The sequence below is a fragment of the Dendrobates tinctorius genome, unplaced genomic scaffold (assembly GCF_039654945.1).
Source record: "Dendrobates tinctorius isolate UK_male_01 unplaced genomic scaffold, ASM3965494v1 ptg000326l, whole genome shotgun sequence".
In the NCBI taxonomy this organism is placed as follows: Eukaryota; Metazoa; Chordata; class Amphibia; order Anura; family Dendrobatidae; genus Dendrobates; species Dendrobates tinctorius.
Genome location: NW_027361993.1, coordinates 10642030 through 10762010, shown reverse-complemented (window position 1 = coordinate 10762010; position 119981 = coordinate 10642030). Strand labels below are relative to the sequence as shown.

Genomic DNA, 119981 nt, shown 5'->3' with positions numbered 1-119981 from the left:
GCAGATGGTACCCACGGTCCGGAGGAGAGGAGACTGTCCTCCAGGCTCTGGGTACCATATCCCTGTAAAAAATAGAATTTAAAATAAAAAATATTGTTATTCTCACCTTCCGGCGTCCTGCGCAGCCTTCCCGCCTCTCTCCACGCTCCCGTTCCCAGTAATCCTTTGCGAAAATGCCCGCGATGGCGTCCGTTCTCGCGGGATCGCGAAGTCTCGCGGTCATTCGCGCGACGTCATCGCGAATAACCGCGAGACGTCGCAATCCTGCGAGAACGGACGCCATCGCGGGCATTTTCGCAAAGGATTACTGGGAACGGATGCGCGGGACGTCGGAAGGTAAGAATAACAGTATTTTTTATTTTTTTTTTACATTCTATCTTTTACTACTGATGCTGCATAGGCGGCCTCAGTAGTAAAAAGCTGGTCACACTCGTCAAACACTGTGTTTGACGAGTGTGACCAACCTGTCAATCAGTTCTCCAAGCAATGCTACAGATCGCTTGGAAAACGCTAGCATTCTGCAAGCTAATTACGCTTGCAAAATACTAGTTTTTCCACGGGAAAATCGCGGGAATTTAAAATGCGATTTTCCCGCGGAATGGAATTCCGGAATTCTCGCGGTAATTTCCGCGAGAGTTCCGTTACGTGTGCACATAGCCTAAAGATGCTATAGGGTGTTTGCTTCTGTTAGTAAACAAGCGTTTCTCATCTTTTTTTCTATTATTTAGAAATTACAAATTTATTCTGGATTACTGTATAATAAAGACGAGACTAGAATTTGCCTGGTAAAAGGCCGTGATTGGTAAGAGGGTGATAACACGAGGAAAAGTTCCTGAAGTTTTATTTTTATGCACAGGATCTGGAACTCTTCGTTAGAAAACTGAAGCTTCAATATTAAATATTAATAAAGTTTGGCAGCACAGGATGATGGGCCGAAACTAAATGTTGTTACAATTAGGACATTCATTGCAAAGTGACATTCTCTTATTTCATTATTAAAGGGGTTGTTCGATAAATAAAGTTATTAACTCAGCGACAGTCAGGCATTCCTTTTTTTTCTTTTTTCTCGGAAAAATGCTCAAATTTCCCTTTGACTTCCATTATACTCGTCAATCAGGTCAAGCACCCGAGCATTACGATTTGCTCGATTCGAGTAAAGAGTAATCGATCATTTTAGCACTGGCTGATCACTAGTCCCCATGTGCAATTAGTTAAAATACAAACTGCGCTTTCCTCGCTCTCCCTGGGTCCATTGCGGAGTCTCTGCCGCTGCTCCCTGTGTCTGGTATTGTCTGAAGCTTTAATGTCACGTTGACAGTGCTGCTGCTTATGAGATGGTGATATCACTGATTGGCTGCAGCAGTGGTGTAACTAGGGTGGGCAGGTGCAGTGTGATCGCTGCTAAAAGAGGGGTGCCGTTTGACTTCCTAATGCGGGGACCCAAGGGCATACCTCCCAACTTTTGAAGAAGAGAAAGAGGGACAAAGGTTGCGGCATGCGCAGCGCACAACTGCAAATTTTAAGCCATGCCCCTACCACACCCATTTCACAACTATTCACTCACATGTCCATGCCCCAATCACACCCAGAGAAAGAAAAAGGGGAAAGAAAGAACAGAGAGAGAGAAAGAAAGGAGAGAGAGAAAGAAAGAACAGAGAGAAAGAGGGGAAAGAAAGAAAGAACATAGAGAGAAAGAAAGCGGGGAAAGAGAGAACAGAGAGAAAGAAAGGAACAGAGAATGAAAGAAAGAAAGAACAGAGAGAGAATAAAAGAAAGAGGGGAAAGAAAGAACAGAGAGTGAGAGAGAACAAAAGAGTGGAAAGAAAGAACAGGGAGAGAAAGAACAGAGAGAGAAAGAAAAGAAAGAAAGAAAAAGAGAAAGAAAGAACAGAGAGATAGAGAGAAAGAAAGAACAGAGAGAGAAAGAAAGGGGAAAGAAATAAAGAACAGAGAGAAAGAAAGAAAGGAAAGAAATAAAGAACAGAGAGAAAGAAAGAGGGGAAAGAAATAAAGAACAGAGAGAAAGAAAGAAAGAAAGAAAGAGGAAAGAAAGAAAGAACAGAGAGATAGAGAGAAAGAAAGATGGGAAAGAAAGAACAGAGGAGAAAGAAAGAAGGGAGAGAAAGAGAACAGAGAGAAAGAAAGAAAGGGGAAAGAAAGAACAGAGATAGAGAGCGAAAGAAAGAAAGATTAGAGAAAGAAAGAAAGAACAGCAAAAGAAAGAACAGAGAGAAAGAAAGAACTGAGAGATAAGAGGGGAAGAAAGAAAGAACAGAGAGAAAGAAGAAAGAAAGAAAGAAAGAAAGAAAGAAAGAAAGGAAGAAAGAACAGAGAGAGAAAGAAAGAGTGGACAGAAAAAAAAGAACAGAGAGAGAAAAAAACAAAGAGGGGAAAGAAAGAACAGAGAGGGAGAGAGAAAGAAAGAGGGGAAAGAAATAAAGAACAGAGAGAAAGAAAGAAAGAAAGAGGGGAAAGAAAGATAGAACAGAAAGATAGAGAGAAAGAAAGATGGGAAAGAAAGAACAGAGAGAGAGAAAGAACAGAGAGAAAGAAAGAGGGGAAAGAAAGAACAGAGAGAAAGAGTGGACAGAAAAAAAAGAACAGAGAGAGAAAAAACAAAGAGGGGAAAGAAAGAACAGAGAGGGAGAGCGAAAGAAAGAGGAGAAAGAAATAAAGAAAAGAGAAAGAAAGAAAGAAAGAAAGAAAGAGGGGAAAGAAAGAACAGAGAGAGAAAGAATGAAAGATGGGAATGAAAGAACAGAGAGAGAAAGAAAGATGGGAAAGAAAGAAAGGTGGGAAAGAAAGAAGAGAGAAAGAGAAAGAAAGAACAGAGAGAGAGTAAGAAAGAACAGAGAGAGAAAGATTAGAGAGAGAAAGAAAGAGGGGAAAGAAAGAACAGAGCGAAAGAAAGAACAGAGAGAGAAAGGAAGAGGGGAAAGAAAGACAGAATAAAAGAAAGAAAGAAAGAACAGATAGAGAAAAAAAGGAAAGATTAGAGAGCGAGAGAAAGAAACAACATAGAGAGAAAGAAACAAAGAGAGAAAGAAAGAAAGATTCTATAAAGATACTATAGCAGCCTGGCTCCCATTGTAATGCCCATCTGAGCCTCCCGCTGCAGGACATATCATGATCCGCTCACATGGCCGGCATCCCTGATTCCAAGGTGATCTCGCTGTCCGCACTGTCGGAAGAGGATACGGTGATGGATCCGAAGCATTCCCTGAAGTGCCTCCATGGTTCCGTCACAATCTCCTCCCGAAATTACCTCATTTCTGGTCAGCTTCTAGCACGTCACTTCCGGTGGAACGTCACGTGCGAATTTTAAAGTGCTCCGCCGTGTACTCCTGTGTCCACAGGAAAAGTAAGCTCCCGGCGGGACAGACTCTCTCTCAAAATCGGAACTGTCCCGCTGGATCCAGGATGGTATGAATGCTCCCCACCATACACCTTGAGAGAAAGAGAACAGAGAGAAAGAAAGAGGGGAAAGAAAGAACAGAGAGAGAGCAAAAGAAAGAAAGATTAGAGAGAGAAAGAAAGAACAGAGCAAAAGAAAGAACAGAGAGAGAAAGAAAGAACTGAGAGATAAGAGTGGAAGAAAGAAAGAACAGAGAGAAAGAAGAAAGAAAGGAAGAAAGAAAGAACAGAGAGAGAAAGAAAGAGTGGACAGAAAAAAAACAACAGAGAGAGAAAAAAACAAAGAGGGGAAAGAAAGAACAGAGAGGGAGAGAGAAAGAAAGAGGGGAAGAAATAAAGAAAAGAGAGAAAGAAAGAGGGGAAAGAAAGAAAGAACAGAGAGAAAGAAAGAAAGAAAGAGGGGAAAGAAAGATAGAACAGAAAGATAGAGAGAAAGAAAGATGGGAAAGAAAGAACAGAGAGAGACAAAGAACAGAGAGAAAGAAAGAGGGGAAAGAAAGCGGGGAAAGAAAAAACAGAGAGAGAGAGAAAGATTAGAGAGAGTAAGAAAGAACAGAGAGAGAGAAAGAACAGAGAGAGAAAAAGAGGGGAAAAAAAGAAAAAGAGGGGAAAGAAAGAACAGAGAGAAAGAAAGAGTGGACAGAAAAAAAGAACAGAGAGAGAAAAAAACAAAGAGGGGAAAGAAAGAACAGAGAGGGAGAAAGAACAGAGAGAAAGAAAGGGGAAAGAAAGCGGGGAAAGAAAGAACAGAGAGAGAGAGAAAGATTAGAGAGAGTAAGAAAGAACAGAGCGAAAGAAAGAACAGAGAGAAAGAAAGAACAGAGAGAGAACAGAGAGAGAGAAAGATTAGAGAGAGTAAGAAAGAACAGAGCGAAAGAAAGAACAGAGAGAGAAAAAGAGGCTCCACTCCTTACACCTCGTACACACACAGCTCCGCCCCGTGTACCTCGTACACACACATGGCTCTGCTCCATACACCTCGTACACACACGGCTCCGCTCCGTGTACCACGTACACACACATGGCTCTGCTCTGTACACCCCGTACACACACGGCTCCGCTCTGCATACCCCATACACACACGGATCTGCTACATCTACCCTGTAAACCCCTCCTGACCCCACACAAACTTCCCCTCACCAGCATCATGACAACCAGCACAGCAGAGTCCTGCACACACCAGCCCCTGATCATGTGACTCCTGACTCCTCCCCTCCTGTGACCTCAACAAGGTTCTGTGCGCACAGAAACAACAGTCTAGCAAGTCATCGCAGGCTGTGGGGGGTGCTGCGGGGGGTCTCTGGGAGGGTAAGGATGGGGTTGGTGCAGGGGGGGCGTGGTGGCCCAGTGCAGTGCGGTAAAAAAAAGAGTCCAGCTCTAGACAGCGGGACAGGCAGTCAAAAACGGGACTGTCCTGCCATATCCGGGACGCTTGGGAGCTATGCAAGGGGTATCTCAAGTGATGGGCCAGCTATCTGTATTCTGTTTGGATGGATGTTTTTCTCATTTGCTGGTACATATTTACACTTTTAAGATTTTGATCCCATCGGAGGTTCAGCAATCCTTCAGTGCGCTCAGATTTGGATACGATCAGCTCTATACTTAAAGTTTCCTCTTCCGTAATCCTATGGATGATACAACAGCTTTAAGTCCAAGTCTACTCATATACAAATCAGCCTGTATGCAGATCCTGTGGGAGAGCATCCATCATTTGTATGTACACAGCAGCCATTACTCCTGGGAAGCAAATACTCTATTAGAAGGCCTCAAATTCATTATTTGTCAAACTAGAGCGCTCCTGCCTTGTCCTATCCCCCAGCCGAGGTCCTGGGAACATTATGCTTATCACATCTCTAACATCGGGCCACGTCTTCATATTAATTCTTCATTTCTACTCCGCTCTGAGCTGTAAGGAAACCGAGTATAAGACTGAATTTAGTGTTCCTGGAGATTACATCGTAGGAGGATTATTCACTTATCATAAAGCCGATGCATCCGTATCCTCCACACCCCTGGTCGACAATTGCGATAGGTAAGATGGGCAGGAGGGGAGTGGGGCAAATCTTTATATATAAAATTACTGTAAATATTTTTTTTTTTTATCGTTTGCATCCTTGGGACTAAAAAAACCACAGAACGAAGACTTCTAACAACTGAAGGGTTTTTGCTTCTGCATTCAATCTAGATACATATTTGAGCTCCAGATAAACATTTTGATTACCCTGATACAATGTAGCAAACGATCATGAGACACTGTATCCAGCTGATGTGCACTGATCACACTGGATAATAGTGCAGCAAATCCTCAGCTGTAGAATATATCAGATCTTTTACATTCCCATTGATTTTAGCAAATAGATTGCATTATTCCTATGGAAAATGGATTATTATCCATAGTGTCATCTAAATGTCATCCGTATGTCTTTTTTTTTTTTACATCCGTGTGGCATGCGCATTTAAAATGTATCCGATCAAATAGTTTCTTATGTTATTAATGGCACTGTATCCATAAAAATTGATACATTATGGATGATGCACATGGGACTTGACTTCTTTTTTAGACATGTATAGACGAGCTATAACTGTAGAAAAAGACTTGGACACACTTCCCAATATTCATATTTTGACCTAATGCCCCTAGGCAAAATTTAACAAACTGAACATGAGGTTTTTACTTTAACATTCTGATCAGACTGTATGAAGCCCACTGCCACGTCACGGTGAACCTCTAAGGGGGTCCCTAGCCTGAAAGGTGTGTAACCTGCCGTCACAGCGACAGTGCACCAGTAGGGTGGGCGACCTGGTCCCCATGACCTACAGTTATATAGCGTCCTCTCTTTTTTTGTTTTAATAGGACCAGCAATCCTTCTCTACATTGTATTTATGAACCAGGAGGCTCAGGATGAACAGTTCTATAGGAAGCAATTTAACGATGTTGTGCAATGTAAAATGGGACCGATTTATCGTAGTTTTTCTTCTTACAGAACCACATTCAATTCCCAAGGTTATCATTTGCTGCAAGCAATGAGATTCGCCATTGAAGAAATCAACAACTCCAGTTTCCTTCTCCCCAATGTCACACTGGGGTACGAGCTGTATGACACCTGCTCAGATTCTGCCAACATGTACGGGACGCTGAAGATCCTCTCCCAGTGTAGCGCACCTTATATAAAGATGGAAAACAACTTTACTGACTACGAAATGAACGCCATTGCCTTAGTTGGGCCCGAAACCAGTAGTTTTGCTTTTGATACAGCAAGTATATTAGGAAAATTTCTTGTTCCGCAGGTAAGTCTTCTGGGGCTACAATCAGGATCAGAATCAAAGGCAGCGTTCTTAAAATCATTTACACCATAAATCTGGCATAAAAGCTTTGAAAAGTCACAAAATTATGATACTTTTAGCATTTTCATGCCACATTGGATCAGCTCCGTCAAAATGGATGGAGCTAGGGAAGATCTGACACGGGGCATAGCCACGTCAAATTCATCAAATCTGCTGATGTTTTTAAAACCAGAAATGCTACTCCAGTCCCAGACTAGAGGGACATCTCTGGCGAATGTCACTTACTTGAGGTGTCAAATTCATTAAGTGGCCTTGTAATTAATTTGACACCGTGTATCCTTTCAAGACTAGGGTAGAGTGAGCCTGCACCATGCCAGTCCTGATAAATCACCCCCATAGTGATTCCTGACAGCTGCCAATAGGAGGAGCACAATGCATACAGATTTTATAGCTTCCTAAACTAGCTGTATATCTCCATATGCAGTTAGCCCCCCCTAGTGGATGCAGCAGGGAAATTTGATAATTGCGAGAAAGTAAGGGCTAATTGAATGGAGGTTGATGCAATTCCATTGAACAACAGGTGTGCGGGTGATGTTCTATGAAGAAAGACTGTGAAAATAGTGTAATAAAAGATGTAACTCGGGATCAGTATAAGATCAGTAATCATCTAATATACAGGTGCATCTCACAAAATTAGAATTTCTTCAAAAAGTTAATTTATTTCAGTTCTTCAATACAAAAAGTGAAACCCATATTGAGTCATTACAGAGTGATTTATTTCAAGTGTTTATTTCTGTTAATATTGATGATTATGGCTTACAGCCAATGAAAACCCAAAAGTCATTATCTCAGTAAATTAGAATACTTTAGAACACCAGTTTGAAAAAATGATTTTAAGATCCAAAATGTTGGCCTACTGAAATGTATGTTCAGTAAATGCACTCCATACTCGGTCAGCGCTCCATTTACATCAATTACTGCATCAATGCGGCGAGGCTTGGAGGTGATCAGCCTGTGGTACTGCTGAGGTGTTATGGAAGCCCAGGTTGCTTTGATAGCAGCCTTCAGCTTGTCTGCATTGTTGGGTCTGGTGTCTCTCTCTTCCTCTTGACAATACCCTATAGATTCTCTATGGGGTTAAGGTCAGGCGAGTTTGATGGCCAATCAAGCACAGTGATACTGTTATTTGTAAACCAGGTGTTGGTACTTTTGACAGTGTGGACAGGTGCTAAGTCCTGCTGGAGATTGAAATTTCCATCTCCAAAAATCTTGTCAGCAGAGGAAAGCATGAAGTGCTCTAAAATTTCCTGGTAGACGGCTGCGCTGACTTTGGTCTTGATAAAACACAGTGGACCTACACCAGCAGGTGACATGGCTCCCCAAACCATCACTGAGTGTGGAAACTTCACACTAGACCTTGAAAATCAAGGTCCCAGAGTCTGGAGGAATAGTGGAGAGGCACAATCCAATCTGCTTGAGGTCTAGTGTGAAGTTTCCACAATCAGTGATGGTTTGCGGAGCCATGTCATCTGCTGGTGTAGGTCCACTGTGTTTTATCAAGACCAACATTTTGGATTTTAAAATCAGAATAGTGAGTGCAGCTCTGGAGTATAATACCGGATGTAGCTCAGGATCAGTACAGGATAAGTAGTGTAATATATGTACACAGTGACTGCATGACTCCACCAGAAGAATAGTGAGTGCAGCTCTGGAGTATAATACAGGATGTAACTCGGGATCAGTACAGGATGACTAATGTAATGCATGTACATAGTGACTGCACCAGCAGAATAGTGAGTGCAGCTCTGGAGTATCCTACAGAAAGAATTGGAGCCTGCTTGCTGTGTGTGTGCTGCCTGGATAGAGCTCCTGGGAAGGGAGGTAAAGTTTTCCTTCCAGGACTTTTTGTCTGCCCCCTTCCCAGGAAAGAAGGCTCATTTTGGGACTGGCCTCCGGGGCTGGGCCCCTGGCTCCCACCTCCCGGTCCATGCCGGCGGGGGGTGGGAGGACTCCCAATCCGGCTAGGGGCACAAAATCTGGCCAAGGATCAGGCAAGGGATCCAGCATGAGGACCTGTAGGACCCCTGAGGCCATGGCCGCAGTGGCTCCTTCCCCCGGAGGTAGGCCGAGTACGAGCAGGGATGCTGCAGTGGTGCCCCTTGATTGGGTCACCAAGGTGGCAAAGGAATCTGCCGTGGGCTATGACTCCCGCATCCATGCCTCAAGGAAGCTAAGATCCCTCTGGGGGAAGTTGAGGGTAGCTAAGGAGAGGTCTGACAGGGCCTCCGGCAATAAGAAGGCCGAGCTATCCGCCGCGGTCAGGAAGATAAAAAATCCATCCAAGACCTGTAAAGCCAGAGGTGTGAGATCTTAGCCGGCAGCGGGCCCTTCCATGAAAAGCTGGAGAACGACGACTAGTTCAGAGCCATGACTGGTGGGGCTACGGAGGGGCCATGGAGCTGCGGCCAGGCGGTGGAGAAAGATGAGGAGGAATGCGAGGAGGAGGGCGTGCCCTGACCACCACCTGGTGGCCTGGTAAAAGATCTCCAGGCGTCGCATAGTGGGATAGCGCCTGAGAAAGTGGCTCTCCCATCAAATTCTGGCCCTTCAGAGGGCAGCGGGAGTGAGGGGGAGGATGAGGATGGTCGTAGTAGTAGCAGCGAGGGGGGCTGCCTCGTCATGCAGCAGATCCGGCAGATCGAGTCCCCGGTCCGTTTTAACCAGCTGAGGTTCTGGAATGAGATCTGCGAAGAGACAACCAGGAAGGGGTTGAAGAGAAAAGCAAAGAAAAAGGTAAAGAAGAAAACATCTATTCTGCAGAAATTTGTGTGTGTCCCCCTCTCTGGGGCCCCCCTGTCCCACTCTGTTGTGGGTCCGCAGCAAGGGAGCAGGGAAATTACAGGTCATGACACGCAGGGCGCTGCCTCTGTTTGTGGTAACAGAGGGGGTAGTGATGTGTCTGATATGGAGCATGGTGTAGAGGGCGGCCCAGTGGTGGGCAAGAGAGTGGCAGCCGGGACCGCATCTCCGGCGGTGAGCGCTGGGGTGTCTGGGTCCCCCACTTACGGATCTGTTAAAGCTGGATCGCTTCTGGGGATCCAGACACCTAATAAAGTGAAGGGGGAGGGGCATGTGGCTCCGGCAGAGCCGGCAGGGTCTGCGGTGAAGTCAGGGCCCCCTGCGCTGGGGGTCCCACCGCCGGTGGATGCTGAGGGGGAGTGGCCTAGCCTGAGGCCAGCCGCCGAAGTTGCTGTGGCCAGGCTGTTTGTGGCCCAGGGTGTAGTGGAGGACGCTGTGCCCCAAGAGACTGGTACTGCAGAGGGGGCTCCTGGGGGTGGACCCGGCTCAGGGTCGGCTCTGGGGGTCCTGGTGTGGCCAGTCTCAGGGGGCGTGGCCTCCTCGGCACCCATTGCTCAAGTGGGTGCAGCTTTGGGTAGCTGTGTGGCTGGAGGTTGGGGGTGTGGCTTCCCAACCAAAGGAAAAAAAAAGTCTTAGCTGCGGTCAGCAATGCAGCAAAGACTGCAGCTGCAGCAGAGAGCAGCAAAGGCGCTTACCTGGTGGGGTCCCCTGAGTCTGGGGGCTTATCTGCAGTGGGGGCTCCAGCGACAAGGCAGGATGGAGCTGGAGGCGGGACTGCTCCTGGTTTCCTCCCTGCCAGTGAGGGAGGAAGGTCTGTGCATGCTGTGGGGGCAGAGCCTTTAGCAAGACAGACGGTGCTGCTTAAACCCTATGGCAGCATGACTGGGACAGCAGCACCAGTAGGTGGAGGTAGCAGTGAGAAAACAAAACCTGGAAATACCCCAAAAGTGAGGCAATATGATCTTGACCCCAGTGTGCATGTGAGTGAGAGTGGGGTGAGTGTGGTGACTGAGTGGATGAGGAGGGTGTGGGTATGGAAGTGTCTGTGGTTGAGGATGTAAGTGGCATTGTGTCTAAGGTGGCAAGTGTGAATGGGGTGTCTGATGGTAGTGAGAGGAGGGGGGAGGGGGCCGGTCCATCTGCCCCCTGGCCACCGGTCCTCAGAGTTATTCAAGGGGGGGGTTGCTGGGGCCTCGGGGTCTAGTCAGGGGGTTTCCTCGCCTCTGGACCTCAGGGATAGCGTCTTGCGGCGCCGTTTCCTGGAGGCCCTCAAAAAGGAAGAACGGACGATTGAAGTAGAGGGAAGAGAGGTGGACTTGGCCTTTTGGCTGGATAGATACGGCCTGGCTGCCTTCCAAGATAAAAGGGTGGGGGAAACGGTTTGGTCCCTCCCGACAGCCAGGCAGGGGGTGGCCAGGCGGAATGTGATCCGTCTTCGGTGGAGGGGCAGTGAAGCGTGCCCGCCAAGGGCGAGGGTTGTAGAGCTCGTTCTGAAGATGGACTTCGGGGTGACTGACATCTTTGCCTTGATTCATCCGTTTGGCACCTCCTTCTTCGATGTCAGTTTTGTTCGGCCAGAGGGCTTAGAGCTTTTCTGGTCGAATTTTGAACTGGCAAAGGGGGAGCCTGGCTGGCAAGACTTTGCCATACAGGCGGTGTCTTGCCAAAATAGTGTAAAGAGGGTGACCGTTCTGACAAGTAACGAGTCACTCTCTGGGGTTGACATCATGACGTGGCTTTCCCATTATGGGGAAGTCACGGAGGTCCCTTAGAATAATAAATATGAGTTTGGCATTTGGTCAGGGGGCTGGACCTTCATGGTAAAGTTGAAGGTTTCAGGAGGTACAGTCACTCACTTCCCCTCCTCAGTATTTCTGGGGAGGGACAGAATCCAGATCTTCTACCAAGGGCAACCGAAAATCTGCCACAGGTGCGTGGATCGCAGCCACTACAGCGTAGTGACCTAGGTCACCCATACAGCCGCTGCCCCCATTCCTTTTCCAGCACCATCTCTGGCCCGGCAGGGTGAGCCAAGGGGGGTCCCCGGGAGTGCAACTTCTGCTGAGGCTGAGGGTGGAGGCATGAGGGGAGATGAGGAGTCAGTGAGGAAAGGCAAGGCTGGTACATCTGCCCACCAGTGGCAACAGGTGAGGCGCCGTAAGGGCAGGGGGCAGGATAAGCCTCAGGAAACTGGGGTGATGGCTGCCCCCACCCTAGAGGCGGCAGCCGAAGCCTCGGAGGCCCTGGGGGAGAAGATGGTGAGCGAGGAGATCCGGTGGATGGAGAGGGAGGAGTTGGCTGCTTCTGATAACTTCCCAGTATGAAAGTCTGGATGAAGAGGTGGTGGAGCAGCCTAAAAAAAGCTTGACAATCGTACCGGTAAGAGTCAGAAGAAGAGGAACAACAAGGCTAAAAAATCTAATTCCCCCTGACCGCTAGGGTGCCTACGGAAGGGCTCACCGGCTCCCCTCTGATCCCCCTCTCCAATCGATTCCAAGCCCTCGATGACTCTGTGTCAGAGGTCGGGGGTGAGGGGCCGGACGCAACATCTGAGGTGCCTTCGGGGAGTGGCGAGGTCCGTCCTCCTTGGGGATTCACACTCCTCTAGGGGGGAGACTACCTCGGGGGCCAGGGGCGAGGAATCTAGTTCTGGGTGTCATGATACCAGTGCTGGGTGACCAGCACTTCTGGGGTTAATGTTCTGATCTCAGTGCAGACTCTCACCTGCACACCTGGGACCTATTATGGTGGCCTCTCATTGGTTCTGGGGAGGCTTCTTATAGCCTCAGGAAGCTTCCATCCCCCGTCAGTTATACTTTCGCCCTTGGCATTGTGTGGTGACCACTGAGTGTGTTAGTGCTGTGTCCTGGTTGCATGATTCTCTGTGTATGACTCGGTCTGTTCTCTGGATATTGCTTTGGATTCTGCTTGGTACCTTCTACGTCGGTTTGGTTTTTGTTCTCTGCTTGGCCCTGACTCTCCGTTCTGTCTCATCCCTGGTACTGTACTGATATCTTATGTATGACCTTTGGCTTTGTCTGACCTTCTGTCTGTTTATCCCTCCTGTACCTTGCTTGCCTGTATTGTGCTTGACCTTCGCTTTGCCTGACTCTGAGTTTTTTACCTTCTCTGAAAGCAGGACGCTAAGCCCCGCCCCTTGCAGTCATATGACCGTAGGTCCTGTGCCGACTTGCAAAACTTCTACATTCAGGTCCTGTGCATCTTTATTTTCCAGCTGTTCTTGTCCCCGGGGGTCCCTACGGTGCGGGTGAGTCCCTGCTTAGCGGAGGCTGTACGCCGGTGCTGTCAGGACCCTGACATTATAGCTGACCATTAAGTTTTTTTGGGTTTTTTTATGCAGAGAGTTATGGATCCCATACAGTCTCTGGCTAACCAGATGAAAAGTCTGAGTCAGATGTTTCAGGGTTTATCTCTGGAGCAGCAAGCTGTGGCTCGTTCTCAGCAGCAGGATTCTGCAGGGGGCTTTAGCTACTGGGTCTCTGGGGGCTGGGGCCTGTGATGTTGTTTTGGTGTCCCCAGAACCACCACCTGTTAAACTGCCTGACTTTTTTTCTGGAAACAAAAAGGAGTTCAGGGTCTTCATGGAGGGGTGCAAACTTTTTTTAGTTTGAGACCACGTTCATCTGGGGACGAAAGTCAGAAGGTTGGGGTTATTATGTCTCTGTTAAGAGGGTCCCCACAAGCTTGGGCTTTCTCCCTTTCTCCCACTGCCCCTGAGAGAGTGTTTGTGAATGCATTCTTTGAGGCCCTTGGGCACATTTATGATGAGCCTGACCGAGTGCGATTGGCAGAGGACATGGTGATGAGCGTCTGTCAGGGGAAACACTCAGCTGTGTGGTTTTGTACTGAATTCCACCGCTGGGCCGCAGAGGTCTCTTGGAACGACGCCGCACTCCGAGGACTCTTTCGCAGAGGCTTTTCCGAGCAGCTGCAGGATGCCTTGGCCTTACATCCCCCACCTAACTCTCTCGAGGACGCCATGACCCCGGCCATCCGGATTGACCGCAGGCTGCGGGCCAGAGGGGTGATGCAGGTGGAGACTCCATTGTTCCTCAGTGGAAAAGAGACTGCCCCTGAGCTCATGGATGTAGGCGCCCTCTCCCTGAAGGATACGGAGAGGAAACGCCGGAAGGACAAGCAGTTATGCTTTTACTGCGGTAAAACGGGACATTGGAAAAGGGAGTGTCCTGATTACAAGTCTTCAACCCGGTCGGCGGGAAACGACTAAGTCTGGGTAGTCAACGGGGAGACTACTCAGACCCTCAGGTACCCTTTTCCTCGTTTTCTAAAGTGTTACTGCCTGTGGAACTGTTTGTTGACGGTAGTTCTTTTTCCTCTACAGCCTTCGTGGACTGCGGATCATCGATTAATCTCATTGACTCCCAATTGGTCACACACTGCAAGATAGGGACAGTTAGGCTCAAGGTTCCGATCAAGGTGATGGCCATTGACTCCTCTCCCCTCACTAAGGAGGGAATTCTCTTTATGTCTGACTTGTTTTCGCTCAGAGTGGGCGCTACTCATGTGGAAAACCTAAGTTGTTTTGTGCTGGACAATCTATCTGCAGGGTTGGTGTTGAGCATGCCCTGGTTACAATGCCATAACCCAGTTATTAACTGGAAAACTGGGGAGATTGTTCAATGGGGGTTTAATGATTTTAAGTTATGTGATAAATCCGCACTGCTGGTTGAACCTATTAAATCTGTGTCTGTATCATCTGTCGAGCTGGAAGGTATTCCGGAATGCCTGAAGGACTTCGAAGATGTGTTCTCCGAAAGCGAGGCCGAGACGTTACCGCCACATAGACCCTTTGACTGCACTATTGAGCTGGTCCCGGGGGCTAAAATACCTAAAGCCCGTCTGTTTAATTTGTCCGGTCCTGAGCGCTTGGCTATGAAGGAGTACATTGCTGAAAGTCTGCGCAAAGGACACATACATCCTTCAGTCTCACCTGTGGCGGCAGGTTTCTTTTTTGTAAAGAAAAAAGATGGCGAGTTACGTCCCTGTCTCGATTTTCGGGAGCTTAATCAGATTACTGTACGGAATACGTACCCCCTTCCATTGATTCCCGATTTATGTAACCAACTATCAGGGGCAAAGTGGTTTTCTAAACCGGACCTTCGGGGGCATATAATTTGATAAGGGTCCAAGAGGGGGATGAATGGAAAACCGCGTTCCTCACGACCGAGGGACTATTTGAAAATTTAGTCATGCCGTTTGGTCTTACCAATGCCCCCGCCATATTTCAGAATTTCAGCAACGTGGTATTTTCGGATCTCATTGGTCATTTTGTCGTTATCTATTTAGATGATATTTTGATATACTCCTCCGACAAGCATTCTCTTTTAGAACATGTACGAACTGTTCTCCAAAGACTGAGAGAAAATCATCTGTATGCCAAATTGGAGAAATGTGTATTCTGTGTGCAAGAATTGTCTTTTTCGGGATTAATTGTATCCGGTGAGGGTTTTCGCATGGACCCCAAGAAGGTGCAGGCCATTGCGGATTGGGTGCAACCCCGAGATCTTAAGGGTCTTCAGCGCTTCTTGGGGTTCGCCAATTATTACCGCAAATTTATCCTGGGGTTTTCGCAAGTGGTCAAACCTCTCACGGATCTAACATGCAAAGGTGCGGATGTGAGAAATTGGTCCTCACTCGCAAAAGAGGCCTCTGCGACGCTGAAAAAATGTTTTATGTCTGCTCCTGTCTTGGTACAGCCAGATCCTTCCAAACCATTTGTGGTGGAGGTGGATGCCTCCGAGGTGGGTGTGGGGGCAGTGTTATCCCAAGGGCCTGCCACTCTAACCAAACTCAGGCTATGTGCCTTCTTTTCCAGGAAGTTCTCTGCTGCTGAAAGAAATTATGATGTAGGCAATAGAGAGCTTCTTGCGGTCAAGTTGGCGTTTGAGGAATGGAGGCACTTTTTGGAGGGGGCCAGTCACCCGGTTACTGTGATCACTGATCACAAAAATTTGTCTTACATTGAGTCTGCTAAAAGATTAACACCCAGACAGGCCCGTTGGTCACTTTTTTTTTTCTCCTTTCCAGTTTACTATTACATTCCGTCCAGGGTCAAAGAATGTCAAGGCTGATGCCTTATCTCGTAGTTTTCACCCTGTGTCTGTCCCTGAGCCACCGTCCTCCATTCTGCACCCTGGGGTGGTGTTAGCAGGGATCTCGTCTGAATTGGAATGGGAAATTGAGGGGGCCCAGTCGCTGGCTCCTGCGGCCAAGCCAGGGGGCAAGTTGCTTGTCCCAGAGCAACTTCGCCTTAAACTCTTGCAAGAGTTCCACGAATCCAAGTTGTGTACTCACCCTGGTATATCAGCCATGCGACTGGCGGTGGCTAGGATCTTCTGGTGACCTATTTTTGGTTCTGATATAAAGAAATTCATTTCTGGTTGTGGGGACCGCGCTCGTTCTAAAAGCTCCCATAGCCGGCGGGGGAGCTGATGCCCTTGGAAGTTCCCGAAAGACCATGGACCCACCTGTCCATGGATTTTATTACCCATCTTCCCTCTTCCAGGGGTAATATGATGGTATGGGTAGTGGTGGACAGATTTTCAAAGCAGGCTCATTTTGTACCCCTGTCCGCATTACCTTCTGCTGAGACCTTATCCAGATTGTTTGTGCAGCATGTGGTCCGCTTGCATGGGGGCCCCTGAATGTGGTGTCTGATCGTGGTGTGCAGTTTGTGGCTAAGTTTTGGTGTGCTTTCTGCAAAAAATTAGGGATATCTCTGTCCTTTTCGTCTGCATACCATCCTGAGAGTAATGGTCAGACCGAATGCACTAATCAGTCTCTGGAACAGATCCTCAGATGTCTGACTTCTGCTAGACAGAATGACTGGTGTGATATACTGCCGTTGGCTGAATTTGCCTTCAATAGTCGGGTGAGTCAATCCACTGGTATGTCCCCTTTCTTGATCAACTATGGGTTCAGTCTTCAGTTTTCTCGTCTGGATTCGGGGTGCCCTGGGGCTGAGGACTCTGTTCCGCAGTTAAAAGATACATAGGCAGAAGTCCAGCGGCGTATATCTAGGTCTCAAGGCAAGTATAAGTTTTTCGCAGATAGGAAACGAGCACCTGGTCCCATGTTTCAGGTGGAAGAGAAAGTTTGGCTCTCCACGCGAAACATTAAGTTAAAGATTCCGTCAGCCAAGTTGGGCCCCAAATTCATTGGTCCATACAAGATTGTGGAAAAATTCAACCCAGTAGCGTACAGGCTGTGCCTTCCACCCTCTTTCAAGATCCCTAACATCTTCCATAGATCTCTACTGAAGCCGTTTGAAGCAGTCTGGGAAAAATCCGAGTCCGCTGCTCCTCCGGTTTCGATTGAGGGACATATGGAATATGAGATTGGTCACATCGTAGATTCTAGGTTGGTACGGCGGTCAGTACAGTACCTAGTTCATTGGAAGGGGTATGGGCCGGATGCATGCGGATCGTCTGGTTCGGGCTTTCCATGCTAGATACCCAGGCAAGCCTGGGGGTCCAGAGGCCCCCCGTTGAGAGGGGGGTACTGTCATGATACCAGTACTGGGTGACCGGCACTTCTGGGGTTAATGTTCTGATCTCAGTGCAGACTCTCACCTGCACACCTGGGACCTATTATGGTGGTCTCTCATTGGTTCTGGGGAGGCTTCTTATAGCCTCAGGAAGCTTCCATCCCCCGTCAGTTATACTTTCGCCCTTGGCATTGTATGGTGACCTCTGAGTGTGTTAGTGCTGTGTTCTGGTTGCATGATTCTCTGTGTATGACTCGGTCTGTTCTCTGGATATTGCTTTGGATTCTACTTGGTACCTTCTACGTCTGTTTGGGTTTTGATCTCTGCTTGGCCCTGACTATCCATTGTGTCTCATCACTGGTACTGTACTGATATCTTGTGTATGACCTTTGGCTTTGTCTGACCTTCCGTCTGTTTATCCCTCCTGTACCTGACTTGCGTGTATTGTGCTTGACCTCTGCTTTGCCTGACTCTGAGTTTTTTACCTTCTCTGAAAGCAGGACGCTAAGCCCTGCCCCCTTGCAGTCACATGATCGTCGGTCCTGTGCCAGCTTGCTAAACTTCTACATTCAGGTCCTGTGCATCTTTATTTTCTGGCTGTTCTTGTCCCCGGGGGTCCCTACGGTGCGGGTGAGTCCCTGCTTAGCGGAGGCTGTACGCCGGCGCTGTCAGGACCCTGACACTGGGAAGGAGGTGTCGAGTGCTGTAAAGGAGGTTATGGACACCTCGGTGTCTTTAAAGAGGGGTGAGTCGGCATCCTCCTCAGAGGGGGAGAGGAAATTGGAGGGTACAGTTATAAAACAGGCTGTCTATCTCAATCACCCATGATTGCAGAACCTATCCTGTTGACTCTGGTGTCAATTAATGTCGCCAGCATAAAGTTGGATACGGCTAGATTTACGGCCTTTGATTTTTTTCACCCGGGTTGAGGTTGATATTTTATTTTTGCAGTAGACCAGACTAACGGACCTGGGGTCCATCCACAAAGAAAAGAGGGAATGGAGGAGTGGGCCCTCATACTTGTCTCTTGCGGCCGATCCGTATAGCGGTGTAGCAGTCCTTTTTAAAACCGTGGAGGTGGAATGCAGACGGGAGATCGAGGTAGAAATGGGGAGATGTTTGGTCCTTGACGTTTTCATGAGGGGACAGTTGCTTCGGCTCATCGATATCTATGGCCCGCAATCTAAGTGGGACCATAAATGTCCCTTCCTGATTATCAAGCCCTATCTATCGTCAGGTGGTCTTCGGTGGGGATTTTAATACTATAACCAGACTCCGTGATAGGGGAGGCCCTGGAGACCAGCTGGCTTATGATAGCGAAGGCTTGAATAGCATAGTAAGCGAAGCACACCCCAGGTCACGGGGGTTTCACCTTTTATAGGGGAAGCAGTAGGTCTAGGATAGATAGGTTTTTTAAAGGAGGAAGCCATCTTTTCTGCAGTGTCTGCTGTTGAGGTGGAGTTCTCCGATCACTGTTTAATTTTCTTTACTTTGAATGTTACAGAGACTCCCCGCATGGGGAGAGGCCTATGGAAGCTGAATTAGTCCCTTCTGGAAGAAGCAGAAGTAAGACAGTCCTTTGAGGAATTTTATTAGAGCCAGGTACCTCTCTTGGGTCTTTGTAGCAGTAAGTCTGAGTGGTGGGAGTTCTTCAAAAGAAGGGTCGCAAGGTTCTTCCATCAGCTCTCGAGCCTCATGGGCCTGAATAGGTACCACCTGTGTCAGCAGTTGGGGAGGAAACTCGAGCAGCTCGTCTCGACTGGAGGGGACCGAGAGGAAATCTCCAGGGTGAAGACCTTGCTCAAGGGGTGCCAGTATGATAGGCACACATCCTTGGTTTTTGAGAGGGATTTCGGGAGGTACCGCTTCCCGACCCTTACAGAAACTGTAGGTTGTCAGTGAATTGTAAGATGATGACAGGACTGATGGACAGTATGGGGTCCCTGAACAGATCCAAAACAGGGATCCTGGAGGTGGTCAGATCCTTCTACTCGCACCTCTTGGGGATGCGGTATCCTAATCGGGATGAGATGTCGGCTTTCCTGGCTCAACCCATCCCTGAGCCGGGGGATGACCCCTCTTCATGTTTTGGCAGAAGCAATCGGGGAAGAGGAAGTGAGATGGGCAATCGATGGGCTCCAGCCCAAAAAGTCGCCCGGTCCGGATGGCTTAACATCCAGGTTCTACAAGACTTTTAGGGACTCTTTGGTCGCCCTCTTGACTTTGACTGAGGTGTTTAATGAGTGCCTCTCCTCGGACATTCTGCCCAGTTCAATGAGGAAGTCAGCCCTGATTATCCTGTCAAAGGGTAAAGACTCATCCCGTATTGAGAATTGGCGTCCCATAGCGCTTCTCAATACGGACCAAAAGGTACTGGCAAAGGTGCTTTTTAATCGGTTGATACAGGATGTAACTCAGGATCAGTAATGTAATGTATGTACACAGTGACTGCACCAGCAGAATAGTGAGTGCAGCTCTGGAGTATAATACAGGATGTAACTCAGAATCAGTAATGTAATGTATGTACACAGTGACTGCACCAGCAAAATAGTGAGTGCAGGTTCAGCTACTGCTCATTGTGGTGATTGTGAGTGCGGTCGCCACTGATCCTGCTGTGTGTTCCTGAGCTCCAGATAACCAACACCTCTCCACCCAGGGACCTGCTCTCTCTCTTACCCAGGGAAGGAGTGGGTGTCCTGGGATGAGCAATGGAGTCAAGTCCCTGGCTTCTGTTTACCGGACCGGGCCAGCGGGGAGCAGGAGAAACCAGCAACCGGCTGCACATCAGAGGACTTGGGGGTGAGATGCTCCACCAAGAGTCACAGCAATGTGGCTCCTACTCCCCCCATGTCTGCAGAGACCCAGAGAAGCCGCAAGGCTTCCGACATGGAGGAGAAGCCTGCAAGCGTGCATGATGGCGGTCCTTCCGGAGGAAAGCTGAGTGCTCACGGAGGTGAGGCCAACATCACTGAGGAAGGTTAGGGGCTGCAGAAACCCAAGGAGTTTGTGTCCACATATGCCTCCTGGGTCATGAGCCACGTCCGTGAGTATGAAGAGGCGAGTAAGACCATCAGGAGGCTCCGAGAGGAGCTGCGCTGCACAAGCGCCAAAGCTGCAGGTGCCTCCAAACCGAGGAAGACCCAACTTCAGGCGGACGTAAAGAGACTGAAGCTTGATATTAATGAGCTGGAGGTGAGGAAAGCATTCCTTAGAGAAAAAAGTGGACCATTTCAAGAAAAACTACTGAATGAAGACCGATTCAGAGAAATGGCTGATAACAGAGAGCAAAGGCAGATGGGCTGCAGACTGAGAGCCAGGTGGATGATGATGATGAGGAGGATGATGACCAGGAGAAAGTCCCACCTGGCAGCCTGCAAAGTCACCCACAGGCCACGTGCAGTGAGCTCCCTGCAGGACAGGCGACATTGGCATCTGGTTGCAGTTCTGCTGGCTCTGGGGAGGACAGTGATAACAGCGGCCAGAGAGGGGCACTAATGACTGAGATCAAGCTCCTGGAGTCCCCAGTGTGCATTCAGAATTTCCATCTTGGTGATGACTTACCAGAGGAGGCACCTGGGGGCCAAAATAAAAAAGCAAAGAAGACCAAGCCAAAGCTCCAGGAAGTGGTAAGCTATGTATACACTGTGTTCCAAATTATTATGCAAATGATATTTTTCTCTGATTTTCCTAAATAGTCGGTACAAATGACAGTCAGTCTAATAAAAGTCATCACCCGTTAGAGTATGCATCGAATTTTATTGAAGAAACCTCCCAATGATAACAGTATAATCTCCAAAATAAATAAAAACTCAAATTGCACTGTTCCAAATTATTAGGCACATTAGAATTTCTAAACATTTGATATGTTTTAAAGAACTGAAAATGCTCATTTGTGGAATTTGCAGCATTAGGAGGTCACATTCACCGAACAAAAAAGCTATTTAACTCCAAAACATCCTAACAGGCCAAGTTACATGTTAACATAGGAACCCTTCTTTGATATCACCTTCACAATTCTTGCATCCATTGAACTTATGAATTTTTTGGAGAGTTTCTGCTTGTATTTCTTTGCATGAAGTCAGAATAGCCTCCCAGAGCTGCTGTTTTGATGTGAACTGCCTTCCACCCTCATAGATCTTTCGCTTGATGATGCTCCAAAGGTTCTCTATAGGGTTGAGGTCAGGGAAAGATGGTGGCCACACCATGAGTTTATCTCCTTTTATGCCTATAGCAGTCAATGACTCAGAGGTATTCTTTGCAGCATGACATGGTGCAGTGTCATGCATGAAGAGGATTTTGCTCCTGAAGGCACATTTCTGCTTTTTATACTATGGAAGACAGCGGTTAGTCAGAAACTCTATATACTTTGCACAGGTCATTTTCACACCTTCAGGAACCTTAAAGAGCCCTACCAGCTGTTTCCCCATGATTCCGGCCCAAAACATGACTCCTCCACCTCCTTGCTGACGTCGCAGCCTTGTTGGGACATAGTGGCCATCCACCAACCATCCACTTCTCCATCCATCTGGACCATCCAGGGTTGCTCGACACTCATCAGTAAACAAGACTGTTTGAAAATTAGTCTTCATGTATGTCTGGGCCCACTGCAACCATTTCTGCTTGTGAACACTGTTTTGGAGTGGCCGAATAGTAGGTTTATGCACCACAGCATGCCTTTGAAGGATCCTACACCTTGAGGTTTGAGGGACTCCAGAGGCACCAGCAGCTTTAAATATCTGTTTGCTGGTTTGTAATGGCTTTTTAGCAGCTGCTCTCTTAATCCGATGAACTTGCCTGGCAGAAACCTTCCTCATTCTGCCTTTATCAGCCCAAACATGTTTGTGCTTAGAATCAACCACAAATATCTTAACAGTATGATGATCACGTTTAAGTTTTTGGGAAATATCTAATGTTTTCATCTCATGACCAAGGCATTGCACTATTTGATGCTTTTCAGCAGCAGAGAGATCCGTTTTCTTTCCTAAATTCCTTGAAACCTGTGCCCTGCTTAATAATGTGGAACATCATTCTTAAGCAGTTTTCCTTTAATTGGGATCACCTGGTAAACTAATTATCACAGGTGTTTGAGATTGATTACAGTGATCCAAAGAGCCCTGATACACAATACAATCTATGAGTTTACTTGAAAAACAAAAAATTACATCTTTATGACACTTAAATCCAATTTGCATAATAATTTGGAACGCAGTGTATGCCCCCCTCCCTGTCCCCCCCTGAGTCAGCTGTAGGGTCAGCTCGCTGTATAAGCCCCGTTGCCCAGCCCAGCCCGGGTTCTGCTGTGGATCCGGTGCAAAGGCACAGGGAGAGTACAGAGCACGGTAGTGAGGTGCAGAGCTCTGTCTCTGCTTGTAGTAGCGGGGACGTAGCAGCAAGTGTATGTATATGTATGTATACCCCTCCTCACATGTAAAGCGCCATGGAATAAATGGCGCTATAACAATAAATAATAATAATAATAATAATAATAATAAAAGTGCATCAGCCTAGAGGCTGGACAGTGAGGGCGACCCAGTGGTGGGCATACGGTTAGACCACGATACTGTGAGGGGGGAGCGGCCCAGTGTTGGGGGCAGCTCTGGTAGCCTCGGTTCCCCTGAATGCTGTTGCCGCTGATCACTTAGTTGAGAAGCGGCTGCAGTGTGAGGGGGTTGTCGGGGCTGGGTGTTCCGATCCTCCCAAAGTTCTGTTCTGCGTTGGCGCCGCTGGTCAGCAAGATCTTGAAATAAAGGATCAGCGGCGTCTCACAGCGGCTAAGGATCAGCTGCGCCTGATACCAACAATAAAGCAGCAGAAAATATCAACTGATGATGTGGAGGGCACACGTAAGACCGGGGTGAGGTAGCCTCCAGTTCTCTGGAGGAGACTGAGCCCCTTGTGCCTGATGATGCGGAGGTCAAAATGTCACCCCCTGTTGTCACTGGTCCAGCAGGAGTAAATGTGGTGGGGGTATGAATGTGGAAAATTCTTTGTTTAGTGGTGTGGTTGCTGGTTTGGTGGAGAGTGAGGGTGTTATGGAGGTGGGTAATAGTAATACTGATGGTGTTGATGTGGTCACTGGTCCAGTTGCCCCCATGGTGGTGGCAGAACCCGTCAGGAGTTATGCCGCTGTCACCTCCGGGGGAATAGGGCATCCTCCTTGTCTCCGGGCTCTGGGGATGGCATGTTGCAGTGGCGTCTCCTGGAGGCTCTAAAGAAGGGGGAGAGATCACTAATGGTAGAGTCGAGAGGTTGATCTATCCTTCTGGATAGAGAAGCATGGCCTCGGGGCCTTCCGAGAGCAAAATGGGGGAAATACAGTGTCGTCCCTCCCAACATCCGGGCCAGTTAGTGAGCATAAGAATGTGGCCCGTCTTTGGTGGAGGGGCAGTGATACGTGTCTTCTAAGGTTGTGGAACTCCTGCTGAAGATGGGCTTCAAGGCTATTGACATCTACGCCTTGATACATCCCTATTCCATGCCTGAGTTTGATGTCAGCTTTGTTCGGCCAGAGGGGCTTGAGCTCTTCTGGTCGAATTATGAGTTGGCAAAAAATGAGCCCAGCTGGCAAGATTTTGCCATCTAGGTGGTATCTCACCAAAATCAAGTCAAGAAAATGACCGTGATGACTTGTAACGAGTCGCTTTCTTGTTATGACATCATGACGTGGCTTGGCCGATATGGAGAAGTGGTGGAGATGCCGAAGAAAAACCGTGCCGAGTATGGTATCTGGTCAGGGACCTGGACGTTTATGGTAAAACTTAAGCGTTTGGGTGGTACGGTTGCCACGTTCCATCATGTGCCTTCCTGGGTAGGGATCGTATCCATGTCTTCTACCAGGGGCAGCCGAAGCAATGTCACAGGTGCGGCGACCCCACACACTTCAGTGCAAACTGCACTGTGCAGAAATGTGCATTGTGTGGGAATATTAGCCATCTTGTTGCATCTTGTGTGGAGATTAGGTGCCTCCTGTGTGGTGACTTACAGTAGGTCACCCTTTCAGCTGCTGTCTTCGCTCCTTCGCTAATGCAGTCGTAACCCCGGTGGGAGAAAGCCATGAGGCTGATTCTGCTGGGGAAGGGACTACCAGGGGTGAGGGAGCTGAGGGGCCAAGGAGGAAAAGCAATAAAAAGATGACTGCCCAGCTGAGATGTCTAGACAAGCGCAGACAGGAGAGGGAGCTGGGCGAGCCCCGGGCTACTGAGGTGACCCCTGTCCTGGATGCCAGTCTTGCTGCTGAGGCCCCGAGGGATGAAGAGTTGGATGAGGAGGTCAGGAAGATTCACAGGGAGGAAACTGCCACTGCCTCCAAATCCTCCTATTATGAAAGTATGGATAAGGATAATAGGCAGTGGCTAGAGGATAAGCTTAAGCTCGGCACCAAAAAGAAGAGAAAGAAGGGAGATAAAACATCTTTTCCCGCTCTGACCAAGGTACCTAAGGAAGGAAAAACTGACTCCCCTCTGTTTGGTCTTTCTAACCGGTTCCAAGCCCTTGAGAACATCTCTTCCTCTGAGGAGGAAGCTGAGGGTGAGGTTCCGGCTTCGGCGAGGCTTACAGGTGGTGCCGAGTCTCCTTCTTCTGGGAATGTAAGGTCCTAGGAGGGAGGGACTGGCCCAGAGTCTGGAGACGAGGACGACAAAAAGAAGAAACACGTGGGAATGGACACCTCTGTGTCATTAAAGAGGGGGAAGGATTCCTCCTCTGAGGCAGAGGATAAGGGGAGTGGGAAGAAGAAAGCCATCTAACTCAATCACCAGTAATGGCGGTACCTACTCCGTTGACGTTGGCGTCCATTAATGTCGCCAGCATAAAGTCAAATATAGCCAGATTTGCGGCCTTTGATTTTCTCAGCTGTGCTAAAGCTGACATTTTCTTTTTGCAAGAGACCAGGCTGCCAAACATGGCAGATGTGTTTAAAGCCAAGAGGGAGTGGAGACTCGGGCCTTCCTATTTGTCTCTTGCGGCCGAGCCGTATAGCAGAGTGGCGGTCCTTTTTACCGCAGCGGTGGAATGCCGACGGGTTATTGAATTAGAAATGGGGAGGTGCCTGATCTTAGATGTCCTCATAAAGGGAAAAGAGCTCCGGCTTATTAACAACTATGGTCCCCAATCTAAGTGGGATCGGAAGTGTCTCTTTATGAGAATCAAGCCCTACCTTTTTACAAGTCGGCAGGTTGTCTTTGGAGGGGACTTCAATACTGTCACGAGGCCCCAAGATAGATGAGGTTCCAGAGACAAGCTGACTTATGATAGTGTCGCCCTTAATAGTATAGCTAGTGAGACTCGCCTGGTGGATGTCCACATTCGGCACACCCCAGGCCACGAGGGGTTCACCTATCATAGAGGTAACTGTAGGTCCAGAATAGATAGGTTTTATTTAAAGGAGGAAGCTGTCTCTTCAGCAGTGTCTATTGTTGAGGTGGAGTTCTCCGACCACTGTTTAATTTTGTTTTCTCTGAATGTTACAGAGACCCTCCGGATGGGAAGAGGCTTTTGGAGGCTCAATTCGTCTCTCTTGGAAGAAGCGGACATAAGACAGTCCTTTGAGAATTTTCTTCAGAGCCAGGTAGTAGTAAGTCAGAGTGGTGGGAGATGTTCAAGAAAAGGGTGGCGAGATTCTTCCGCCAGCTCTCGAGCCTCTGGAGTCTGAACAGGTACCGCCTGTATCAGGGTCTGAGGAGGAAACTTGAGCATCTTGTCTCAACTGGAGGTATCCGAGAGGAGATCTCCAGAGTGAAATCTTTGCTCATGAGGTGTCAGTACGATAGCCACGCATCTTTGGTTTTTGAGAAGGATTACGGGAAGTACCGCTCGCCTAACCCTTACAGAAACTGCAAGATGTCAGTGAATAGTAAAGTGGTTACAGGACTGGTCGAGAGTACGGGGTCCCTGAGGCGATCCAGATCAGGGATCCTGGAGGTTGTCAGATCTTTCTACTCGCACCTCTTGGGGAAGAGGGATCTTGATTGGGATGAGATGTCGACTTTCCTGGCTGAAGCCGTTCCCGAACCAGGGGTAGACCCCTCTCTTGACGTTTTGACAGAGATGATCAGGGAAGAGGAAGTTAAGTTGGCGATTGAAGGGCTTGCCCAAATAAAATCACATGGTCCAGATGGCTTAACATCAGAGTTCTATAAGACCTTTAAGGACGCTTTGATTCCCCTCTTGACTGAGGTATTCAATGAGTGTCTTTCTTCGGGCACTCTGCCAAAGTCAATGAGGAGGTCTGCCCTGGTCATCTTGTCAAAGGGTAAGGACCCATCTTGCATTGAGAATTTGTGTCCCATAGCGCTTCTCATTGCAGACAGGAAGGTTCTGACAAAGGTGCTGTTTAATTGGCTGGTGAAATTTGCACCCCGACTCCTTTTGAATGCCCAGTATTGCTCTGTTCCGGGTCGCAGCACATTTAGTGCTGTGCTCGGTATCCGGGAGGTGGTGGAGCAGGGTAGGGCTGGTCACTGGAAAGGGTACATGCTGTCACTGGACCAGGCAAAAGCGTTTGATTGGATTAATCACGAGTACCTCTGGTCTGTCCCACTGAGATATGGCCTGCCGGGGGGGTTGTTGATTGGCTTAAAGCCTTGTATGGTGGGGCAGAGAGTTTCCCGCTTGTGAACGGTTGGATTGGCAGCTCTTTTGAGGTTAGATCTGGTGTTCGCCAGGGTTGTCCCTTTAGTATTTGCGATTGACCCACTTCTTAGGAGGGTGGAGTGTGGACCGTTGGCCGGGATCGGGATGGACCGGGCAGCACCAGAAGCTACTCTGAGGCTGGTGGCGTATGCCGATGATGTCACTGTTTTTGTTTCCTCTCACGAGGAGGCAGGGTGGCCGATGTCAGAGGTAGATCGCTACTCGGAGGCATCCGGGTCCAAGATCAACCGGGATAAGTATGAGAGTCTCTGGCTAGGAGGAGGAGATCCTGGTTTTGATCTCCCGGACACCCTTCCAGGACCCAAAGTCTCTGCAAAAGTCCTTAGCATTGAATTTGGCCAGGAGGATTACCCCAAACAAAATTGGGACAGCAGGCTAAAGATTGCCACTCAGAAGGGGAACCAATGGAAGGGATGGTCTTTGAATCTGATCAAAACTTACCTGTTCCCTTTACTGATTTATCTGGGCAGTGTGTGCATCTTGCCGGAGTCTCTCTGGACTCGGGTGTACAGTCTGTTCTTCCAACTGTTATGGGGGAATAGACTGAACCTGGTAAAGAGGGAGGTTTCTTACTGTACGAGAAGACTAGGAGTGTTGGGTATGGTCAACCCTGTGGTATTCCTTGTGGATACATTCATTAAGATCAATATTGCAAACCTATGTAAAGAGAGGGCTCCTCCTTGGGTATTCTCCTGTAGGGGATGGTTTCAGCCTTTCTTCCTGGAATGGGAGACAAGAGGGCAAGTAAAGGATCTTCGTACACCGCATGGACATCTTCTGGCTTATGCTACCTTGGTTCTGAAGGTAATTCGCCGGTGGGGTCTGGGAATGTGGGAGATCAGGACTCTGCCAAGGAAACTCCTTGACAATAGGGTTCTGTTGACCCATTTCCAGAGGCTTCTGGTGCTCAGGGATTGCCCAAGTCTGGATCTTGGGGTGAGTTTGCATCTTTTTAATTCTATCAGGATCCCCTCAAAGTTTTGTGACTTGTCTTGGCGCTGCTTCCATGGGAAACTGTGTGTGAGGAACAATCTGAAGTGTAGGAGCACTGAGGACAGGAACTGTCCTCGGGAGCATTGTGGTACCGTGCTGGAAAGCATGGACCATTTCCTGCTTCATTGTCCCTTCAACACAGAGGTGTACAACAGGGTGGGCTCCTGCATTGGCTGGTCTCGGCTGGCCGGTCTCCCCTATGCAGAATGGGCCTATGGAGCATTCGGAGACCTTGGTGGCCGGGACCGCTGCACCTTATTTCTAGTTAGCGCAGTGGTTAGGTATCACACGTGGAATGCACGGTGTTTAGCATCGATGCAACAAAAAATCCTCCCAGTGGACGATGCGTTTAGGACCATAGTCGGTGACCTGGTGAAGGTGCGCTCTCTGGAGTATGAGAGACTGGGAACACGTAGGGCTGCTCTCCTCTGGAGGGGCTTTTCTTTTACTGTGCCCTAGTCTGGTCATCTCCTTTCCTGGTGGTGTGTGTTGTGAGTTCATTATCTGGTTCACCAGTTGTGAGTTCTCCTTCCAGACTCTCTCTGGTGGTAACAGGAGGTAGTGAGGCTGATTTGATCGGTGGAGATCTGCCACCTGAGAATGAGGATGACGATTGGACCTCAGGAGTCTCAGATTGGATTTAAGACAGCCGACGCCCTATTCAGTTGCTGGTGATTCCTTCTGGCTTGTCAGCTCTTGGTTTTCAGCTCTGTTCCAGTCATCTAAAGCTAAGTTTTTCTGCTAATGTTCACACTTGATTTTGTTGGTCTATTCAGTTTTTGGTGTGGTCAGCCAGCCCCGGCTGGGGGCTCTGCTGAATTTTCCACCCTTATTTATCAGTATTTTTCCAATTTGCTTTTTGTCCCTTACTAGTTTGGTCTCTTTTTGCTCTGTCTCAGAATATTTCAGAGTGCTGATATAGTGGAGAAGTCTAGTGACTTCAGGGTTAATTTTGCTATCAGAAGTGTTGGACATTATTTTTGTAGGGTTTTTTGCAGGTTGCAGACAGTGTCTTTCCTTTCCTTTCCTCTCTAGTTAGTTTGGGCCCCATTGTTTGCTCAGCCTATTTTCCTGCCTGTGTTTGTGCCTTCATCTTGTTTCACCGTCAATACATCTGTGGGGGCTATCTATTCCTTTGGGGTCTGCTCTGGGGCAGTTAGTTTTCCCCTTTTCATGCTTCAGGCTTATTTAGTCCTCCGGCTGTGACGAAGCGTCTAGGAACATCGTAGGTACGCTCCACGGCTGCTGCTAGTTGTTGTGGTAGGATCAGGGATCTGCAATCTGCATAGTTACCAGCCTCTCTGGTTTTCTGTGACTTAGCTTGTTTTGCTTTTTTCTCCTCGGTGACCCATTCATAACAGGTGTGCTGCTGCTGACACTGTAGATTTTTGTTTTGTCATGTAGGGCTGCAGGCGCCGAACTTGGGATTTGTGGGTATTGTAGTGCTTGTTTCTATATATTGTATATAGGGATATAGATTTGTGTGTAGGTGTTAGGCTGGGTGGTGGGAAAAGGGGGGAGGTGGGTTTATCTTGTGGGACTATGGGACACTGGGGTGTTTGGGGAAACACTGGCACTGCCTGATCTGGCCTATGGACGTTGCACATGGACTGAGGCATGAGACGCAGGACCAGCTCTCAGGTCAGAGCGGGGGTTGGGAACGGTGGGCTTGAGTGTGAGGTGTTTAGTTTAGTCTTGTATATATCTGTATAGCTTGTGGTTATTTCATATATATTTTTAAAAAAATGTTTATGTATATATTTATGTCAGCCTGTGTTTATTTTATTGTTTGTTATTATTTTGTTTGGTGACTGGAGCAGAAGATCTACAGGATATAACTCAGGATCAGTACAGGATGAGTAATGTACGTACATAGTGACTGCACTATGTGTGTGTGATTTCTCTGTACTTATTAGACTTAATATTACATCTTATGTAATAGATCATTACTGATATACTACCCAGGATGGATCTCCTTTGTGGACTACCCACTACTGGACCATTAATGCTTCCAGTGATCTCGAATATATTATCTATTATTATGTAGTACCACTGAATATGTGTATGTACCGCATTAATTGTTGCTTTTTTTCTATTGCTCAATGTTGGGTATGTATCACTTTAAGCATTGGTGACTCGTGGCTGTGCGCATCCGCGGTGTTGCTCGTGGTGCCTGACATGCTGCTGAGCGTCCATTCGCCTCCTTCGTCCGCCCGGGGACTTTCTCTTCTCCCCGCGCATGCGCAGAGATGCTGGACGCCCGTACAGCATCTGCTGGGACATTTCGGGCGCACAGGACATGCGCCACTGACGCCACTGGGATTGGCCTGTTACTACCACTTGACCTTCTATCCGGGGCTTAAGAAGGTCCTATTCTGATGAAACAGAGTACTTCCCTTGAGAAAGCTGGGCGCTACGCCCGCGAAACGTGCGTCGGGACGTTCTTCACCTGACTTGGGGTCACACTGTTTGGTACCTGGTAAGGATCCGTTATACTCGGGCTTAATACTGATTTATATGACATTTGGAGGATCCTGGTATTGAATGGTACTTTTTCTTAATATATTGCACAATAGCACTTTTTCATGGGCAACATGTGGGGCATGTGCAATTCTGTTACAAGCACTGATTTCAGTACAGTTTGCCTTTTGTGGGATATTTTTATTGGGTCCAGGATATATTCCTCTTTAATGCATACAATAGATAATAGATACTTTTTTGATTGAGTGATTTTTTGACCTAAAGTTATGCATTTGCATAACGTCATCTAACCCTCCGGACTTATTTTTTGTGGTGCATGTGTTAGATTAGACAGTGACCTCAATACCTCTGTTTATTTCTGAATGTGTCTCTTATATTGTAAATTTAACATTGATATACTGATTTTTTTTAAATTTAATAAAATTATGAATTTTTATAAACCTATGTACACCATGTCCTCCTATGTTCTGTACATGTGTTTGGAGTTGGTGTTGGTTCGTTGAGGGTGGACCACTATTATGTGATATCCCCGTCTTGCATCTAAGGCCTCTTTCACACTTCAGTCTTTTCACATCAGTCACAATCTGTCGTTTTTAGGAAAAAACTAGAGATGAGCGACTTTGTCTTTTTTATGGTCGAGTCGGGTTTCATGAAACCCGACTTTCTCAAAAGTCGGGTCGAATGAAATCGGCCGACTATAGGGAAAATTCAGAGGCCGACTGAAACACGAAACCCAATGCAAGTCAATGGGGAAGCAAAGTCGACAGGGAGTGGAGGACAGTAAACACACCTACAGTGCCCATTTCAATGCCAAAAACATCAATTCTTATTACTGAAGCTTGTCAACCTTAATTTACTTCATAATAATAGTTACGCATTGAAAACTGGGGGTTATTTGGCTAAAGTTGTGGGGGGCAGGGCTGGCTCCAGGTTTTCATGTGCCCTGGGCCAAAGAGTGTCAGTGCGCCCCTTTAACACATACCCCAACTCATGATGCTCCGATACGGCACAGAAATATAGGTATAGTACAATGACAAATACTTCACTGCTTACATGACATGACTGATCTATTTTAAATTGTACAATAGCTCAAAAAAAGGACAGTATATTACTCCATACAGTATTATGGCCACCGCATAGTGCACCATACAGAATAATGAGCCCCATATATTTCTCCATACAGAATAATTGGCCACATATAATGTTCCATACAGTATATGATGAGCTCCACATAATGCTACAGTATATGATGGTCCCCATGGATGATGCTCCAGTGTGTTATGGGCCCAAATAATGCTCCACATATAATGGGCCCCATTTCTAATGCTCCAGTGTATCATGTGCCCCATAGATGCTGCTCCAGTGTCTGATCTGCCCCATTTGGAATGCTCCAGTATATGATGGGCCTCATGGATGATGCTCCAGTGTCTTACAGTTGTGGCCAAAAGTATTGACACCCCTGCAATTCTGTCAGATAATACTCAGTTTCTTCCTGAAAATGATTGCAAACACAAATTATTTGGTATTATTATCTTCATTTAATTTGTCTTAACACCTTAATGTCTATGGACGTGCACAGTCCGTCATGGCAGGAGGTATCTTTCAGCACCATGACGGACTGTGCACGTCTTGCTTTGAACTGTCACTGCGTGTACCGACAGCTTTCTATGACAGTTGAGAGGCACAGGAAGGGGGGCAGGGACCCTTGCACTTGGTCCCTGCACCCACAGCGCTGTGATTGGTCGGTCAATCAGACAGACCAAACACAGCATTGATCAGCAAGAGAAGCTGAAATTTGAGCTTCTCCTTGCCCGATCAGTGTAGGAGCCCAGCACTGCAGTGGCTGAGCTACTGCACTGACAGCTAGGAGCGGAGCCCCCACCGCCCCTGGCTGTTAACCCCCTCACTGCTGCGATTGAGCACGATCACAGCGTTCAGAGGGGGAGGCAGAGGGTAGGGGGCTCCCTCTGCCTCAGGTCGGCGTCCCCGCGATGTAATCGCGGGGCCCGACCTGTGCCATGATGACCCGTAGGTGTCATGACAACCTCCAGGTCATTTACCTATAGAGAGCTGGTGAGATCATGCACACAGCATGGTGTCAGCAGCTCTCAGCATTGTTATAATGCATTACAATGCTGGAGCATTGTAATGTATTATACCTAAAGTCAAAGCGAAAGTGAAAGTCCCATAAAGGGACAAGGTAAAAAAAAAACGTTTTTTAAAAAAATATGTAAAAAAAAAATATTAAAAAATATTTTAAAAATAATATAAAAAATTCCCTAAAAAATCCCCTAAAAATTACACATTTTTATGTAAAAAAATAACATAAACAAAAAAATACACATGATTGGTATCGCCACGTCCGTAAAAATCCCATCTATAAAAGTGTCACCCTAGTTAACCCCTTCAGTGAACGCCGTAAAAAAAACACAAAAAAGTAGCAAATTATACTTTTTCCAAGCAGTATCATCATACCGCTTGGAAAAAGTGCAATAACACGCGATCAAAAAGACGAGTATAAATAAACATGGTACCACTGAAAACGTCATCTTGTCACGCAAAAAACGAGCCGCTATACAGCATCATCAGTGAAAAAATAAAAAAGTTATAGCTCGCAAAATAAAGTGATGCAAAAATATTTTTTCTATAAAAGTTTTTATTGTGTAAAAAACGCCAAAACATAAAAACAGATATAAATGAGGTATCGCTGTGATCGTAGTGACCCGAAGAATAAAGCTGCCATACTAATTTTACCACATGCGGAACAGAGGGGGAAAAAAAAAGCATTCCTAAATTGCTGGTTTTTATTCATTCAAAAAATGAACAGAAAAATCAGAATAGAAAGCAATCAAAAAACGTTATGTGCCCGAAAATGGTACCAATAAAAACGTCAGCTCTTCCCACAAAAATCAAGCCCACACATGACTCTGTCGGCCGAAATATGGAAAAATTATAGCTCATTGAAGATCATTTTTGTGGAAAAAAATATGATTTTTTAATTTTCACTGCTCTGCGTTATAAACTTCTGTGAAGCACTTGGGGGTTCAGAGTGCTCACCACACATCTAGATAAGTTCCATAAGGGGTGTAGTTTCCAAAATGGGGTCACTTGTGTGGGGTTTCTACTCTTTTGGCACATCACGAGCTCTGCAAACGCAACATGACGCCCGTAGAACATTCCATCAAAGTCTGCATTCCAAAACAGCGTTCCTTCCCTTCTGAGCTCTGCCATGTGCCCAAACACTGGATCCACCCCACATATGGGGTATCAGACTACTCAGGACAAATTGCACTACAGCTGTTGGGGTCCTATTTCTCCTGATACCCTTGTGAAAATAAAAATTTATTTTCACGGCTCTACGTTATAACCTTCTGTGAAGCCCTTGGGGGTTCAAAGTGCTCAACACACATTTAGATAAGTTCCTTGGGGGGGTCTAGTTTCCAAAATGGGGTCACTTATGGGGGGTTTCCACTGTTTAGGCACATCAGGGGCTCTCCAAACGTGACATGGCGTCCACTCTTGATTCCAGCCAATTTGACATTCAAAATCTCAAATGATGCTCCTTCCCTTCTGAGCACTGCCATGCGCCTAAAGATTGGTCTTCCTCCACACATGGGGTATCGTGTACTCTGGAGAAATTGCACAACAAATATTGTGGTTCATTTTCTCCTGATACCCTTGACGAAATAAAAAAAATTGTTTCCAAATATAAATTTTTGGGAAAAAAGTTAAATGTTCATTGCTTCAATTCTTTTGAAGTACCTAAATGGTTAATAAACTTCTTGAATGTGGTTTTGAACACATTGAGGGGTGCAGTTTTTAGAATGGTGTCACTTTTGGGTATTTTCTGTTATACTGACCCCCCAAACTCACTTCAAATGTGAGGTGGTCCCTAAAAAAAATGGTTTGGTAAATTTTGTTGGAGAAATGAGAAATTGCTGGTCAACTTCTAACCCTTATAACTTCCTAAGAAAAAAAATTTTGGCTCCAAAATTGTGCTGATGTAAAGTAGACATACGGGAAATGTTATTTATTAACTATTTTTTATGACATATCTCTCTGATTTAAGAGCATAAAAATTAAAAGTTTGAAAATTGCAAAATTTTAAAAATTTTCGCCATATTTCCATTTTTTTCATAAATAAACGCAAATCATGTCGAAGAAATTTTACCACTAACATGAAGTACAATATGTCACTAAAAAACATTCTCAGAATCAGGGGGATCCATTGAAGCGTTCCAGAGTTATAACCACATAAAGTGACAGTGGTCCGATTTCAAAATTAAGGCCTGGTCTTTAACCTACAAAATGGCTTGGTCGTTAAGGGGTTAAATAAAAAAACACAAAAGAGAATGAAGCAAAAAGCAAAACATTGATCATTTCACACAAAACTCCAAAAATGGGCCAGACAAAAGTATTGGCACCCTCAGCCTAATACTTGGTTGCACAACCTTTAGCCAAAATAACTGCCACCAACCTCTTCCAGTAACCATCAATGAGTTTCTTACAATGCTCTGCTGGAATTTTAGACCATTCTTCTTTGGCAAACTGCTCCAGGTCCCTGATATTAGAAGGATGCCTTCTCCAAACTGCCATTTTTAGATCTCTCCACAGGTGTTCTATGGGATTCAGGTCTGGACTCATTGCTGGACAACTTAGAAGTCTCCAGTGCGTTCTCGCAAACCATTTTCTAGTGCTTTTTGAAGTGTGTTTTGTGTCATTGTCCTGCTGGAAGACCCATGACCTCTGAGGGAGACCCAGCTTTCTCACACTGGGCCCTACATTATGCTGCAAAATTTGTTGGTAGTCTTCAGACTTCATAATGCCATGCACACGGTCAAGCAGTCCAGTGCCAGAGGCAGCAAAGCAACCCCAAAACATCAGGGAACCTCCGCCATGTTTGACTGTAGGGACCGTGTTTTTTTCTTTGAATGCCTCTTTTTTTCTCCTGTAAACTCTATGTTGATGCCTTTGCCCCAAAAGCTCTACTTTTGTCTCATATGACCAGAGAACATTCTTCCAAAACGTTTTAGGCTTTTTCAGGTAAGTTTTGGCAAACTCCAGCCTGGCTTTTTTATGTCTCGGGGTAAGAAGTGGGGTCTTCCTGGGTCTCCTACCATACAGTCCCTTTTCATTCAGACGCCGACGGATAGTACGGGCTGACACTGTTGTACCCTCGGACTGCTGGGCAGCTTGAACTTGTTTGGATGTTAGTCGAAGATCTTTATCCAACATCCGCACAATCTTGCGTTGAAATCTCTTGTAAATTTTTCTTTTCCATCCACATCTAGGGAGGTTAGCCACAGTGCCATGGGCTTTAAACTTCTTGATGACACTGCGCACGGTAGACACAGGAACATTCAGGTCTTTGGAGATGGACTTGTAGCCTTGAGATTGCTCATGGTTCCTCACAATTTGGTTTCTCAAGTCCTCAGACAGATCTTTGGTCTTCTTTCTTTTCTCCATGCTCAATGTGGTACACACAAGGACACAGGACAGAGGTTGAGTCAACTTTAATTCATGTCAACTGGCTGCAAGTGTGATTTAGTTATTGCCAACACCTGTTAGGTGCCACAGGTAAGTTACAGGTGCTGTTAATTACACAAATTAGAGAAGCATCACATGATTTTTCGAACAGTGCCAATACTTTTGTCCAACCTCTTTTTTATGTTTGGTGTGGAATTATATCCAATTTGGCTTTAGGACAATTCTTTTTGTCTTTTTTCATTTAAGACAAATTAAATGAAGATAATAATACCAAAGAATTTGTGTTTGCAATCATTTTCAGGAAGAAACTGAGTATTATCTGGCAAAATTGCAGGGGTGTCAATACTTTTGGCCACAACTGTATGGGCCCTAATAATGCTCCATATATAATGGGCTCCATTTCTAATTTTCCAGTGTATCATGTGCCCCATAGATGCTGCTCCAGTGTCTGATCTGCCCCATTTAAAATGCTCCAGTATATGATGGGCCTCATGGATGATGCTCCAGTGTCAGATGTCCCCCATTTTGAATGCTCCAGTATATGATGGGCCCCATTTTTAATTAACCCAGGCATGGTATGTGAAAAGAGATCCATGGAGTAATGTGAAGTGTGTGCTGCCGCATCCTTCACTTTTGGTGTGGGTGAAGGACACAAGGAAAGTGGTTGCTCCTGACCAGAAGCCCGCATTTACGACTCAGTGCTTGCAATTTTTTAAACTTCAGAAGAGGAGGCGATAGAGCTGGAGGCTGTTTCAGCAATGTAAGCCAAAAACAGTTCCTGATGCTCCGGCTGCAAAAGTAGTCTACCTACTCCCAGAAAACGGAGCCTTACAGGCCTTCCAGAGCTACACTATGACGCAGGCTCAACACCTTCTGCCTCAGCTGCTATTGTGTTTTTGGCACTACCAGCAGATGCACCACCACCACCATCAGTACCAGGTGACCCCCCACGCCCACGTCCGTGTCCTCTTCCACCATACTTCCTCATGTTTTAGAAAATTGATGCAAAATACCAGCAGATATATGGTACTGTATCAGAAGCGTACAGCTCTATATAGTCTAGGGATAACAGTTAATCTCCGTATATATTTCATGAGTCATACACAGACGCTCACAGGCTCAGTATGGATTACCCAATAAAATAAAAATGTGAAAAAGGGTACAGTATCACCAGATACAAGGTATATATAGTATAGTGTAAACATTCTGAATCTCCGTATACATTTCAGGAGGCAGACACAAACGCTCTCAGGCCCAGTATGGATTACACAACAATATGAAAAGCTGTAAATGGGTAATGTAACACAAGCGTACAGCTGTGTACAGTGTTGGCCAAATTTGAAATCTCGGTATATATTTCCGGAGTCACCCTCAGATGCTCACTCAGTCTGGGTTTGACCATAATAAAAAATGTTGTAAAAAGGTACTGCATAAAAAGATAACAAGTATATACAGTATATTATAGGGTACAATTGAAATCTCCGTATACATAGTCCAGTAGTCAGCCTCAGACGCTTACTCAGTATGGATTTGACCGTAATACTAAATGTCAAACAAAGGTACTGTATAACAAGATACAAGCTGTACACCAACAACTTAGTGAGAAACACTCATTTATCATATAACATAAGAATGTTCATGAAAGATATTTTTAACCTACTCAAAATATGAACAGACCAAAGAGAGTCCAATTAGAAGACTTAAAAATATTTTTATTTCATTACACAATAAAAGAGGAACCAAACAAATGGACATAATTTAATACCATAATTAATCATAGTAAGGAGATAATGACATGATTAATACATGAGCCATAAGTAACTGTGATCATAAAAAATCTGTGAACAATATAAAGTGCATATAATAGGTAGACTAAAAGTCTGCATACCCAAATAAAGTGCATAGGATATATAAAAAAGATCATAAATACCCTTAACAAATGGCTCAATGTGTCTCCAGCTCCCTCCAACGTAAGTTTTGCCTGTAGTTGCAAAAGTATCACATAACGCAATTACATTTAAAGATTGAGCTCCATGTCCCAGCCCAGCATATATTCAGGGAATTGGGGAAAATTTATTCCAATATCAAAGTCCCATGCAACTACCTATCCGGAACAAGAGCATTTAAAAGATCCATAATACATATTACCTTAATTAAGGAAGTCAAATTGCAGTGGGTTCTTATGAGATATTATTCTCTTAATTTTTGATGTATTTTACCATGCTTAAGCGCCTGTTTCATTTTGGTAGGCATCTGTTTGATAATTTTCTAATAATTGGTTCATTTAATTTTTAAAGAATTTGTCAATAAAACATGATTTTTTAACGGACCTTTTTCTGTTGGTTCTTTGGTTGTGTACTGGACACTCACATATGTCCATGTTCACACTAGTGGTTTTCGTTTGTGTTATAATTGAACCTTGACATTTTTGGACCTTTTCTAGTTGATACTTCAGTATGTATTACACCAGAATTTAACAAGTAGAAAAAGGAAAGGTAGTCGAAGTGTACAACAGTATACAGTGGTGTGGTACTTTTAAATCTTCGTATATATTTCAATCTCAGTAAGCCAGTCCAGACTCTCCGCTACTGGAAACTACATGGATACAAGTACAGACGGAAAGTCGAGTGTTAGCAGAAATTTGGGAATTACGCATCGTGGGAAAACCTCCCGATACATGTTGCAGAGGCGATGCAGACCCTCAATTACTGTGTCTGTGGAGACAGCGAAAACGTTTCTTTGTGAAGAAAGGATTGCTTTATCACAGTAGCGTGGATCACATCACCGTTACTAGTCTCCATCAAACTGTGATCACAGGGAGAGATGTAGACATGGTCCTTACTGCCTATCATGATGTGTCTGGTCATTTTGGAGTTCAAAAGACAGAAGCCACAGACCGTAGGCGATTCTATTGGATTGGCATGAGAGGAGACATGTCTGTGACTATCACAACTGTGAAAGGTGATCATAAAGCACCACTGCATCCGCTTGTAAGTTGACGTCCATTACAAATGGTAGCCATTGATCATCTGAAGGTAGAGGCCAGCAGGAAAGGCCATAGCTACATCTTACCCATCATCAATCAATAAACCAAATTTCTAGTGGCCGTCCCTGTGAAGGATTTAACTGCCCAGACTACACAGCGGTGGAGCAGGGAGAGGTAAGAATTGCAACTTGCAAGTGCTGTGGCCATGACCAAGCAGGGGGGCACACTCGTGGTCGACAGTACTGGCACAGGGCCCCTCATAGTACGCTGGTGTGTCTGATGGCGAGTGGGCCCCCTCACCGTCAGAGACACTGTATTGTACTATGAGGGGCCCTGTGCCAGTGCTGTCGGCCATCTGTGGGCCCATCCACCTGTTCAGAGCAATGGCACTTGCCCTGGTGTGCCAGGTGTTGACCAGAGCCATTGGGGAGGGGGTGGACAGCCCACTTAGGGAGGTTTAAAAAATTTCATATGTTGATGTGTTGGCTGGACATTCAGCTGTTGCAAAGGGTGGAATTGGGCAAGTCCGAGGAAGAGGAGGACAAAAGCGAGGCAGTTTTCTGGCAACCTATGTGTCATCAGGGGAAGGTGGGACAAAATCCTTTGAAACCCATGCATGGTTCATTTTAATGAAGGTTAGATCATCAACATTTTGGGTAGACAGACGGGTCCTTTTTCTGTAAGGATTGATCCAGCAGCACTGAAGACTCTTTCAGATAACACACTAGCAGCAGGGCAAGCGAGGTCCTGTAAGGCATATTGTGCCAATTCAGACCAGGCGTCGAGTTTAGAGGCCCAATAGTCAAAAGGGAATGACCTGTGAGGGAGAACATCGATATGGGAGTAGTAGTTTGTAACCACAGTTGACAACTGCTGTCTCCTGTCACTTTTAATTGATGCAGTATTAGCAGTCGTGTGAGCGGTACTTGAGAAATCATTCCACAACACGGTCATTAAACCCCTGTCTCCAATGCTACTTCGGCTGTGTGCAAAACGAACACCTCTTCCATTGTGCCCACTACGGCTCGTGGGAGAACCAGCACCACTGCTGTGTGCTTGGAAAGCCTCAAACAAACGGTTTACCAGAGTTGCTTGTTTGTTAGCCAATATTATCTCTAGGTTCTCCTGTGGCCTGATGTTGTGTAATTTGCCTTTGTAGTGTGGATTGAGAATGCTGGCCAGCCAGTAGTCGTCATCCCTCATCATTTTGGCAATGCGGGGGTCCCTTTTTAGGACATCGCACATGTGGGCCAAAGTTCCAGGTGTCAATGATGCACTGCCAGTGGTGGGTGGAAGAGCACTTTCTGGCAAACTGTACCTCACCTTGGAATGCCAACATTTTCTCTTGCCACCTGAGAAGCATCCTCCTGCCCAAAATAATCATCCCCCTCATCCTCCTTCTCTTTTTCCTCCACCTCGTCCAGGACAGTTCCCTGACCAGACAATGACTGACTGTCATCAAGGCTTCCCTCCTCCTCCACTGCAGACGCCTGATCCTTAATGTGTGTCAAACTTTGCATGAGCAGACGCATAAGTGGGATGCTCATGCTTATGATGGCGTCCTCTGCACTTACCAGCCGTGTGCATTCCTCAAAACACTGAAGGACTTTACAGAGGTCTTTCAGCTTTGACCTATGCACCCCTGAGAGTTCCATGTCTTCCCTCAAACTGCCTGCCCGTATATCCTCCCACAAATGCATTACAGCCTGCCTCTGTTCGCACAGCCTCTCAACTATGTGCAGGGTGGAGTTCCACCTTGTTGCAACGTCTATGATTAGGCGGTGCTTGGGGAGGTGGAGCAATCGCTGCAGCTTCTGTATACGAGTGGAGTGGACGTTTGAGCGACGGATGTGCGGGCACAGTCTTCGCACCTTATGGAGTAGGGATGTTAACTCCGGATAATTATTAAGGAAGCCCTGCACCACCAGGTTCAAAGTGTGAGCCAGGCAAGGTATGTGTGTGAGTTTTGCACGGGCTATGGCTGCCACAAAGTTACGCCGTTATCACTGGCTACCTTGCCTGCCTCAAGATGAAGACTGCCCAGCCATGACTCAGTTTATCGCTGCAAGTAGTCGGCCAGTACCTCCGCGGTGTGTCTGTTGTTGCCCAAAGACATCATCTTTAACACAGCCTGCTGACGCTTACCACTAGCTGTTCGATAGTGGGACACCTCATGTGCAACACTGCCAGCTGCGGATGGAGTGCTTGTGCGACTGCGCTCTGTGGACGAGCTTTCACTGATAGAGGAGGAGGATCAGGATCGAAAGCCTACAGCCAACTCTTTCCTCTACCGTGGGCTAGGCAGCACTGTTCCTCCACCGCTGTCCCCAGTGGAGCCTGCATCCACCACATTAACCCAGTGCCCAGGGATGGACACGTAATGGCCCTGGCTGTGCCTACTGGTCCATGCATCTGTTGTGAGGTGCACCTTTCCACTTACTGACTGTTTTACTGCATGGACAATGCGGTCTTTCACATGCCGGTGGAGGGCAGGGATGGCTTTTCGAGAAAAGAAGTGCCGACTGGGTAGGTCATAGTGTGGGACAGCGTAGGTCATGAGGTCGCGGAAAGCTTTGCTTTCAACCAAACGGTAGGGCATCATCTCTAATGAGATTAGTTTGGCAATGTAGGCATTCAAACAAAGTGTACACGGATGAGAGGATGAATACTTTCTGGTCCTACTCAGAGTGTCTGGTAGGGTGAGCTGGACTGGAGAGCTGCATATGGGGGAAGTAGTGGACCGGATGGAGTGAGAGGGGGTTGGTGATGGTATTGGTGGTGATGGCCTAGATTCAGTGTTGTGTTGCAAAACCATTGTGATTCCCTGAGTGCTTTGGCCTTGCGACGACAACTCCACATTTAGTGCTGGTGGTGTGCTTAACGGTGGCGGTGGTCTTACAGTGGTGGAAGTGATGGAGCATTGCTAGCTAACTTCAGTCGGAGCAGGTGCACATGTGCTACCTGAGGTTTTGTAGTCCGTCCACGCTTGCAAGTGCATGTTGATTAAATGTCTAAGCATGCAACTGGTATGCATATTTCTGAGTTGTTTACCTCAGCTAAAGATCCTTCCGCACTTCTTACAGGTAACCTTTGCCTCATCAGTAGGATTTTGGACAAAGAAGTGCCACACTGCACTCTTCCTACTATGGTATACATTTTCTGGCCTTGCACGCTGTGCTAAGTTGACCGTCTGGCCAAGCTGTCCTACAACTCTTTTAGTTTTTGTTCCACGTTTTTGGACAGGTACAGGCCTGGCAGATAAACGCTGCTGCAATGTCAATGCCTGCTGCGGAGCCTTCTCCTTATCTGAACTATTGCCAGCGCCACCCTCCCCCAATGGATGCCAATCTGGGTCAAGAACTGGGTCATCCATCACCTCCTCTTCAAAGTCATCTGCACCTTCCGCTTTACCTTCCTGTGTGTCACCGTGTAAGGTGGTATAGTATGCGGGAATGGGCACCTGAGTTTCATCAGGGTCAGATTCTGGCTCAATAGACTGCAAGAAAATGTAGTGCTCTGGGTCGATGTACCAGCAGAATCATCTAGCAGTGGCGGTGCATCAGTGCACTCCATGTCAGATTCATCTTGGACTGGGGAATTCTGGATTTGACTGGATAACCCAGGCATGGTATGTGAAAAGAGCTCCAAAGAGTAATCTGAAGTGTGGGCTGCCGCATCCGTAACTTTTGGTGGTGGTGAAGGAGAAAAGGAAAGGGGTGGTTCCTGACCAGAACCCTGCACTGACGACTCCGTGCTTGCAGGTTTCGAACGTTCAGAAGAGGAGGCTATAGAGCTGGTGGCTGTTTCGGCAATGTACGCCAAAACCTGTTCCTGATGCTCCGGCTTTAAAAGCGGTTTTCCTACTCCAAGAAAAGGCAACCTTACAGGCCTTCTTGGGCCAGACGATGACGCAGGCTCAACACCTCCTGCCTTAGCTGCTATTGAGCTTTTGTCAGAACCAGCCGATGCACCACCACCATCAGTACCAGCTGCGCCCCCCTGCCCACGTCCGTGGACTCTTCCATCATACTTCCTCATGTTTGGGAAAATGTACCAAAAATACCAGCAGAGAGATGGTACAGTATGAGGAGCGTCCAGCTGTGTAAGGTGTATTAAAAAAATTAAATCTACGTATATATTTTGTTAGTCACAAAATCTACGTATATATTTTGTTAGTCACAGACGCTCTCACAGTATGCATTGGACCTTAATCCAACAAGCAGATATACGGAACTGTATCAGAAGTGTACAGCTGTATACGTTTTTTGTGTAACTAACAATCTCCGTATATGTATTTACAGATTGTCACACACACACGCTGACTCTGTATAGATGTGACTGTAATGCGAACGGCAGATATCCAATACTGTTTGAGAATTGGACAGCTCTATACGGTGTCTGTATGGAAAATTGTCAATCTCCGTCTATTTGTATATGGACTGACACGCTGTCTCTGTCTAGTTTTGACCGTAGGCAAACAGCAGATATACGAAACTGTTTGAAAAGCGGACAGCACTCTAAGGTGTAGGTCTGGAAAAACAGAAAAACTCCTCGGCTTTTTTTCCAGAGTCACACCCAGATAGCTTATTTTTGTCCATAATACAAGGCGGTAGACGGTAGTGTGTGAGGAGCGTACACCGCTATACGGTGTCTGTATGGAAAATTGTCAATCTTCGTCTATTTGTATAGGGACTGACACACGCTGTCTCTGTCTAGTTTTGACCGTAATCAAACAGCAGATATACGAAACTGTTTGAAACTGTTTGAAAAGCGGACAGCACTCTAAGGTGTAGGTCTGGAAAAACAGAAAAACTCTTCGGATTTTTCTTCCAGAGTCACACACAGATAGCTTCTATTTGTCTGTGATACCAGCCGGTAAACGGTAGTGTGTGAGGAGGGTACACCGCTATACGGTGTGTGAAAAAATGAACGCTCAGTAACTCACCAGGACAAAATAATAAAAGTTGGAGTGCTTTGAAAAAAGCAGTTTGAACAGCAGTGTGCACACAGCAATGCAGCTAGCAGGTAGCCTTAAAAGGCAGCCTAATCACCACCAGCGATGCTGCACACAACAAAAATCCTCCCTTTCACTGCACATTAACTGTACAGTGAAAAGCGCTATCAGCAGAAGCAGGTTTTTTTTTTCTTCCCTGCCTAATGCTCTCCCTGTTCAGAATCAGCAGCAGCTCTCCCTATTCTAAGATCGGCAGAAGTAAGATGGCGGTCGACGGTTTCAGCCTTTTATACCCACTGTGACGCCACAGAAAGCCAGCCAATCACTTCAATGACCTTCTCTAAGATGGTGGTGGCCGCTGCCCATGTCATCGCGTTGCCCACAGTGTGCGTCCACCTTCTTTGGCTGAGAAAAGGCGCTGGAAGCATTATTTGAAATGCGACTTTGGCGCTCTGATCGGCGACCTCATGGCCAACCTCACGTTATGGTCGGGATTCGATCCGTGAAACCCAACTTTAGCTAAAGTCGGCTATTTTTTAATCTCACCGACCCGTTTCGCTCAACTCTAAAAAAAATATGGATCCAGCAAATTATTGTGATGGATGGCCTTCCGTTTTATCCGTCGTGCGATGGATCCATTGGAAAATCAATGTCTGTCGGCCGGAAAAAACATCCATAGAAACGTTTTTTGTCTCCGTCGAAGAGTCGGATCCGTCGCCGTCTGTCGTCTGCTAGAATGGACGCCTATGGGCGACGGATACGTCGCTGTCCGTCACATGACGGAATCCAGTGACGGATTCAGTTTTTTTAAACTGAGCATGCCCGGAAGAATTTCCAGTCCTTTAATTTAACCCCAAAGCCTTTCTGGCACAGAAAAGTCTCTCTCTCTCATCCTATTCCTTTAAATTTCCTGCAGTGGTAAAAACCGATCCAGTGCATCAGTTTTTTACAATCTGCACTGGATCCGCTTTTTCACACTTTGATGGATTGTGACTGATGGCAAAAAGACTGAAGTGTGAAAGACCCCTAAAATGCAATTGGGTTTGCTGTCTGTAATAGTGACTGCACCAGCAAAATAGTGAGTGCAGCTCAGGAGTATAATATAGGATGTAACTGATCAGCTCAAAGTGGCACGCCTTTCTGTGTAGATTTATTAGATATGTGAACTGCATTTATGCTTTGATAGGATAACACAATGCACATTTCACCCACGCTATTTAATGTATATTTTTCAGATAAGTTACTCAGCCTCCAATGAGTTGCTCAGCCGTAAGCAGATATACCCATCCTTCCTTCGTACTATCCCTAGTGACAAACTGCAAGTTGAAGTCATTTTGAATTTGCTGCAGAGATTCAAATGGACTTGGATAGCGATCGTGGGCAGCGACGACGTCTATGGCAGGCAGGGATTACAAGACCTCTACTACCTAACAACAGACAGCGGCATCTGTGTAGCTTACCAAGGGTTAATCCCGTACAGCACAGACAGGACCAGCGTGAAGAAGATGATTGCTAGCATTGTCCAGGCTCGGGTCCGGGTAACTGTGGTTTTCTCTACCTATTTCAATGCCAGGATATTTTTTGAAGAAGTGGTTAATGCCAATATGACAGATTTTGTCTGGATCGGCAGCGAGAGCTGGTCCGTGGACTCACAGATTGCTGAGCTGTCAAATATCAATAGCATTGGCTCAGTCCTGGGGGTCTCAGTAGGTCAAATTGATTTCCCAAAGCTTATAGACTTTGAAATTGCATATGTTAAATCAATCAAATCAACAAATTCAAGTCTTTACGGCTGCAACCAAGTCTGCCGGGACTGCCATTCATTCACCCTGCAGAACATGTCCATCCCCAGCCAGTTCGCCATGTCCACCTCTTTTAGTGTGTATTCTGCTGTCTACGCCATTGCCCACGCCTTGGATGAATTACTGGATTGTAAATCTGGGCAATGCAGAAATGACACTGTATATCCTTGGCAGGTAAGTGTCTGTTCACACTTGTCTGAAATGGCACTGAAGTTCTGTTTTGATAGACACAGCGCCACCTTTGCTCACATGCCATTTCCTGTATTGTACATAGGTTACATAGTTACGTAGGTTGAAAAAAGACCTAGGTCCATCAAGTTCAACCTTTTTCCACCAATTGTGCATTTTGACACTAATTTACTGTATTTTTCGGACTATAAGACGCACCCCAAATTTTGGGGTGGAAAATAGCAGAAAAAAGATTTTTATAAGATGGGCGTCCGTCTTATTGTCCGAATTTAATGTATCTTACCTGAGAGCTGGCGGTGGTAGAGCGGGGTCACAGGAGGCATGATTCCTTCCTCAGGATACCGGCGGTGGCAGAAGTAGGGCAATGCTGCACCCCCCGGGGTGCGATGTTGCGGGTCCGGTGTCGGCGGTGAGGCAGAGCATGGAGCAGGGTCCCTTATTCAGGATGCCTTCGGCAGAAATGTGGCGACGCTGCGGCCCAGTGTCCACGGCGAGTAGAGCCGAGTACATCACCGGTTTCTCGGCGGCCATCTTCCTGAGTCTACGCGTGCGCAGATTGAGATCTCGTGACCCTTGGCTTCATGGTACAATGGCCTCGGCTTCAGTAAGATTTATAAAGAGGTAACAATACGTTGGGATCGCAGGATTTTTCTCTCTTTTTAAACGCCCTAAAATCTTGTTTGCTTTTGCGGTTGCTGCTTGACAGTGAGTACTGCTGCTCAGCTTACTTGTAACCAGAATACCCAAGTCCTTCTACTGTTCTGTATTCCCGAGTATTCTCCAATTTAATGCATATGCAGCAATAGGATTACTCCGTCCCAGGTGCATTACTCTACATTTATCTACAGTACATTAAACCTCAATTGCCAAGTGTTTGCCCATTCAGACATCTTATCCAAATCGTTTTGCAATATTGTAATGTCAAGGTCACATTTTAATATCCTACATAGTTTGGTGAGACTGACACTTTACTCTCAATCTCATGCAAAAGGTCATTAATAAAGAGGTTCAAAAGAATTGGTCCTATCACAGATCCCCACGGTCCCCACTGCTCCCAGTACAGATCTCTGCGGTCCCCACTGCTCCCAGTACAGATCCCTGCAGTACCCCATAGCTCCCAGTACAGATCCCTGCAGTACACCACTGCTCCCAGTACAGATCCCTGAGGTCCCTACTGCTCCCAGTACAGATCCCTGCGGTCTCCACTGCTGACTATATCCCGTTTAGGGAACATACCACTTATGATGACTCTTTGTTTCCTGTTATTTAGCCAATTCCTTAACCATCTGCATATAGTTTCCTCCAGTCCTTGCTTCTGTAGCTTCAGTATAAGGCTGTTATGTGGAGCTGTATCAAATGCTTTTGCAGTGTCCAGATAAATCGCATTAGCCACATTTCCTACAGGTGTTTCTCACAAAATTAGGACATCAACAAAAAAGTTAGTTTATTTCAGTTCTTCAATATGAAAAGTGAACCTCATATATTATATAGAGTCATTACAAACAGAGTGATCTATTTCACATGTTTATTTCTGTTAATGTTGATGACTACAATGAAATCCCAGAAGTCATTATCTCAGTAAATGAAGTAAATTAACTCTTTGTTGATATTCTAATTTTGTGAGAAGCACCTGTACATCCAGATTTGAACTCACCTCCTCATAGAAACACAGCATGTTGGTTAGACACAACATATCTTTCATGAATTCTTGCTGGTTGTCAGTTATTATATTATTATCTACAATATATTTCTGCAGGTCATCTCTTAGATTGCCCTCAAAAATTTTGCACACTACTGATCTTAGGCTTACTGGATGGTAGTTGCCTGGATCTACCTTCTTACCTTTCGCAGCTGAGTCCAGATCTCTTCTGTTCAGAGGACACAGGCTGAAAATGCGAGTACTAATTGGACAATCCAGACCAAATTTTGTCCATTTTTTACAAATCTCTTTGAAAGGCATAAAATTTTGAAAAACTGAGCAATGTTTGTACAATTTTGGGTTGCACAAAAACTTTGCGAATTGGGACCTCGGTGTTTAGGCACACTCCCTACTTACAATGGATACACAGCAACACCCAGTAAACAATTTTGTTATACATTTCCAGTGTCATGATCCAGGATGGGGGTTGTCTTTGGCCCATCCTGGTCAGACAGGGGTTAATTGTTTCTGTCTCTCTCTGGCAGAGGGCGGCAATTTAATGCTCACTCGACCTAGGTCCGGTGTCAGTTATACTCCTGCCCTCGGCTGAGTTAGTTGACCTTGTGCGTACGTGTGCCTTGGGCCTGATAACTTGTTGCTTGTTTGGTTTGATCCGGTTTTGTCCCTGTTACGAATTCTGCCTGTCCCTCTTGTACTGCGCTACCTCTCTGTGTATGACCCTCTGCCTGTGACTTGACTATTCTCTGCTCGTCCCTCTGGTACCGCACAGCCCTCTCCGTGTACGACCCTCACTTGTCTGACCTGCGTTTTCCTCTCCTCTACTACAGTTGCCCTGCAGTAGGTACATTTCATCATCTGCAGCAGTAGGACACTAAGCCCCGCCCCCAGCAGTCACGTGATCATAGCTCCTGGGACTCCTTACTATTTTCAGTGCCGCTGGTCCTGTCTGCTTGAACCATCACTACAGTATTGGACCCCGTGCTCTCCCATAGTGTGGGTAAGTCACCCTGCTCTGCATGGCAGTTTGCCGAAACTGACAGGGTCCTGACATTAGAGTCCTGACATTACAGTATAACTGACCGTTACCATTTTTTTTCTCCTCTCCCCTTCTCCTGTGTATGTGATGTATCTGATTGGGTGGATCAAGGAAATGCTGTAGATATAGTATATCTTGACTTCAGCAAAGCATTTGACAAAGTCTCTCATACAATCCTTATTGAAAAAATGACTAAGTATGGAATGGACAAGGCAATTGTTAGGTGGATTCATAACTGGCTTAGTGATCGGACCCAAAGAGTGGTCATAAATGGCTGCACATCCAGTTGGAAGAATGTCTCAAGTGGGGTACCACAGGGCTCTGTCCTGGGCCCTGTATTGTTCAACATCTTTATCAACGATTTAGATGAAGGAATTGAGGGTAAACTGATTAAATTTGCTGATGACACAAAGCTAGGAGGGATAGCTAATACTAGAGAAGAGAGAGAGAGGATTCAAAAAGATTTAAATAAACTGGAGAAGTGGGCAGCAACTAACAGAATGGTTTTTAACAGGGAGAAATGCAAAGTACTACATCTGGGCAATAAAAATGAAAAAAGCATATATAGAATGGCAGGAATAGGGCTAAGTGACAGCACATGTGAAAAAGACTTGGGTATACTAATAGATCACAGACTGAATATGAGTCAACAGTGTGATGCAGCAGCAAAAAAGGCAAATGCAATTCTAGGATGTATTAACAGAAGCATACAGTCTAGATCACGTGAAGTCATTATTTCCCTCTACTCCTCTTTGGTCAGACCTCATCTGGAATATTGTGTCCAGTTTTGGGCACCACATTTTAAAAAAGACATCAACAAACTGGAGCAAGTTCAGAAAAGAGCGACCAGAATGGTGACCGGTCTGCAAACCCTGTCTTATGAGGAAAGGTTGCAGGATTTAGGAATGTTTAGTTTGCAAAAGAGAAGACTGAGAGGAGACTTAATAGCTGTCTACAAATATCTAAAGGGCTGTCACATTGTAGAAGGATCAACTTTATTCTCATTTGCACAAGGAAAGACTAGAAGCAATGGGATGAAACTGAATGGGAGGAGACACAGATTAGATATTAGAAAAAACTTTTTGACAGTTAGAGTGATCAATGAGTGGAACAGGCTGCCACGAGAAGTGGTGAGTTCTCCTTCAATAGAAGTCTTCAAACAGAGGCTGGACAGACATCTGACTGGGATGATTTAGCGAATCCTGCTTTGAGCAGGGGGTTGGACCAGATGGCCCAGGAGGTCCCTTCCAACTCTACGATTCTATGATTATTATTATTATTATTATTATTATTATTATTATTTATTGTTATAGCGCCATTTATTCCATGGCGCTTTACATGTGAGGGGGGTATACATAAAAACAAGTACAATAATCTTAAACAATACAAGTCATAACTGGTACAGGAGGAGAGAGGACCCTGCCCGCGAGGGCTCACAATCTTCAAGGGATGGGTGATAATACAGTAGGCGAGGGTAGAGCTGGTCGTGCAGCGGTTTGGTCGATCGGTGGTTACTGCAGGTTATAGGCTTGTCGGAAGAGGTGGGTCTTCAGGCTCTTTTTGAAGGTTTCGATGGTAGGTGAGAGTCTGATATGTTGTGGTAGAGAGTTCCAGAGTAGGGGTGATGCGCGAGAGAAATCTTGTATGCGATTGTGGGAAGAGGAGATAAGAGGGGAGTAGAGAAGGAGATCTTGTGAGGATCGGAGGTTGCGTGCAGGAAAGTACCGGGAGACGAGGTCACAGATGTATGGAGGAGACAAGTTGTGGATGGCTTTGTATGTCATGGTTAGGGTTTTGTAATGGAGTCTCTGGGCAATTGGGAGCCAGTGAAGGGATTGACAGAGGGGAGAAGCTGGGGAATAGCGGGGGGACAGGTGGATTAGTCGGGCAGCAGAGTTTAGAATAGATTGGAGGGGTGCGAGAGTGTTTGAGGGGAGGCCGCAGAGCATGAGGTTGCAGTAGTCAAGGCGAGAGATGATGAGGGCATGGACTAGGGTTTTTGCAGATTCTTGGGTGAGGAATGAACGGATGCGTGAAATATTTTTGAGTTGAAGTCGGCAGGAAGTGGAAAGGGTTTGGATATGTGGTTTGAAGGAGAGATCAGCATCAAGGATTACTCCGAGGCAGCGAGCTTGTGGGACTGGGGAGAGTGGGCAGTCATTTACTGTAATTGATAGGTTCGTAGGGGGGGTCACGTGAGATGGGGGAAAGATGATGAATTCTGTTTTGTCCATGTTGAGTTTCAGATATCTAGTGGAGAAGAAGGATGAAATAGTGGACAGACATTGAGGGATTCTGGTTAGTAGGGAGGTGATATCTGGTCCAGAGATGTAGATCTGTGTGTCATCAGCATAAAGATGATACTGAAAGCCATGAGATTCTATGAGCTGTCCCAGGCCAAAGGTGTAAATAGAGAACAGCAGGGGCCCTAGGACTGAACCTTGTGGGACTCCGACAGATAGGGGGCGAGGTGAGGAGGTGGTGTGTGAGTGGGAGACGCTGAATGTCCGGTCTGTTAGGTATGATGAGATCCAGGAGAGGGCCAAGTCTGTGATGCCGAGGGATGAGAGGGTCTGTAATAATAGGGAATGGTCCACTGTGTCAAAGGCAGCCGACAGGACCAGGAGGAGGAGGACAGAGTAGTGTCGCTTGCTCTTGGCAGTTAAGAGGTCATTGGTGACCTTAGTAAGGGCAGTTTCAGTGGAGTGGTGTGACCGGAAGCCAGATTGTAAGCGGTCGAAGAGGGAGCAAGAAGAGAGATGGGAGGACAGTTCAAGGTAGACGTGTTGTTCCAGTAGCTTGGAGGCGTATGGGAGAAGTGATATAGGGCGATAGCTAGATACAGAGGATGGGTCAAGAGAGGGCTTTTTGAGGATAGGTGTGATGGAGGCATGTTTAAAGCTTGAGGGGAAAACACCAGTTGTTAGTGATAGGTTGAAGAGATGGGTTAGGGTTGGGATGATTCTATGATGTATCCTATGCACGCTCTTTCTGAGCAGGTAAAGCACCTGACTCAGATGTCTCAAACTCCTGGGGGAACAACTAGCCCTGGCTCAGTCTCAGCAGCTGATCACTGACACTGTGCAGGGGGTTTTATCATTGGGGGCTCGGGATGTTACATTAGTTTCCCCTGAGTCTCCGGTTAAGTTACTGGATACCTTTTCTGGAGATAAAAAGGAATTCAAAGTTTTCAAGGAAGGCTGAAAGCTTTTTTTTTCATTGAGACCACACTCTTCTGGGGATGAAAGGCAGAGAGTGGGGGTCATTATGTCTCTGTTAAGGGGAGCCCCCCAGGCTTGGGCTTTCTCCCTTCCAACCACTGCCCCTGAACGTATGACTGTGGATGCATTTTTTGAGGCCCTGGGGCATATTTATGATGAGCCTGATCGGATGCGTATGGCTGAGGACATGGTTATGAGTGTGTGCCAGGGGAAGCACTCAGCCGAGTGGTTTTGCTCAGAGTTCAGACGCTGGGCTGCTGAGGTCTGCTGGGATGATGCCGCCCTCCAGGGCTTGTTCCGTAGAGGCCTGAACATATGAAAGATGCCTTGACTCTCCACCCTCCGCCCGATTCCCTGGAGGAGGCTATGACACAAGCCGTCCGAATGGATCGCAGGCTACGGGCGAGGGGAGTGGTGCAGATTGAGACTCCGTTATTCTCCCAAGGAAGGGGAGCCAGTCCTACATGGGAAACCATGGAGATGGGAACCATCGACCTCAAGGAGAAAGAAAGGAGACAACGGCACTTGGGAAAATTCTGTTTTCACTGTGGCGATTCTGGACATTGGAAAAAGGACTGCCCCTCCTGTCCACTGACCAACCAGCGGCTGAGCCCGGGTGATTGTCGTGGAGGTCACCCAGACTCTCAGGTACCTTTTTCTCCATTTTCAAAAATGTTGTTGCAAGTGGAACTTTGTTGTGGGAGTGTCTCCACATCCACTTCTGCCTTCATGGATTGCGGATCGTCGTTGAACTTTATTGACTCTGACTTGGTGTCCAGGTGTAAGCTAGGGACAGTTAGGCTGAAGACTCCTATCCATGTTGTTGCCATTGACAAAACACCACTGGCTAAGAATGACATCATATTTCTTACAGAGGAGTTTCTCCTTAAAGTGAGTTCCTTGCACCAGGAATGTCTTTCATGCTTTGTTATGGACAACCTGCCTGCGGGACTGGTGTTGGGGTTCCCCTGGTTACAATTACATAATCCTGTGATTAATTGGGAATCTTGGGACATTGTTAAATGGGGTCCCTATTGTTCTGAAAGATGTCTTGCTACTGTGTCTGTGTCGTCTGTTGGTCTGGAAGGTATTCCGGAGTACCTAAAGGACTATACAGACGTTTTCTCCGAAAAAGAGGCTGCAGTTTTACCACCACACCGCCCATTTGATTGTACCATTGACCTGGTTCCAGGTGCTAAATTGCCCAAGGCCCGCTTGTATAACCTTTCGGGTCCTGAGCGGGCTGCTATGAAGGAATACATTTCCGAGAGTCTCCATAAGGGACACATTTGTCCTTCTGTCTCTCCCGTGGTGGCGGGGTTCTTTTTTGTAAAGAAAAAAGATGGTGGTTTACGCCCATGCCTCGATTTTCGAGAGTTAAATAAGATAACTGTGAGAAATACGTATCCCCTCCCACTTATTCCTGATTTGTACAACCAGTTGTCCGGAGCTAAGTGGTTTTCGAAATTAGATCTACGCGGAGCGTATAACCTTATCCGAGTCCGGGAAGGAGATGAGTGGAAAACTGCTTTTCTCACTACTGAAGGGTTGTTTGAGAATTTGGTCATGCCTTTCGGTCTGACCAATGCTCCAGTGGTCTTCCAAAATTTCATCAATCACGTGTTCTCTGATTTTATTGAACGTTTTATGGTTGTGTATTTGGATGACATCTACTCACCTGATAAACAGGCTCACATTGGTCATATTCGGGCAGTTCTCCAAAGGCTTCGGGAGAACTGTCTCTTTGCTAAAGTTGAGAAATGTTTATTTTTTGTTCAGGAACTGTCTTTTCTGGGATTCATTGTGTCTGCTGAGGGGTATTGCATGGATCCTAATAAGGTGCAGGCCATTGTCGATTGGGTTCATCCTTGTGATTTGAAGGCTCTGCAGACAGGGGTTAATTGTTTCTGCCTCTCTCTGGCAGAGGGTGGCTATTTAATGCTCACTCGACCTAGGTCCGGTGTCACTTATACTCCTGCCCTCGGCTGAGTTAGTTGACCTCGTGCGTACGTGTGCCTTGTGCCTGATAACTTGTTGCTTGTTTGGTTTTGATCCGGTTCTGTCCCTGTTACGAGTTCTGCCTGTCCCTCTTGTACTACGCTACCTCTCTGTGTATGCCCTCTGCCTGTGACTTGACTATTCTCTGCTCATCCCTCTGGTACCGCACAGCCCTCTCCGTGTACGACCCTCGCTTGTCTGACCTGCGTTTTCCTCTCCTCTACTAGTTGCCCTGCAGTAGGTACATTTCATCATCTGCAGCAGTAGGACGCTAAGCCCCGCCCCCTGAAGTCACATGATTGGAGGTCCTTGGACTCCTTACTATTTTCAGTGCCGCAGGTCCTGTCTGCTTGAACCATCACTACAGTATTGGACCCCGTGCTCTCCCATAGTGTGGGTAAGTCACCCTGCTCTGCGTGGCAGTTTGCCGACGCTGACAGGGTCCTGACATTAGAGTCCTGACATCCAGTAAGAGTAGTATAGTAATGTCACTCCTGAGAAATCATATACCTTAACATGCAAACTGACTCTTCAGAGAGGAAGAGGACTAGAACATTGGCTACATCTACTGGAGGTAGCAATCCTAAAAGACAATATTGACCCCTTAATGAGCCTTGCGTCTTAAGATAAAAGCCAAACCAGAATCTCTATTCATAAACACGTGTTTCAAGGTGTTGCCCCTCCTCAGTGCAAAACAAGACATCTGATTTGACTGAATGAGAGGCCTCTGCCGGAGTCTAAGGCGTAATGTCTTTTCTTGTGGAGAGTGAAATGCCTGTCATGCTACCATAAGCATAGGCCAGGCAATGCTCCACTGGGAAATTAAATATACATAAATATATATATATATAAATAATCTTATATATACAGTATATATATATACACAGTATAGATATATATATGAGAGAGAGAGAGGTAGGTAGATGGCTTAAAAGCCTGCAGATGCCGGGTACAGTATAGAATAGAATAGGCTAAAATATAATGTAGAATAGGTGTATATATATGTGTGTGTATGTATATATATATATAACAAGAAAAAACTGGAACAGCACCAAGACAATACCTTGTTGAAGTGCACGCTTCCCCAACCAGTGTTCAATTGGCATAGCAGGATAAGTAGCAAAAAACGGAAACAGCACATGGAGTAAAAACAAGTGGACTTTAATGCCCAATGGTGTGGCAACGTTTCAGATGTGAAATCCTTTTTCAAACCTTTTTCAAGGCTTACGGCTCCGAAACGTTGCCACTAGAGTTGAGCGATACCGTCCGATACTTCAAAGTATCGTATCGGATGGTATCGGCCGATCTTTAAAAAAAGTATCGGTATCGCCGATTCCGATACCGGAAGTCCCATTCAAGTCTATGGGACTTCCGGTATCGGAATAAGAAAAACCCTTTCCTGCCCTTGTACAGCCTCTCTGGGGTCTGTACGGGCCTTTCGGGGGGCTGTGCCGGCCTGCCAGGGGGTCTGTGCAGGCTCCGGTGGTCTGTGCCGGCCTGCCGGTGGTCTGTGCAGGCTCCGGGGGGCTGTGCCGGCCTGCCGGGGGGCTGTGCCGGCCTGCCGGGGGGCTGTGCCGGCCTGCCGGGGGGCTGTGCAGGCTCCGGGGGGCTGTGCCGGCCTGCCGGGGGGCTGTGCCGGCCTGCCGGGGGGCTGTGCCGGCCTGCCGGTGGTCTGTGCAGGCTCCGGGGGTCTGTGCAGGCATCGTCCGATGGGACTACAAGTCCCATCGGGCGATGCCTGCTACCATGACAGTGATTGACACATTAGCCAATGATGGGACAGTAGTAGTCCCATCATCCGGCTAATGTGTTAAATGTAAAAAAAAATAAAAAAAAATTACATGCTACATACATACAACATGCATACTACATACATGCTACATTCATACTACATACTACATACATGCTACATACATACTACATATATACTACATGCATGCTACATACATACTGCATGCTACATACATACCACATATATACTACATACATACTACATGCATGCTACATGCATGCTACATGCTACATACATAACACATATATACTACATGCATGCTACATACATACTACATGCTACATACTACATATATACTACATGCATGCTACATACTACATACATACTACATATATACTACATGCATGCTACATACATACTGCATGCTACATACATACCACATATATACTACATACATACTACATGCATGCTACATGCATGCTACATGCTACATACATAACACATATATACTACATGCATGCTACATACATACTACATGCTACATACTACATATATACTACATGCATGCTACATACTACATACATACTACATATATACTACATGCATGCTACATACATACTGCATGCTACATGCATGCTACATACATACTACATACATACTACATGCTACATACATACTACATATATACTACATACATACTACATACATACTACATGCATGCTACATGCATGCTACATACATACCACATACATAACACATATATACTACATGCATGCTACATACATACTACATGCTACATACATACCATATACATACTACATGCATGCTACATACATACTGCATGCTACATGCATGCTACATACATACTACATACATACTACATGCTACATACATACTACATATATACTACATGCATGCTACATACATACTGCATGCTACATGCATGCTACATACATACTACATACATACTACATGCTACATACATACTACATATATACTACATACATACTACATACATACTACATGCATGCTACATGCATGCTACATACATACCACATACATAACACATATATACTACATGCATGCTACATACATACTACATGCTACATACATACCATATACATACTACATGCATGCTACATACATACTGCATGCTACATGCATGCTACATACATACTACATACATACTACATGCTACATACATACTACATATATACTACATGCATGCTACATACATACTGCATGCTACATGCATGCTACATACATACTACATACATACTACATGCTACATACATACTACATATATACTACATACATACTACATACATACTACATGCATGCTACATGCATGCTACATACATACCACATACATAACACATATATACTACATGCATGCTACATACATACTACATGCTACATACATACCATATACATACTACATGCATGCTACATACATACTACATGCATGCTACATACATACTACATGCTACATACATACTACATATATACTACATGCATGCTACATACATACTACATGCTACATGCATGCTACATACATACTACATACATACTACATGCTACATACATACCACATATATACTACATACATACAATACATTCATACAATACATACATAGACATACAGTACATATAACATAGAGTAACATACTTACCAATACTTGTCACATTGTTCCCCGAAGCCATTGTCTTTTCCGGAATAAATATTAATATAACAAACCACAAAAATACTCACCCACGATCCGAAGCAGTCCACGAGTGTGTCCCACGACGATCTTGGGTAGAGAACTGCAGCATCAGCTGATGCTGCCGTTCTCTACGGGCTGCAGGAATCCAATGACGGAAGGTAGGTATCCTTCCGCACTGTATTCCTCCGCCACTTAAAAAAAAAAAAAGTCCCTAGTCTCACTTTATGCCATTGCTGTGTGGGAATTTCCCACGCAGCAATGGCATAAAGTGAGACTAGGGATTTTTTTTTTTTTAAGTGGCGGAGGAATACAGTGCAGAAGGATACCTACCTTCCGTCATTGGATTCCTGCAGCCCGTAGAGAACGGCAGCATCATCTGATGCTGCAGTTCTCTACCCAAGATCGTCGTGGGACACACTCGTGGACTGCTTCGGATCGTGGGTGAGTATTTTTGTGGTTTGTTATGTTAATATTTATTCCGGAAAAGACAATGGCTTCGGGGAACAATGTGACAAGTATTGGTAAGTATGTTACTCTATGTTATATGTACTGTATGTCTATGTATGTATTGTATGAATGTATTGTATGTATGTAGTATATATGTGGTATGTATGTAGCATGTAGTATGTATGTAGTATGTATGTAGCATGTAGTATGTATGTAGTATGTATGTAGTATATATGTAGTATGTATGTAGCATGTAGTATGTATGTAGCATGTAGTATGTATGTAGTATGTATGTAGTATGTATGTAGCATGCAGTATGTATGTAGCATGTATGTAGTATATATGTAGTATGTATGTAGCATGCATGTAGTATGTATGTAGCATGTAGTATGTATGTAGCATGCATGTAGTATGTATGTAGCATGCATGTAGTATGTATGTAGTATGTATGTAGTATGTATGTAGTATGTATGTAGCATGTAGTATGTATGTAGCATGCATGTAGTATATATGTAGTATGTATGTAGCATGTAGTATGTATGTAGTATGTATGTAGTATGTATGTAGCATGTAGTATGTATGTAGTATGTATGTAGTATATATGTAGTATGTATGTAGCATGTAGTATGTATGTAGCATGCATGTAGTATGTATGTAGTATGTATGTAGTATGTATGTAGCATGCAGTATGTATGTAGCATGTATGTAGTATATATGTAGTATGTATGTAGCATGCATGTAGTATGTATGTAGCATGTAGTATGTATGTAGCATGCATGTAGTATGTATGTAGCATGCATGTAGTATGTATGTAGTATGTATGTAGTATGTATGTAGTATGTATGTAGCATGTAGTATGTATGTAGTATTTTTTTTTTTTTTTTTTTTTTTAACATTTAACACATTAGCCGGATGATGGGACTACTACTGTCCCATCATTGGCTAATGTGTCAATCACTGTCATGGTAGCAGGCATCGCCCGATGGGACTTGTAGTCCCATCGGACGATGCTTGCACAGACCCCCGGACATCAGCACAGCCCCCCGGCAGGCCGGCACAGCCCCCCGGCAGGCCGGTACAGACCCCCACAGGGTGCACAGACCACCGGCAGGCCGGCACAGCCCCCCGGCAGGCCGGTACAGACCCCGGGCAGTCCACACAGCCCCCCGGCAGGCCGGCACAGCCCCCCGGCAGGCCGGCAGAGACCCCCCGGAAGGCCCGAAATGACGGCGCATCATGATGCGCACACACCGCGCATCATGATGACGTCAGGCCGTCAATCAACTGAACTTCCGATTCCGATGCCGAATTCCGATATTGAAAAAATATCGGAAGTCGGTATCGGAATTCCGATACAGCAAGTATCGGCCGATACCCGATACTTGCGGTATCGGAATGCTCAACACTAGTTGCCACGCTATTGGGCATTAAAGTTCACTTTTTTTCTCCATGTCCTGTTTCCCTGTTTTTTGCTATACACCGTATATATATATATATATATATATTGTGAGGCAGAGACCGGAGTCATATGTGAGGGTCGCTATGTGTCCCCCAGGATGCGCTCAGAAGCGTACTAGATCCTCTGGAGTGCCTGGTGGTCGCAGCAGGGTGCCTGTGACTCACAGGGCGGAATTAAAGTAAGTTTGAGCCTGGTCAAGTTATTTGGACCAAGGAGTTTGTTCAGGAAAACCCGGTGTGGGCTTTTATTTTTTAAACGGACTGCAGGAAGGTAGCGGGGTCTGGTTCATTTCCTCCATTCCAGGTCTTATAAGTGGCCTATGGCCACAGATTGGAGAAAGAAAAAAAAACTGAAAAAAGAGTTTTGGGTGTGTCAGTTCTGACTTGCACAGATGCAGAGCAGTGGTCCGCAGAGCGTTCCTTCCCTGTGTGAGGCAACACAGGGCCAAGCTGAGCCAAGGTCACATTTTGTTGTTTGGACTTGCTGGGTTACTGCCTCATCACTGCACAGCGTGGACACCGCTGCTTTACTATATATATATATATATATATATATTATATATATATATATATTTCATACAGAAGTAGATAGCAGAATAGGTAATAAATCAATTGTCGGCATACAGTAAACCATTGCATATCCGTTATATTTTTATATGTCCCTCACTAATAATTTTTATAGTGTGTCTGTTAAATTTTGTAGCTGTAGGTGTTAAATTTCAAAATTAATTCACGGAAAAAACTGTGGTGGGCTCCCGCGCAATTTTCTCCACCAGAGAGGGCAAGCCAGTGACTGAGGGCAGAAATTAATAGCCTAGAGAGGGACCATTGTTTTTGGGCCCCCCTGGCTAAAAAGATCTGCCCCCAGCCACCCCAGAAAAGGCACATCTGTAAGATGCACCTATTCCGGCACTTACCCTCTCTCTTCCCATTGCCCTGTAGCGGGTGGCATATGGGGTAATAAGAGGTACTAACATTAATAGTGAGGGACATAGATAAATCTAACGGATATGCAATGGCTTACTGTATGTAAACCATGTCTCATATCCTTTCGGGTTCTGTAATGATTTTACATAAGCCGACAAATGAATTAACGGCTTTTTTTCAATCTTACTGTGCAATATAAATATATATAAAATATATATATATATATATAAAAACATATATACCGTATTTTTCGGATTATAAGACGCACTTTTGTTCCCCCAATTTTGGGGGAAAGTGGTGGGTGCATCTTATAATCTGAATCTGTGTGCTGCTGTTCAGGAGGGGGGGCGGCTCTGGCATGGTGTCAGGGGGCTGGGATGGGCTTCCTGCGGGTTGCAGAGACAGCGGGAGGTCACGTGCTCCCGCTCATTAGCCTCATGTAATATTCACTGCACCCGCTGTCCATCACCACGGTGCTGAAGCTGCGCCAAGTTGGTTGACAGGGGAGTGGTGCATATTGCCTGTGCCTGCACTCTCCCTGCCTCCCATCCTGGATATGCCCCCCTGTGCTGCTGGCACATGATAAAATAACAAACACTTAACTCACCTTCCGATGATGGCTCAGTGCTCACAGCTCCTCCCGTTGCTCTTCCTGTGTCTGTGCCGACATCCGATCATGCGATCGGCACAGTGATGTCATCACTGTGTGCCCAGGTCACATGATCCGATGCCCGGGAAACAGGAAGCACCACGGGAGGAGCTGGGAGCACGGAGCCATCATCAGAAGGTGAGTTAAGTGTTTGTTATTTTATCATCTGCGTGCCAGCAGCACAAGGGGGCATATCAAGCATGTGATGGGGGGCCATGTATTTGCCAGCAGCACAGGGGGGCATATCCAGGATGGGATGGGGGGGCCATGTGCATGCCAGCCGCACAGGGGGAGCATATCCAGGATGTGATGGCAGGGCCATGTGTATGTGTCACTGACATGGGTATATATTTATTTATATATTTTATGTGTATATATCTAGTGTTTTGTTTTCCAAAACTTTTATTAGGGTTTTATATAACAAAGGGAAGGGGAGGTAAGAGAAGAGGGGGGGACAGGGAGGAGAAGGGAAGAAAGGAGAACAGAGACCAAGTGGTCCTTGAAACCCAAACGATATTAATAACAAGTAAACTGATACATATGACTCAATAATTCAATAATCACAAGGGCAAAGGATACAAGAATAATAGAATAAACAATGCTGCAGGATGCTTTAAAAAATCATTTAAGGAAATAGTATAATCCAATTGGACCATTTTCTATTAAATTTGTCAAGCTTATCATTCACCTTGGCTATTTTATATTCAAAAGCTTTATGGAGGGTTAGTTTTCCTATAATTTCTTGGAGTTTGGGAGGATCTGATCTTTTCCAATTAAAGGTGATAGAGTTTTTGGTGACTAACTAGATGTGGATCACTAAAGGAATAGAAAAATGTTCAATGTCGGCTGAGTTCAATGATAAGAGGGCTAGTTGGGGGGAAAAAATAATGGGTTTGGGAAGTAGTGAAATGATTAGGGCTGATATGTCATTCCGGAGCGGTTTGATTAGGGGGCAATTCCAGAAATTGAATAGTAAGTTACCATATTGGCCGCATCCTCTCCAGCAAGTTGATGGATTTTCCGGATTTATCTTAGAAAGCCTAGCTGGCGTATAGTACCATCTAGTTAACATTTTATGATGGGCCTACTGGAGAGACATAGAGATAATTGCGGCATAGGAAATGGAGCAAGCCTGTTCCCATTCTGCTGCATCTGGAGCTATATGGAGTTCTTTCTCCCATCTTAGCAGGTTTTGTGTTCTTATGAATTCTTGGCTTTTGTTTAGCCACTGTAAGGTAGCGCTTGTTATTCAGGTAGGGGATACTCGCTAGGCAGCCAATAAATCAGGTCCGGCACAGGTTTCTCAACATAACTCAGTCCATTCGGTTTATTATAAAGCATAAACCATCAATAGCAACAGAAAGTTCATATCAAAACAGCATAGCATCTATGACAGAGCTCCACTCTGTTAACCCTGTGGTCACACAGACTTTGTTATGTCTGGTACACAGGCTCTCTAGCCTCACAGTTATATCCCCTGTCCGGGTTACCTCATAGCTGCTTCTCAATCCTGACGTTCATTCCCTCTCCTGGGAACTCTCAGGCACATGCAGCCATGATGCACACGTGCACTCAGGAAGGCAGACACATCTTCCTGTAGTCGGTCTGACGACACCTTCCATACGGACCAACCGGGTCCAAGCATTCACTCATGTGACCTACCCTGGTCACCTTATATGGTCGGTAGCCACGCCCACCGGATCACACCGCTATGACCTCATCGCAGGTCCTACAACCATTCACACACATACACTTTACTATGGCGTTCTAGACACACGCCCCTGGGATGGTTTGTAGGTGATTGATCCACCTGTCTCACCAATCACCTGAAGGCTTCTCCCTAAAACATTGTACCAGAAACATCAGCAGTACCTCTGCTGATCAGCACATAATCAAACCTTCTTCCCAAGGCCACCCACCTTGGGATACATAACGGTCCTGTTACCACCCTGGATGTGCCTGTACACCCATCCTGGGACATCCACACAGCACTCCCTAGTGGACACAGAGGTCACTACACCACACCACGTATATATAAGAAATACTCCAAAAAATGTTGCGGTTTATGTTGATTAGGAGGTTAGCTGCAGGTTCTGATAAGCTTGGTTTGGTTGAAAAAAATATTTCAAGAAGGTCTTTAAGTAGAATGTACTGACAAAAAGAAGATGAAACCTTGAATCTTTCCTTTATTTGAGTGAAAGGTACATGGACGCTATTATTATAGAGATCTTTAACTTTTTTAATACCATGAGATGCCCAAATGGAATCAATATCCTGGTTAAATAGGGCGCAAACTAATTGGAGTGGGAGATTTTTAAGAAAATTAAATTTATTTGTGCCCCGTGTTTGCCTGGAAAGTAATTTCCAGGCGTCCAATGTAGCACTGAATATGGGGTGGGAAAGAGAGGGTGCTTTTTTAAGTAGGATTATATCCAGGATTAGGCGATAAGGTGGAATATTGTTATTAAGGAATCTTTCTAGTTCACAGCAAGCTGGGGGGTCGGGAAGGGGCCACCAGAGTTGACTTTGCTTGATGAGAAAGGAATGAAAATAAGCCGATAGGTTAGGTAAGCCTGCACCATCAAATCTCTTGTTCTTATAAAGAATATTGGAGGCAATCCTCGCCTTTTTGTGCCCCCATATAAATTTATTAGTGCAGGTTTGTAAACTTGTTAAGTAAGAGATTGAAATCGGTAATGGTAATGAACGAAATACATACAAAATTTTTGGAACAATGTAGGTCTTAAAAGTAATAATCCTCCACCACCAGGAGAGGCCCTTTTCACCGAATGAAGACATTTCGTCAGAAATGGATTTATGAAGAGACGCTAAATTGAGTGGGATCAGGGAGGAGACAGAATTAGGCTACTTTCACACATCAGGTTTTCGGCGTCAGGCGCGATCCGGCGTCGTGCCGGAATGCCGGATCCGGCAAATGTTTTGTAAAACCTGAAGTGCCGGATCCGGTTTTCTGCCGGATCCGTCTTGTTCTTGACAGACAAAACCGGATCCGTCTCATCCGATTCATCCGTTTTTCTATCCGTTTTTCTATCCGTTTTTCGACGGATTACGCCGGATCCGGTTTTTAAAATTGACCCTTGTGGCCTTCCGAACGGGATTGGCTACTGGAAAACTAGATATAGCATGTTCCTACAGCCCTTCTTTGACAGGTTGTAGAGAAGAAAGTGCAGGTTGGAGAGAAGAGCAAGTTACTGGCGAAGATGGATGTTGTCATTGGAAATATTACCACTAGAAGTTCTGTGACGGTTTCAGGGACAATTTTCCACTATACTTTATGTCACCTCAAGGCAGAGTACACTGGGATGACAGAGTGTGAAAGATTTGTGCCCTAAACTTGTGTACCTTCTGGACCAACAGTATATACCTTTGCCAACCAAAGTTGGCTATCTTGTCATGGTCTTACTATTTTTACCTTTAGGCCACAGGTGTGTACCTGGTTGTGTTTTATGCAAAGTATTTCACCTTTTAACAAAAGTTGTGTACATTGGTAGGAAATCACCAACAATAAACACAACTTTTTAGGTGAAATACTTTGCTTCAAACACAACCAGGAACACAACTGTGGCAAAAAGCTAAAATTTACCCACAGTTATATACCTGGTTTTGAATACCTTTTTACCTTTGAAATACCCTGTATTTAACCTTTTTTTAAAACATAGTTCGCCGCAGAAAGAAATGACAGACAACCATTGTGAAACGATAATTTAACTATTATTTAAATTTTTTTTTTTTTTTTTAAATGTTTTTAAAGTGCAAAAAACTTTTTTAATAAAGGTTTTAAACCCAATGGGCATTTTTATTACAAAAAACACACATTACAAATCTGTGTACTGTGGGGTGGAAATACTGCTGGAGGGGCTGCGGGACACTTCGACACTGGGTGTGTGGAGAGAGGACTGGGATCGTGGTGGGGAAGGAACAGTTAGAGGTGAAGGTGTGGAAAAAGCTACAGAATGGGTGGACATGTGGGAGGAAGAAGAGGTGGTGGGCGGTGGAGTGGAGGGTTGGGCAGGGACTGTAGGAGCAGATGATGTTGATGGAAAGTTGTATGGGGAAGGAGTTTGGTACGGGGAAGGAGTTTGGTACGGGGAAGGAGTTTGGTACGGGGCAGGTTGCTGGAAGTGGGGAGATGTCTGGTACTGGGGAGGTTGCTGGTACTGGTGAGGTTGCTGGTATGTAATAGGAGGGGGAGGATGGAAAGTGGCTGGAGGGGGTGCAGATGTAATAGGAGGGGGAGGATGGAAAGTGGCTGGAGGGGGTGCAGGTGGAGGAACTACAGTGGTGGGAGGTGGAGGTTGGGAGGTAACCTGCTGTAGAGCACCGTGGCACGAATGCATTACATGCATCTGCTGGGTAGGAGATAGTGTTGCCATGCGCTCCAGAACAGACCTGAAAAAGGTGTGGTTTGGCGAAGATCTTGCTTCTGAATGCATGGTTTGCAGAAGTGTCTTCACCTCCAGAATGCTGGAGTTGATCTGCTGAAAGCCTGCGGAGATTTGCTCTGACAAGACTTTGAGACAGTTCTGGAAAGATGCATTCAGATGCAATAACTCTTGCGCATAACTCTTTTCCTGACCCCTCTGCCGCTGCCGCCCAGTACCCGCAGGTGTACTAGAGGTGGCAGGGGCAGAAGGGTGGGGTAAAGGGAAAGCGATCTCCTCACCAGCAGCTTCATGTAATGTAGGCGGCCACGATGCTCCTGTGCTGGTGGATGGGACAGATGGGTCGAATGTGTGGGAAGGCTGGGAAGGTGCAGATGTACCGGGGCGGTCGAAGTGTCCCTCGGTGCCGGTCTCCTCAGGGATCGCCTCAGAAGGGTCCAATCGTGCAGGCTCCCGAGTGCTGCTCACCGTGCTGTGTAATAAAGAGAAAAAAAAACAATTAAAATACTGACATGGTATGGCCCTGGCTGAAAAAAAAAAGTTACATCTAACATTTTTTTCACATGTGGTGTGTAATATTTACCTTCTGGTGAGCATTGTTTCCCGGAGGAACGACAGGGCTTGTGCGTACTTGTACTTGCTCCTGCGTCCTCCAGATCCACTCGGGGCCCGCATCTCTTTATTGAACTCCTTCTTGAAACGATCCCTCACAGACCGCCACCGATTCACAATTCTGTTCCCTGAAACGAGAAAGGAGTGGTTAGTATACAACATCAGTGTTTCACAAACTCCAGTCCTCATGGTCCCCAGGGGTCATGTTTTCAGGATTTCCATAGTAAATAGAAATCCTGAACACATGATCCATGGGGACCACGAGGACTGGAGTTCGGGAAACACTGGTTTACATCAAGCAACCGGTACTGTATATACTTACGCTCTTTAATCTGGGCCCGAGCTTCGAGGTCCTCCCAGCGGCCCACAAGGAGAGAACAGATTTCCTCCCAGAGTCGTCGGGTAACGATCAGGTCAGCTTGGCGGCGGTCAGCCATATTCCAGAGCGGCTCCCTTTCTCTGACGAGATCGATGAGGCGGTCCACATCAATCCCTCCATCCTCACTGTCAGAGTCGGGAGCACGCTGTGAAGGCTGTTAAAGAAAAAGACAAAAATAACATAATTAGCCTCCACAAAAGAAATGAAATAAAAAGTGCAAAAAAACAAAGCAAAAATATTTATACTTACACGCTGGTGACCGCCGCGTTGCTGTCGCCGACGACCCTGGGAGGCACTGCGAGGACCTCTTGGCCGAGCACCAGATTGGGAAGACTAGAGAAGAAAACAAAAAATGTTATGTCTTTGGATGTAGGCATTTGTTTGCTGTGTGTGGTCTGCAGAACATTGTTTTCTATGTGTTGTGTGTAGTGTGATGTTGTGTTTCTGCGTTTGATGCAAAAAACTTACCAATTGTGAGCCCACTCCAGGTGTCTGTCCACCCCTTCCTTCTTCTTCTGGGAGCTCCTCTTCATCTTGTGATTCCTGTTTTGAAATAAAAGTCAATGAATAGACATATATTACAGAGATGATGGATTTTGGAAATAAAAACTTACCGTCAAACGCTGACGATGCGAGGGAGGGCTCCCAGAAGAAGATGTGCTGTCCTGTTGATGGCCAGACTCCATGGCTGTGGGTATTGCTGCTGCTGTTGCTGCTGCCAGTGATGCCATTTCTGCTGCTGCTGCTGCTGCTGCATCTCTTTGGCGGCTGTTGAATAAAGAGAAACAAAGGGCCAATGAATATCTTGATATTCCATGGCCCTAGTTTGGAGGAATGGGGGATTTGATAATTACCGTCTCTCATCTGCTGCTGGACTCCCCTCCTCAGCATGTTCCATTTGCTGCTCCATTTGGGGTGGTGCTGATGGTGCTGCTGCTGCAGATGTCTGCTGCCTTCTCCTGCTCCTGGTTCTTGGCTTGGGTGGCATGTTGCGTGTGGCTGAGGGTCCCATTGTCTTGCTTTTATATATCTCCTGTGGGCAGAGCTACTGAGCATGCTCAGACCAAAAAACCGGATCCGGCCGCCCATAGGCTTTCATTGTGTGAAAAAGCCGGACGCGACGGATCCGGCGTGTCCGGCTTTTTCGCCGGAGACAAAAAACGTTACAGTAGACGTTTTTTCCAGACGCCGGATCGCGACACATTGCCGGATCCGGCGAAAACCGGATGAAACGCATGGCCATCCGGCGCGATCCGGCGCAAATGCAAGTCAATGGGGGGGAAACCGGATCCGGCATTGCATTTCGCCGGATCCGGTTTCTGTCAAAAGCGCCGGATCGCGCCTGACGGCGAAAACCTGATGTGTGAAAGAGGCCTCCGAGAATTTTAGGCCCAGGTTATGTGGTCATACGACCAAGACCAGGGTATAATTTGTTTAATGTTGCTAATGAGGGACGGGTTTAGATTTATTGGTAGAATTTTCGATTTAGTTTCATTTATTTTGAAATAAGATAGTTGTAAGAAATTGGAAAGCAGGGTTTGGATTTTCAAAATTGATGCAGATGGAATAAAAACTGTTAAGATTATATTGGGTCGCCCTCCCTGGGCTGTGGGGTACTCGATACAGGGCCGGTCTCTCAAAGGGGAATGTCACAGCAGCGGTGACCCAGTCCGTGGCCCTGGGCGCCCATGTAAAAGGGGTTAAGTTAAGTGATGGAATAAAGTTTATGAGTGAATGATTCGTGGCGCCACCTGTGGTGCTTGGCAAATAGGGGGTTAAGCCGACGCTGCCGGCAGATCCTCTGGGACAGATGGTGTAAGGCTGCAAGGTGTATTAGCTCCCCACAGGTAGAGCTGTAATCCCAGGGCAGTGAGGATAGGTGTTGAGGAAGAGGGTGCAGTGTCTGGCACAGGGATGAAGCAGTGCTGACGGGGTTGCAGGAAGAAGGCAAGGACACAACAGGGTGCAGTTTCTTTACCTTTACTTTGCTTGGCAAATGCAGTCCAGGGTCCAGATTACAGATGGCACAGGAGCTGGCTACCCTTGAAGCAACTTAGGAATCTCTCTATGCAGATGGGTTGAGTAGTCTCCTTCCTAGTGCTTATTTTTAGGGACTTGCAGTACTGTGTTACACTGAAGTTCCACTTGCTTATTCTCTTTAGAACTCCCTCGTATGGCAGACAGCTGTAGCCTTCCTCTTCTGGCTCACACGTCGCTGTTGTGCCTCCGAGTCTTATGTGGGAATAGAGCATTTACAGCTTCCTATTCCTCCGCTTTCTGTTGCAGGACCATCAGTGTCCATACAGCCTTGGAGACCGGGCTCCAGATCATGCGCTATAGCTGGGAATGAGCCTGAACTCCCTGCTCAATCTCCCAGCTCTTCTCCACATCCACACACATTGCCCTCCTCACATGAACTCCTGTATTTTCCCTCCTGGCCCCCAGGGAATAGCTCCTCCCCCTGTTTTGGGTTCAGAGCTCCCTCTGCTGACCTGGAAAGGAAACTGTGTTATGTGTATTGATTAACTGCTAGAGAGATCCTTTACTGCTTCCAAGCATGACATCACCCTCCCTAGGAGGAAGGCAATGCCACTGTGGCAACCATACTCCTGGTGGCGCCACATTTCCCCCTAGTGCAATTAAGTACTCCCCGACTGAAAAGAAAACAGGTAAACATATAAACGATTATAAAGATAACAAGATTTCCAAAAGTGAAAAATGCAAAAAACACAAAAAGAAAAACCCAGAGCTCAAAAATAGTCCTGATGACGACTAGTCCAAGCATCAATGTCGATGGTCCCATTCCTGAGCAAGTTGGTAAACTATTTACAAGTGGAATTTTGACCACACATAGTCCTGTGGTCCAACCATCCATTGAAACAAAATAAAATATTCAAAAAGTTCTTACAGAGTCTCTGTAAGCACAAAACTTAAAACGTTGCATATTTACAGGATAACATTTACAAAATATATCTATATGCGGAACCTTAGGGGTGGAATACCTTGGGTACTATGGACAGACCTATGTAGCACTGGTGTTGTTGGGGACCTTACTGGATGCCTTGTGTTAACTACTGGTGTAGTGTGTGTTGTACTGGCTACACTACTGGTGGTTCTGCATAGCACAGGAATACTAGATTTCCTAGGACCACTTCTACTCACTGTGGGCATGACAGATTCACCACTGGCAGGATGAGAATTCTCTTGTTCCACTGCTGGTGTGGCATACGCTGCTTGTACTTGCTGGTTTTCAGGGTGGTCTTGAGTCACTTCTTCTTGCACTACCATTTGGGGAAAGGTCAAAACTGGCACCACTATGGCTTGATTCGCTCTAGTCCAATTTGCAGGGAATTCTCCGAGTACAGTGCTGACCTTTTCTTCTTCCTCTATGGGCTGAAGGTTGTTTTGCTCTTCCATTCTGTCCTTTAGTTGGTCAGGGTACAATTTCAGATGATCCCTCGATACTGCTGATGAGGTTTCTCCTCCATCCTTACTGATAAGGCACACTTTGGTGTTGTCAAAGTTTGATGGTAGGACGGTGTAGGGTTCAGCTTCCCATTGGTCATCCAATTTATGCATTCTTCTTTTCCTCTTTAGGACTTGTTCTCCTGGTGACAAGGGAACTGCAGGTGCATGTTGATTGTAGTTCTCCTGTTTTTGTCTCGCCTGAGTTAGACTCTTTTCTACACGCTCTTGTACTCTACGGTACTGCTGCTGCCGTTCTGTATCCCAGTCAGCATCTGGTGATGTCACCTCAGGAGTAAGGACTCCTATATCCAAATCAATAGGCAACTTGCCAGGCCTCGCTCTCATTAGGTAGGCTGTAGTGCAGTTGGTGGAATTCATAGGAATGTGATTGTAGAGGTCGACCAGATCTGGCAACTTCTCTGGCCACAGATTCCTCTCCTCCAAATCAAGGTCTTCAGTAGATCGATCACCACCTGATTCATCTTTTCACACATGCCATTGGTCTGTGGATGGTACGGTGTTGCCCTGATCTTCTTGCAACCGTACAGGTTACAGAATTCCTGGAAAACTTCTGCCTCAAAGGCTGGACCTTGATCTGTAAGCACACGCTCGGAATATCCATGTGGTCAACAAAAGTGCTGTTGAAATGCTCTGGCTGCTGTCCTGGCTGTTTGATCCTTGACAGGCACGACTACCAGGAATCTTGAGTAGTGGTCAACAATGGTAAGAGCATAAATGTAGCCTGAACGGCTTGGAACCAGCTTCACATGGTCCAGGGCTACCAACTCGAGTGGTTGTTTGGTTATTATTGGCTGCAAAGGAGCTCGCTTACTGTTACGGTCCTTTCTGCGCAGATGGCATTGTCCACACTCCCAGCACCAATTTTCAATGGCCTTCCTCATACCAGCCCAGTAGAATCTCTCCCGGAGCAAGGCCTCCAACTTCTTCCATCCGAAGTGTCCAGCTCCATTGTGGTATGCTTCCAAGACCATTGATGCCTCCCTCTTTGGGACTACCACCTGCCAGACCAACTCATGAGTGCGGGCGTTGATACTCCTCCGACACAGCTTTCCCTCATAGATGAACAGCCGGCCTCTTTCCTTCCACAACTCCTGGGTTTCTTCAGGAGCATCTGGATCTGGGCGTGAGTCAGCTTGTGACAGTAGCTCCTTTACCAGGCGGACTGCGGGGTCGCTATTCTGCGTTTCTGCCCAGTCATGATGAGGCAATGGATTTAGGGTGGCCTCTTTCACGATAGACCATCTGTTTCTCACTCCTTGGGCACATTGGGCCGAAATTGGCCGGTGGAAGGCAAGTAACTCTATTTCTTCGAGTGCCTCAGGGTCTGCATCTGGCAGATTAGGCATTCTGGACAGCGCATCAGCATTGGCATTCTTGTGCCCCGCTCGATATTTGATGGTGAATTCACAGTTAGACAGCCGGGCCATCCATCGCTGCTCCAGTGCACCTAGTTTGGCAGTTTCCAAGTGAGTCAACAGGTTGTTGTCCGTGAAGATGGTAAACTTGGCTGAAGCTAGGTAATGCTTGAATCGTTCAGTCACAGCTCAGACTATGGCGAGGAACTCCAGTTTGAAGGAACTGTAGTTGTCAGGGTTCCTGTTATGAATGAGTCACCGAGGAGGAAAAAGCAAAAAGCAAGCTAAGCCCAGAAAACCGGAGAGGTTGGTAACTAGCGGATTACAGACCCCTGATCCCATCCACAACAACCAGCAGTAGCCGTGGAGCGTGCCTACGGTGGTCCTAGACGCCTCGTCACGGCCGGAGAACTAAATAAGCCTAAAGAAAGAAAGGGAAAATCTAAACTGCCCCAGAGCAGACCCCAAAGCAATAGACAGCCCCCAACATGTATTTTCGGTGAAACAAGATGAAAACACAGACACAGGTAGAAAGATAGGCTGAGCAAACGATGGGTCCCTCGCTAACTAGAAAGGACAGGAAAGAAAAGCTGCTGTCTGCAATCACGCAAAAAACCATGCCAAAAAGAATGTCCAGCACGTCTGATAGAAAAAGGCCCTGAAGTCGCTAGACTTCAAATCACTATATCAGCACTCAGGTATATTCTGAAGACAGAGCAAAAGAGATCAACTGATCAGAGACAAAAATGGGGATTCAGCCCAGTCCCAGCCAGGGCTGGCTGAACACAAAAACTAAGTAAACCAGACAAAAACTCATATGAACAATAGCAGAGAAAACTTAGCTTTAGGAAGGCAGGAACCAAACTGGAAACCAGGAGCCACAGTCAGGAAAAATCACCAGCAAGAAACTAGGGAGTTGGCTGCCTTAAATCCAATCAGAAACTCCTGATGTCCAATCGCAGTCCTCTTCCTCAGGTGGCCGGTCTCTGCCATTTAGATCAGCTTCATTACCTCCCTTCACCAACAGAGGGAGTCCAGATAGAGAACTCACTACTCCTCTGTCAGCACAGCCAGCTCCATAACCTTCACCAGAAGCCAGAGGACAACCCGAAAACGAGCTCACAGCAGGTTCCTTTCAGTGGGACGAAGCTTCCTGCTGGCATAGGAGATCGCTCTTTCTTTGCCATTCTGTACTTGTGACAGTACTGCTCCCAGTCCCACGTTGCTGGCATCAGTATACAACACAAATGGTTGGTCATAATCTGGGTAGGCCAGAACTTCATCTCCTGTGAGAGCCATCTTCAGTCGAGTGAAGGACCTCTCCAGTTCCTCATTCCATTCAAATGTAGGACTCTTCTTCCTGGCTTTCTTGGGCTGGCCCACCAGAAGATTTTACATAGGGGTGGCTATCTCAGTGAAGCCTTTGATGAACCTTTGGTAGTAGCCTATCAACCCGAGGATTTGACGTACCTCATGGAGGTTGCTGGGCTTCTGCCAGTCCCGGATGACAGTGACTTTGTCAGGATTCGGTGCCACACCTTCTGCACTCACTACATGACCGATGTACTGTACCTTGGGCTTCAGGAGGTGGCATTTGGATGGCTTCACTTTCAGGCCAAAGTTGGACAAGGCTTCAAACACCTCAGCCAGGTGCTTCAGATGGTCTTCATGAGTCTTGGAGAAAACAATGACATCATCAAGGTACAACAGGACTGTCTCCAAGTTCTTGTGTCCAAGACAGCACTCCATTAGCTGTTGAAATGTCCCAGGGGCGGTGCAGAGTCCGAACGGCATGTAGTTGAACTCGCAGAGACCCATTGGGATAGTAAACGCTGTTTTCTCCTTGTCTGCCTCTGCTACGGGAACCTGCCAATACCTACTAGTGAGATCTAAGGTGGAAAAATAGTTAGCAGTTTTAAGTGCGGCTAATGACTCCTCAATTCTGGGTAATGGGTAGGCATCCTTTTGTGTAATGCTGTTAATTTTTCAGTAATCAACACACATTCTCATGGTACCATCTTTCTTTTTCACAAAGACTATTGGAGCTGCCCAGGGGCTACAACTGTCTCTGATCACCCCAGCCTCCTTCATTTCCCACAACATACTTTTGTCACATTGATATTGTGTTGGGGGTATAGGTCGGTACCTTTCTTTAATGGGTGGATGATCTCCAGTGGGTATATGGTGTTGAACCCCTTTTGCCTTCCCAAAGTCTAGAGGGTGTTTACTGAATACCTGCTCGTACTCCTGAATCACTCGGTAAACCCCACTCTTTTGGTATAAAGGGGTGGAGTCAGTTCCCACCTGCAGCTGCTGACACCAATCCTCCTGCTGCTTTACAGAGCCATTGTCCTCCACCTGGTCGGATGAGACCAAGGGCTCTGCTGCCCGTATTGCATTATTGCTGACAATAAGCGGCTTAGCAACTGTGGCATACCGATGTATTGTGGCCTCCTCCTTCCCACAATTCAAGAGGCGTACAGGTACTCTCCCTTTGCGAACATCAACTACCCCTCTGGCTTTCAGGACAGTGGGCCGGCTATCAGAGTGCACTGGCTCTACCGATGCTTGGTAATCTTTTCCTCTGAGGCCTATGGCTGCCCGACACCAAATCAACATTTCACTTCTGGGGGGTATCGCAATGGGGAAAGAATCACTCACTCTGACGCTGCCAATTTCTCCGCCAGACAGTTCTACCTGCTGTCTTTGCATCAGGGCCTTGATCTCCTTCTGCAGGACTCATTGTTCACTGGAACCAGCAGTCTCGGCTTCCTGTTGCAACAAAACAATAACCTCGGAAAGACAATTTTCAATTACATTAGTACCTAGGCTCATCATTGGGTTACATTCTCGTCGATCAATGTCTACAACTATCAGACCTTGAGATTTTAACTCTACTCACCCCACTTTAATAGTAATCTCTTTACATCCTACTTGCGGCAAGGACTGACCATTGCTGGCAACTACTGTCCGTTCATCACTTGGGCCATGAGTAAGTTCAGAGTCAGCCCAATTCCGCTTGTAAAGGATATATGGCATAGTTGTCACCTGAGAGCCAGCGTCCAGCAAAGCGTTCATGGGGATGCCGTCAATCACCACTGGGAGGATCGGTCGCCCTCCAACATACTTGGGTCGCCAGTTCTTTGGGCCTTGTGGTCCTACTCCTGGGGGTTGGCCCTCTGCCCCAGGGGTTGCTCATTTAAATAACAGAATCTTGCGATGTGGCCTGCCTTGCAGCAGCGACGACAGATGGGACGTCCGTCCAGGTCATAGCGATCGTTGTCTCTCCCTCGGCGTGGCGGGATCCTCTTCTTCCGTAGCCATGGGACATCCTCTTGACTGGAGGCCAGCTGGATCTTCTTCTTTGATGACTCCTGCATGGACTGCACAGTTTTGGCAAGTGCAGCCAAATTTGAGGTCAACTCCTGGACCTGATGATGCAGTGGGTCTTTGTCCAGAGTCTGTGCATCAGCCTCCATAGGGTTGAGAGGGAAAGATGCTACTTCTTGATGGTATGTGATCGCTGGGCGCCTAGGTGGCGCTGTGCGGCTGACAGTTGGTTCATGCAGCACCCGAATAGCCCTGTCCTTGAAGTCTGCAAAGTCTAGGTCAGGGTTCTGTAGGGCTATAATGCGCAGCTGTGCTCTGTGGGTACTGGATAGGAGTCCCTCAATAAATTGCTCCTTTAACAGTCTGTCTCCATCTTTCACACTGTCTGGATCAATCTGCTTTATGGCTCGCAGCGCCTCCTGCAGGTTAAGTGCATAGTCCTGTATACTGTCCTGCACTCTCTGCTTACACCCAAAGAATCTCATCTTTATTTCAGCTGCAGTCTGGTGTCAAAGGTGCTTTTTAGCTTGGCCAGAATTTTTTTAACATTCTCTTTATCACTGTCCTGCCAGGCTTTTACCTCCCTCTGCACTGCACCTGTGAGCTGCCCAATAAGGATGTTCACTTTTTGGTTTTCAGACAGAGGATACACCTCAAACAAACTGCACAGTCTCTCTTTGAATTCACTCAGGGTATGTGACTCACCTGAGTACTGCGGTAGCCAGGCCGCTCCCTTTATATAGGGCATGGACAGCGGCATTATGGGGACTGCTGCGCTGGGCCCTGCATCTTGTGGCACTGTGGGGTTTGCAGTGGCGTCCGCCGCTGCATCTGCTCTTGCTTCAGACATTCTCTTCCCCCCAGTTAACGTTGACCTGGCCCTGGGTTGCGCTGGCTTACCGGTTACCGCTCCACCGGCTGGACAATCGGGGGACGCCGGGGCTTCAGGCCTCGGCTTCTCACTTGTCGCGCGCTGGCCTCTTCCGCGCGGCGCTTCACTTTTTTGCGCTCTTCGACTGGCTCCGCCCACGACGGCCCGCCCTTTTGGTTTCCCGCGCGCGCCAAGCAGCGGGGTAATGGCGGCGATGGCGCCGACAGTCTGTGGCACACAACACAGTCTCTGGCACACAGTACCCAGGGACACCAGGCTCAATTTATCCTGTTCGTGATGCCAAAATGGGGCTGTGGGGTACTCGGTACCGGGCCGGTCTCTCAAAGGGGAATGTCACAGCAGCGGTGACCCGGTCCTTGGCCCTGGGCGCCCATGTAAAAGGAGTTAAGTGATGGAATAAAGTTTATGAGTGAATGATTCGTGACGCCACCTGTGGTGCTCGGCAAATAGGGGGTTAAGCCGACTCTGCCGGCAGATCCTCTGGGACAGATGGTATAAGGCAGCAAGGTGTATTAGCTCCCCACAGGTAGAGCTGTAATCCCAGGGCAGTGAGGATAGGTGTTGAGGAAGAGGGTGCAGTGTCTGGCACAGGGATGAAGCAGTGCTGACGGGGTTGCAGGAAGAAGGCAAGGACACAACAGGGTGCAGTTTCTTTACTTTAACTTTGCTTGGCAAATGCAGTCCAGGGTCCAGATTACAGATGGCACAGGAGCTGGCTAGCCTGGAAGCAACTTAGTAATCTCTCTATGCAGATGGGTTGTGTAGTCTCCTTCCTAGTGCTTATTTTTAGGGACTTGCAGTACTGTGTTACACTGAAGTTCCACTTGCTTATTCTCTTTAGAACTCCCTCGTATGGCAGACAGCTGTAGCCTTCCTCTTCTGGCTCACAAGTCGCTGTTGTGCCTCCGAGTCTTATGTGGGAATAGAGCATTTACAGCTTCCTATTCCTCCAGTTTCTGTTGCAGGACCATCAGTGTCCATACAGCCTTGGAGACCGGGCTCCAGATCATGCGCTATAGCTGGGAATGTGCCTGAACTCCCTGCTCAATCTCCCATCTCTTCTCCACGTCCACACACGTTGCCCTCCTCACACGAACTCCTGTATTTTCCCTCCTTGCCCCCAGTGAGTAGCTCCTCCCCCAGTTTTGGGTTCAGAGCTCCCTCTGCTGACCTGTAAAGGAAACTGTGTTATGTGTGTTGATTAACTGCTAGAGAGATCCTTTATTGCTTCCAAGCATGACATCACCCTCCCTAGGAGGAAGGCAATGCCACTGTGGCGACCATACTCCTCGGGGCGCCACAATATCATCTGCAAAAAGGCTAATTTTATAATCCCTAGAACCTGCTACAATGCCGTGGATTTCTGGGTCATCCCTTATAAGCTGAGTCAGATGCTCTATGGCCAGGATGAAGAGTAGGGGTGAAAGTGGGCATCCCTGTCTTGTACCATTGTAGATTTGAAAGGGCTGGGAAAGGTGATTATCGATGTATATTTTTGCAATGTGGTTGGAGTATAGGGCTGAGATGCTGGAAAAAATTTTAGAATGAAAGCCGAATTTACGAAGGGTTGCAAATAAGTATTTCCAATTTAAGCGGTCAAATGCCTTCTCCGCATCTAGGGAAATAATAGCTGCTCCGGGTTTCTTAGTAGTAATCAATTTTATAAGATTAATCAATCTCCTTGTGCGATCGACTGATTGCCTATTAATAACAAAACCGATTTGATCATTATTAATTCGGTTAGGGAGAGAGTGATTTAGTCTATTTGCTATAGCTTTGGTGTAAATTTTTATGTCGGAGGAGATCGACCTATAATTTTTCATATGGGATGTATCGGAATTTGGCTTGGGTATGAGGATAATCGTGGCTTCTAGCATCTCTTTTGGAAAGTTACCAGATTCTGAGGCTGAGTTAAAAATTTTTGTTAGGTGCGGGGCTAGGAAGTTACTAAACGTTTTATAATAATCATTTGTGAAGCCATCAGGCCCAGGGGCTTTGAAGGATTTTAAGTGTTTGATGGTGTCAAGGATTTCGGTATCTGTAAATGGGGAGAAAAGGGAGTCCACAGTGTCTTTGTCCAATTTAGGTAGATTAATCGAATCCAAAAAGGACTGGATATTTGCCTGATTTGGTTGGGTTTGGGTTGGATCTTGGCTAATATTATAAAGGTTGTTAAAGAATTTGGCGAAAGAATTTGCTATATCCTGGGGGTGGAATAATATGGTACCGTTGGGGGAAGATAAGGCATCAATTCTGTGTTTACATCTGAGGTATTTAAGCCTATTTGTCATATATGTGGACAGGCGATTTAAATTGGAGTATTGTTTAAACTTTGCTGATTTAATTGCAGAGACGTAAAATGAAATAAATCAATGTTCTGAGTTCTAGTCTATGACCCGAGAGTTCCGATTGTAAGGAGGGGCAGGAGCTGGACATCCTGGTGAGAGACCTTTATTTGGTTTTGCTAAGATTTTGTAGTTTTGAGATTTTTCTCTGTTGAAGATATCTGGATCAATATACCATGCAGAACAGCCTTGTGGGCATTCCAACATGAATAGGGGTTGGAAAGGTTGGCGCCGTTACACTTCCATAAGAACTGCTGATTGGAAGCTGGGCCATCTAAAAATTCCGCGGTAACAGGGGCATGGTCGGAGACCGTCTTAGGAAGGATGGATATTGAGGTGCATTTTGGAAGAGAAAATATATGTTAGGATCAAATCTATCCTGGAAGCCGAATGGTGCGTATCAGAGAAGTGGGTATATTCTACTGAGGTGGAATTTAGGCATCGGAAGATATTAAATAATTTGTTGGAATACAGCCAATTGTTAAGTGTTTCCGATTGGGATCTGTTTGGGGATGAGTAATCCATTAAGTGATTGGGGACCCTGTTGAAATCACCCAAAAAAATCAGTGAACCTTTTCTAACTTTGTTGATCTTTTTATTGAGTTTATTGAGGTATTTAATTTGTCTTTTTAATGGGACATAAGCGTTAACGATTATGTACTCTAAATTATTTATTTTGCAAATTTAAATATGATAATGTCCTGTTTCATCCTTAACTTCATCTCCATACTCAAATGAAACCGAGTTTCTTATAAGGACTCATCCCCATTTGCGAGAAAAAAAACGGTCCGTTTTCTGGATGGAAAAAACGGACCGATTCTATGCAATTGTCATGCGAGTGTCATGCGATTTCAGTGTGATTTTTCAATATGACATGAGTATGACATCCGTATGCAATGCGATTTTAACATTAGGTTTTACATAGAGCAGTTCTCTCCATGCAAAAACTCATGTTAAAATAGCATTGTAAACTAACACTGTACACATCGTTTTAAAAAAAAAAAACCTTCAAAACACACACACACATATATATATAATATATGGTATCGGCCCGATACGAAAAAAGTATCGGGTATCGCCGATTCCGATACCGGAAGTCCCATTCAAGTCTATGGGACTTCCGGTATCGGAATAAGAAAAACCCTTTTCTGTCCTTGTACAGCCTCTCGGGGGTCTGTGCGGGCCTGCCGGGGGACTGTGCCGACTGCCCGGGGGTCTGTGCGGACTGCCGGGGGTCTGTACCGGCCTGCCGGGGGGCTGTGCTGACTGCCCGGGGGACTGTGCGGACTGCCGGGGGTCTGTACCGGCCTGCCGGGGGGCTGTGCGGACTGCCGGGGGTCTGTACCGGCCTGCCGGAGGGCTGTGCCGGCCTGCCGGTGGTCTCTGCCGACTGTCAGGGGGTCTGTGCAGGCTGCGGGGGTCTGTGCAGGCATCGTCCGATGGGACTACAAGTCCCATCGGGCGATGCCTGCTACCATGACGGTGATTGACACATTAGCCAATGATGCGACAGTAGTAGTCCCATCATCCGGCTAATGTGTTGAATGTAAAAAAAAAAAAATACATACTACATACATACTACATGCTACATACATACTACATACATGCAACATACATACTACATATATACTACATGCATGCAACATACATACATACTACATATATTCCACATGCATGCAACATGCATACTACATATATACTACATGCACGCAACATACATATACACTCACTGGCCACTTTATTAGGTACACCATGCTAGTAATGGGTTGGACCCCCTTTTGCCTTCAGAACTGCCTCAATTCTTTGTGGCAGAGATTCAACAAGGTGCTGGAAGCATTCCTCAGAGATTTTGGACCATATTGACATGATGGCATCACACAGTTGGCGCAGATTTGTCGGCTGCACATCCCTGATGCGAATCTCCCGTTCCACCACATCCCAAAGATGCTCTATTGGATTGAGATCTGGTGACTGAGGAGGCCATTTGAGTACAGTAAACTCATTGTCATGTTCAAGAAACCAATCTGAGATGATTCGAGCTTTATGACATGGCGCATTATCCTGCTGAAAGTAGCCATCAGATGTTGGGTACATTGTGGTCATAAAGGGATGGACATGGTCAGCAACAATACTCAGGTAGGCTGTGGCGTTGCAACGATGCTCAATTTGTACCAAGGGGCCCAAAGAGTGCCCAGAAAAAATTCCCCACACCATGACACCACCACCACCAGCCTGAACCGTTGATACAAGGCAGGATGGATCCATGCTTTCATGTTGTTTACGCCAAATTCTGACCCTACCATCCGAATGTCGCAGCAGAAATCGAGACTCATCAGACCAGGCAACGTTTTTCCAATCTTCTACTGTCCAATTTCGATGAGCTTGTGCAAATTGTAGCCTCAGTTTCCTGTTCTTAGCTGAGAGGAGTGGTACCCAGTGTGGTCTTCTGCTGCTGTAGCCCATCTGCCTCAAAGTTCGACGCACTGTGCGTTCAGAGATGCTCTTCTGCCTACCTTGGTTGTAACGGGTGGCAATTTGAGTCACTGTTGCCTTTCTATCAGCTCGAACCAGTCTGCCCATTCTCCTCTGACCTCTGGCATCAACATGGCATTTCCGGCCACAGAACTGCCGCTCACTGGATTTTTTTTCTTTTTCGGACCATTCTCTGTAAACCCTAGAGATGGTTGTGCGTGAAAATCCCAGTAGATCAGCAGTTTCTGAAATTCTCAGACCAGCCCTTCTGGCACCAACAATCATGCCACGTTCAAAGGCACTCAAATCACCTTTCTTCCCCATACTGATGCTCGGTTTGAACTGCAGGAGATTGTCTTGACCATGTCTACATGCCTAAATGCACTGAGTTGCCGCCATGTGATTGGCTGATTAGAAATTAAGTCTTAACACACAGTTGGACAGGTGTACCTAATAAAGTGGCCAGTGAGTGTATACTACATATATACTACATACATGCAACATGCATACTACATATATACCACATATATACTACATGCAACATGCATACTACATATATACTACATGCATGCAACATACATACTACATATATACCACATGCATACTATGTATATACTACATGCATGCAACATACATACATACTACATATATACCACATGCATGCAACATGCATACTACATATATACCACATATATACTACATGCATGCAACATACATATATACTACATATATACTACATGCAACATGCATACTACATATATACTACATGCATGCAACATACATACCACATATATACTACATGCATGCAACATACATATATACTACATATATACCACATATATACTACATTCATACATACTACATATATACTACATGCATGCAACATACATACATACATACTACATATATACTACATGCATGCAACATGCATACTACATATATACCACATATATACTACATGCATGCAACATACATATATACTACATATATACTACATGTAACATGCATACTACACATATACTACATGCATGCAACATACATACTACATATATACCACATGCATGCAACATGCATACTACATGCATACATACCACATGCATGCAACATACATATATACAACATATATACTACATGCAACATACATACTACATATATACTACATGCATGCAACATACATATATACCACATATATACTACATGCATGCAACATGCATACTACATATATACCACATATATACTACATGCATGCAACATACATATATACTACATGCAACATACATACTACATATATACTACATATATACTACATGCATGCAACATGCATACTACATATATACTACATATATACTACATGCATGCAACATACATACTACATATACCACATATATACTACATGCATACTACATATATACCACATGCATGCAACATACATATATACAACATATATACTACATGCATGCAGCATGCATACTACATATATACCACATACATACTACATGCATGCAACATACATACAGTGGGGAAAAAAGTATTTAGTCAGTCAGCAATAGTGCAAGTTCCACCACTTAAAAAGATGAGAGGCGTCTGTAATTTACATCATAGGTAGACCTCAACTATGGGAGACAAACTGAGAAAAAAAAATCCAGAAAATCACATTGTCTGTTTTTTTTTCATTTTATTTGCAAATTATGGTGGAAAATAAGTATTTGGTCAGAAACAAGCAATCAAGATTTCTGGCTCTCACAGACCTGTAACTTCTTCTTTAAGAGTCTCCTCTTTCCTCCACTCATTACCTGTAGTAATGGCACCTGTTTAAACTTGTTATCAGTATAAAAAGACACCTGTGCACACCCTCAAACAGTCTGACTCCAAACTCCACTATGGTGAAGACCAAAGAGCTGTCAAAGGACACCAGAAACAAAATTGTAGCCCTGCACCAGGCTGGGAAGACTGAATCTGCAATAGCCAACCAGCTTGGAGTGAAGAAATCAACTGTGGGAGCAATAATTAGAAAATGGAAGACATACAAGACCACTGATAATCTCCCTCGATCTGGTGCTCCACGCAAAATCCCACCCCGTGGGGTCAGAATGATCACAAGAACGGTGAGCAAAATTCCCAGAACCACGCGGGGGGACCTAGTGAATGAACTGCAGAGAGCTGGGACCAATGTAACAAGGCCTACCATAAGTAACACACTACGCCACCATGGACTCAGATCCTGCAGTGCCAGACGTGTCCCACTGCTTAAGCCTGTACATGTCCGGGCCCGTCTGAAGTTTGCTAGAGAGCATTTGGATGATCCAGAGGAGTTTTGGGAGAATGTCCTATGGTCTGATGAAACCAAACTGGAACTGTTTGGTAGAAACACAACTTGTCGTGTTTGGAGGAAAAAGAATACTGAGTTGCATCCATCAAACACCATACCTACTGTAAAGCATGGTGGTGGAAACATCATGCTTTGGGGCTGTTTCTCTGCAAAGGGGCCAGGACGACTGATCCGGGTACATGAAAGAATAAATGGGGCCATGTATCGTGAGATTTTGAGTGCAAACCTCCTTCCATCAGCAAGGGCATTGAAGATGAAACGTGGCTGGGTCTTTCAACATGACAATGATCCAAAGCACACCGCCAGGGCAACGAAGGAGTGGCTTCGTAAGAAGCATTTCAAGGTCCTGGAGTGGCCTAGCTAGTCTCCAGATCTCAACCCTATAGAAAACCTTTGGAGGGAGTTGAAAGTCCGTGTTGCCAAGCGAAAAGCCAAAAACATCACTGCTCTAGAGGAGATCTGCATGGAGGAATGGGCCAACATACCAACAACAGTGTGTGGCAACCTTGTGAAGACTTACAGAAAACGTTTGACCTCTGTCATTGCCAACAAAGGATATATCACAAAGTATTGAGATGAAATTTTGTTTCTGACCAAATACTTATTTTCCACCATAATATGCAAATAAAATGAAAAAAAAAAACAGACAGTGTGATTTTCTGGATTTTTTTTTCTCAGTTTGTCTCCCATAGTTGAGGTCTACCTATGATGTAAATTACAGACGCCTCTCATCTTTTTAAGTGGTGGAACTTGCACTATTGCTGACTGACTAAATACTTTTTTTCCCCACTGTATATACTACATGCAACATACATACTACATATATACTGCATATATACTACATGCATGCAACATGCATACTACATATATACTACATGCATGCAACATACATACTACATATATACCACATATATACTACAGATATACCACATGCATGCAACATACATATATACAACATATATACTACATGCATGCAACATACATATATACAACATATATACTACATGCATGCAACATGCATACTACATATATACTACATATATACTACATGCATGCAACATACATACTACATATATACCACATATATACTACATGCATACTACATATATACCACATGCATGCAACATACATATATACAACATATATACTACATGCAACATACATACATACAGATTCAAAAATTCAAGATTCAAAGAAGCTTTATTGACAGGACTAAATACACATTAGTTTTGCCAAAGCAGGTGTACAGAAAGGAATAGGGATAGGGACTGTAGGGATGTTGGGTAGGGGCTGTAGGAAAGGTGGATGGGGCAGATCCAGGATGGGGCTATAGAAGTCCATGGCATAGGGAAGGTGGATGGGGGCATGGGGGCAGATCCAGGATGAGGCTATAGACTATACTACATATATACTACATATATGCTACATGCATGCAACATACATACTACATATATACCACATATATACTACATGCATACTACATATATACCACATGCATGTAACATGCATACTACATATATACTACATATAAACTACATGCATGCAACATACATATATACTACAAACAATACATTCATACAATATAGACATACAGTACATATAACATATGTACTGTATGTCTATATGTATGTATTGCTGTGTGAGAAATTTCCCACGCAGCTTTTGCCGTAAAGTGAGACTAGGGACTTTTTTTTACAGTGGCGGAGGAATACAGTGCGGAAGGATACCTACCTCCCGTCATTGGATTCCTGGAGCCCGTAGAGAACGGTAGCATCAGCTGATGCTGCTGTTCTCCACGCAAGATTGTCGTGGGACACTCGTGGGCTTCTGCGTATAAGGGTAAGTATATTGGTGGTTTGTTATTTTAATATTTATTCCACAGATGACAATGGCTTCAGGGAACAAAGTGACAAGTGATGGTGAGTATGTACTCTATATTATATGTACTGTATGTCTATATGTATGTATTGTATGAATGTATTGTATGTAGTATATATGTATGTTGCATGCATGTAGTATATATGTAGTATATATGTAGTATGCATGTTGCATGCATATGTATGCAGTATGTATGTTGCATGCATGTAGTATATATGTGGTATAAATTTAGTATGCATGTTGCATGCATGTAGTATATATGTTGCATGCATGTGGTATATATGTAGTATGTATGTTGCATGTACTATATATGTAGTATATATGTATGTTGCATGCATGTAGTATATATGTGGTATATATGTAGTATGCATGTTGCATGCAAGTAGTATATATGTTGTATATATGTATGTTGCATGCATGTAGTATATATGTAGTATGCATGTTGCATGCATGTAGTATATATGTTGTATATATGTATGTTGCATGCATGTGGGATATATGTAGTATGCATGTAGTATATATGTGGTATATATGTATGTATGTTGCATGCATGTAGTATATATGTAGTATGCATGTTGCATGCATGTAGTATACATGTAGTTTGTATGTTGCATGTAGTATATATGTATGTTGCATGCATGTAGTATATATGTGGTATATATGTAGTATGCATGTTGCATGCATGTAGTATATATGTTGCATGTAGTATATATGTAGTATATATGTATGTTGCATGCATGTAGTATATATGTAGTATGTATGTTGCATGTAGTATATATGTTGTATATATGTATGTTGCATGCATGTAGCATATATGTATGTTGCATGCATGTGGTATATATGTAGTATGCATGTAGCATATATGTGGTATATATGTAGTATGCATGTTGCATGCATGTGGTATATATGTAGTATGTATGTATGTTGCATACATGTAGTATATATGTAGTATGCATGTTGCATGTAGTATATATGTAGTATATATGTATGTTGCATGCATGTAGTATATATGTGGTATATATGTAGTATGCATGTTGCATGCATGTAGTATATATGTATGTGGCATGCATGTGGTATATATGTAGTATGCATGTAGTATATATGTAGTATGTATGTAGTATGCATGTTGCATGCATGTAGTATGTATGTTGCATGTAGTATATATGTAGTATATATGTATGTTGCATGCATGTAGTATATGTAGTATATATGTAGTATGTATGTTGCATGTAGTATATGTGTTGTATATATGTATGTTGCATGCATGTGGTATATATGTAGTATGCATGTAGTATATATGTGGTATGCATGTTGCATGCATGTGGTATATATGTAGTATGTTGCATGCATGTAGTATATATGTAGTATGCATGTTGCATGTAGTATATATGTAGTATATATGTATGTTGCATGCATGTAGCATATATGTGGTATATATGTAGTATGCATGTTGCATGCATGTAGTATATATAGTATGTATGTTGCATGCATGTAGTATATATGTGGTATATATGTAGTATGCATGTTGCATGCATGTGGTATATATGTAGTATGCATGTTGCATGCATGTAGTATATATAGTATGTATGTATGTTGCATGCATGTAGTATATATGTGGTATATATGTAGTATGCATGTTGCATGCATGTGGTATATATGTAGTATGTATGTTGCATGCATGCAGTATATATGTGGTATATATGTATTATGCATGTTGCATGCATGTGGTATATATGTAGTATGTATGTTGCATGCATGTAGTATATATGTGGTATGCATGTGCTATATATGTAGTATGCATGTTGCATGCATGTAGTATATATGTTGTATGTATGTATGTTGCATGTATGTAGCATGTATGTAGCATGTAGTATGTATGTAGTATGTTTTGGGTTTGTTTTTTTTTTACATTCAACACATTAGCCGGATGATGGGACTACTACTGTGCCATCATGGCTAATGTGTCAATCACCGTCATAGTAGCAGGCATCGCCCGATGGGACTTGTAGTCGGCAGGACGATGCCTGCACAGACCTGCACAGACCCCCGGACAGTCGGCACAGACCACCGGCAGACCGGCACAGACTCCCGGGCAGTCAGCACAGACCCCCGGCAGGCCGGCACAGACCCCCGGCAGGCTGGGACAGACTCCCGGGCAGTCGGCGCAGACCCCCCGGAAGGCCCGAACTGACGGCGCATCATGATGTGCACAGACCACGCATCATGATGACGTCATTTCGGCAGCCAATCAGAGCCACAACAGTGGCTCATTGCATTATGGGAACTTCCGATTCCGATATCCGATATTGAAAAAATATCGGTACTCGGTATCGGAATTCCAATACAGAGAATATCGGCCGATACCCGGTATTTGCAGTATCGGAATGCTCAACACTAGAAATGACACATGGTTTGCATACAGTAAACCATTTCATTTCATGTTTTTTTGTATATGTCCCTGAATAATAGTTAGATTATGATTTCTGTGTAAAATTTGGGACGTCTAGGTGTTAAATTAAGGGGTTAATTAATTGGAAAAAATTGTGTGGGCTCCCGCGGTAAAATCGCAACCAGAGAGGTAAAGCAGGTGAGTGAGGGCAGATTTTAATAGCCATGAGAGGGACCATTGTTTTTGCCCCCCCGGCTACAAAAATCTGCCCCCAGACACCCCAGAAAAGGCTCAATTATAACATGCGCCTATTCTGGCACTTATCCTCTCTATTCCCATTGCCCTGTAGCGGTGGCGAATGGGTTAATATAACAAAGGGTTAATGTCACCTTGCTATTGTAAGGTGACATTAAGCCAATTAATAATGGAGAGGTGTCAATTAGACACCTATCCATTATTAACCCCAGACTAGTAAAGGGTTAAAAAATCACAGACATTAATGAAAAAGTTTTGACCACATTTTATTACTCTGGTAATCCATAAATAAACCATGACCTGCAAAAAAAATAACATAAAAAAACAACAATATTCTTACCTCTCCGCCATTCAGTCATGTCCCACGCTGCAATCCTTCATAAGGGGTTAAATAGTTTACAGTGAGGACCGGTGCTAATGCTACCAGCCCCATTGTAATCTACTGCCAGAATGACTTAGTTCAGCTCTTCGCAGCCTCACTGGCTGCCTGGAGATGAATTAACACACATACAGTATATATGTATTTATATTAGATAGATACAGTTGAGGCCAAAAGTATTGACACCCCTGCAATTCTGTCAGATAATACTCAGTTTCTTCCTGAAAATGATTGCAAACACAAATTCTTTGGTATTATTATCTTCATTTAATTTGTCTTAAATGAAAAAACACAAAAGAGAATGAAGGAAAAAGCAAAACATTGATCATTTCACACAAAACTCCAAAAATGGGCCAGACAAAAGTATTGGCACCCTCAGCCTAATACTTGGTTGCACAACCTTTAGCCAAAATAACTGTGACCAACCGCTTCCGGTAACCATCAATGAGTTTCTTACAATGCTCTGCTGGAATTTTAGACCATTCTTCTTTGGCAAACTGCTCTAGGTCCCTGATATTTGAAGGGTGCCTTCTCCAAACTGCCATTTTTAGATCTCTCCACAGGTGTTCTATGGGATTCAGGTCTGGACTCATTGCTGGCCACTTTAGAAGTCTCCAGTGCTTTCTCTCAAACCATTTTCTAGTGCTTTTTGAAGTGTGTTTTGGGTCATTGTCCTGCTGGAAGACCCATGACCTCTGAGGGAGACCCAGCTTTCTCACACTGGGCCCTACATTATGCTGCAAAGTTTGTTGGTAGTCTTCAGACTTCATAATGCCATGCACACGGTCAAGCAGTCCAGTGCCAGAGGCAGCAAAGCAACCCCAAAACATCAGGGAACCTCCGCCATGTTTGACTGTAGGGACCGTGTTTTTTTCTTTGAATGCCCCTTTTTTTCTCCTGTAAACTCTATGTTGATGCCTTTGCCCAAAAAGCTCTACTTTTGACCAGACAACATTCTTCCAAAGAGGTTTTAGGCTTTTTCAGGTAAGTTTTGGCAAACTCCAGCCTGGCTTTTTTATGTCTCGGGTAAGAAGTGGGGTCTTCCTGGGTCTCCTACCATACAGTCCCTTTTCATTCAGACGCCGACGGATAGTACGGGTTGACACGGTTGTACCCTCGGACTGCAGGGCAGCTTGAGCTTGTTTGGATGTTAGTCGAGGTTCTTTATCCAACATCCGCACAATCTTGCGTTGAAATCTCTTGTCAATTTTTCTTTTCCATCCACATCTAGGAAGGTTAGCCACAGTGCCATGAGCTTTAAACTTCTTGATGACACTGCGCACGGTAGACACATGAACATTCAGGTCTTTGGAGATGGACTTGTAGCCTTGAGATTGCTCATGCTTCCTCACAATTTGGTTTCTCAAGTCCTCAGACAGTTCTTTGGTCTTCTTTCTTTTCTCCATGCTCAATGTGGTACACACAAGGACACAGGACAGAGGTTGAGTCAACTTTAATCCATGTCAACTGGCTGCAAGTGTGATTTAGTTATTGCCAACACCTGTTAGGTGCCACAGGTAAGTTACAGGTGCTGTTAATTACACAAATTAGAGAAGCATCACATGATTTTTCGAACAGTGCCAATACTTTTGTCCACCCTCTTTGTTATGTTTGGTGTGGAATTATATCCAATTTGGCTTTAGGACAATTTTTTTGTCTTTTTTCATTTAAGACAAATTAAATGAAGATAATAATACCAAAGAATTTGTGTTTGCAATCATTTTCAGGAAGAAACTGAGTATTGTCCACCCTCTTTTTTATGTTTGGTGTGGAATTATATCCAATTTGGCTTTAGGACAATTCTTTTTGTGTTTTTTCATTTAAGACAAATTAAATGAAGATAATAATAACAAAGAATTTGTGTTTGCAATCATTTTCAGGAAGAAACTGAGTATTATCTGACAGAATTGCAGGGGTGTCAATACTTTTGGCCACAACTGTAGATAGATAGATAGATAGATAGATAGATAGATAGATAGATAGATAAGCCGGCAATTCATATGCGGCTATAATCACACTGACAGCTCAAAAAAGAATAGATAGAATAGATGTATACACATAGAATACACAGATATATACATGTCAGTGACAGACACATATATATCTGTGTATTCTATGTGTATATATCTATACTACCTATTCTATTCTAACACGTCAGTGTGATTGTACAGTAGCCGCACATGAATTGTCGGCTTTTTTCAAAGGACATGGTGCGAGTGCTTTAAGATATTTTATCGCACCCAATGACTTGCATAGGCGATTTTCACCTGAAAATCGCAGCAAATCGCAGCATGCTGCGGTTTTTTTCTCAGTCCGATTTCAGCTGAGAAAAAAATTCCCAAATGAGATGTCACACATTGCCTAACATTGGTCAGAGTGCAATCCGATTTTTAATCGGATTGCACTCATCTGATTTTCGCACCAGTGAGTATGAGCCCTAAGGGTGAAAACCCCTGCTTTTTTGGGGGGGGCCAGAGCATTCATAAGTAAATGGAAAATTTTTATGACTGAAATTGGGGTGAGAGAGGGCTTTAAACTTTGTCTCTTGAAGACATACAACATCTGAACACATCTTGTTAATCTCATTGCAGATAGTAAATCGTTTTCTCGGACTATTGAGACCTCTAACATTATAAGTGGTTATTTTGAGTCTCATAATGGTAAAGATCTATCCCAAGGGAACAAGAAAAAGGGAAACCTGAAACCAATACAAGAACAATTGAAGTTACAACAGTTAATGCTATAGGTAGAAATATACCTGAAACAGAAAAATAAAAAAATAAAATACAAATAAAAAAAAAATAACCAGTTCGGTTAATGTCCCAAGGACCACTAGAAGTAGGTTGCACTAGCGGACTCTACTTGAACTTGGGGGAAGGTTCGTGTGAGAGCATTCCATGAGGCACCCTCAAGAATGCTGAAGAAGAGGTTTCGAAGGTCCAACAAACCAAAGGTATGAGCAGGCCGAACAGAAAGTCACTGAAGGGACTGAAACCTGTAGGGGAAGAAAGGATTAACATCATGCAAAACAAAAAAGAGAAAACTGATACTTAAAGGTAGATCCGGCTGAGAAGACATGTCAAGTATTGGATCTTACGCTGGAAAAGGGAGCAGGTTTGGCCTTCTGCTTGATGTTTAGAGAGTTGAAGAATTTCCCGCCTTCTTCTGGGGTGGACAAGACTGATGTCTTTCCATTATGGCGGACCAGGAGCTTCAGGGAGAAGCCCCATTTATACTGGATGTTGTCTCTCAGTGAAGTTGTAGTATCTTTGAATGCTTTTCTTCCATCAATGGTGGCTTTAGAAAGATCCGCATACAATTTCAGATGTGTGTATGGGTCGGGAAATCCGCCATTGTTTCCAACTTTAGCCATTAGAAGCTCCTTGATATGAAAAAAATGAATATGTAGAATAGTATCCCTTGGGGATTCCTGAGGGATGTGAGGAGGTTTTCGTAACCTGTGTATGCGGTCGATGGTTAAATTGTGAGCAGAAAGCGTAGGGTCGATTTTTTTAAAGACTTTCCTGACGTAGTCTTCAAGATTTCCAGGGGAAACTGACTCAGGGTTGCCCCTGATTTTAATATTATTGCACCGAGAACTGTCTTCCAGGTCGGCTAATTTGTTTTTCATTTGGAGCAATTTCATTTTAATCTGGAGATTTTCTTTTTGTAGATCTTCCGATTTCTCTTCTATGGAGATTATTCTAGTCTTGTGGTTGTGGAGTTGTTTGGTAAATGACTCAAAGGTTTCCTTAAACCCCTTCATTTGAGAGTCCAAGGTAAGTTTCAGGCTATTGTTGATTTTCTCTGCAAGAGTGGACATGTAGGATTCTATGGCTTCTTGACCCAATTTAATATTGCAGTCAAGGTTGTCTAGTTTTGGCCTGGACTTTTCAGGGCTTGGATTTTGTGAAGAGGACCATGAGCTGTCATCATTCTGGGTGTTTTGTGAAGCAGAATTGTGGCGCCCCTGAGGCTCAGTCGCCACAGAGGTACTGCACCTTCTCCTAAGGTGTAGTGCCCCACCATCTAGGTAAGTGGGGAGCTCCTTTCCACACTCCAACACCTGCACCCCACACACAGGATAGTTCAGCACTGACCACATTGCGGCTCCATGCTTAGAGGGTAGCAGAGCACCTTTCGTGGGTCCTTGCTTCGTAACACGAGATGTGCTGGGAGGTGGGTGGAGTTGAGATCCATATAAAAGGTTGGGAAGGTTTAGAATTACAGATCAGTCTGAGATCAGTCTGAGTTCAGTCTGGAAGTCAGTCTGAGAGGAGCACACTCGGGAGGAGTGGGGATCCCTGGAAGAGGGATGGAGGAAGGAGTGATGCAGCTGTCTCAGTGATCTGGGCCAGCTGGCACGGGAAAGGAACAGAAGGAGAAAGACGTAGAACTGCAACCTAAGCTTCCATAGGAAAGAGGAGTGGAGAGAACAGAGAGGAGTTGTGGGTTGGAACAGGAACCCTGCCTATAGGTTCTCAGCGCAAGGCCGGGGCCCGGTCCCTGAGGTTGTAAGGACACTTATGGTTCTGCAGCAAACACCGGTGGAGTAGTTGGCTGTAAATGCACTACTCCCATCTAAGACTTGGGGCACAACAGCAACTGAATAGAGAGCCAGGACTCCGGAGAAGGGAGTCCCCGAGAGAGGCTACAGCTGTCTGTCATACAAGTAGAGTCATTAGAAACATCTGACAGGAGGAACTTCAGAGTACCACGGTACTGGAGCTCTTCACACTAAAAGGTGCAATAGAGGAGTCGTTCAGGAGAGGTACATGTTGGCGGGGTGTTGGAGAGGAGAATCCTGACTTGCCCGGGAGGTTGATTGAGTCTCTGCCCCGGAGGACATGGCACGGAGGCAGGCACCAGTGTGTACCACAGACTGTGAGTAAAGCTTTGAAACTGCAAGCCCTGGTGTCTTCCATTCATTTGTGCGCTAACACCGTCAGCACCGCTACATCTGGGTACCACCATTCCTCACACCACCTGCGCCTATTCTCATCTATTGCAACTACACTGCCCTGGGGTTACAGCTTCACCTGTGGGGAGCTACACCATCTATGCTGCAACACACCATCGGCCCCAGGGGATCTGCACGCAGCGTTGGCTTAGCATCTTGCTTGCCGAACACCACAGGTGTCGTCACAAACTATTCCATTCCATTAACTACAAACCACCATTACTTGGGCACCCAGGGCCACAGACCGGGTCCCCGCTGCTGTGACACATCCCACTGACACCGGCCTGGTACCGAGTACCCCACAGCCCTGGGAGGGCGACCCAGAATGATCCCTCCACTCCCCTGGTGTTTTTCTTTTGGCAAAACAGTTGTATCCATGTCATTGGGGTTTCTGATGGGGGATCTGGACTTTACCGGACTCAATATGCTAGTAGAATCCGAGGAGGAGTGACGACCAAGGCCACCGTCCCTGTCTGCCCTGACAGGGATAGATGAGGCGAAAGGAATGGACTTATTTTGCTTATATTTGGTTTGCTTGTACTGGCTCATGTTGCTGGAGTATAGGTGTTTTATAGCAGATTATCACACCACCTAATTAGCGGTGACATCACTGTAGGAGAAAAATGCCAGGGCCCCAGCGCTGGTAACGATCTGTGACAGGGACTGCGCAAACAATGTGTCCGGAGCAAATCAGATCAAAATCAGGCAAAAATCCCCCAAATAGCCAGGAGCAAGTCCAAAAAATTCCTTAGTGGATGTTATTAATAGGGATTATCCCAGTGTCCACAATAAAGCTATACAGTTTGCTGGCGTAACCATGGCAACCACACAAATGTCAGGTAAAATTGGAAAACCTGAAAAAAGCCGCCAAAAGCAAATATTATGCTAAAAATATAATAAATGCACACAAATGTATTTAAGAGTAAAAAAATAAAATGTTTAAAATGAAAAAATTGCAGTCCTTGAGTTTTACTTCACCTCAGAGAGCAGTTCCTCACAAGGACAGGCAGTTAACTGACGCCATATTAATAGGCCATAATTTTCATAAAAGGAAAAAATATCTTAGGATTATCCGATTTTGGTGAAAAACATCTCAAAACGTGCAGAACAATTTACTGAATAATAATAAATATGAATGAAAGCAAAAATTTTAAAAAATAGTTGCGTTGTAAGTAGCGGTAGAAGGTTACCTCAGGAGCACACACGTAGTGTGACCTACATCACCTGCGCCTAAGCCACGCCCCCATATCTAGTGTTTTGTGAGCTGTCAGTTGTGATTTTACAGTAGCCGGCTTTTCAAAGGACACCAGTGCGTATAAATCGGACAGCACTCACATGGTGTGAGTGCTGTCGGATGTTTTTTCTCGCACCCATTGACTTGTATTGGCGAGTCTCCTCCGAGAATCGCAGTAACATGTAGCATGCTGCGATTTTTTTTTCTCAGTCTGATTTCGGCTGAGAAAAAAAATCGCAAAAGAGATGTCACCTATTGATTAACACTGGTCCTAGTTCAATCCGATTTTTTTATCGGATTGCACTCATCCGTATTTCTCGCCAGTGAGTATGAGCCCTAAGGAGGGGAAATGTGGCGCCCCTGAGGCTCAGTCGCCACAGAGGTACTGCACCTCCTCCTGAGGTGTGGTACCCCACCATCCAGGTAAGGTGGGGACACCTGACCACACTCCAACACCTACACCCCACACCACGAAGTAGTGTAGCAAAGCACCTTCAGCAGCTCCCTGCTTGGAGTATAGCAAAGCACCCATTGGTGGCTCCCTGCTTGGAACACGAAACGTGCTGGGAGGTGGGTGGAGTTAGTTTATATTACAAAGAGCGGGAAGAGTTGAGGATTGAGAGGTCAGTTGGTTAGAGAGTTGGAGAGAAGAAGGTCCCCGGAGAGAGAGATAGATGGATGGAAGTGCTGCAGCAGATCCCAGTGACCTGGGTCTGCTGGCACAGGAAAGGAAGAGAGAGAGATCAACATAGACTGAAAGCTTGATTCTCCATAGAAAGGATTAGTATGGAACGTGAGGAGTAAAAGAGAACAGAGGACGTGGGTTAGAAGAGAACCCTTCCTAGAAGTTCTAAGCGCAATGCCGGGGCCCAGTCCCCGAGGTTGTATGGATACTAATGGTCCTGCAGCAGACACCGGAGGAGTAGAAGTAGTGACCACTTTATTCCCACACAAGACTTGGGGGCACAACAGCAACTGGATAGTGAGCCGGGACTTAGTAGCAAGGAGTCCCCGAAGCAGGCTACAGCTGTCTGCTGTACAAGTAGAGTTCATAAGAACATCGGACAGGAGGAACTCCAGTGTAACTCAGTACTAGGAGTACTTCATTTAAAGGCGCTATAAGAGGAGACATTCAGAAAGGCACATGTTGGAGGAGTGTTGGAAAGGAGTATTCCATCTGGCTTGGAGGTTGACGGAGTCCCTGACCCGGAGGACACGGCACGGAGACAGGCACCTGTTTGTATAACAGACTGTGAGTAAAGCTTTGGAACTACATGCCCTGGTATCCTCCACTCATTCCTGCGCCAACCTGCCCTGCACGTGTCTGGAAATAGAGTATCTGGTTTGACTTTTGTTCTAAGTCATGTGGCAAGGGTCAAGATTGACTTTTAGGATTGCTACTTCCAGTAGGTGGCACTAAAATGACAGTTCTCTTTCTCTATGGAGGGAATCTGAATATTTAATTTCACAAAAGAGCATTGCATGGCCTGTAAGTCTCCTTACACGGGCTTGTCAATCATGTTACTCTTTACAATGATAGAAATTACTCCTTATATCCTTAAAATGACATCTGGAAAGGGATTATCATACTGAAACAACCTCTTACAGTTGTCTGGTCACCTAATTTTTTTAAAGAAATCTTTAAGAGTAATAAAAAAGGATAAAAAAAGTAATAATATACTGACTCTAAACTCTGACACTTTGTGGGTCCTGTATTCTTCTATGTACTTTTTGCTCTGTCTGGACGGACATGTAACTATTGCAGTTACTTACTGGTCCCAGCAGCAAAGACAGACACAGTACAGACATCAGTACAATTGAAGCTCTGACTGCCGGGTCAGAGCGGCGCCAGCAGCGTGATCAGGTCATGTAATCACGCTGCTGATGTCACTCACCGGCAGCGCCCAGAATGGGGAAAACTGGTGGTAAGTGTGCTCCACTGTTGAGCTGAAGAAACCACCGAAGATTTAGGGGAGGTGGAACATAATGTGTGGGGGGGAATTGGTGTGGGGATGAGGGGATACTTTATGTGTGGGGGGATTTGGAGTGGGGATGGGGGATACTTTATGTGTGGGGGATTTGGAGTGGGGATGGGGGGATACTTTATGTGTGGGGAGATTTGGCGTGGGGATACTTTATGTGTGGGGAGATTTGGCGTGGGGATGGGGGATACTTTATGTGTCTGGAGATTTGGCGTGGGGAGATTTGGTGTGGGGATGGGGGGATACTTTATGTGTGGGGAGATTTGGCGTGAGAATGGGGGGATACTTTATGTGGGGGTAGATTTGGCGTGGGGATGAGGGGATGCTTTGTGTGGGGAGATTTGGTGTGGGGATGGGGGTTATTTAATGTGTGTGGGGAAATTTGTCATGTGGATGGGGGGTTATTTAATGTGTGGGGGGGATTTGGAGTGGGGATGGGGGGATTTAATGTGTGTGCAGGGATTTGAGGACACAATGAGGAGTAAGTATGAGGGCATGTATGAGGAAACAGTATGGGGGATGGGTGCAGACACAGTATGGTGAGTGGGCATGGGTGCAGACAGTATGGGGAGCGAAAGGGTAAATGTAAGTGGACACAGTATGAGTAGCGATGTGAAAAATGTATGTGAACACAGTATGGGGACTGAGGGTGATGGGATGTGCGCAGACACAGTATGGGGAGTCAGGGGTATGTGTGAGCAGACAGTATAGAGAGTGAGGGGGTAAATATATGAGGAGACAGTATGGTGAACAGGTGGGATGTGAGAGGAGACAGTATGAGGAGGGAGGGGAATAGTGTGAGGCGACAGTATATTGCAGATATTTTTATTTAGGAGCATTATAATGACACTTCTATCTTTAAGGGCATTGTGTGGAGATTTGCTGCAGAAAACCGGAGAAGATGGAAGTCTGCAGAGACGGCTGTGGATGAGAAAACTCATCATGGTGTCTGGACAAGAAGAAGAAAAGAAGGAGAATGACTCCAGAGACGACGTCATCTATAAGGTACCTGTATGTAAATATTATTTGTGATACTGACTAATTCTCATGTTTTTATTTGTTCTATGTGACTGAAGACTTCTGAATTCTCACAGTGCTCACTGAATGCTGTTAGGATTCTCTTGTGCCAGTTATTTACATACATGCGGTCACATGCTGACTAGACAAGTGTGGCCTCACTCAATGAAAATGAACGGAGCGAGGCCAGGCACGTCTAGACGGAATGTGGCTGTAACGCCTCAGTGAGACGAGCTATAAGAGTGGACCCTCTGGACCGTGGAACAGATTGCCCAGGGCGAGCCAACCTAGTGAAGACTGACCCCTATATAGGGATCGTCAGGGACAGGCCTAGGGCTGTCTAAAACCATGGTAGCCGGTACCAAGAGGGACGGCTCAGATAGCGGGAGAGACATGGAACAGAAGGATAACTGGGGAGACTGACAAACACAGGAGCACTAGGTCGGACATATGAAACAGAGCACAGAAGTATAGCAGAGCATGTGCCAGGAGGCACAACAGAGCACCAGGAAAGAGTACAGGGACAGAGCTTGTGTCAGGAGGCAAAACAGAGCAGCAGGCAGAGTACCGGGATTGAGCTTGTGCTAGGAGGGATAACAGAGTACAAGGCAGAGTACAGGGATTGAGCTTGTGCCAGGAGGCACAGCAGAGCACAAGGCAGAGTTCAGGGATTGAGCTTGTGCCAGGAGGCACAACAGAGCAACAGGTAGAGTACAGGGATTGAGCTTGTGCCAGGAGGCACAACAGAGCAACAGGCAGAGAGCAAGGATACGGACGAGCAGATAGTGCACACAGAATATAGACACGGGCCTGGGTTGCAGGAGCTTAAGCAATAACTAGGCGCCAAAGGAAAGAGGAAGCAGGTTCAAATAACCCCCACCTTACCCAGATTGGCTGCTGAGATTTCCAGGTCAGGATATCCAAGTGTATAAAGGACCTTGGAGGGGGTGTGGCCACACGGGTCAGGACATCAGAGAAGCTACAGGACCTTGGAGGAGGCGTGACCGCCCTCCAAGAGTGCCAGAGCGCAAGTGCCGAGTCCTGGAGCCTCCAGCAGTGAGGGAAGCACGGCAGGACCGAAGGACAGGAACGGAGGAGCGGGCACAGAGGTAACAATGGCGCGACCACCCGCAAGGGGAGAGCGGCCAGTGGTGGTAACAGTGGCCAGAAGTATATAAATCACATGCTTGTGCTGACATGACTGTGTACTCTTGCCACCAGTACGGGAGAATCCTAAAAGTGTGCAGTGTATTTGTTGTGAAAATTCAGAAGCTGCAATGTCAGGATTCAGCTCTGCAGGTTCCAGTAGTCATCACATGGACACTTCACCCATATGTGATTTTCCTACTTATGGTCCTGTGACAACGAGCTTCTCTTCCTGCTTCTCAGTTTTCCACTGAACATTGAGAGCATTAGGAAGAGCTCGTCAGTACATGACTAATCGCATGTGTGCTTGTGTTTTGTAACGGATTCAACTGGATTGTAATGAATAAGAAAATACTCACACAAGAATTGAATTTACTAAATTGATTTACTTAATAAATGATAAGATTAAATAATAAACAGTATAAACAATTAATATACACGTGAATTAAACATACATTACATTATTCAGGTAGAATTCAATCTGTCCATCTCTCTCTCATCTCCGTATCCTCTCTCGTCTGTGACATCTCCCCTCTGCTCTCTGTGTGTGTCCTCCTCGTCTGTGTGCTCTTTATGTATATAAACTTCTTTGATGTCAATAAGTTATGTGTACTGGAGGCTAATACAGCCTCCAATTAGGATAGACATCTCCTGGAAAAGCTCTGTAAAACTAGCTCCCATCTTTGGATGTCAAATGTCCTTTTGTTAGAAGATGAATGTAAATGTCCTGATCATTTGCATTCCTTTGTTTGGAAGATAAGTGTTACTGTAAGATAATAAAAACCAGTTAAGCCCCCGTTACACACTGCGATATCGCTAGAAATATCGCTGCAAAGTCACCGATTTTGTGACGTTATAGCGATATTGCTAGCGATATCGCTGCATGTGATACTTACCTCCGACCGGCTCCCCCGCTGGTAATCACTGATCGCGCGAGAAGCTGCTGGACCATTTCTCGTCGGTCACTTCCTGCGGCGCTTCCTGCTGTGACGACGAGCGACGCGTGGAGCCGCGCGGGAGGACGCAGGATCGCCGCGTCTGACAGGTAAGTAGCGACCCCCGTCCCCAGCGATGTCGAATGTGAGATCTGCCTGAGTGGCAGCTCACTAGCGACCACCTAGCGATGCACCAGCGATCCTGACCGCGTCATATCGCTAGTCGGGATCGCTGGTGCATTGCTAGGTGTAACGGTACCCTTATTTGCTCTCTTTGGACTGTTTGAACAAGATCCAATTCGCTCTGGTAGGTAATGGCAGGGCTGCAGTAACGAGGCAACACACAGGCTTAAAGTCCAATTTTAGTGGTTTAATGTCACTTTGCAAACAGCAGGTTAACAGAAAATGAGGAAAAAACATAAATGTATTCCAGGTAGGAGAACCACTGGTCCCAGACTCACCCCTTGCACGGGACGGGCTTAACTAAGTGGCTGCCAGTTCCTGCGGCATCCACCAGGTGCCATTCCCAGGGTTGTTGATAGTCTTGCTGCTATAGCTCTGCTGCACGTGCAGTCCAGCAAACAGATTCAGGCTAACTCCCGCCAAGTTCCTGTATCTTCCACACACACTCACCATGTGCCAAATACCATCCTCCATTACATAGCCCATAACCCCTCCCACCAGTGAGGTAGACATCACATGGGCTGATCACGTGACCATGACATCATCGCAGGTCCTGTCTTTAGGAAAAAAACCCGGACAAACGTTAATCTGCTGGGAGAAATGTATCTCCCATCAAGTAAGACGCCTACTGTACCACTATATATATATATGTATATACTTATTTAATTGGAGCGTGGAAACCACTAAAAATAACTAATAGTATACATTCCACCCCTGGTTTTCAATTACTTTAATTAATTAACCTGCCACTAAACTATACCATTTATCATTTATTCCATTGTTCATATATATATGTATTTATTTGCTTCCAACAGAAAACCACTTTGGTAAAAAGGAAAAAACAAAACAAAAGCAAACATTGGACCAGCTGGTACTGAAATATCAAATATGTTTGTAGAAATCCTCTTTCTTTGGATCTTCTTAGACCACAATCCTATTGGGTCTCTGTTGCAGGGAAGCACGGGGAGTATTATGCCCTCATCACTTGGCCTAATGCCACGGGGTGACTTCACTACTTTCCCTGGTTAGCAAAAGAACAGACTATAAACAGCAATCTGTCCCTGCCCTTCATGACATTAACCCCTTGTTTCTGCAAAGCAATGGGTAAGGGGAGTGCAAGTGTCCATGGCTGATCGTGAGTCCCTTCATCTTCTATTGCTGCCACTGTTCAGGGCCTTACTTATATACACCATTTGGTTTCCGGCAGAAGCTTCTAGGGTTAGTTGTCCCCTCGCTTGTCATCAGCTGGCAGTTATGAGGATTCACCCTGGTGACGGTTCAGCAGCATCTGGGCTCAGTCTCAGCGCTCAATTGGATATCTTCAGTCTATGCACAAGACACAGCCTGCACTGTGGGAAAGTGAAATTCACAATCATACTTGGAAAAAGTTCCAAAGTCTTGGCAGAGCTAACTCAGTCCAAAGCAACAGTCCAAAATAACTCAGTCCATGATATATTCACAGTCCAAGATAGATTAACTTGTTCAATATAACTCAGTCCTGGTGGCTTGTATTCCACCCCTTGATCAAATGAATCAAGCAAAATTACTGTAGGTTTGTTGGTCCAAATTAACTGTGCCCAGAACGACCTTTGAAATTTTCTTCTGAAGCAAAGAAGCATTTATATTCTAGATAATAACTACTAAATAAAATATATCATATGTGTATAGACTTATACACTGAAATAAACCAGGGGAAGAGTCTTGAGGAGATCATTTGCATATTCCCAGTGCCTTCTGGGATAAGTGAAGAGTCTCCGCGAGCTCAACGATCACTGGGTTTTGGCCGTTGCAGCTGAAAAGAGGAAATCGGAAAAACCGGAAATTTGGCTCATCTTTCATCGTTTTTAAGAAATCTCAAGATGGAAGAGGCCAGGAGCCATTTGGTGAGCTGCATTTCTTGCTACATGTTCACAGATTTACCAGTGGAAAAGCCAAACTTCACATGCCACAAATGCAAGCTTGTGTCCCTGTTGGAGGAAAAGTTGCAAAATCTCGAAGAGAGGTTAGCTACGTTGAAGATCATTAAGGAAGGTGAAGAGTTCTTGGACAGAGCACAATTATCTCTTCATGTTACAGAAAGAGAAGAAATTCGAAGTGCACCTGAAGAAACAGAGGAATGGAGACATGTGACCCAGAGAAGCAGGAGGATCAGGAGGCAGTCAGCACCCATACTGCTCAGGAACCAGTACCAGGCTCTCACGCAGGAAAACGATGAAGAAATACATCAGGATAAGACTTTGCCAACAAACAGCAACCTTGTACGCCCTCAGAGTCCTCCTGGATGGAGAAAGAAAAATGTTGTGAAGAAGAAACGGAGAGTGGTGGTCATGGGGGATTCCCTGCTGAGAGGAACAGAGGCCGCTATCTGCAGACCGGATATAACTACAAGAGAAATGTGCTGTCTTCCAGGTGCAAAAATTAAAGATGTGTCTGACAGGATATCAGGACTCTTCAGACCTACAGATGACTACCCATTCCTGCTACTACATGTGGGGACAAATGACACCGCAAGAAACGACCTGGAAACCATCTGCAGAGACTTTGAAGACTTAGGCAAGAAAGTGAAAGAACTGGGAGCGCAGGTGGTCTTCTCTTCCATCCTCCCAGTGGATGGCCATGGAACAAGGAGGTGGAATAAGATTCTGCAGGTGAACAACTGGCTACGTCGATGGTGCCGTCAGCAACGATTTGGATTTCTGGATCACGGAGTGAACTACTTATACGATGGACTACTTGCTAGAGATGGGGTGCACCTTACGAAGACTGGAAAGCATGTATTTGGAAGTCGCCTTGCTACACTTGTAAGGAGAGCTTTAAACTAGAACAACATGGGAAGGGAAGCAAAAGACCAGAAAAAGCCATACACCTGACAAATGCTATTGAGAACTCTGCTATTAGAAGTGGAAAGGAAGAACAAAGACGAAAGAATCTAATTAATAAAAATATTGGAGAAAGAGAAACCAATCACAAACTAAAATGTTTCTATACTAATGCACAAAGCATGGGCAACAAACAAGGAGAATTGGAACTACTAACACAGGAACAGAAATATGATGTAATTGGAATCACTGAAACTTGGTGGGACAATACACATGATTGGAATACAAGACTAGAAGGATACAACTTATTTGCAAGAAACAGACTTGATAAACGAGGAGGGGGTGTCGCATTGTATGTTCGAAACGCGTATATCTGCACAGAGATTGAAGCTTCAGAGACTGGGAGTTCTGTGGAAACTGTTTGGGTAAGAATACAAGGACAGAACAATGGAAAGGACACCATTGTAGGCATTTACTACAGGCCGCCTGTGCAAGCCGAAGATATAGATGAACTCTTTATGCATCAGATGGCCAAGTTCTCCAAAAAATATGACATAGTTGTCATGGGAGATTTCAACTATCCAGACATTTGTTGGGAATCTCTCTCAGGCAAAACTAACAGGTCAAGGAAATTCTTATCCTCTCTTGCTGACAACTTTATCTTCCAAAAGGTAAGGGAGAAAACAAGGGGAACTGCTACCTTGGATCTAATCCTTATAAACAGGGAGGAAATGGTTGAGGAGGTAAAAGTGGCTGGGACCCTAGGAGGTAGCGACCATGCTATTTTAGAATTTTGGATTACTAGAGGTGGAAGACCTGTGAAGACTCAGACGTCAAGGTTAGATTTCAGAAAGGCAGATTTTAAGGGATTCAGAAAGAGAATTGGAGGGATCCAATGGCTGGATATCCTTAAAGACAAAAATGTCCAGGAAGGATGGGAAATCTTGAAAAATGAAATTCTCAAAGCACAGTTGTTAACAATTCCGAAAAGAGGGAAGAATAGGAAGCATTTAAGGAAACCAGGATGGATGAACACAGAACTTAAGCACATGCTAAAAAGGAAGAAAAAAATGTTTATAAAATGGAAAGAGGGAGGCATATCTAAAGAAGAATATAATGCTGTCTGCAGAACCTGCAGGGCACAAATCAGATTAGCTAAAGCTGAAAATGAACTGAGGCTTGCAAGAGATGTCAAAAGCAATAATAAAGGATTTTGGGGATATGTCAAAAGTAAAAGAAAAGTCAAAGATGCTATAGGATTTTTACAGGATGAAAATGATGAAATGGTAAGACAGGATGTTGAGAAGGCTGAACTTTTAAATTCCTATTTTGCATCTGTTTTCTCTCAGAAAGGAAATGCAACATCAACTGTTATTCACTGTCCTATTAAGGGAATAGAAGAATCCAGGATATCTATAAACAGAAAGATAGTGAGGAAACACTTAGCTAACCTAAATGAATTCAAGTCTCCAGGTCCAGATGAATTACACCCCAGAGTACTGAAGGAGATAGCAGAAGAAATTTTTGAACCCCTCTCCATAATCTTTGAAAATTCTTGGAGAACAGGAGAAGTGCCAGAAGACTGGAGAAGAGCAAATGTTGTTCCTATCTTCAAAAAGGGGAAGAAGGTGGACCCAGGCAACTATAGGCCGGTGAGTCTGACTTCTATACCAGGAAAGATCTTTGAACAAATTATTAAACAACATGTATGTCAATACCTGGATAAGAATGAAGTGATTAAACAGAGTCAGCATGGGTTTCTAACTAATAAGTCATGTCAGACTAACTTAATTTCCTTCTATGATGGTATCACTGATTGGGTGGATCAAGGAAATGCTGTAGATATAGTATATCTTGACTTCAGCAAAGCATTTGACAAAGTCTCTCATACAATCCTTATTGAAAAAATGACTAAGTATGGAATGGACAAGGCAACTGTTAGGTGGATTCATAACTGGCTTAGTGATCGGACCCAAAGAGTGGTCGTAAATGGCTGCACATCCAGTTGGAAGAATATCTCAAGTGGGGTACCACAGGGCTCTGTCCTGGGCCCTGTATTGTTCAACATCTTTATCAACGATTTAGATGAAGGAATTGAGGGTAAACTGATTAAATTTGCTGATGACACAAAGCTAGGAGGGATAGCTAATACTAGAGAAGAGAGAGAGAGGATTCAAAAAGATTTAAATAAACTGGAGAAGTGGGCAGCAACTAACAGAATGGTTTTTAACAGGGAGAAATGCAAAGTACTACATCTGGGCAATAAAAATGAAAAAAGCATATATAGAATGGGAGGAATAGGGCTAAGTGACAGCACATGTGAAAAAGACTTGGGTATACTAATAGATCACAGACTGAATATGAGTCAACAGTGTGATGCAGCAGCAAAAAAGGCAAATGCAATTCTAGGATGTATTAACAGAAGCATACAGTCTAGATCACGTGAAGTCATTATTTCCCTCTACTCCTCTTTGGTCAGACCTCATCTGGAATATTGTGTCCAGTTTTGGGCACCACATTTTAAAAAAGACATCAACAAACTGGAGCAAGTTCAGAAAAGAGCGACCAGAATGGTGACCGGTCTGCAAACCCTGTCTTATGAGGAAAGGTTGCAGGATTTGGGAATGTTTAGTTTGCAAAAGAGAAGACTGAGAGGAGACTTAATAGCTGTCTACAAATATCTAAAGGGCTGTCACATTGTAGAAGGATCAACTTTATTCTCATTTGCACAAGGAAAGACTAGAAGCAATGGGATGAAACTGAATGGGAAGAGACACAGATTAGATATTAGAAAAAACTTTTTGACAGTTAGAGTGATCAATGAGTGGAACAGGCTGCCACGAGAAGTGGTGAGTTCTCCTTCAATGGAAGTCTTCAAACAGAGGCTGGACAGACATCTGACTGGGATGATTTAGCGAATCCTGCTTTGAGCAGGGGGTTGGACCAGATGGCCCAGGAGGTCCCTTCCAACTCTACGATTCTATGATTCTATGATTCTATGATTCTATGATTCTAATAACATCAGACACCAATTATCAAACACAGCAAATTCATGTCAATCACATTTGCATAATAACAATGAACATAATTACCAGTACAATCATGTTAATTGAGATCACAAAATGTTACTACTAATCAGAATCAGTACAATTACATGTTTCTATATTTTTTAAGGAAAACAGAACCCAAACCAATATGCTATTAACCCAATTCTAGCAAATTATTAGTTTACATCATTACATACACATTATATCAACACACACTCTGGCTTCACCTAATGCATTCATTCAGTAAGCAGGAGAGATTCTCATTTACATATAGACAAACACACTTTGGGTAACCACACATTTGTATTGCAGGCTGATACTGTATTCAGATGTAGGTGCAAAGCTATATTAAGAACAAAAGACGGACATTAACAAACAAACATTCACTGAAATAATTTCTTTAACATATACGTTCTTCCAAACCCAATATGCACGGGAGCTCCCCCCCAAAAAATGTTAAAAACTCAAAAATAAAAGTCATAAAATATCATCTAAATTTAGGTAGATGGACTCCTGTTTCAGTACTGCAGAAATAAACTATTTACATGTAAATTAAATGGCCAAGGTTTCTTCTTTCACTCCTGCAAAGAGTTAATTACATACCCCACCCCCAATCCAACATTTAGTAGACTGAAGGAGAAAACACAGTTCCTTTAACAAAAAAATGAGCTCATAAAAAATAATAATAAAAATACTGTGAACCAATTTTAACAAAGGATATCCATGACAAATACGCAAAGCACATACAGTGACAAAAACATGTAGTACAAATAAGTCATCTATTTCTTTTGTCAACCCCCAGTATATTATCAGTCATCTAACTTTAGTTCAGTCTTAAATTCATTATCTCTAATTTCACTCCCTCTTTTCCTTGTATGTTTCACATGAATCATCTTACATCTGTTGTGGTCTTTTCCATATTAAAACATCAAGGTCTATTACAAACCCTCAAATGAGAAATGCACATTTATGCACCACCGAGACCAAACCCAGTTCATCATATATCAGCCAGAGCATACGTCATAGTATGCTCACAGGAATATTTCTCTTCTTTAGACATCAAAAAATGTCAAAACTGTCCAAACAACTATTTTCAGGGATGTTCCACAACTTTTATCTAAAATCTGCATTTAAAATTAGTCCATGAGGGAATCTTGGCAGGGGGTGTAGTATGCCATGGTATTGGAGGAGTGTAAGGGGCGGTTACAGTAGGGGCTTTGCATGCCTCCATCAGGTGCCCACCTCTATCTTTCCAACCCCCTATCTCATTTGTCGCAATCCTCCTGTGCCTGGCGATTTGCAATTTACTTCTCCTCAGATCTTGCCATCTTCCCAACAGGTCACTGGTAGAGATCCCATCTATCAGGTCACAAAACAACTCCTTCCTGCTCATTCTAGTTTGGGTATCATCCTCTTTTCCCTGTCTTTGATCTACTCTCTCTACTGTACTATTTTTTGACACTCTTGCTTTCTCTAGAGCAGATAACTGGGAGATTAAATTGCATGCTGTGTAGACAGTATTAGAATTTCCCATAAGGGCATTGAACATAGTGAACAGTGGGGCTTTGTAAGCAGCTGGGGCACCTTCTATGAACGTATTCTTCATCATCACTGTCAATATCGCAGCATCTGGTCCCTTCCAATCCTCAACAGCAGCAAAGTGATCATTCAGATCTGGCAAAGGATTGTGAGTTATACCACCTAAGCTTTTGGGATGCCCTCACACCCAGGGCTGTGGGGTACTCGGTACCGGGCCCGATGAGCTTCAATGGAAGATGTCACGGTAGCAGTGACCCGGCCCGTGGCCCTGGGCGCCCATTGTAAAAGGGGGTTGTTTCAGTGTGCTTATGGTAATGAAAGTTTATAAGTGATTCGTGACGCCACCTGTGGTGTTCGGCAATGAAGATGTAAGCCGACACTGCAGACAGTTCCACTGGGACAGATGGTATGGTGCAGCAGTGATGTTATAGCCCTCCACAGGCAGGGCTGTAGTCACAGGGCAGAGTAAGTGAAGTGACACGTAGATGGTGTAGTGTCTGGCGCAAGGGATGCAGCACTGCTGGGCAGGTTGGCGCAGGAATAAGTGGAGGACACCAGGGCATGTAGTTGTAAAGCTTTACTCACAGACTGTTGTACAAACAGGTGCCTGCCTCCGTGCCATGTCCTCCGGGTCAGGGACTCAGTCAACCTCCAGGCCAGATGGAATGCTCCTTTCCAACACTCCGCCAACATGTGTTTTTCTGAACGTCTCCTCTTATAGCGCCTTTAAGTGAAGTACTCCTAGTACTGAGTTACACTGGAGTGCCTCCTGTCCGATGTTCTTATGAACTCTACTTGTACGGCAGACAGCTGTAGCCTGCTTCGGGGACTCCTTGCTACTAAGTCCTGACTCACTATCCAGTTGCTGTTGTGCCCCCAAGTCTTGTGTGGGAATAAAGTGGTTACTACTTCTATTCCTCCGGTGTCTGCTGCAGGACCATTAGTATCCATACAACCTCGTGGACCGGGCCCCGGCCTTGCGCTGAGAACTTCTAGGAAGGGTTCTCGTCTAACCCACGTCCTCTGTTCTCTCTTACTCCTCACGTTCTGTGCTAATCTTTCCTTCTATGGAGAATCAGGCTTTCAGTCTACGTTGCTCTCTCTCTTCCTTTCCCGTGCCAGCAGACCCAGGTCACTGGGATCTGCTGCAGCACTTCCATCCATCCCTCTCTCCGGGGATCTTCTTTCCAACTCTCTAACCAACTTACCTCTCATCCCAAACTCTTCCCGCTCCTTGTAATGTAAACTAACTCCACTCACCTCCCAGCACATTTCATGTTCCAAGCAGGGAGCCACCAATGGGTGCTTTGCTTCACTCCAAGCAGGGAGCCGCCGAAGGTGCTTTGCTACACTACTTTGTGGTGTGGGGTGCAGGTGTTGGAGTGTGGTCAGGAGTCTCCACCTTACCTGGATGGTGGGATACCACACCTCAGGAGGAGGTGCAGTACCTCTGTGGCGACTGAGCCTCAGGGGCGCCACACTTGCGATTTCTCTCAATCTCTCAACTCCATCTGCAGAAGACTCCCATTGGGTATGTGGTATTAATTCCATAGGAGAGTCATACACTTGTGCCACAGAATCCCTCACCAAAATTTTCTGCAGTGTCCCTTGCACGACTCATTTTTAGACGTACCATAGCATCAATGCAAATACTACAAAATCCTAATGCCTCAAGATGTTTCAAAATTATCATATCAGCTCCCTGATCCCATAATCTGAGAATCCATGTTAACATATGTTCTCCTGCTTGCTGCCTGTACCTGGTAGCTAATTCTGTTAATTCTCCGGCTGTATAATTCCTAGTTTCCTCGGTCATTGAAGCTTCTGCTCCTGTAGCTGCGTTTCCTGCATCCATCCTATCTCCACTACGCTGTGTGACTTCTCTCCTAGTTTTAGTAGTCACAATCGGTCTGGCTTGCTTTTCTTCCTCATCTGTCTCACTGTTACAGCCATCACATTCTAGCAAATCTGATCATTTCTCACGTGCAATCATGGTCCTAATCTGTGCAGTACTAATATCTGACACTGGCCGCAGTCTCCTCCTGCGCCTATTCTTATTCACATTTTTCATTACATAAGCTTCAAAATTCCTTTGCGTATTGTCATGCTGTTTCATTTGGTCTCTCAAGGCTGATTGCAAACTAATCCTTTGCTCTATAGCTGTATGCAGCTCTAAACGCAAGTTATCTATCTCCTCGTGCAAACTTTGAAATGCCTGAACGCAAACCCATCCAATGGCTGCAGTAGCTTTCTGTTCTGTTGCATCATATCTTCAGAGATCAAATTTGGCAGCCACATCCTGGGGATTTGATAAGCGCTGTCCCTCCATATATTTGTTACATTCCTGTGCCTTTGGGGTACACTTTCCTGATAACACCCATTCTGGCAAGGATCTGACACTACTCTCAACTGCTTTCCTTTTCTTGACAAGCTTATTCAATTTTGCAAACATTTTTATTCAAAACAATCCCACTTCTGACACCAATTTGTTTTGTAACGGATTCAACTGGATTGTAATGGATAAGAAAATGCTCACATAAGAATTGAATTTACTAAATTGATTCCTTTGTTTGGAAGATAAGTGTTAAGATAATAAAAAACATTTATTTGCCCTCTTTGGACTGTTTGAACAAGTTCCAATGATCTGACCTTCAAGAAAGGTTAGCAGAAGGAGATTATATATACAGTACAGGTCAAAAGTTTGGACACACCTTCTCATTCAAAGAGTTTTCCTTATTTTCATGACTATGTAAATTGTAGATTCTCTCTGAAGGCATCAAAACTATGAATTAACGCATGTGGAATTATATAATTAACAAAAAAGTGTGAAACAATTGAAAATATGTCTTATATTCTAGGTTCTTCAAAGTGGCCACCTTTTGCTTTGATTACTGCTTTGCACACTCTTGGCATTCTCTTGATGAGCTTCAAGAGGTAGTCACAGGAAATGGTCTTCCAACAGTCTTGAAGGAGTTCCCAGAGATGCTTAGCACTTGTTGGCCCTTTTGCCTTCACTCTGCGGTCCAGCTCACCCCAAACCATCTCGATTGGGTTCAGGTCTGGTGACTGTGGAGGCCAGGTCATCTGGCATAGCACCCCATCACTCTCCTTCTTGGTCAAATAGCCCTTACACAGCCTGGAGGTGTGTTTGGGGTCATTGTCCTGTTGATAATTAAATGATGGTCCAACTAAACTCAAACTGGATGGAATAAAATGCCACTGCAAGATGCTGTGGTAGCCATGCTGGTTCAGTATGCCTTCAATTTTGAATAAATCCCCAACAGTGTCACCAGCAAAGCAACCCCACACACCACACCTCCTCCTCCATGCTTCACAGTGGGAACCAAGCATGTAGAGCCCATCTGTTCACCTTTTCTGCGTTGCACAAAGACACGGTGGTTGGAACCATAAATCTCAAATCTGGACTTATCACACCAAAGCACAGATTTCCACTGGTCTAATGTCCTTTCCTTGTGTTCTTTAGCCCAAACAAGTCTCTTCTGCTTGTTGCCTGTCCTTTGTAGTGGTTTCCTAGCAGCAATTGTACCATGAAGGCCTGCAGCACAGTCTCCTCTTAACAGTTGTTATAGAGATGTGTCTGCTGCTTGAACTCTGTGTGGCATTGATCTTGTCTCTAATCTGACTCTTGGTCTTCCTTTCCTGGAGTGGTCCTCATATGAGTCTGAACTCAGTCTGCATGCTTAGAAGCCACTTCCATTTTATACACGTGGTTAATGATGGGGTTATAACTTCTTTTGGGCAATATCATGCAGCATTTTTTGTCACATTTGAAATGTGGCATTGTTGGTCTTTTTGTTGCTATTGGAAAGAGTGTGAACATACACTGCATGCTTAGAAAACACTGATTTAACCAACATTAGTGACCACATCTGAGTTGGTTCTAATAGTTTTCTGAGCACTATTTTTTCATCTATGCCAACTATTAGTTGGCAGTGTAAGCAGTAATTATTTTCTGTAGCAACTTTTGAAATTTAGTCTGCATGCTAAGAGACTATTTTGGCAAACCAAGGGCCCTGGAGTATTGTTATCCTTTGACCACATTGTGAAATTATGTCAATCGTCACCAATTGCCTATTGTGTTCTTTTTTGTTTTTATTTGGGGTCTAGGGTCCTCTTAGATATAGGATCGTCTATGTCTATTGGTAGGGATTCCTTTAGGACATCGGGTAGGAGGGTTCCCCAAGTGGCTGCAGGGAATATTGGGCTCCCAGGGTCAGCCATTGTGGAGCGGGGGCACCACAAGGTTCCCCCTAGGGTGCCAACCTCCGCAGCCAGGCAGGCGACAGCCTAGTTGACGTAAGAGGGAATTCTAGCTTACCCATTTTTAATTGGTAATTTTGGAACACGGTTGTTTTTGTTTGTGCACGTTTTTTTGGTGTGAACCATTGCATATTGTTTTTTAATCAATAAAGATAATATGTAGGGATATATATATGATTTAACCAGTGGTCCTCATGTGAGCCAGTTTCTTTGTAGCGCTTGATGGTTTTTGCCACTGCACTTGTGGACACTTTCAAAGTTTTCCCAATTTTTTGGACTGACTGACCTTCATTTCTTTAAAGTAATGATGGCCACTCGTTTTTCTTTACTTAGCTGCTTTTTTCTTGCCATAATACAAATTCTAACAGTCTATTCAGTAGGACTATCAGCTGTGTATCCACCAGACTGCTGCACAACACAACTGATGGTCCCAACCCCATTTATAAGGCAAGAAATCCCACTTATTAAACCTGACAGGGCACACCTGTGAAGTGAAAACCATTTCCGGTGACTACCTCTTGAAGCTCATCAAGAGAATGCCAAGAGTATGCAAAGCAGTAATCAAAGCAAAAGGTGGCTACTTTGAAGAACCTAGAATATAACATATACAGTATTTTCAGCTGTTTCACACTTTTTTGTTAATTATATAATTCCACATGTGTAAATTCATAGTTTTGATGCCTTCAGAGTGAATCTACAATTTTCATAGTCATGAAAATAAAGAAAACTCTTTGAATGAGAAGATGTGTCCAAACTTTTGGTCTGTACTGTATATATATATATGTATATATATATATATATATATATATATATATATATTTATAACCATATCAATTATTAGTAAAATAGTTGATTGGAGTGTTTAAACCATTAAAAATAACTCATAGTATTCAGCTTGGGGGGGACGCCGGACCAAATTCTTGCCCCAGGTGCCATTAAGCCTAGATACACCTCTGGCAGGAACTATAGAAAATTTACCAGGACAACTTATATTTTTTACACCATTTCATTTATTTTTTTAACTAAGTGGACGAACAATCACTTTCATACGTAAAAAGCTAAATTTTCATCTTGCGCAGATTACAGTAGTGACGTCTGATGCTGTAGCCAGTAGATGCTGCACCTGCCAGCAGTAATTGCTTTTGTTTTTATTCCACCAGCTCCTAGAATATGTGAAGAAGGTGAATTTCACTCTCTACAATCAGTCCATCTGTTTTGACAGTAATGGGGACCCAGCCACTGGCTATGATATCGTAATGTGGTCTTGGAACACTGTTATCCCAACCTTCAGAGTCATTGGTTCATACAGAAAAATTGCAGGAAGACTCGAGCTGAAAGAGGAGCCTAAATGGCACACCAAGGATAACTCTGTAAGTCAATCTGAGTGCTGGAGAGTCCAGGGCTTGTACCGACAAAATCATGGTGCTAACCCGAAACTGGCTCTTCTTCCAGTATAGGCAACATGAACTGAAATCAGGCAGCCGCTGGAGGGTCCATGTAGTCAGGGGGCTTCAGCTCAGAATGACTGCATACTTCAGCTATAAACATATGATAGCATTCGGCCGGACGCCATCTCCCCAGACTCCATAACTCGGAGGTGTACTTGGCTTTATTGCTTTCAATGGGGAGAACAGAGAAAAGGGTTTGCCCGACCTTTCTGACAGCAGCTTATTTCCTGACGAACAAAAGGGTTAGCTTATTGAGTGCAAGCTGCTTGTCAGAGAGAGTGAGAAGACCTCCTGTACATATTAGGTGGTCAACTGATTCCACTAATATCAGCAGGTCCGGCTGACAATCTAATGTGTGGGGCCCTTAATTCCGATGATATCAATTAAAGCCCCCATATGCAACAGACAACTGTCAGACGATTGCTCCATGAACCTCGTATATGCTTTACGAGAGAGCCGCAGACAGACTCCTCCGATACGATCTTATCCCACTGAGAATAAAAGAATCTGTAGTCCGAAATTGGAGACACTGGATCTTTTTCTCCACAAACATTATCTGTCTGGTGAGAGTTGGAGGCCTCCATACACAGTAGATTGTTAGCTGAGCCCACCGATATCGTATGTCTAATATATATGGTGGCCTTAAGAGAGATCATTTCCTTCCATTCATGGTAGAAGAGCCATTCTCTCCTAAAGCCAGAAATGGAGAATTTTTAGATTTTTACTCTCTGTAGTCTATAGCAGCTCCAATCTTACTTGAGATGTTGAGTAGAGGGTTTCAAGGACACCAAGAGGGGGAATCGCACAGTTCTCACGGCTGGTACCAATTTTCCAGGGACCAACACTTCACTGCCTCCAATCATCAAGAGACTTACACAATTGACTGACGAGTGACGGACGAGGCTGCAGATGTTTCCACTACTAGGTTGGGGAACTCACAGAGTGTAGATTATATACACATCTGATTTCAAAATCATGGAATATATATATATATCCCAGTACAGTCACTGCCAAACTCCACAATAACAAAAGGAACTACTGTAGCTGCCACCATCAATCATTTATACAGGTTGATTGGATACCCCGTAAAGATAGCCTATTGCTCCAAGGGTGCACTTTATAGAACAAGAGGAATGAAGCTATTAAATTTTTAAAATATTTAATCCAAAAAGTAGGCAGTGTTTATAAAAATATACAAAGATGTTACAAAATGGACAAAACAATATGGTATAAACAATCACATAACATAACAAGAATAAAAAGAAGAAATTTACTAAATCTGTTGTCACTTTGTTGACTTCAGGTTTTATGAAGGGGAGCGCTTTGTTTTTTTTGGGGGGTAATGGACGGAACTACAGCTCACTGTGCCTACCAGGACTGATGTTGATCATAGTTTGATATTTTCTTTTATTATCACGCCTACATACCTCCCCTCCGGTGACACATAGCAGGGCTAGTCAAGGATGTGGCTATTCTTCTAGGCAATTTTGAGATCCCCAACTTCTATGATATGTTTGCCCCTGGAGGTCCCAGGCAAGAGATATTATTGTCATGTTTCCTATCCCAATTTTATCTATCAATAGAGATGAAAGATGGCATACTTATCATCATCCATCTCCTCAATATTAATATGAAAGGTGCTGTCACCACTGCCCAGTGATGTAACCCTTTAGAAAAAACCTCTATTCATAACAGGAATGGAAATAAAGCAGTTTAATATAGTTTACCTGCCAGTTCTGGTCACACTGTGGCTAAGGCCATATGTCTGTCACCTCCCCCATTCTTCTGCATCAGAGGATCAGGTGATAAGTTATCTATAATTTGTTGCATCCCAGAATTCTTCTTTCACCTGTGCCTGGTCTGCGAGCCATCCAATAACCCTCTTTATTTACCTGTTAAGATCAGGGGATCCCCTTGCCCCTGGGTCATCTGGAGGTCATATCCTTGCTTCAATATTCACTATCAACTATGAAACAGCTTATAGATTTTGCGACTATCGCTATAACAGAAGGGATAAAGGCAGCATGATGCCCACCTTTCACTCAGCATCCTGGTGGTCTTTGTGTAAATTGTTGTCTCTGTGAATCCAAGAAATGAGACTAGAAGGCGTCAGCAGGTGGGGAAGATACTTGTTATTAGAGGCAGTATTTTATCATCATCTGTATTATATGGGCGCCTTTTGTGTTTGACTGCAGGTTCCTGAATCAATTTGTTCAAAGGAATGTGCCAAAGGAGAACGACGGGTGCAAACGGGATCTCATTCTTGCTGTTTCGAATGTTTACCTTGCCCCAAAATGGCTTTTGTCGACAAAACTGGTAATATGCAGAGTTATGTGTAGTGCATGGTTAAGTATTAAATAACATTGAGCTCTAGGGCACCCAATATGACACAGAGCTTCCAGCAAAACCTATACTCTCCACTTTTGATAAGTTCAACTCCTGTTCACATGGGTTTTGTCAGAGCATTCAAGATTTCTTCCAATGCAGAACCATCCGCAAATGACATTTATCTTCTTCATTAAAGGTAATCTGTCATCAACTTTTTAGTAGTTAATCTGAGAGCTTCGTGGTGTAGGGGCTGAGAGCCTGATTCCAGTGATGTGTCACTTGATGGTCTGCATACAGTCATTTTGATACAATCACCGTTTTCTTTGCTGAAGATTTGGCAGTGCTCAAAATGACGAGCTGTATATATCCACACCCACACCACTGATTGGCAGCCTCCTGTGTACACTGTGCATTGGCAGAAAGCTGCTAATCATTGATGTGGGTAGGGTTATACAGAGTAGTTGACTAGGAAGCATGACATACCTAGTTCAGCAATGATAATCTCCTGCTAATAAAATACTGATGTTATTGAAACAGAAAGACATAGCCCAGTAAGTGACACATCACTGGAATCAAGGTCTCTGCCCCTACATCATGGTGCTCTCAAATAACAGATTCCCTTTAAATATAGTCTGACTTGGACAAGGTTGCCCTCATTTAGTTATGAAATTCTAATGGCTCTTAACTGTCCACAATTTTCTTTTCCTTGTGAGGATAGATCCTAGAAATGTTGTCAAACTTAAGGCTCTTTTTGCCATATTCCTTGGCAGCCCACTAAGGCTTTTACTTACTATGATTTGCTTATATGGCATCAACATAATCCTCCACACATTGCATACATGATCATCACTGTCCCCAGTGTGGCTCACAATCCAAATCCCCTATCAGAATGTTTTTGGAGTGTGAAAGGAAGCCCACACAAACACAGGGAGAACGTATAAACTAATGGCAGATCTTGTCCTTGGCGGGATTTGAACCCTAGATCCCAGTGCTGCAAAGCGCTAAAGACTGAGCCACAGTACAGTGCTAACCACTTGAGCCACTGTGCTGCCCAAAACTTGCTTCACACATTCAGCAGGGTCCTGACATGAACTCATCAACCTCATAAACACATACATAAGGCTGTGGGGTATGGGTCACTACACCCATGAATGCTTTGGACATCATAGTCCGTACTCAGACCTTGAATGGTGGATATGAGAAACCACCTTAAGATCTTGGGGTTCTTGCAATGTTTTATTGACTTTGTGCACAAACCTGTATCACTGCCCCATAAATTCAGCTGGAGACACCACATATACTTTTGCAACTTAAACTTTCTTACACAAGACCTTGTTGTAGGCTGGAGAACATGGATTTAGTAGTCAGATTGCTAAGATAGCACTACGAAGACAATACTATTGGTGATACCATCCATACTGTTACACACAGATGTTGGACATTGCGAGACCTTGTGCACCCCACATACCCTTGTGTAGCATTTTCCCATGATTACTATCTCACTTATGTCTTATAGATTTGTACACCTGCCAGCCATGTGGATCTCATCAGTGGTCACCTATGAAGAGTGAGATCTGCTTCAACAGAACCCTAGAATTCCTTCCATGGACAGAGCCATTGTCCTTCGTCCTTCTCTCTATAGTTACGTTGTTGCTCCTTTTAATTACAGCAATCGCAGTTATATTTTTTATGAATCTTAATACCCCAGTGGTGAAGTCAGCCGGAGGGAAGATGTGTCTGCTGATGTTATGGTCCTTGGCATGCTCCTGTTGCACCCTGTATTGTTATTTCGGAAGGCCGGGGGTTGTCCTGTGTATGATGAGACAACCGATCTTCTCTGTAAGCTTTACCATTTGCTTCTCTTGCATCGTGGTCCATTCATTCCAGATCATCTGCATCTTCAAAATGGCCACCTACATGCCTAAAGTATACGACATGTGGGTGAAGAAGAATGGCTCGGATATCTTCATCGCAGTCAGCACCGCTGGTCAGGTCCTGATCTGTGTCAGCTGGTTGTTTGTAAGGTCACCTTTACCTATTGAAGATTATGCCACATTCCCAGATCAGATCATACTGAAGTGCTCCGAGACTGCTTCTTTGGGCTCCATCACTCAGATTGCTTACATCGGGCTCCTGAGCATGTTGTGCTTCATCTTCTGCTACATGGGCAAAGACTTACCGGACAATTACAACGAGGCAAAATGTATCTCTTTCAGTTTATTGGTCTACTTCTTCTCCTGGATTGCCTTCTTCACCACCTATATCATCTACCAGGGGAAATATATAGCAGCTGTCAATGTAACCGCTGTATTAGTCAGTGTGATGGGGATTCTTATTGGTTATTTCACTCCGAAGTGTTACGTTATTCTCTTTAGGCCAAAACTCAACACCACCGAGCATTTCCAATCTGCCATTCAGAACTACACCAAGAAACAGTCTTCTGCTGACTAGGAGGCCCTCCGTTATTGTACTCTTCTATATTCCTAGAGATGAGCAATTTGATTTGTGCTGCCCTTGTCAAGCGTTTGGTCCGGTCCTCCGCGACAGCGTCTTTTCTTCTGCAATTGAAAACCTGGGTACCTCTAGGGCTTACTACGTCCTGCAACATCCTGCAGGACCTAGTCATTAGGATGCCGATTGTATTGGGCTGGACGCCAAACCATGACAGCATAATTCAAATTGTTCATCTCTATATAGTACCTGTAGACAGTGAGAACTAGGGGGTTAGGAGGGCACATAAGGCATGCGCCCTGGGCCAGCCATTGCCGACCCTCTTCCTTCCTGTCCATCACTTTTTGGTTGCAGTTTTCACCTGGAGGTCACTATATGGGTAATCTATACGTGGCTCAATTCTGGGACCTCCACTTGTCAAAATAATGGGACCTTGTTGATCCTGTCCTACAGAATAGGTGGAAAGGGGGTCATGCATTAGGGTTACTCTCTATTAAAGTCTATGGGTTCATGTGCGTCCAATTCGTCCATAAGCGAAAGTGGTTCAGATTCTTCATAATTATGGCACTCAGTCAGAACATTATATTTGTCAGTATATTAACAATAAATGCATTGATAATGTGACTCGTGGCTAAATCCGCAGCTTCTCTCGAGAAAGATGATAAAACTTGCTAACGGCAGCTGCCACCAGGGGGAGCTGAGCACATGCAAAGTTATACAACTGCGGTTAAACTGAATGAGAGCTGTAAAAGTTTCTATGGGCCTCCTAATGGTTGCTGCAGGAATATGCTGTGGATCTATAAAAGCAGGAGTAGATCCCTTCTCATCCCTGGCCTCATAACACTGCAGTGGTCTGCCTATAAGGTACCCACCTGTATGGCAAGTTAGCATGTGTATGGACAGCCATCTCTCTTATGTGGATGCGATAAGAGGCCAGGTATAGTCCTAGTCCCAAAGGTAAAAATCAAAATCTAGTTTCTGATTGGCATATTTTCACTTTCACAACACCAAAAGCAGAAGGCGAGTGAGCTGCCAGTCAGCACATTCTTCCGATGCTAAACAATTATAATGGAAGAAATTTTGCTATTAAAATTGGAATTTTTTTTTTGTAAACATCACATCCAATAATCTATAATATCTGATGGTCTGAATCCCATGTTTCTGGATTAAATGAATTTTTCCATATGGTTTTGATATAACTTTTTTTTCCATCCAGTATTATGTATAAAAATGCTATAGGGTGTTTGCTTCTGTTAATAAACAAGCGTTTCTCATCTTTTTTTCTATTATTTAGAAATTACAAATTTATTCTGGATTACTGTATAATAAAGTATAGACTAGAATTTGCCTGGTAAAAGGCCGTGATTGGTAAGAGGGTGATAACACGAGGAAAAGTTCTTGAAGTTTTATTTTTATGCACAGGATCTGGAACTCTTCGTTAGAAAACTGAAGCTTCAATATTAAATATTAATAAAGTTTAGTAGCACAGGACGATGGGCCGAAACGAAATGTTGTTACAATTAGGACATTCATTGCAAAGTGACATTCTCTTATTTCATTATTAAAGGGGTTGTTCGATAAATAAAGTTATTAACTAGCGACAGTCGGGCATTCCTTTTTTTTCTTTTTTTCTCGGAAAAATGCTCAAATTTCCCTTTGACTTCCATTATACTCGTTACTTAGGTCAAGCACCCGAGCATTACGATTTGCTCAATTCGAGTAACGAGTAATCGAGCATTTTAGCGCTTGCTCATCACTAGTCCCCATGTGCAATTAGTTAAAAAACAAACTGCGCTTTCCTCGCTCTCCCTGGGTCCTTTGCTGAGTCTCTGCCGCTGCTCCCTGTGTCTGGTATTGTGTGCAGCTTTGATGTTGTTAGGAGTCTGATTTCTGCCTCTCCCTTGCTGAAATCTAGATCCTCACATTCTGCAGTCTCCTGCACCTTTCCTGCTGTAGAGGAGATTGCCCTGTGGCAACTCTCTCCAGAGGCTAAGTCCTTTGTTCCCTCATCTGAGCATGCTCATGGGACGAATTCCCATTGGAGTTCGGGAGTCAGGTGCTCAGGTCCTGTGTTGAATCCCATTGGCTCTTCCTGGAGCCTTGGAGATTTCCGGAAGGTCCCGTTCGCTATAAAAAGCACGCACGGCTGTTCCGCCATGCGCTAGTATATTCATACTTGCTACTGTATGTTTGTTGATTGATGCTTGGACTGGTGAATGACTCATTTGAAACCCCCATTCCTCTGATACTACGTCTGTGTGAGTGTTTGAGTTCTGCCAGTAGCAGCGCTAGAGCCAGCGCGCATTTTCTCCATCTATCTCAGCAGCTTAGCATCTGCATTGCGCCAGCGTGATAGCGGCATATTGCCAGCGGCTCAGTTATCGCCGCACTGCGATTGCAGTCCTGCTGGGCGTTTTCAGTTGCGACGCCACGCAAACGTGTCTCTACGGTAGGTCTAGATGGAGTAGTCCTGCTGTCTAAGGCTACTCCTGTGACCATAATTACCTCGTGTGCATCGCTGAGAGGACTCAGCGTTTCTGTGTTTGGTTTTTGCCTGCAGCCTCTGTGATTGTAACAGAGCTAGCTTTGTGCAATTGGGTGCAGTTTAACCCTTTGCACACTGCCGCCAGATTGTTCTGCCTTCACTTAGCTGCGGTTTTTCCAGCTTCCGCACGGTGGACCCCGAGTGGCGAAGGCACTTTAATTATATTTTTATTTAGTGCCTTCCGCCAATCCTAACAGATGTCACGTTGACAGTGCTGCAGACAATCAGCGAGCTGAGCAGCTCATGAGATGGTGAGCTCGCTAATTGACTGCAGCAATGGTGTAACTAGGGTGGGCAGGTGCAGTGTGGTTGCTGCTAAAAGAGGGGTGCCGTTTGACTTCCTAATGCGGGGACCCAAGGGGAAGTGATGAGCCAGCTATCTGTATTCTGTTTGGATGGATGCTTTTCTCATTTGCTGGTACATATTTACACTTTTAAGATTTTGATCCCTTCAGAGCTTCAGCAATCCTTCAGCCCACTCACATTTGGATACGATCAGCTCTACACACAGGCTGTGTGCAACGTTGTGCTTTTTTTGCATTTTCGCTGCGTTTTTCCGCTGCGGAATCGCCACAAAAACGCAAAGAAAACGCATCCCATACAATCCTATGGGACTCCGCAATGCTGTGCTAATGCTGCAGGCTCGTTTATTTTTAAGGAATTGCGGCGATTCCTCACCCATAGGAATGCATTGATCCGCTTACTTTCCTCATGTGGTTATGCCCACCATGTGCAAAGTAAGCGGATCATGTGCGGATGGTACCCAGGGTGTGGAGGAGAGACTGTCCTCAAGGCCCTGAGTACCATAATCCTGTAAAAAATAGAATAAAAATAAAAAATAGAGATATAATCACACTCTGGCATCCCCCGGAGTCCTTCCCGCCTCTCACTACGCTCCTGGCATCTTCCTGTCCCAGTAATGCTTTGCGCGAATGACCGCCGATGATGTTGCACTCTCGCGAACGTGACGTCATCTCCGGTCCTTCACGCAAAGGATTACTGGGACCGGAAGATGCCAGGAGTGAAGCAGAGGGGCCATCGGAAGGTGAGAATAACAATATTTTTAAAATTATTGTTAACATCCTATGCTTGAAAT

General features: G+C 45.0%; 1 protein-coding gene across 1 annotated transcript; it reads left to right on the top strand.

The window, feature by feature from the left end:
* Positions 1–4840: 4840 nt before the first annotated feature.
* On the top strand, positions 4841–117615 carry LOC141074196 (taste receptor type 1 member 1-like). Its single transcript, XM_073561746.1, has 6 exons — positions 4841–5446; positions 6399–6702; positions 44874–45614; positions 111274–111483; positions 113757–113877; positions 115406–117615. The coding sequence occupies exons 1-6, from the start codon at positions 5253–5255 to the stop codon at positions 116338–116340; spliced, it is 2505 nt and encodes an 834-aa protein (XP_073417847.1). The 5' UTR covers positions 4841–5252; the 3' UTR covers positions 116341–117615.
* The last annotated feature ends 2366 nt before the right edge of the window (positions 117616–119981 follow it).

Coding starts and splice junctions, on each gene's coding strand:
- LOC141074196 (XM_073561746.1), top strand. CDS start 5,253: ATGCTTATCACATCTCTAACATCGGGCCACGTCTTCATATTAATTCTT. Junction 5,447..6,398: donor CTGGTCGACAATTGCGATAG/GTAAGATGGGCA, acceptor TTCTTCTTACAG/AACCACATTCAATTCCCAAG. Junction 45,615..111,273: donor ACACTGTATATCCTTGGCAG/GTAAGTGTCTGT, acceptor TTATTCCACCAG/CTCCTAGAATATGTGAAGAA.